The sequence below is a fragment of the Blennius ocellaris genome (assembly GCF_963422515.1).
Source record: "Blennius ocellaris genome assembly, chromosome: 9".
In the NCBI taxonomy this organism is placed as follows: domain Eukaryota; kingdom Metazoa; phylum Chordata; class Actinopteri; order Blenniiformes; family Blenniidae; genus Blennius; species Blennius ocellaris.
In genome coordinates, this window is record NC_137658.1 from 655245 (window position 1) to 782744 (window position 127500).

The window sequence follows — 127500 nt, forward strand, 5'->3', positions numbered from 1 at the left end:
CATCCATCCATCCATCCATCCATCCATCCATCCATCCATCCATCTATCCATCTATCCATCTATCCATCTATCCATCTATCCATCTATCCATCTATCCATCTATCCATCTATCTATCTCTATCTCTATCTCTATCTCTATCTCTATCTCTATCTCTATGTCTATGTCTATGTCTATGTCTATGTCTATGTCTCTCTCTCTCTCTCTCTCTCTCTCTCTCTCTCTCTCTCTCTCTCTCTCTCTCTCTCTCTCTCTCTCTCTCTCTCTCTCTCTCTCTCTCTCTCTCTCTCTCTCTCTCTCTCTCTCATACTTTAAGAATTCAGTAAATTGCAAGGATCTTTTCATGTGTTTTCCATATTTGTTGTTCTGGATTTGCATAAAGTGCACGATAACAGAGTTGTGGTTTATTGACTTGGTCGATATTATTGTTTTTAATAAATGCATCCGCTGCTTTCTGAAGCAATAAGGTAGAAATTAGGAATGCATCAATTCACTTTTTTAAAGTGTGTGTGCAAGTTGGAGTACTAATCTTTAGCCACTTGCCGATGCTGAGTACTGATACGAGTACTTATTAAATACCACAAAGCCTCAATGATCCTCCACGTGCCAACGACACGCCGCTAAGGAGTGTTTCAGTCAGACTTTAATCGTGTTTAGTATGTAGCATCGCTAGCGTGTGAGCCTGAAGCTCTGTAGCATGTAGCATCGCTAGCGTGTGAGCCTGAAGCTCTGTAGCATGTAGCATCGCTAGCGTGTGAGCCTGAAGCTCTGTAGCATGTAGCATCGCTAGCGTGTGAGCCTGAAACTCTGTAGCATGTAGCATCGCTAGCGTGTGAGCCTGAAGCTCGGTAGCATGTAGCATCGCTAGCGTGTGAGCCTGAAGCTCTGTAGCATGTAGCATCGCTAGTGTGTGAGCCTGAAGCTCTTTAGCATGTAGCATCGCTAGCGTGTGAGCCTGAATCGCTGTAGTATGTAGCATCACTAGCGTGTGAGCCTGAATCGCTGTAGTATGTAGCATCACTAGTGTGTGAGCCTGAAGCTCTTTAGCATGTAGCATCGCTAGCGTGTGAGCCTGAAGCTCTGTAGCATGTAGCATCACTAGCGTGTGAGCCTGAATCGCTGTAGTATGTAGCATCGCTAGTGTGTGAGCTTGAAGGAAGCTCTTTAGCATGTAGCATTGCTTGTGTGTGAGCCTGAAGCTCTTTAGCATGTAGCATGTAGCATGTAGCACAGCTAACTGCTGGTCCAAATGTCTGGTGAGGAAGTTGCCGGTGAGGAAGTTGCCGGTGAGGAAGTTGCCGGTGAGGAAGTTGCCGGTGAGGAAGTTGCCGGTGAGGAAGTTGCCGGTGAGGAAGTTGCCGGTTCTTTCTCCTCTTGATATTTTGCCAAAAGATAATTTGGCCGGTCTTACGTTTGTCCTTCTCGTTAATATTAAAGAATCTCCAAACCTCAGTATTGAACCCCGATGCCGACATCGGCACTGGAGCGGATCGTCTCTCAGCCGACAGGTTGCAGGTTCGATTCCCTATCCGTCCACATCTTGAAGTGTTGTTGAGCAAGGCACTGAACGGACCAGGTGGTGGAAACGTTCTACAAAAAGCTCATTTACAATATTTTCCCCCCCTTTTTTTTTTTCCCCCCCTAGCTTCACACGAATCCTCACCAAACATAGCGACTCACTTTAAAACATTACAGATCATATATGTTGTAATACGATGGAAACAATGGAGATTTATTTTCCACTGACTTAATTGGACTTAAATTGTCGAATGATCCCTAAATTGGGACGCCAGCAGCAGCTCCTGCAATTCAAATGAGGCAAACGTGCCGAGGTGAGGCGTGATTGGGAGGATTTCAGCGATTGTTCGGAGACGCCGAGGCCAATCAGGTCCGGCGCCGGCGCTCTGATTGGACGCAGGAACACCATGTGGATTTCTGGACGTGCGTCTTTAAATTGAAGGGAATAAACAAGCCAACTGAATGTGTCCTTACTGAATGTGGGACTAAATATAGAGGCGGTGTCGGCTACCGGGTGCCGTCTGGCGCTTTGTAAATGGGCTCCTTACATGATTTTCTGAGGATGCAACTCATTCTTTGCGAGGAAATTGTGAAGCGAGGTCTTTCATCTTCAAGTTATTTGTGGTTTTCAGTGCGCGTTTGTTGAATAAAGTGAGAATCCTGACCTGCACGAGGCTGCCGGCGAGAAAATCTCTCATCGGGGTTGGGAATATGTATAATTGTCTGCTTCTGCCAAAACCTGAAGCAGCTTTGATTTTGGATTTCTCCTTCTCTTTCAGCGCCTCGGCTCCTCTGAGCTGTTGTTTATGGTATGATCAGTGCAAGAAGAGTCATTTTAACACTGTGGGAAATCTGATAATGTTCCTCAACACGATTCGTGTTCCTCATTCAGTCACCTGGGAAACATTCTGACTGGGTGGCGGCGTGGAATTCCTCGAATCACGTCGTCGGGGGGGGGGAGGGAGGAAACTCCTCCTCGTCCGCCATTTTGAATTTTTCACTTCCGTCAACATTCAGATCGTCACCGGAACGAATCACTTCAACTAAAATGACGTATTTTGGATTATTTCGAGGAGGAGGAACAGGATTTTATTCAAATGCATATGAATAAAAAGTGACTGATACAGTAAATGAGGTGTGGCAGTAGGGAGCAGTAGGGAGCAGTAGGGTAGTCGGGTGTGACGGCTCCAGTCTTAATATTATATTATATTGATCACTTTGGGCTTTTTGCTGTGAAGAACAAAGTTAAAATCTAGATTATTATTCCTTCAGATTGAAGAGTGTTAAGAGATACGCCGTCCCTGAAAGTTTCATTGAGATATCTTCATTATTAAAGAAACGACACTAAAGTGTTTTTGTGTAAAAACAATAAATAAATAAAAATAAATAAATAAAAAAGAAAACTTTTTTTTATGTAAAGGTTTATGTTGGTGGAATTCATACATTACCATGCATTTAAAAATGTATTGAAACCGTAAGCCAGGAAACAGGAAGTTCTCCGCCACTCTTCCAGCTGGGCGGCGAGGTTCCTGAGGAGGTTCTTGAGGAGGTTCCTGAGGAGGTTACTGAGGAGGTTCTTGAGGAGGTTCCTGAGGAGGTTCCGAGGGAATTCCTGAAGAGGTTCCTGAGGAGGTTCTTGAGGAGGTTCCTGAGAAGGTTCTTGAAGAGGTTCCTGAAGAGGTTCCTGAGAAGGTTCTTGAAGAGGTTCCTGAAGAGGTTCCTGAGGAGGTTCTTGAGGAGGTTCCTGAGGAGGTTCTTGAGAAGGTTCTTGAGGAGGTTCCTGAGGAGGTTCCTGAGGAGGTTCTTGAGGAGGTTCCTGAAGAGGCTCAAGTGGGAGGTTCCTGTGGGAGGTTCTTGAGGAGGTTCCTGAGGAGGTTCTTGAGGAGGTTCCTGAGGAGGTTCTTGAGGAGGTTCTTGAGGAGGTTCCTGAGGAGGTTCCTGAGGAGGTTCTTGAGGAGGTTCTTGAGGAGGTTCCTGAGGAGGTTCCTGAGGAGGTTCCTGAGGAGGTTCTTGAGGAGGTTACTGAGAAGGTTCTTGAGGAGGTTCCCGAGGGAGTTCCTGAAGAGGTTCCTGAGGAGGTTCTTGAGGAGGTTCCTGAGGAGGTTCTTGAGGAGGTTCTTGAGGAGGTTCCTGAGGAGGTTCTTGAGGAGGTTCCTGAGGAGGTTCTTGAGAAGGTTCTTGAGGAGGTTCCTGAGGAGGTTCCTGAGGAGGTTCCCGAGGGAGTTCCTGAGGAGGTGCCTGAGGAGGTTCTTGAGGAGGTTCCTGAGGAGGTTTCTGAGGAGGTTCTTGAGGAGGTTCCTGAGGAGGTTCTTGAGGAGGTTCTTGAGGAGGTTCCTGAGGAGGTTCCTGAGGAGGTTCTTGAGGAGGTTCCTGAGGAGGTTCTTGAGGAGGTTCCTGAGGAGGCTCCACCTCCATCATTTTCCTCTGCTGTTGGCGCCCGGTGACTCCAGATGTGCCGCCTTGCTCTCCTCTAAATGGGCCAGTTGTTCTTTGGTGGCATCACAGTGATGTCACCGCATCAGCCCCTCCCTGAAGCCTGTTTTGATGCCACGAGTCCCGCCGGAGGATTTCCTTGCGGTTTGCGACGGAGGTCGTGTTTGCGCTCCCGCTGGATGAAACACCCGGTCGACGTCGGAGCTCAAACAAACGCGTTGTGAACTCTCAGCCTCATCGTGGCGCCGACCTCTGACGGAGACCCTCCAGGAGTCTGACACCGGCCGTTAGACGCCCGGGAGGAGGAGCTCCTCCTGGCACGTGAATATTGATGGCACCGGCCTCGGGAATAGCTTATGCAAATTCCTAAATTGAGGGCTATTCACCTCCAGAGCAATTTGTTGATGAGGTAAGTGGGAGTGGGTCGGCGGTGGAGAGGATCGGGCTCTCCGGGTCCGCCGGTGCTCCTCGGTACAGGAGAGCTCGTCGCCACTGAAGTGACGGGAAGGCGGGAATCAAGAGTCTGTTCAGGAGGCCACAATCAGGAATCATCACGCCCGAGGCGTGTGACTCCAATCAGCCCCTGTTTATTTAGCTGAAGCTTTTTTTTTGTGGTGTATGTTTTCACATCGTATTAATTTTGACTCGGCGGCGGCGGCGGACCCGGGGGAGTCGGAGTCCGAGAGCTCACCACTTTTCTCTCATGAGGTCAAACCCATCGCTCTTAAATTGATTAGCTTTGAAATGTAATAGACCTGCTTATGAACCCAGGCGGAGGGAATCTGGCCGCCGTCGCTCAACGCAGGTCGTCGCTTTGAGTCGGCTCGACTCTCTGATCCGCCGGCTTCATTCCGCCGCACGCCGACGTCAGAGCCGCTTCAACCGACGGATCCGATTTTAGTTCAGAGGCCAAATTCAGCCCGATTTCACCCGACTGGTGAAAACAGGACCAGTTTGTTTGTGTTGGTGGAGAGTGCACTTAGAAAATCTCTGTATTTTCACCAAAAACAAACAGTTGCAATATGAAACTAGTTAGATTTTCCGTTTGGGCCTTTTTTGGGCGAAAATCTTACTTTGAAAGGCAAATAGCGGACTTCCTGTTGGATTTTGGTCAAAAGTTAGAGCGCGTGAGTCGTAGGTCTCGACGGGACGAACAAATGGACGTTTGTTTGATCTCTCTACGATCTGTCATTCCTACGGACCGTGGCGAGCGGTTAAAATTTTCTAGGTGGCGCTAGAGAGCCATTTTTGGACTTTTGGGGGATTTTTTAACATAAAAATAATTTTCTGAATACGAAAAACAATAAGGAATTTTCCTGAGGAGGTAGGAGGTAGTGGCCACGCCCCCCAAAAATGGGCGTGGCCACTCTGAGAGGTCAGTGTCGGCGACTTACGAATTACAAAAGGGACCTGCCGTTGGCGAGGTCCTAAAAAATACCTGCAATTCTGGGTCAAAATACAGTGAAATGTCCCAAATATCTTCTCCTGGTGTTTTTACAGCGGCTTGATGCGAGTTTGCTGGCGTCACGATATATATGCTTTATCGTTTGTCGGTGGTTTGCAGCCCACAGGCCTTATGTTTGACCCCCCCCCCCCTTCCCCGGCTCTCAATCGTCCACGGCGAGGTGTCGTGAACAGCAGTGGTTATTTCTGTGCCTGCGACTCCAACGTAGCTTTCCATTTTCCCGGCGGTTTATAACTCTGAACCCTTTTTCAACTGGCAAAGTAGAAGTAATAAAAACTCAATTTACAGCAGCGCTCAACATTAAACTGTGGCTTCCGAGGCCCCGAGTTTTCATTTTTACATTTTAATGTTGTTTTGACAGCACGTACCTATTTTGTTTCCATTTCAAAGGCCCCGAACGTTCAGCGGCGACTTGAACTCGCTCTGATTCTCCTGAAGGAAACGAAGCCAAATATTTGGATTTATACTCAAAGAGCACAGGAAGTCTTCAACGGTCCTGAATGTCTCACTGGGAGGATGGAGGGATGATGGAGGGGGGATGGAGGGATAGGTGGATGATTGATGGCTGATGGGTGGATGGATGATGGATGGAGTGATGATGGAGGGATGGGTGGGTGGATGGATGGATGATGGATAGGTGGATGGATGGATGATTGATGGCTGATGGGTGGATGGATGATGGGTGAATGATGGATGGATGGATGGATGATGGGTGAAGGATGGATGATGGAGCGAAGGATAGATGGATGGATGGATGATGGATGATTGATGGCTGATGGGTGGATGGATGATGGGTGAATGCTGGATGATGGAGCGAAGGATGGATGGATGGATGATAGCTGGATGGATGGATGGATGATGGAGCGAAGGATGGATGGATGGATGATGGATGATAGCTGGATGGATAGATGGATGATGGAGCAAAGGATGGATGGATGGATGGATGGATGGTGGATGGATGATGGATAATTGATGGATGATGGGTGGATGCTAGATGATGAATGGATGGTGGATGATGGAGGGATGATGGAGGGATGGTGGATAGATGATGGAGGGATGATGGATGGATGATGGATAATTGCAGTATGAAACTAGTTAGATTTTCCGTTTGGGCCTTTTGGGGTCTTTTTTGGGCGAAAATCTTACTTTGAAAGGCAAACAGCGCACTTCCTGTTGGATTTAGGTCAAACGAGACGAGACGAACAAATGGACGTTCGATTGATCTCTCTACGGTCTCTTCCGGAGACGGCGTGGCAACTTCAGGGGACGCCGCACCGTCCCCCGAAGACGCCGCACCGTCCCCCGAAGACAACACGCCGGCACCGTCCCCCGAAGACGCCGCGCCGTCCCCTGAAGACGCCCCGCCGTGACGACGCCCCGCCATCCCCCGAAGACGCCACGCCGTCTCCTGAAGACGCCTTCCCCCGTAGACGCCACGCTTTTCCCCCGATGACTCCACGCCGTCGGCTTAAAGGGGACATTTTACACCCCCGAAAAACTAGAAAGAGAAATGAATGCACATTTTCATAAATAGCAGATTGTGCTGTTCTAATAATCTCACCTGCTTTAATTTCCTGCCGTCAGTCGGCCCGCCGGCGACACTTTTGCTCAGCAGTTAGTTTTTTTTCCTTCACTGTGAGTGGAGGAAATATGAAATAAGACTCAGGTCAGCTTCACGCAGAAACGATGAGCTGTCGACGGTTTCACTCCGGGAGCCTGGGAGAAGTCGGACTCCACGTCCGAACTATTGACGGAGCTGTCAGAAACTCTGCCCGCCGCCGCCGCCGCCGCCGCCGCTTGTTGCTAGTTGGCTTCGCCGGCAACAAAAGATTGATCCGGGCCGGGCGGCGTGATATCGAGCAAATGTGCTGCGAACCCAGAAATGATCACTAAATGTTCAAGCCGCATTATTGGGCTGAAATCCGAGGCGGCGGTGGGTTCTGACGTCTGAAGGTCGAGCGGTGGGGCCGTTCCCGTGCAGCCCGGCGCCGCTCGTTTCCCCGGCTCCCTCTTTTTAGGCCCTCCTTCACATCCGATAGTCTCTCCGGCCCCACTTCCGCCTCTCCAGGTTGATTTGCCGCAGTCGATACCCGTCGTCCCGGCGAGGCGGCGGGTGTCGGGGAAAAGTTCCTCCCGCAGATCAAATGGTCGGAAATCAAGATGCTTCCTCAGCAGGTTTCCCCCCCGGCCGGTGACTTTGAAGGAGATTGGCCCTCTCGCTGTGCACACAGACGCAACTCACCCCCCCCCCCTCCCCTCCCTCCACCACCCCCCCCCCCCCCAAAAAAAAACAAAACAAACAAACAACAAGAACACAGTTTGATTGCCTCCAATACTGCGACATTAAAGCAGGTTGTCTGAATGAAAGCCAGACGCAGTTTAGTTGCGTAAGAGAGCCAGAGGAGGGGGGCAGCCCCCCCGCCCCCCCCCCCCCGCTGAGACCATCTTCCTCAATACACTGCCTGACTCTCACTTAAGTCTCACACACACACACACACACACACACACACACACACACAGGTAGCCAGGTGTGAGGTAAAGCGTCCTAAAGTAGCTGCCGGTGTTTCAGACGCTCTGGAACGTTAATGACCCCCCCCCATCCCCCCACCACCCACATCCCCCCCCCCATAAGGAAACCTGCCTTCCCGGATATCGCCGTGTTTCTCCGAACGCCGCAGAAACGCTGCTCAGTTCAACGGTTTCCGCCTGGATTCGTCCGACACTGCTGCTTTGTGCTTAGGAGTGTTTTTGTACCATCATTTGTTTATTTGTTTAACCATTCCTACAAGCCCACGCAGTTTTTTTTTTCTTTGTGTGTGTGTGTGTGTGTGTGTGTGCGTGTGTGTGTGTGTGTGTGTTTCACAGCCATGCACCTTTTCGGCCTCAACTGGCAGCTCCAAGAGTTGGACAACCAGCCGGCTTTTGAGAACGGAGGAGTTGGGAAGACGGGTCCCACTCAGTCCAGCGTAGTGACAGCTCTGGCAGCTGATGGTGAGGAGAAAAAATAAATAAATAAAAAAAACTAAACATATCCAATAATGTGTTCATGCACAATATTAACAAAAAAAAAAAAAAAAAGCAACAAAAATGTTCCTTTCACTGTGTTTTTGCATTTTTATTTTACTTTCCATTTTTTTTCTTCTTTTCAAATAAGAAATAATGTAAAATATCATGAATTATTCATTTGGTGGAGATAAATGATGTGGTGGAAGTGAGACTCTGATGCAGCGTCACCTTTACTAATTCCAGCGTTTCAATAACGTGCAACTCGGAGACACAGAAACCAACATTGTGCATCTCAATAGTTCAAATTGCACTTTTTTTTTTGGGAAATTTGAAATATCCATAACGGAGTTCGAAAAACATGTTTGCAGTGTTAACATTTTTAAGAAAATGTTTTTCTCTCGTCTTTTTCTCTTAGTAATTCTACATTATTTTCTCTCATTTTACTGGCGTGGCTCAAATGAGAGGAGACGTGACTGTTTGTAGTTACCGAAATACTGAAATACTCGAATCCTCGCACCTGATTTCCTGTAATTAACATGCTTTTGGATTAAAGCACGAGTTCGTGGTGGAAAAAGGGGTGAAGAAAATAGGCTACAGGAGACTTATAACACCCAAATGTCAATGTGCAAATGGAATAAATCAAGGAAAAAGTTCAAATGATGATTAAAAAGTACAAATTGCAACAGCGGGAAGATTTGCCCTCTGCATTGCGCTCAATGTCCGGCGCTTAGAATTTATTGAGCTCCTCCACCTGCGGAATATTAATTCGCCGATTCCAGACTTCTTTGTATTCGCCAATCATAATCCCGCGCCGCTGTTATGCATCCGTCAACAAGCAGCGGGCCGCCTCGGCTCACCTTTACAGCGAACGCCACCAAATGAACCTGGACGCACGCCGCCGTGCTTAGAATGCGCGGCCACGGAACGCGTTAATTGAGTCGAGCCGGGCCCGGGCAGGGAAAAGCTCGATTGTTTAAACTCGGCTAGATTCAAATCCTCATAAGTACTGCTAATTAAGATAGCACAAGGCAGGTTTTGGACTGTTTAAAGGCAATCGATAGCCGGCGATTATTCTCCCCGGAGGTAAACTGGGCTCCCGGGCTCCGGCCCGACGGAAGCTGATGTGACAGCCGATGGCCTCGTTACGCCGGCGAGGCCGCGGCGCGCAAATAACGCAGGTTTGTTATGAACAAATACATCCAGCTGTGATGTAGATAGTATGTCCACGTTATGCCGTGCTTCTGCGGAGATGGGGTTGTTTATTGTCGGAGGAGGTAGGGGGGGGGGGGATTTCCCTTTTCCTCCTCTGGTTCTTTCCCGGCGGCGCGTTGGACTCGGAAATACTCCTCAGATTTTCCTTCCTAACAGTGAAATTCGTCCTTGTAATAGCACCTTGCAGGCTTAATTAATTGATTTTTAATGGGGCCACAAGTCGCATTAAAACCTGCCAATTTTCTCCGTCTTTTGCACAGTTTAAAGACGTCGTTCGCCAAATTGTTTTGATTTGCCGTCATTGGTCCGGCAAGGTAGCGCTCACTACATCTGACAGCTTCCATTTAGACCTTATCTGATAAGAAGCCGCCCTCTCTGAGTCGCCGGAACCAAAGAAGAGGTGGGAGATGTGGCCTGTTAAGACTCTTAGAAAAAGGCAATTATGTCTGGTCATTTTTTTTTTTTGGAGGGGGGGGGGGGGGGATCGCGGACCGCGAGGGGAGCCGTTACTTCTAATCCCATCTCGCTCGGTCACTGCACATTTGGAAAAGATATGACTATCTTATTGTTATGACTCTGCTTGAATAAAGGAAGGAGATTACAGAGGGAGGCTGGAGATAAAAAATGCCGCCGTAATGGATGTACGGAGATCAAAGAGCGACACCGGAGCCGAGATTGTGTTTCCGATGCGATCGTGAGCGACTGACTGATGACGGGTCGGTTTGTTCTGCGACGGGAGACGATGATGTGTCCGTGTCTGGCAGGAAGGACGAGTGTACTCCACCAGGAGAACAACTCCATCGACACGGGGCAGGTGGAGGTGGGGAGGCGGGCGGGCCAGAGCGTCCCCCCGGGCGTCTTCTGGCGATCCCAGCTCAACGTGGACCAGCCGCGGTTCCTCAAGTTCAACATCTCCGTTCAGAAGAACGCCCTGATCGGGGTCTACGGGCGGAAAGGCCTCGCCCCGTCTCACACTCAGGTACCTGCTGTTGTTTTTGTTGTTGTTGTTGATGTTGTTTTTAGTTACACACAGATCTCCACCCATCAGGCTGTGTCACAAACATTCCACATACAAACATTCATTATATGCAGACGATACCGTCGTTTCTAATACTAGGGAGTAGATTCCCATCATTAAAACTCTGCTGACACAATAAAAGTATTTAGATATTTTATTTGATGAACGTTTAACTTTCAGGCTGAAACCCTTGTAAAGAAGCTTAATCTCAAGTTAGGTTTAGAAAAAGTTTTGTTATTTTTAATTACACACAGATCTCCACACATCAGGCTGTGTACTGGTTCTATGTTCTATTCATGATCACAGACATTCCACATGCGCGGCTTCATTATATGCAGACGATACCGTCATTAAAACTCTGCTGACACAATAAAAGTATTTAGATATTTTATTTGATGAACGTTTAACTTTCAGGCTGAAACCCTTGTAAAGAAGCTTAATCTCAAGTTAGGTTTAGAAAAAGTTGTGTTTTTTTTAGTTACACACAGATCTCCACACATCAGGTTGTGTCCCGGTTCTATGTTCTATGTTATATTCATGATCACAGACATTCCACATGCACGGCTTCATTACATGCAGACGATACCGTCATTAAAATTCTGCTGACACAATAAAAGTAGTTCGATATTTTATTTGATGAACGTTTAACTTTGAGGCTGAAACCCATGTAAAGAAGCTTAATTTCAAGATAGGTTGAGAAAATGTTTTTTCTTTTTTTTTTTATTACACACAGATCTCCACACATCAGGTTGTGTCCCGGTTCTATGTTCTATTCATGATCACAAACATCCCACATGCGCGGCTTCATTATATGCAGACGACACCATCGTTTCTAATACTAGGGAGTAGATTCCCATCATTAAAACTCTGCTGACACAATAGAAGTATTTAGATATTTTATTTGATGAACGTTGAAGTTTGAGGCTGAAACCCTTGTAAAGAAGCTTAATCTCAAGTTAGGTTTAGAAAAAGTTTTGTTATTTTTAATTACACACAGATCTCCACACATCAGGCTGTGTACTGGTTCTATGTTCTATTCATGATCACAGACATTCCACATGCGCGGCTTCATTATATGCAGACGATACCGTCATTAAAACTCTGCTGACACAATAAAAGTAGTTCGATATTTTATTTGATGAATGTTTAACTTTCAGGCTGAAACCCTTGTAAAGAAGCTTAATTTCAAGTTAGGTTTAGAAAAAGTTTTTTTTTTTTTTTATTACACACGGATCTCCACACATCAGGTTGTGTCCCGGTTCTATGTTCTATTCATGATCACAAACATCCCACATGCGCGGCTTCATTATATGCAGACGACACCATCGTTTCTAATAATAGGGAGTAGATTCCCATCATTAAAACTCTGCTGACACAATAGAAGTATTTAGATATTTTATTTGATGAACGTTGAAGTTTGAGGCTGAAACCCTTGTAAAGAAGCTTAATCTCAAGTTCGGTTCAGAAAAAGTTATTTTTTTCCCTCTGCAGCCGGGGAAAAAGAAGTGTTAGACTCTGGTGATGTGCTATAAATGCGTCTCGGGCCCGGACGCCGGGCACCAGGGCTCTCTGAGGTTTGTCACAGGCCGCGGAGCTCTAACTCACCGCTGCGTCTCGTACGTTATGGAGTCCAGCTCGACTCACACCGCTACGATTTCAGCCATAAATCCATCCTTGGCCCGGCTCCCCTCTTGCCTCGGTGGTTATATTTTACTCAAAACCAGCCATTATTGTCTGCACTCAACATCCTTTTATTGACCGTCCCTAAGGTTTGCACTGAACCTGGCAAACAGGCTTTTATGTTCTGTGCCGCTGCAGCCTGGAATAACCTGCAGGCTGAACTGCAGCTCCACCGATTGATCCCCATTAGGAATTTTTAAAAAAAATGTACTGAAAGGCCGGAACCCGCTTTCTTTCCTGGACAGTTCAGGATGTTTAGGCCTTTCTTTGCAGAACTGCTGCTACTAATTTCATAATATGTGTTTTTAATGTGCTAAAATGTTTGTTGCTGCTGCTCCGTTGGAAAAAAGTAAGTAAATTGAAGTAAATTAAACTGAAAATAGGCGTGTAAACACGATGTTGTTGGACGTCCATCATGTATTTGCAATGCCGACACGCTGGGCTTGTAAAGTCGCTCGTCACCAACTGCTGGGCAGAATCTCAGGTGCTTCAGCTGCTAAATACTCCATTAACTCCGCTGCTTTATTGTCCCGGTGCCGCGGCCGTGCAGCCAGTTTGTGGAGCTTTTACACTGCATCTGGATTCATAAAAAAAAAAAAAAAAAAAAAAAAAAACACTGGAAAGAGCAGTGAGATTGAGCCAGAACAGTAAAGTTTACAACCTGTGAAAGCTCTCAGCAAATGCTTATCTTTAATTATGATAACAGTGATCATCACTTCCAGCCGATCCGTTTCACATCAAGTTCAGTCGTGTGGTCGGTTGTAAACACTGGGAGAGGAAGAGAGACGCTGGTGGAGCGAGGGATGGGAGAGAAAACGAGAAGGAAAGTGCAAGCGTGGATGAATTCGCCTGTGGTGGACTTCCTCCTCCTCCTCTTCCTCTTCCTCCTCCTCTTCCTCTGCTTCCTCTGCTTCCTCCTCTTCCTCTGCCTCCTCTGCTTCCTCTTCCTCCTCTTCCTCTTCTTCCTCCTCTTCCTCCTCTTCTTCCTCTCCTTCCTCCTCTTCCTCTCCTTCCTCTATTTCCTCTGCTTCCTCCTCTTCCTCTGCTTCCTCCTCTTCCTCTGCCTCCTCTATTTCTGCTGCTTCCTCCTCTTCCTCTGCTTCCTCCTCTTCCTCTGCCTCCTCTGCTTCCTCTTCCTCCTCTTCCTCTTCTTCCTCTTCTTCCTCTGCTTCCTCTCCTTCCTCTTCCTCCTCTTCCTCTTCTTCCTCCTCTTCCTCTTCTTCCTCTACTTCCTCCTCTTCCTCTCCTTCCTCTATTTCCTCTGCTTCCTCCTCTTCCTCTTCCTCCTCTGCTTCCTCTTCCTCCTCTTCCTCTCCTTCCTCTGCTCCCTCTCCTTCCTCTCCCTCCTCTCCCTCCTCTTCCTCTTCTTCCTCCTCTTCCTCTTCTTCCTCCTCTTCCTCTTCTTCCTCTGCTTCCTCCTCTTCCTCTGCCTCCTCTGCTTCTTCTGCTTCCTCGTCTTCCTCTTCCTCCCCTTCCTCTGCTTCCTCTCCGTCCTCTTCCTCCTCTTCCTCTTCTTCCTCTCCTTCCTCTGTTTCCTCTTCTTCCTCTGCTTCCTCTTCTTCTTCCTCTTCTTGCTCCTCCTCCTCCTCCTCCTCCTCCTCTTCTTCCTCTGCTTCCTCGTCTTCCTCTTCCTCCTCTTCCTCTCCTTCCTCTGCTTCCTCTTCTTCATCTCCTTCCTCTTCTTCTTCCTCTTCCTCCTCTTCTTCCTCTTCTTCTTCTTCTTCCTCTGCTTCCTCCTCTTCATCTCCTTCCTCTTCTTCTTCCTCTTCCTCCTCTTCTTCCTCCTCTTCCTCCTCCTCCTACTCCTCCTCTTCTTCCTCTTCTTCCTCCTCTTCCTCCTCTTCCTCTCCTTCCTCCTCTTCCTCCTCTTCTTCCTCCTCTTCCTCCTTCCTCCTCCTCCTCCTCCTCTTCCTCCTCCTCCTCTTCCTCCTCCTCCTCTGCTTCCACTCCTTCCTCTACTCTTCTTCCTCTGCTTCCTCTTCTTCTTCCTCTTCCTCTTCTTCCTCCTCTTCCTGTCCTTTCTCCTCCTCCTCCTCCTCCTCCTCTTCCTCCTCCTCCTCCTCCTCTGCTTCCTCTTCTTCTTCCTCTTCCTCTCCTTCTTCCTCCTCTTCCTCCCCCTCCTCTCCTTCCCCCTCCTCCTCCTCCTCCTCCTCTGCTTCCACTCCCAGTAAGCGATGTGAAACCTGAAGTGTGGGTGGTGTCACGTCCGGCCGACGGTGATGGAGGCTCTCAGACAAACGTCTCCTTTCCACCACACTTGACTTGCCAGAGCTCTCAGCTTCACCTTCTCCACATTGTCCCCGGGTAAAGATGGGCTCCACTCAAGTGTGGACGGCCACCGAGGAAAGTCCGATGCAGGCGACAGACAATAGGTGAGCCGGATCGCTTCTTTCAAGGTGAAGGAAGGAGGGGGGGGGGAAAGAAAAGAAAAGAAAATAGGAGCCGAACTAAATCCAAGGTACTAATTAACAAGACACTACTTTTATGTCTCAAGCGATTGTTGTGGAGACACTCCGGCTTGTCAATGGCGGACGGCGGCTCCATTGTGGCCGCCGATAAATTACATTCTGCTCAGGTTCCCGGGGGCACAAATCAATGCATTTACTTAACTGAGCATGAAAGACCCCCAATGAGAGATATTGACTGTTCGTCGCATTCACACCTCGGAAGACAAGACGCGTTTAAGTGCAACAGCCACTCCACCCTTTCTCAAATATAGACTTCCTCCATCTGCTATCGAGTGTCTCTCGCTCTCTGTGTGCCGCGACGAGCCGCACAAGTTAGAAGAAACAAACTTTTGTCTCTTTTCTTTCTTTTCTTTCTTTCCTTTCTTTTTCCCGGGGAGTTTGTCCCGCACTAAGTGCACTCAATCTAAAGGCCGGAGGATTTACAGGCTGTGAGCTTTCGCCCTCCGTCCACGGGGCATCCGGCAGCCTCCCCGGCGCCCCCGACTGTTATTCACCTCTATTGTTGGATTGAGATGAGTTGGGGGGGGGGGGGGGGGGGGGGGGGGGGGGGGGGGGGGCTCTCACACCGGCTTAATCGAGACGTATGCGCTCGGCCGGGGGGGGGGGGTTTTAGGGCTTGTGGGATGAACTGTTTTATTGCTTCCCCCCTCCTCGAGTCAACAACACAAAGAAGTCAACTTCCGCCAGGTTAATATCCCCAGCCTGCCCCCCCCCCCCCCCCCCCGCTCCGATCTGGGGGCGTTAAATCACTCCACCCTCTGCAGCTTCACCCGCTCATCTGCAAGTCAACAGGAAAGCTGCTCGGCTCCACGTTTGTCCCGTTTCTGGGCCCTAAATCCTGTTTCAATGTACTTTTCCGCACCGTTTTTAAAAAAAAAACTCCATTGTGTTTTGGGTATTTAATGGTTTATTCATGATATTTTCCAACCGCAGAACCGGAGACCACAGACTCTCATTCACAAAGTTTACTTTTTGTCTGGAGAGTTTATTAAATTCAAACTGGAAGGAGGTTTTTAAGTCACGATGAGACTTTCTGTGCAGCGTGAGACAAGAAAAACCTGGTTTACATTAAAGAGGCTTTTTAAATAAAAAACAGTTTTGGAGGATATTTTAAAACAGGGATGATTTAAAAGGTTCAATAAAATTCAGTCTTTAAAGAAAAAGCATTTTTTAAATTATTAATAATTCACATCATACTATATATGTATTAGTGCTGTCAATCGATAAAAACATTTTACTAATTAATTGCACAATTTTCTGTAATTAATTGCGATGAATCGCATTGTTTTTCTACTGAAGCTTGTAATGATATTTATTCAGAGAAATACACAGAGTGTATATTTAAATTAAAAGACTATTTTTATAACGTCCTTTTAGCTGTTGGGTAAAACTGTTTCTCTCCTAGATTAATAAAGGGTTAGGGTTTTTTTCTTCTAGGTTTTTTTTTTTTTTTTTTCAAAAAGAAAAAAGAAAAACCGGAAGTAAAAATAAAACTACGTTAATTACCTTACATTTTTTTTTAACAAATGAAACGTTTTCAATCAATTAATTTAATTAACGTGTTATTTTTTGACAGCACTAATATATACATATGTCAATAAATCTATATAAATTAATAGGCTTTAATTTTTTTAATACACTTAAACACAACTACATAACTACATCTATAGCCAATGTACACACACTATACATACATACATACATATACACATGCTATATAGACATATCACGCGTATTGTATGTCTAGTTCAACATGTCAGAAACGAGGAAGGATTTATTCATTAGTTATTAGATAATACATAAATAAAACAAGCTTCGAATTCACTCATTTTTGTCAAAATATAAGGGGAGACAATAAATGTATAGGTGGATTCTTATGCCTCTTGCTTTTCCCTGATGCCAGTTTGAGCCGCTCGCAAGAAGAACAAATCACCAGCTTGTTTTTCAAAAGGAAAAAAGAGACGCGCTTCGGCTCACAGAGCGACGCTTTCAAGCCTCCATCAGATCCTCCTGCAAACAGCAGCAGCGGCAGCGACAGTCCAAATGCATGAAACTCGCTGCTGGTGGGCACACACACACTCCTGTGTGTGTGTGTGTGTGTGTGTGTGTGTGCTCGCCCTGCAGCTCCAGTCAGATGGAGGTTCAGGTGTTGAGCAGGTGCAGCAGCTTTACTCATTGGCTTCGTCTTGTTTGTCCCGTAGATCGGTGTTTATTTGAAAAAGAAATATATAGCGAGAGAAGCGATGACGCTGAGCTGCCAGCATATGGGAAATAAACGATAATGAAATAAATAAGAGTTGAGGTTTCGCTCTTCGTCTCCTGTGTTTTCGGTGTGTCGCCTGAAATGCGCCGTAATCGTCCGCTTGACTATGCGCTTCGCTTTGAGTTTGAGTGAAACCAAGAACGAGGTTTTTTATAACGTTTATTCTTTTAAACTAACGTCACTGAGTGCGTTTAAGTCAGGGGTGTCCAACATGCGGCCCGGGGCCCAGAACCGGCCCGCCAGAGGATCTAATCCGGCCGCCATGGGATGCAGTTACAAAAGGATCAAAGGGATGAAAGACAAAGTGATTTTTTTAAAAGTATAAATATGAAAACCGACAGAGGCGGATCTAAAAACACTAGATTGGTATAAATGACATTGGTCAGAATTTGACCATCGACATTAATGCATCTGTGGGGGTCACCTTTCACAATAAAGGTGTCCAATTTATGTAAAGTGATACTTTAGACACGTAAACTCAAAACAAATTTTCCAGATGATGACAACTTGTTTTAATCCTGAATAAAAATATGATATCCAGATACAGATATTGTTTTTTTTTTGTGCAAATATAATATCTGATTAACTTTTAATGTGTAAAAATCCGAAAAGACTGGCAAATTCTTGCAGTTACAAAAAGATCAAAGGAAGGAAAGACAACGTGATTTTTTTCAAAAGTATAAATATGAAAACCAATAGAGGCTGATCTAAAAACACTAGATTGGTAAAAATGACATTCAAAACCACCGTTGGTCAGAATTTGACCCCCGACATTAATGCATCTGTGGAGGTCACATGACGCAACGCCTTTCACAATAAAACAACGAGTCCAACTTATGTGAAGTGATACTTTAGACATGGAAACTGCAAAAAATGTCCAGATGGTGACACATTTTTTTGCAAATATAATAATATCTGATTTCCTTTAATATGTATATTTCAGAATAGACTGGCAAATTCTTGCAGTTACAAAGGGATCAAAGGAAGGAAAGACTTTGACATTTGTCCATATCTGCAGTTTAATGTCATGTTGGACTTGTTGGGCCTCCAGAGGTCAGATTAAGTTGATGTGGCCCCTCAACTGAAATCAGTTTGACGCCCCTGGTTTAAGTAATATGGAGATAAATAAAACGCCATCTTTAACCTCCGGTTTGCACCGCGGAACCATTTAATGTCAGAAGTTGCGCAATCGACAATGAAGTGTTGAGAAAATGTCGCGGTAATTGTTGGACTTTCCCCTCTCAGTCGTTTACATCCATGCAGCTTTTAATCAGGACGCAGCAGCGACGCCTCGAATGAGAATAAATTCCACTGAAGGGGCCGGACGAGGAGTGTGTTCCTCCTCACGCTGCTCGGGAATGATTAACAATGTTCTCGTGTTCACGGCAGCCGTTTACAGCTGGTAATGAAACTCCCCGTCGTGTCTCTTCTCTAAACATTCAACACGTGAACGCAGACTTTTTCTTTCTTTAAACATCTAAATCGCTGCTCTTTATTGGTGTTTTGCGTCTGAGCATATCTGCACTTCAAACCACCTCCATCTCCAAGCTACATCAGCTTTAATTTGACAGGCTAATATTCTTATTGACAAACTCCACTCCCATCAGATATGACCACTTATTTTTTGGAGAATTTGTTTGTTTTTTTTTTCTTTCTTCTTTCCGGCAATCACCCGAGAGCCGTATCGGCTCCATCAGCACACAGACGCCTCTCCAAACAACCTCCATCAGCTGCACAATAACGGCGGCTGGAAGAAAATCAACACTTGTTATACTTGAATATTTACCGTGCACACAAACCTGCAGACTCACCGTCACTCCGTGGAAGCAGAACGAACGGGGAACTTTCTCAACTTCGTTCATTCTCGCGTTTTTATCCGGAATTACTGATGGAGTTCAGCTGGTTGGTGGCGACCGGGGGACCGGCTAGACAGGAAGTGGACCAGACAGCAGAACCACGAGGAAGGATTAATAGATTTGAGTGTTTGAGGGGAATAATACAGGCTTTCTTTCTTTCTTTCTTTCAAAACCAACACGGACTTTCCCAAAAAAAAAATCTACTAAATCAAGTTGGATTAAATCATAAGTCCTGACTGGGAAGACGTTATAAAATATCTGTTGCTCTAATTTACACCAGCTGTGACTGGGTTGTTGTTGTTGTTTCTCACTCTCTCTCTCTCTCTCTCTCTCTCTCTCCGTCCCTCCATCCCTCCATCCCTCCGTCAGTATGACTTCGTGGAGCTGCTGGACGGCAGCCGGCTCATCTCCAAAGAGCACCGCTCCCTGAGCGACCCGGAGGGCCGGGGCCGGCTGGAGCACCCGGTCAGCGTCCACCAGGCCGGCTTCATCCAGTACCTGGACTCGGGGGTGTGGCACCTGGCCTTCTACAACGACGGGCGCAGCGTGGAGACGGTGTTCTACAACGCCATCGTCCAGGGTGAGCGAGAGAGCGAGCGAGAGAGAGAGAGAGGGGGGGGGGGGGGGTGATGGCGGACTTACTCTTCTCAGCATTATTGATTTGAAGGATTGGATATTTAACACAATTGTGAGGATTATTAACTGAATCTGACGCAAAAAAAACCACAAGATATATCAATAAATTTGACACAACAATAAAGTTAAAACGCCGCGCTGAGCGATGCGTTCAGGAGCTCGTTAACGAGTCGGGAGCTTCTTTCGTTAACGAGTTAGCGAGTATCACGTACTTTTTCAGCATTATTGCATATCTTTGACAGCTTATTAAAGGTTTTTGCCGCCATCTTGGATGCTGTGCGCTCTCCTATTGGACCAGCAAGCTGACATGTGACTCATAACAACAATATCAGTACGCCAGTAAAAATAGTGCCGACTTTAAACACTAGTTAGGGACCTTGCGAACGGCAGGTCCCTTTTGTAATTCGTATGCCACCGACAATGGGTTAGGGTTAGGGTTAGCTCGGATAACTCGTGGCCTAGCTTGCCCGTTAGCATGCTAGCAAACATTGTCAGATTGAGCTGAAATTCGATAGGTAGTCTGATGGGGGAGCTGCGGTCACGAATCACTAGCTAATTAGCTACTTTTGACGCTGTTTTTTCAAAATAAAAGTCATTAAAAAAAACTAAAACTTCCAAAATACTTTCTGATCTGGTCTAGAGCATCGTGGTCGCCCCAGCGGGCTTGAGCGAGGTCCCGGCCAACGCTGCGTTGGGTTTTTTTTGTAACTGCGGGATTACACATGAAGACCTTTTGACATCTTAACGGTGCAACGACGTTTTAGTCTGTCGATGTCGGACGCCGCTTCGTAGCTGAGCGCTTCGGATGATGCGTTCAGGCGCATCACGTAAGTGCGGCTTCTTCATGTGTGCAAAGAAGAAGCCACATGACACCACACTAAATATATATGCGCATATACTCGATATTTGAAACATATATTAACATATCAATTAGAAATAATATGTAAAACTACATTGTGCAGGATTTATTTTCTGCCCCCCAAAAATTCTGAAATCTCCTCTGTGGATGAGTTGCCGTCTGTGGACGAGTTGTCCTCGAATCCACACAAACACAAGCTGAGCTCCCGAAACTTCGAGGAGACAAATGTGGGATTTCACTGGAGGACAGTGGATTATTGTGCCGGGCGCTATAATACCAGCTCATACCGAGAATTGATCCTCCCGTCCTAAACAACCTCTTCTGTGTTCTCAAGCCTGGGAAATTTCCTTGTGGGTTTTGAGGTGGGGAGAAAAAAAAAACCCCCCACTAAAGTTGAGTTAACGTTTTTCTATTTCCTTTGGGGGGGGAGTCCCATTGATCCGCCCCACGAATATGAAGGTATTGACGCGCGGGGTCAAAATTGCCTGGGCGGCCCCGACACCCGGCTCAATGAACACTCAATACAAGTCGGAGCAATAACAAAAAAGAAAAAGAAAAAGTTGGTCCCCCCCCCACCAACCCCCCCCCCCCCCCCGCTTAACGCCGATCAAAACGAAGGCCCCAGCCTTCCCGGGAGTGCCCTTCCTGAGCGATGGTCTGTTGAATGAACACGAGATGTGTGTGTAGGATGTGTCAGATTAACTTCAACTCAGGGAGGATTTGTGCTGTAAACACTCAGGAGATTGCCGGGCTTGTCTGGGCACGATCAGTCATTCAGGAGGCTGGAGCAGCGCGGCAAAAAAGGGAAATGCGAAGGAGAGGAAATTGAATTACTTGCTCTAATTTAAAAATGCTTCTGCTGAGCGTGGCTTGGACGGGCCCGGCGGTGCCGCGGCGGCGGCGCCCGGCCCTGTTCTGGAGGCTTAGACCTTGGCGGGACGAGGACAAATAGCTGTAGAGGCACACCGTGGCTGACACCAGCTCCGGGAGATAAGAGATGCTTAGAAAATCCCCCAATTTATGCAGAAGAACACAAAAAAAAAAAAAAAAAAAGAAGGGAGAAGTTGGTCGCTTGACTCTCCGGCAGTATATCATAAACTGCACAGCTGTCACAAGTGTCGTATGAAAAAAAAAAAAAAATGGGTTTGAGATTGTCTGGGTTGTGACGGCGGGATGAGTTATTAATAGCCGGACCTGAACGCCGCCGCTCCCGCAGACTCGGTGACGGAGTGCACGCACAACTGCTACGGCAACGGCGAGTGCGTGGCGGGATCGTGCCACTGCTTCCCGGGGTTCATCGGACCGTACTGCTCCCGAGGTAATTACTGCGCTTTTTATATCTGTCTTGAGAGGTTTTCCTCTGCCAGCGCCGAACACGCTCACTTCCTCCAAAATACCACCGAGCCCACCCACACGTCCTGTACTTTATATATATATATACGTTCTATATAATTTGAAATCAAATTACTTCTTTGGTACCGGAGCGACTGAGGAAGTTTTTTCCTGGAACGTGACGTCAGGCTCCATTTTAGCCAACTGGTTTTATTATGTTATATGTCGTCTCCTTCAAAAACAGCAAATTCAATATTTTCCACTGAAACATGTATATATGTATGTACAGTACCGTATTTTCCGTACTATAAGCGCACCTAAATACCTCAAATTTTCTCAAAAGCTGCCGGTGCGCCTTATAACCCGGTGCGCCTTATATATGGAAGAATTGCTCTACTGGAGACTGCTATTTGACAGCTGAACAACCAGAAGCTTTTATTTTGACAACTCTAACTTCTCAACCGGATCTTCAGAGCGGACGACACTCCGCACAACACATTCATCACTCATGGTTGCACACCAACATTCTAACAAACCAAAATAAACTAGATGAAATAATGACTCCCTAAACTGGGGAACAAAAACACAATAAACACAATCAACACAACACCAAGCCCAACAACAACCCACAATAACCTCCAACAACACAAAACATGAATTTGTCGCTGCAAGGCATGATGGGACATCCTGAGCTCCTCGGTGCAGCCGATAGAAACTCCCATAATTCATTGCAGCTGTTTGTGGTGTTTTAAATGCAATTATTGGGGGTTCTATTTGGTTTGTGGTGTCGGTAATAATTGTGTTGTGTTTTTGTTGCTTAGTTCATGTAGTTTAGTTTATTAGCGGTAGTTGTAAGTTGTCAACCAGCAGTGAAGAAGGTTTTGTGTGTAGTGTCCTCCTGGCATAGGCTGCAGGTAGGACTATCAAAATAAAGTGTGTGCAGCTCTCTGGGTATTAGAATTAGTGGAAAATGTAACCTAATGGCTTTGAGCTATAAAGGTTATGACCACTGGTCTATTCCATGCGTCTTATAATGCGATGTGCCTTATATATGAACAAAGTTGTAAATTATGTCAATCAATGTAGGTGCGCCTTATAATCCGGTGCCTTATAGTGCGGAAAATACGGTATGTATGGAAAGTACATGTATTTCTTTGCCACCATTCAGACACAAGGTGAGATAATATGCATCTAAATAAACTGACTAAGAAAAGCATAAAAAGGAGAGTAAATCAATTAAAAACGTTAATAAGATAAATGTATAATGGATTTTTTTTTTAAATGAGTCAATAATGATCTACCCGTTTACCATTGATTCTTTCAGCGCATAATGAACTCTGGTAATAAAATTTAAATGCATACATAAAGAATAGAGGAGTATTTAAAAAAAACAAAGCAGTTTTATTTCAATTTATGATTGTATTTGAAACATTTAGTAACGTGCAGATGTTTTTCTATCAAGCATGTCAATTCCCACAACATGTAAAGTCATATAATGTAATTTTAATCTAATGTAATGTCATTTTAATGTGATGTAATGTCTGTGCCACAGTTGATATTCTGGCTTCTGGGTGTTAAATTCACCGTGTTCGGCTCTCGTCAGACTCGTTTCTCTGCTCGTACACTTACAGATGTTGGTGTGACAGTTTCTTTTCAAAATGTACCTTCAATATGTCAATATGTCGTCTTTTTTCTGAGTTTGGACGTAACAGCAGTGTCAAACTGTCACTTTTCATCACGTACAAATCGACGTGTTTTGAGTTCCATGATGCAACCCGGAGCCTCTGGAAGAAGAACAACTTGAAAAAAATACCAAAAAAAATCTGCACACAACTTGAGTTTTTTTTGTTTTTTTTTCAACATCTCCACTGAAACTTTATCCAGACGTCAGCAGCTTTTATTTCCTGCAAACCGATTGGCTCTTTCTTCCTTTTCATGCTAAGCTAAGCTAACAGGTTCCACTTTTAAAGATAAAAAGAAAAAAGTCATGAATGTTTCATGATTTCTGTAATATTTTCACCATCTACAAAATTCTAATTTTAGATATATTGTCTTATGTCCCAGTAGCAGGTGAGCAATGCTTTCTTCTGCTAGCCTCAGCAGAGGAAAGGAGTTGTGATGCGTTTAGAGGACGTAGGAGATTTGAGCTCCACACACAAGAACCAGTCGTCTTCTGGATTAAGTTGCTAAAGTCACTAGTATTCAAACTGATTTCAGTTGAGGAGCCACATCAACTTAATCTGACCTCTGACCTCTGGAGGCCCAACAAGTCCAACATCACATATTAAACTGCAGACATGGACAAATGTCAAAGTCTTTCCTTCCTTTGATCCCTTTGTAACAGCAAGAATTGGCCAGTCTAGTCTGAAATGTACATATTAAAGGAAATCAGATATTATTATATTTGCAAAAAAATGTGTCATCTGGAAATTGTTTTGAATTTCTATGTCTAAAGTATCACTTCCCATAAATTGGACTCATTGTTTTATTGTGAAAGGCTTTGCGTCACGTGACCTCCACAGATGCATTAATGTCGGGGGTCAAATTCTGACCAAGGCCGGTTCTGAATGTCATTTTTGCCAATCTAGTGTTTTTAGATCAGCCTCTGTCAGTTTTCATATTTATACTTTTTTTTAAAAATCACATGGCGGCCGGATTAGATCCTGGCGGGCCGGTTCTGGCCCCCGGGCCTCATGTTGGACACCCCTGCACTAATCGACTCCAGACCCAGATTTCAGAATCACTTTTTGATGATTAAAAACGCCGCTGATCGTCCTCTTCGGTCTCGCTCCTCAGCCGCCTGCCCGGTGCTGTGCAGCGGCAACGGCCAGTACACCAGGGGGCGCTGTCAGTGCTACAGCGGCTGGAAGGGCACCGAGTGCGACGTTCCCGCCTCCCAGTGCGTCGATCCCCTGTGCGGCGGACACGGGATGTGCGTGGCGGGAAACTGCGTCTGTAACGCCGGACACAAAGGAGCCAACTGTGAACAAGGTAACCTGGAAGGGGAGGAAAGAGGGAGGAAGAGAAGGGAAGAAAGAAAGTCTTTGCAGCATATTTCTGCGTGAAGCTCGGGGGAAATCGACACAGTCCGTTGGCGAAACAATGGCTGTTTTCGACTCCGCCGAGCGGCTAATGCCACGGATGTTGTTATTGATACGGTGCGTGTAAATGAACTCTTAGTGTTTGGCCTCGTCAGGCGACAAGCTGGAGCTCATTGTGCGGCGGCCATTGATGCAGTCATCTATAGGGAGGCTCCAGATGAAGACACCTGTTAAAAATCAATCAGTCAATGGCATCTGTTCCTCCTCCTCCTCCTCCTCCTCCTCCTCTTCCTCCTCCTCCCGCATTTAACTCTATCGATCCCCACGCGGACACAAAGGGCCATTATCAGCTCAGATTTACATGTCGTTGACCTCGCGTGTAAAAAGCCCTCGAGTTCACTTGATGAATCTATTGTGCTTTTATGTGACGATGAGTCACAAAGCAGGAGTGAGAACTCTGCTTTGATGCGCTGATTGAGGTAAAATAATGGCGATCAGGTTTCAATGTAATCAGCTGGAGAGAAAGCCCAAGAAAAACTGCAGCGCAAATGATCCCTTGTCAGTAATGGTTTGATCATGTTGGTCATAATTGGCAATTATGAACTCAGATCAGCGCGTTGATCCGCAGATTGCTAATAGTAATTGATTCTATCTGTCTGGACACTAATTGTGCTGCTTTTCCTCCTCGTGTCTTTCACAGAGCAGAATTCTGCCGTCGCCATGTCGGGACAATCCAATCATTTACTGCCGTCGCCATGTAGGGACAATCCCGTCGTTTACTGCCGTCACCATGTCGGGACAATCCCGTCGTTTACTGCCGTCACCATGTCGGGACAATCCCGTCGTTTACTGCCGTCACCATGTCGGGACAATCCCATCGTTTACTGCCGTCACCATGTCGGGAAAATCCCGTCATTTACCGCCGTCGCCATGTCAGGACAATCCCGTCATTTACTGCCGTCGCCATGTCAGGACAATCCCGTCATTTACTGCCGTCGCCATGTTGGATAATCCCGTCGTTTACCGCCGTCACCATGTCAGGACAATCCCGTCATTTACTGCCGTCGCCATGTCAGGACAATGCCGTCATTTACTGCCGTCGCCATGTTGGGATAATCCCGTCGTTTACTGCCGTCACCATGTCGGGACAATCCCATCTTTTACTGCCGTCACCATGTCGGGACAATCCCGTCGTTTACTGCCGTCGCTATGTCAGGACAATCCCGTTGTTTACTGCCGTCGCTATGTCGGGACAATCCCGTCGTTTACTGCCATCGCTATGTCAGGACAATCCCGTTGTTTACTGATGTCACCATGTTGGACAATCCCATTGTTTACTGCCGTCGCCATGTCAGGACAATCCAATCCGCTCTCCTTACTGTAAAGGAGAAAGTCAGAGCCCTACCCGGTCGCCGGCGGTGACTCCCGGCCGGTGGCCGCCCGACGTCGACCGCCGGGTCTGATGTTCTTGCTGACACGCGCTGTGTTTCCGCAGTGGACTGCGTGGACCCGGCGTGCTCCGGTCACGGCGCCTGTCATCACGGCGAGTGCCACTGCAACCCGGGCTGGGGCGGCTTCAGCTGCGACACCCTGAAGAGCACCTGTCCAGAGCAGTGCTCCGGCCACGGCACCTTCAGCACCGACTCCGGGACCTGCATCTGCGACGCCAACTGGACCGGCGCCGACTGCTCCATAGGTCAGAACGCCGCTCGCTCTCTCTCCCTGATGCACAAACAAACAAACAAACAAAGGCTTGGTTTGAGCTTAATAATAGGAACATAACTGCAAAATGTCCCATTTGTAGTGAAAATTCTCTCATTAATGTGCTTTTATTTTGTAAATATAGTGCAATCTACCTTTATCATGCATGTTCGCATCAGAAGAACCAAGATTTATATTTGATTTAAAATAATAAACTCAAACTTATCTTCTTTTCGGGCTGCATGAATCCCCGATTTAACCTTTCATGAAAGGTGAGCAGGTTGTGTGACTTTCTCATTTCCTCACAACTACAAACCAACTATAAAACCGTCCCTGAATACAGGATTAAAGACGTGTAGGAGTTTTAGAATTTATTACTGTCATTACAACTTTTTGCTTTAAAACTTCCCGCAGTCACTCTCACAAGCGTTTTAAAATATGAAAAAAGATATTTTATCACCGAGGGTCATTTAGCACTTCATAAAAGTCCTAATATAGTATATTTTGTCAAATAACACGTTTAATTATTCCGCTTTAATATGCAACGAGAAACACACATCATGCCAGTGCAGTTTTCCGGTGTACATTTTCTACGTCTGGTCAGTTTTATGGTAGGTTGGTTGCCAGAAATAGCAAATATACAAACTTTCTAAAGCCAAGAAAATAAAACCTAATATTGCTTCTGTAAAGCCCAAAGATATTGATTCTGGAAAACATATCAATAACCGTCCTGTTGCAGCAGTAAACAAACAACATAACCCTGAAAAGTCTTAGAATCTTTTAAAAGCTCTTTAATAGCAATGAAGAAAAACAAATACATATATTAATATAAGAAACTGGTAATGTTTGACCACCAGGTTTAAATTTAGTCCCGGAATGTAGTTTCTCCATATTTATCAGTTAAATCAATGAAAGAGTTTTGTATCAGCTTGTATTTGGTGTTTAATTTGATATAAACCCAATAAAATGTGTTTTTTTTTGTGATTAATTAGAGGAGGGTTGACAAAACGATTCACATTTTTAGTTTTGTAAAAATCCAAATAATGACTAATTTATTCCAGTACAAAAGTTTAAAATAATTGAAGTATTGACCCTTTTGAAGGTATATTTTTTTCCAGCGTTTGTGTTGCCGGAGGGTCAAAAATCATGTATTTTAACTACGACATATAAAAACTCTTCTTTTTTTCAATCGAATTAAATAAAATGACACATTGACAGATGAAAGAGCATCAAAGTGATGGTTAATTATCTATTTCTATTAAAAAACATTTCAAAAATGTATGTGGTCTGTTTGCCCACAATAACATGAGCCATAACATTGTGACCCGGCGAGATTCAGCGGCACGCCGTCGCACATCTTCTGTTTACGAGTCATCGGTTCTGCGGCTGAAAGCAGATCTACGTTCTATTGAACTCGTGGTTCTACTGTAGTGGCAGATCTTCGTATCGATTGAGGCGAACAGCAAGAGACAATAGAAAGTAAAGAGTGAAACTACTACAGTACTATTTGTTTATTTTTTTTATTTTTTTTTGGGAGGCAAAATAAGCAATTAGATGGAGAGGAATCTATATTTTTGATATCATGGGGCCTTTAAATGAGTATTTTCCCTCATTCATCCAGCAGTCATTAGTGCAGTGTTGTTTCTACAAAACCAATCCTTCCTCACCAACTCTCTCTCTCTCTCTCTCTCTCTCTCTCTCTCTCTCTCTCTCTCTCTCTCTCTCTCTCTCTCTCTCTCTCTCTCTCTCTCTCTCTCTCTCTCTCTCTCTCTCTCTCTTTTTGAGGATAAAGTTTGACTTTCTCCAACAACTAATTGGCACTGCATTTCTCTGTGTTTCCTCCAAACAAACTGGGCTCTGGCTGTGCCAGACATCAGGTGTCCAAAGCTGGCAGATGTGTGAGGCTTTAAAAAAAAAAAAACCAGGCTGTAAGTTGAAATAAAAAGATCTCCCGCAGGGCGGCGGGCTGACATGTGGGTGTCTGGTTGAACACAAATAAGAGGAAAATTATTTAACAGTGACGCTCCAGCCTTGGAATGTAAATTAAATTTTGATTACGAGGAGAAAACACATGATCTACGATTTTATCTCAAACTCAGTTTAAGCACATTTGTCAACTTTTTTTTTTTTTAATTAAATGCAATTTGCTGATAGTGAGAGAAAAAAAAGGAAAAAAAAACCAACAATTTATTTTCTGGCATTAATGTGCCACAAATTGAAATGAGCTTTTTGAATCAATCATAAATCAGGATTTTTTTTTTTATATTTTTTTTTTCTTCAGCAGGTAAGCTAAGAGGGAAACAAAATTATTCACTTGTGAAGTCCGACTGATTCATCGTCATGTTTCGCGGCGGAGATGATGAATCTCATCTCGACGTCCTCGTCCTGGGAGTTCTGCACACGTGCACAGTGACTGCTGTCACACTGCTGCTTTATAACCTGCAGGTTACGCCTCCTTTCATCTCTTTGAGTAACATTTTACTTGTTTATTTCCAACACAAGACACCCACGGTGGCATAAAAACATTTTTTATGATCCTGAGCGTATCTCTTCAGTTGCGTTCGGCGCTGATAACAGCATCTTTTTTTTTTTTAAAGCCATTTCATTCATTTTTTTTTTTTCTGCACAGTAAACAGCAGCATAAAATACGTGTGGGCGCCACAGAACCGGAGTGGAACGCCTTTCAAGTCTCACTGCTGCTGGCAGGAGAAGGAAAGGAAAGTAATCTGGAGTGACGGTGGGAAAGACGAGGGCGACAGACAGACAGACAGACAGACAGACAGGCGAGGGCGACAGACAGACAGACAGACAGACAGACAGACAGACAGACAGACAGACAGGCGAGGGCTACACCGATCAGCCAGAACACTACGACTCCTGTCAAAGAGAGAAACTTTGCTGCAGCGGTTGCTGAGTGACCAGAGAACATTTTGTCCTGGATTGACCTGCTAGTTCTGCAGCGGTCAGTTTCTATCAGAAGGGATCTACATTAACTGTTAGGGGTAGGGTTAGGTAGGGTTCGAGTTAGGTAGGGCTAGGGTTAGATAGGGTTAGGGTTAGGTAGGGCTAGGGTTATGGTTAGATAGGGTTAGGGGTAGGGTCAGGGTTTGGGTAAGATAGGGTTAGGGTTAGGCAGGGTTAGGGTTAGATAGGGTTAAGTTTAGGTAGGGTTAGGGTTAGATAGGGTCGGGGTTAGATAGGGTTAGAGTTAGATAGGGTCAGGGTTAAGGTTAGGGTCAGGGTTAGGTAGGGTTAGGGTTAGATAGGGTTAGGGTTAGGTAGGGTTAGGATTAGATAGGGTCAGGGTTAGGGTTAAGGTTTGGTATGGTTAGGGTCAGGGTTAGGGTTAGATCGGGTCAGGGTTAGGTAGGGTTAGGGTTAGATAGGGTCAGGGTTAGGGTAAGATAGGGTTAGGGTCAGGGTTAGGGTTAAGGTTAGGTAGGGTTTGGGTCAGGGTTAGGTAGGGTTATGTAGGGTTAGGGTTAGGGTTACCAGTCAGCTGGTTCCCCTCTCTATGTAATTTGGGGTGGAAATGTATATTTTTGTCTCCTTCAATATATCTATTAGTTTGTTTGTATCTTACCAACCTTTACCAAACACTGTTAATCCGAATTGCCTGAAATCTCCGGGGATGATTGTCGTCACCCGAACATTAATCCATTTGACTTCGGGACGTTAACGACGAACTGTCTCCGATTAAAAACGGCGCGAAAAGGTTCCTTACAAAGCGGAAGAGAGCGGCACAATCTAGCTCGGTGGTCCGTCCACGAGAAGGTCCGTGTGGAAACGGACAGAATTTCCAGAACGTTGTGTAATGGGTTAGGGTTTAGGGTTAGGGTTAGGGTTTAGGGTCAGGGTTAGGGTTAGGGTTTAGGGTTAGGGTTAGGGTTAGGGTTTAGGGCTAGGGTTAGGGTTAGGGTTAGAGTTTAGGGCTAGGGTTAGGTTTAGGGTTTAGGGTTTAGGGTTAGGGTTAGGGTTAGAGTTTAGGGCTAGGGTTAGGTTTAGGGTTAGGGTTAGGGTTAGGGTTTAGGGTTAGGGTTGTGTGACTTTCTCATTTCCTCACAACTACAAACCAACTATAAAACCGTCCCTGAATACAGGATTAAAGACGTGTAGGAGTTTTAGAATTTATTACTGTCATTACAACTTTTGCTTTAAAACTTCCCGCAGTCACTCTCACAAGCGTTTTCAATATGAAAAAAGATATTTTATCACCTCGGGTCATTTAGCACTTAATAAAAGTCCAAATATAGTATATTTTGTCAAACAACACGTTTAATTATTCCGCTTTAATATGCAACGAGAAACACACATCATGCCAGTGCAGTTTTCCGGTGTACATTTTCTACGTCTGGTCAGTTTTATGGTAGGTTGGTTGCCAGAAATAGCAAATATACAAACTTTCTAAAGCCAAGAAAATAAAACCTAATACTGCTTCTGTAAAGCCCAAAGATATTGATTCTGGAAAACATATCAATAACCGTCCTGTTGCAGCAGTAAACAAACAACATAACCCTGAAAAGTCTTATAATCTTTTAAAAGCTCTTTAATAGCAACGAAGAAAAACAAATACATATATTAACATAAGAAACTGGTAATGTTTGACCACCAGGTTTAACCAGGTTAACGCTAACCCACCAGGTTTAACCAGGTTAACCCCGAAAAGGTTCCTTACAAAGCGGAAGAGAGCGGCACAATCTAGCTCGGTGTTCCGTCCAACGAGAAGGTCCGTGTGGAAACGGACATTAATTTCCAGAACGTTGTGTCACGGCCAATGTTTCCTGAAAGGGAAACTCTGAAACGGTGTGTGTCGCAGGTCTCAGTGTCGAGGTGCAAATCGGAGTTTGGGTTTCTTCACACGCTTGGGACAGGAAGTCAACCACGAAGGTGGTGTCCATGTTCTGGCCCATATTGTTTGCGTTGCAGGTTTCCCAAGTGTCGTTCGCGCTTTGATCTTCTGACGCGTCAAAGAGCGACGGCCTGGTTCCGCCTGAGGCTGTTTTTTTTTTGAGTGGCACAAATAATTTGACTTCACCGGACATTATATGTGTGACCTTTTGTAAATAGTTTTACAAAAACGCCTGAGGCAGTGCTTCTATTTCACTGTAAATATCTGTATACAACTGTTTTTTCCAGTCCTGTTTTGATACATTTTAGTTAATTATAGTTTAGATTTACTTTACAAGTAAACAAAATGATTCGTTAACCACGTCCGTGAATTTTATAGTCAATAAATCTATGTTTTTACCACCCGAATCTGTAATTTTATGGTGTTTTTAGATCCATTTGTTTTAACACAGTATGCCAAACTGAAGAAAATACTTCAGAAATGCATTTATGAGGTTGTCCTGAACAAAATGACAGCAAAAAAAGGCAAGGTTAAAGGATTTTATATCTGAGCTATAAAGGAAGGGACGGGAGCGGCGGCGCCACACCTTCGCCGTCGGGTCCGTCAACACTTGGAGCACGTGTTGCTCCGAAACGCGGCGTTCGTCGACAACGCCGCATATGTTCACCCACGGCGAGCCAGAAAATACGTCCAGGCCGGTGGAAGACTTTCAGGAAAAAAAAAGATCAAACTCCCGGTGACTTTTTTGGCGTCGCCTTCAGATCCATTCTTTATTTTACAGGCGGATGAAAGAATTGAGTTTCCCCCATCTGCTGCTGGCAGCGCCTCCTCATTTGTTCCCAGCTTTCCATTCAAAGGGTTTTTGTCTTTTCGACACAGGTAAGGGGACGTGTTGGTTCAGGGGGGCCGGGGCCCCGCCCATCTGGTGTATCGGCGCCGCGGATCGCGGTGATTTATGTGGCCGCCTCCCGTCCCAGGATTGACTTATTTTCCCAGCGAGGAAACACTCCCGGCGTCAAAGACGATTAGAAAGGACAAGGAGTGGCGGCTCGTTTCTGTCGGTGTAAAAAAAGGTTGTCGAATCGGTTTTTCTTGGCCCGAGCCTCAGTTGAGACGGCGAGCGTCAAGACGCCGAGACGCCGGCGCCAACCTTTTGAAGCCCATTTGGTCGCCGCCCAAGTAGAAAAGACTGATTGTGTCGGTGAGCGGGGAGTTTTCCTCTCCTCCTTTGTGTCTCACTTTATTCTCGTTTTTTTAAACAGCAGTAATTTGTTATTCTGTTAAAGTTTTTTTTCTTCCAGACTCGAGGAGATGTGTGGGGCTTGTCAGGGTCGGGGGGGGGGAGGGGGGGTGGGACGCCGACCCTAACCCCACCTGGATGGTTTGGTGGATTCCCTCGTAATTATTGCAGCGGTTCTTCTTCAATTAAATAAACTTTAATTAACAAGCGCGTGAGCCTGGATCGAACACCTCCAACCCCAATGCAGCTGCAGTCGGGGGGGGAGGGGGGGGGGGGGGGCATGTTAAAGGCAGATAAACACTTTTGCTCTAATGAAAAATTGATTGCATAGATTCTATGGGAAGGAGGTATTCCTTTGCAATCGAATGACTCCCCTCCAGAGGCGTACTTAATATTCTACAGTGTCGGCTCGGCTTAATCAGAACCATCCAAGGTCCCTCAATCGAAGAGAAACTCCATTCAGAGGGCTGGAACAGACGGACAGTTAAAAGAGCCCCGGCGAACGGCGCCGAGCAGCGAGGGGTAGATTGGCTGAAAACTGCTCAAAAAAAAAAAAAAAAAAAAAACGCGAACTGAGTGGATATTTTATCCATGAATTCAGCGGCAGTCATGTCGGCTAATTTGCGTTTTTTTTTTTTTTTTTTTTTCCCCTCCGAAGGCTGTGGTAAGTTTGCAGAAAGTCACAAACTTATCCGTGATGGAGCCGGATAAGTTTCCCCGAAGCGTCTCGTCACTTCAGACTGGAGGACGCACTCGAGGTGCTTTTTTTTTTTTTTTTTTTTTTTTTTTTTTTTGCAAGCGACTGTCACAGCAGAAAGCGCGCTTGGCTCTCCTGCTTAACTTTCCAATGGGAGCGTTTCTCATTCTCGCGCCGCGTTCGCCCCGGGTTCCACTGTTGAAATCTTCCAAAAAAAATAAAAAAATAAATAAAGACGACACGGATCCATCACGGCGCCTCGGCCGTCTCCGGAGCGCCGGAATCTCAGAAAACCTCCCAGTCTAAACACACGAATCTGCTTAAATCGGAATACAAACTACAGACTCCAGATTACAGACTACAAACTATAAACTATCCGATACAAACTACAGACTGCAAACTACACACTTCAGAATACAAGCTACAGACTCCAGATTACAGACTATAAACTATACAATACAAACTCCAGACTACAAACTATAAACTACAGACTTCAGAATACAAGCTACAAACTACAGTCTCCAGATTACAGACTACAAACTATAAACTATCCGATACAAACTACAGACTGCAAACTACACACTTCAGAATACAAGCTACAAACTACAGACTCCAGATTACAGACTACAAACTATAAACTATCCGATACAAACTACAGACTGCAAACTACACACTTCAGAATACAAGCTACAAACTCCAGACTCCAGATTACAGACTACAAACTATAAACTATACAATACAAACTACACACTTCAGAATACAAGCTACAAACTACAGACTCCAGATTACAGACTACAAACTATAAACTATACAATACAAACTACAGACTACAAACTACACACTTCAGAATACAAGCTACAAACTACAGTCTCCAGATTACAGACTACAAACTATAAACTATACAAAACAAACTACACACTTCAGAATACAAGCTACAAACTACAGACTCCAGATTACAGACTACAAACTATAAACTATACAATACAAACTACATACAACAAACTACACACTTCAGAATACAAGCTACAAACTACAGTCTCCAGATTACAGACTACAAACTATAAACTATACAAAACAAACTACACACTTCAGAATACAAGCTACAAACTCCAGACTCCAGATTACAGACTACAAACTATAAACTATACAATACAAACTACATACAACAAACTACACACTTCAGAATACAAGCTACAAACTACAGTCTCCAGATTACAGACTACAAACTATAAACTATACAAAACAAACTATACACTTCAGAATACAAGCTACAAACATCCCAGAAAACATCCCAGTCTAAACACACGAATCTGCTTAAATCGGAATACAAACTACAGACTCCAGATTACAGACTACAAACTATAACATACATTACAAACTACAGACTACAAACTACACACTTCAGAATACAAGCTACAAACTCCAGACTCCAGATTACAGACTACAAACTATAAACTATACAATACAAACTACATACAACAAACTACACACTTCAGAATACAAGCTACAAAAAAAAAAAAAAATAGACGACACGGATCCATCACGCCGCCTCGGCCGTCTCCGGAGCGCCGGAATCTCAGAAAACCTCCCAGTCTAAACACACGAATCTGCTTAAATCGGAATACAAACTACAGACTGCAAACTACACACTTCAGAATACAAGCTACAGACTCCAGATTACAGACTATAAACTATACAATACAAACTCCAGACTACAAACTATAAACTACAGACTTCAGAATACAAGCTACAAACTACAGTCTCCAGATTACAGACTACAAACTATAAACTATCCGATACAAACTACAGACTGCAAACTACACACTTCAGAATACAAGCTACAAACTACAGACTCCAGATTACAGACTACAAACTATAAACTATCCGATACAAACTACAGACTGCAAACTACACACTTCAGAATACAAGCTACAAACTCCAGACTCCAGATTACAGACTACAAACTATAAACTATACAATACAAACTACACACTTCAGAATACAAGCTACAAACTACAGACTCCAGATTACAGACTACAAACTATAAACTATACAATACAAACTACAGACTACAAACTACACACTTCAGAATACAAGCTACAAACTACAGTCTCCAGATTACAGACTACAAACTATAAACTATACAAAACAAACTACACACTTCAGAATACAAGCTACAAACTACAGACTCCAGATTACAGACTACAAACTATAAACTATACAATACAAACTACATACAACAAACTACACACTTCAGAATACAAGCTACAAACTACAGTCTCCAGATTACAGACTACAAACTATAAACTATACAAAACAAACTACACACTTCAGAATACAAGCTACAAACTCCAGACTCCAGATTACAGACTACAAACTATAAACTATACAATACAAACTACATACAACAAACTACACACTTCAGAATACAAGCTACAAACTACAGTCTCCAGATTACAGACTACAAACTATAAACTATACAAAACAAACTACACACTTCAGAATACAAGCTACAAACATCCCAGAAAACATCCCAGTCTAAACACACGAATCTGCTTAAATCGGAATACAAACTACAGACTCCAGATTACAGACTACAAACTATAACATACATTACAAACTACAGACTACAAACTACACACTTCAGAATACAAGCTACAAACTCCAGACTCCAGATTACAGACTACAAACTATAAACTATACAATACAAACTACATACAACAAACTACACACTTCAGAATACAAGCTACAAAAAAAAAAAAAAATAGACGACACGGATCCATCACGCCGCCTCGGCCGTCTCCGGAGCGCCGGAATCTCAGAAAACCTCCCAGTCTAAACACACGAATCTGCTTAAATCGGCAACCCGTCGCCTCGGTCCGCCAACATGCAAATGCGTTTTCACATTATGTAAAAAAAAAAGTGCTTGTTTGTGGACGCTTGTAGATGCTCAGTAATTGCAGTGTTTTATTCTTCAGAGCTTTTTGAGCGGTGCCAGCTTTTCTTTCATGTCGGGGCGACTGAAACGAAAGGAAAGAGGTTCATGAAATCGCTCTGATAAAAATGAGTTAATGTCGCTGCGGGACGGGAAACAAAATGACATGAATAAAATGCCCCGCTTTGTGTCTGTATGCCGGATTTTCCGCACTACGGAGCGCACCTGAATTTAAGTCGCACCTGCAAAATCTAACAACAAAAAAAACAAACAAAAACATATATAAGTCACACTTGATAAGTCTCAGGCGTCCACGTTGCAACAGGACAAGAATTCCACTGCAGGAACACGGGGTTTGCTCATATTTTCATTAATTCCCGCAAATCTGTCTTTCACAGTGCTGGAGCTGCACAACACAGCGTTGGGCTGTGTGCCGAGTGCTCCTGCTGCGAAGCTGCAGACACACAGAGACACAGAGACATAATCAGCAAGTGTTTTATCTCTGTTGATAAAGTATTTTATCGGTTATTTGCTGACTGTGACTCTGAGAAGGAAGATTCCTCAGCCACGGAGTCCAGTGCTCTAGTTTACGTGATGCTCCTGAATGCCTCATTTACGGCACTCAGCTCCTGGAGCTCCTGCGGGGAAGCAGCAAGACGAGCTCACCAGGAGCACAAATGTCACTTTTAAGAACACTTTAGAAGAAACAGAGGCTAAAAACATCATGTATCTACATGACGAAGTAGAATCTGGCGGCATGAAACCCGTTAACCTGGAAAAATACATAAATTAGCCGCGTCGTGTTATTAGCTGCAGGGTTCAAAGCGTTTGGGAAAAAAGTTAGTGTTTAATTATAAAATCTAAAACTGTTTAACATGACATATTTATTTCATTTATTTATTTATATCAAAACAACATCAAGTGTTTGTATTTTAACGTCGCAGTTGTTTCACAAGTTTCTTCAACATGAAATCCCTGAACTACACCTACGCAGTGTTTTGTCTTAATGTACACATTCTAACCCACCTCCAGTAACTGCTGTTCTGATGGTAGATCTGTGATGGTAGATCTGTGATGGTAGACCTGTGATGGTAGACCTGTGATGGTAGATCTGTGATTGGTGATCTGTCATGGTAGATCTGTGATGGTAGATCTGTGATGGTAGATCTGTGATGGTAGATCTGTGATGGTAGATCTGTGATGGTAGAACTGTGATGGTAGATCTGTGATGGTAGATCCGTGATGGTAGATCTGTGATGGTAGATCTGTGATGGTCAAGCTGTGATGGTAGATCTGTGATGGTCAAGCTGTGATGGTAGATCTGTGATGGTAGATCTGTGATGGTAGAACTGTGATGGTAGATCTGTGATGGTAGATCCGTGATGGTCGATCCGTGATGGTAGATCCGTGATGGTAGATCCGTGATGGTCGATCCGTGATGGTAGATCTGTGATGGTCGATCCGTGATGGTAGATCCGTGATGGTAGATCTGTGATGGTAGGTCTGTGATGGTAGATCTGTGATGGTCGATCCGTGATGGTCGATCCGTGATGGTAGATCTGTGATGGTAGATCTGTGATGGTCGATCTGTGATGGTAGATCCGTGATAGTAGATCCGTGATGGTCGATCCGTGATGGTAGATCTGTGATGGTAGATCCGTGACGGTAGATCTGTGATGGTAGATCTGTGATGGTCGATCTGTGATGGTCGATCCGTGATGGTAGATCTGTGACGTAGACCGTGACGGTAGATCTGTGATGGTAGATCTGTGATTGTAGATGTATGATGGTAGATCTGAGGTTGTCACATGGTGCATTCTTCAGCATTGGGAAGAATCTATTGCTAAACCAGGAGTTTCCCTAAATTCCTCAGCGTTTCGGTCGCGAAACATGGTGCCGTTTCGCTACGCGCATTTTTCGCGCATCGGTACTCGGCAGCGCTGACGGAATCCGGTCGGTGCGTATAAAAGTCGAGAATTGGGGACACGTCCCTGGTTATGTGTGAAGCTCTTGGCTGTTGAGTTACTCCCCAACAAAGCCTCGGTACGTCTCCCAGCGGTCCGGGGCCACGGCGTTACTGCGCCGCAGTAAACAGTTTACCAATAAAACGTCCAGTGCCCGAGAATTTATTGGACTTTATTAAATCCAGAAGTCATAACAACAATAACATTACATATCAATATTCATACGAGGCTCTTTAAAAGAAGAGTTTTGTTTCCGGCAGTATAAAAGCTGATGAGGCTCTCCATTCCTGGCCACTTTCACTTTTGTTGACATTATTGCGCGTCGAGCCTCATTTGAGAGTCGCGGAGTCGCGGCGGTCCGGAGAGCGGGAGGCGGCGTCCCACTGACGCCGTGCAACTTAAACCTCCCGTTAACAGATGGCCGCAATCGCCGGTCTCTTCGCATGAAATAGTGTCAGACGTGTGCAGCAGCGCCGGAGAATTTCTTTAGAGAACATTTTGGTTTTGTGTACAGTTAGTTATTCGCCCTACGTCTTCCTGTGGCGGCGGACGCAGAATACCGAAACACAGACGCGGCGTCCCCACGGCTCTTTGATCTTCCCCCACGGCTCTTTGATCTTCCCCCCCCCCCTCTCCTCCTCCGACAGAAGTGTGTGTGGTGGACTGCGGCCCCCGCGGCTCCTGCATCGGCGGAGTGTGTCACTGCGAGGAGGGCTGGGCGGGGCCCCAGTGTGAGCAGAGGGACTGTCACCCCCGCTGCATCGACCACGGCGTCTGCCGGGAGGGCAAGTGTGACTGCCACCAGGGCTGGACGGGGGAGCACTGCACCATCGGTGAGACACACGCACGCACGCACGCACGCACGCACACACACACACACACACGCACACACACACACACGCATGCATGCACACACACACACACGCTTCTGTGGAGGAGTGACAGGATTTTCAGAAGTGGCTTTGATCTGAGGCTGCAAAGACACAGATTGTGACGCTTAAACTACAGACCACAAACTACAGACTACAAACTACAAACTAAGGACTACAAACTTCAGACTCGACTACAAACTAAGTACTGCAAACTACAAACTAAGGACTACAAACTCCAGACTATAAACTACAGACTACAAACTCCAGACTATAAACTACAGACTATAAACTACAGACTACAAACTCCAGACTATAAATTACAGACTACAAACTCCAGACTATAAACTACAGACTTACAGACGCCAGACTACAAACTACAGCCTGCAAACTACAAACTAAAGACTGTAAACTACAAACTCCAGACTCCAGATTACAGACTATAAACTATAAACTATACAATACAAACCACAGACTACAAACTACGGACTACAAACTATAAACTATACAATACAAACCACAGACTACAAACTACGGACTACAAACTATAAACTATACAATACAAACCACAGACTACAAACTACAGACTACAAACTATAAACTATACAAGACAAACTACAGACTACAAACTACACACTTCAGAATACAAGCTACAAACTACAGACTACACATTTTAGAAAGCCATCAGTGTTTACATGCAGTTCTGGATTAGTTTTACTTCAATTTTATTTATTTGGTCTCGTCAGTCTTTTATTTTAATCATGTAGTTTTAAAGTTTTAAAACATTGGAATTCCTGGATTACTGAATCAAAAGACGGATGGATGAATGATTGATGGAAGGATGGCAGATAGAGGGATGGACAGGTGCTGATTTTCCATTTGGAAATATTTCTGTTCCTCCAACAATCAAAATGATGGCCAGTGTGGGAGAAGATGAAATATTAACATCAGAGAGGAAATGCAAACAAAAGGGATTTCTTTTTTCTTTTTTCAGACCACAGGTATATTTTAATCATGCACAAATATCAAACACTACTGGGACAAAATCTAAATGTAATTCTCGGATGTCAGACACTCAGATCTTGTGAGGTTTTCTACCTGGGGCTCGGAACAGATGAGATCATTCAATTCATGTAGTGGAGAGACTGAGGCTCCAAGAGACACCATTTCAAAAACAAATGGGGGGACAATGGACAAATTACAGAAGACAGGAAGAGGACGTCACCACCGTCCCCTCGTGGGGACAACAAGGACCGGATTCATTGTTAACCCTTCGGATGCTCAACCTACCAGAAACTACACTTTTCCACACGTGGGGTCAAAAATGACCCCAATACAAATCAATGTGTTTTTGCCAATATACTGGGTTGTTATTCTTCAAAATCTTTAAAACAAAGAGTCGTAATATTTTCATATTCCAGGTATTCCTCATAAAACATGTTGTGACATGAGGCATTTGCATTTTTATTGATTTTTTCATTGATTTTAAGAAATTGCCGTTTTTGTATCACGACCTCACTCTTCCACAAGCAGTTCCTCTGGAATCTTCTGTGAAACTTTAATTCTTAGCAACTCTGACAGTCCCACTTACACATCTGATATCATCTTATATTGTCTAATGCAACTTTGACTGTCAATACTGTCCCACGTACACGTGTGATCCAATCCAATCCAATCCACTTTATTTATATAGCACATTTTAACAACAAAGCGTTTCCAAGTGCTTCACATGAGACTGCACATAAAAACTAAACTAAACAGTCCAACACTAACTAAGTATAAAACCATACAAACAGATTAATAACTACAAACACATTAAAAAAAAAACTACAAATGAGAATAAAACATTCAAAAGAATAAATTGTGATGTCATCGGTCTCACCACCCTAGCAGTCTCTCCATTTTCATTTTAAAGATGTTGAAGAATAACAACCCGTGGGGTCATTTCTGACCCCACGTGTGCATCTTAGGCGAAACTGAAAGTTTAATGATGTGCTGCAGCCAACAAACCGAAAGTGTTTCATGAAAACACAAAAAAGAACATTTTAACCAAACATCTTCTGGTGCAGGAGCGAAAGCGAGTTGGAATGGTCGACTTTTCTTTCCTCAGGACGACGAGCTCGTCACTCCATCCTGGGCTCAGGTGCTCCACCTCTCTCTCTCCCTCCCTCCCTCCCTCCCTCCACAGCTGAAGTGGTCCTCAGGTATCCGGGGCCCCCGGGGGCAGGTACTCGGGGATCATGGAGCCGCGGCTCGGCCTCCTTGGAATGTCATTTTCCCCCAAACGGTCGGCGCTTCAGCCGCCATTAACGAGGATAATGAGTCGCGAGGTGGCTGCTTCCCGTTGGCCTTTGACTGCGGCTGCCTCGACACCCTGACCCCCCCCCAATCCACCCCCATCCACCCCCCCCGCAGCCCCTTCAGGACGACACGTCTCCCCCCCCCCCACCCCGCCAGACAACCATCCACCACTCCAAAACTCCTCAACCCTAATTATGTATTTACACCTTCTCTCATCAGCGGCAATCTCCCGTCTGCCCGGATCCATCTCTCTGGAGGGGGGGGGGGTGGGGGGGTGGAGGTCACATTCCTGATCTCATCGTATTAATCTCTCCCGCCTCGCCGCAGACCTTTTTCCTTTCTCTTTCCTCGCAGAAGTAACTCCTCGCAAAGCGGGGAGCTTATTTTGTCTCTCACACCCTGAATAAACTGCCCATTTGCACAAAGCGCCTTCTTTAATCACATTACATGGCCAGAGCCTGAATGGGTGGGGGGGGGGGGGGGGGGGGGGGGGGGGGGACTTCCTCGGCCGTCCTTTATTCACAAACACTCGAGATCCTGTTTTATATGCAAGGCTAAAGCCCATTGTCGCCGCCGTTCCAGCGCTAAGGTGTTTCTGATTTGTCTTAGTGTGCTGCCGGGGCGTGTGGTTCAAATCACCGGAGTGGAGATGACGGAGGAAGTGTGGAGGGGGGGGGGGGGGGGAAAGAAAAAGAAAGTATATAAATATATAAAAATCTGTGCAGTATTGTGCTTCATGATGAGGCTGAGTTGTGCACACCCCGACAAGCCCGCAGTGAAATGTTTTGAAGCAGACCCAGATGAAACCGGCTCACAGGGTTTGGAGAAACAAAGCGTGTTACAACACTCAGATATCAAGAGGAGCCGCCGTGTGTGTTCGTCTTTGTGCTTCGCCCGCTCTGGCACAGCAAAGCAGATGGAGCGAGTTAACAGTGCATATTTTACCCCAGCACAAGTCGCTCGATTTCTTCATTTGCCTTCCTATAGAAGAGACTTTCATCGCAATTTACGGCGCTTTTTGCAGGAAAGAAAAGGCGATTTTTACATTTTTCTTTTTTTTCTTTCCCTTCTTAGAATATTCATGCAATGTGTAATTGTGACGAGCCAGCGAGTGTTTTAATTAACAAATGCAACCACAAGTTTGTTACAGATTCCTTCCTCTCGCTGGAGCTCAGCCTCCAATCCGATGCACCTTCTGTTTCTTTTGTCGCTTTTCTCAAACAAATATATCTCCATGTTTTTGTCTATTTGCATTTCTCTGCCTGACTCCTACTTACATCCATTCTCCTCTCTGCCTTATGTCTGTACTCCTGTCTGCCTGCTCTGTCTGTCTCTTCCCAACTCCCTCTTGGCTCACATGTGTAGCCCTGGATTCTAGAGTATCAGGTAAAAAAAACTACTTTTTCTTTTTTACTTTTCTTTTTTTTCTTTTTGTTTTTGCTTGAGATTTATTCTCCTCATGCTAGATGTTTTTTTGTTTTTTTTTACCTATTTATTTTCTAATCCAGTTTTGTTTTTTTTTTATTTTGCTGCAAAAATGAAAAAAGAAAAGTGACCTTTATTTAAACTAAATAAAAGTGTGTGAGCCTGCAGCTTGCCACTCTGTGTGTTAACATCCCGTCACTGCTGCCATTCACACGCACAGTGGAGACAAAAAAAAAGACAAAATTAAATCAAATCAGAGGCTAAAACGTGGAGAAGACGACGGTGATCTACGGGGAAAACAAATTAAAATCTTAAATATATATCTAAGCAGGTACGCGAGCCGGCGTCTCCACTTTTTTTTGTACGTCCTTAAACAAGTCAACAATGTGTTTGTCAGTCCGCGCTCTCTGCCACCACGGAGATAAGTAATTTTCTTTTCCAAATGTTTCCCTTTCCTCGGTTGTGTAATAGGAGCGGTCAAGATAGGATATAAAGGTAAATTGAACCACTACCCCCCCCCACCCACCGCCACCCCCTCCTCGAGGGAGATTGTCACCAACAATCCCCCCCCCCGCTCTCTGTCTTTCCTAGCACGGCGTTTATACACCTGTTTTATGTCCGAGTCGATCATAATGTTTCTGCTGTGATCCTGACCCCCCCACCCCCCCACCCCCCCACCCCCCCCCCCCTTTCCACCACCACCTTGTCTTAATTCCCTGTGTCTGCCAGATTAAACGCCCTGAACTGGTGTGGTTTAGTCGTGTTTGGACTCCCTGTCTTCACCCTCCACTAGAAGGAATGCGATTTGGCAGCGACTGCACTGTTTTCTGTAGATGTTGGAACTAAAGCCCCCCCCCCCCCACCCTCTCTCTCTCCCCAACCCCCCCCTTCTCCCCCCCCCTCTACCTAATTTTACATATATATATATATCTACTTCCTCTTCCCCTTGACGTTGCCGTTACTTCACATGAGTGTTTCTCACATCTGCAATGGGCTATTTCTATTTATTTTTGTATTTTTCTCTTCAGGCAAAAGCAATAAACCTTTTTTTTTTTTTTGCCTCTTAAGTGGGATTTGGGCAACTTTGAAAAAAAAAAAAAAAATAAATAAAAAATCCTTGAAATTTTAATACAAGGGGAAAAAAACCCAGTTGACTGGGTTTGACATGAGGCAGCCATTCATTTAAGACGCACATTGTGAGGATTTGTTCAATCATAAATCCTCACAATGTGTCACTTGAACTTCAAACAGTGTCATTCAAACTTTGATTTAGAGTTTGTGGATTTAACTCAACATGCATTCAGACTCCGGCTCTGGTCTATTATTATTAATAACTAAACTGCTTTGCTTTTTTTTTTTTTTTTTTCCTTCGTTCTCCCTCTTTATTTCCCCTCTCTTGCTTTCATTTTTCACTGCAGCTGCACACGCCTTTAAAATAAAAAAAACCCAAACTCATGTGAAACGACTGTAACTCCTCACAGCCCCCCCCCTCCTCCCCCCCCCCCCCCCCCCCCAGTCCTGTCAGAGCTGTATCGTATTGTATGTTCACTCAATACTGTCTCCTCTCATCCTTTTTTGTCCCTCCTCTTGCCCCCACTGTCCACTCTAAATACCCCCCCCCCCCTCCCCCTTTGGTTCTGACGCCCACATGCTCTGTTGACAGACGGCTGCCCCGGCCTGTGCAACAACAACGGGAGGTGCGTCCTGGATCAGAACGTCTGGCACTGCATCTGCCAGGCCGGGTGGCGAGGGCTGGGCTGCGACGTCGCCACGGAGACGCTGTGCTCTGACGGCAAGGACAACGAGGGAGGTGGGAGACAAATTGTCTTTTGGCTCCCATGAAGGAGAGAGAGAGAGAGAGAGAGAGAGGAGAGAGGACACTTGTGCCTCCCTCATTGTGGCAGATAGAAGATGGTCTTTGATGCAAAACTAACACAACAAATCAATCATACATAAAACATCACGGGGAAAAGAAACAAAAATGCAAATGCGGCGGCGGAGCAGGTTGTTAAACAGCCCCGGTTTGAAATAAATGTACAGTAGATCAATTAAATTAAAGGGAAATGTAGCGGTGACTTTCTCGGTATGTTAATCCCCCCCCCCCCCCCCACCACCACCACCGAGACGCGTTTTTAACGACGTGACCAGAAGTTCTGAGGTTTATTTGAGGTCGACTCGTTTCCTTTCCGCTGCTGCTTTCGTTAAAATCAAGGGGGAGAATTCAGGTGAATGTGCAATTATGCAATAATCTTCATCTACAATCGATTCAAACACTCAGGTTTTAATTTCTTTGTGCGTATATTATATCTTGAAGCAGCTGTGACTGACGCGCTTTAGTTTTTGGTCAATTCGCATAGATTTCCTTTCAAATTTCTGCTCCGTGGCTCGAGAAACCGCAAGAATTAAACTTGTGCTCAATGTTTTTACAAATTAATCCAGATTAATCGCACTTTTCATGGTCTACATTTTAGCCATTTTGAATTTGCAGTCACTGCATTATAACATCAAAACAGCATTTTTTTTTTTACAGGTCAGTCTTTTGTTATGTACAGATTGTTGGCCATCTTGGATTTACTTGCAGTTACACCGACTGGCCACTGAATTGACCTGAATGGGCGATGGCAGCAGAGAGCACTCTAGAGCAAACCTTTTTGAGTCGAGGCACACTTTTTTGTTTGGAACAATCTGGAGCCGAAAATGTTAAAGTGTTAAACTCTGTAGCCTCTATTAACAATATAAAGTCTTTCTCATCAAAGTTTTATCAACAGGAATCCAGTAAATCCAGAAAGCAAGGACTTTTTTTAATAGTGTGAAACCTGGACCTGATGGATGAAGAGCTGAGATCCTGGTTCACATTCTTCCTTTTCAAAAACTTCTCCATCACTGTCACTGACACAGTACTTTGATACAAGATGGTAGCAGGAGGTGGAGATGAACCACACTGACGTCTGTCACTTTACATTTCACCCGCAAAGTTCTGCGCTGCCCTCTAGTGGTGAAGAGTATTTATACATGATTACTCTGCAACACACTGTCGCTGTGAGAGCAAATGATTCTAGAAAAATATGTGAAATTGGATAATTTCCCGTGGTTGAAAAACTCTGTCCTAGGCTGATGTGCAGTTCCACCATAGAAACCAATGTATTAAAGAGAAAGTTACTGTCCACCGTAGTGACCGCGATGCACCGGACGGTCAAACTGTCACCAACTAGGACGTCTCCAGGCTGTTCCGTCCTGACTGCCCCCCCCCTCCCCCTCACCCCCCCTGTGTTCCAGACGGCCTGGTGGACTGCATGGACCCGGACTGCTGCGCCCAGACGTCCTGTCAGGGTCAGCCCTACTGCCGCGGCTCGGCCGACCCCGCCGCCGCCGCCGCCGGCCAGGGTCAGGGCTCCGCCGCTCAGCTCATGGCCAAGAGCTTCTACGAGCGCGTCAGCTTCCTGATTGGCCCCCGGCGGCAGTCACGTGATCCCCTGGGACAACCCCTTCAACGGCAGGTAGGGCGGCTAACCCTAACCCAACTGTGGGGAGACGTCTGGCGTCTGTGCGGCGACTCTGAAGCGTCCCGGAGAATCTCGTCTTCGTCTCCGCGGTGACGACTTTACTGTGGTTCGGCTGTTTGTCTGCCAGGAAGTTAAAAATAACCCCCGTGACTAAAATCTGTGAGATTAGGTGGCTTCCTCGAATAGAACGGAAGGAAAAGCAGAGAATATTGCATATAAACACACATATATCATTTTATAGAGTCATTAACAGGCTGCACTTACTATATATATATATATATATATAGGTATGTATTAGGCCAAATCTTAAACATCTTTTTCAGACTCGCTGTATGTGTGCCTCCCCTGTGTGGAACTATTTTTATCAATAAACCATCAAACAAAGGCTAAATGTATTATTCCACTTTGATGAAAAGTTTTGGTCCAACACTCATAAAAAATGCGTTTGGTTGAGCTCCGTTAAGTGTTTAATGCATCGTTATTGTTATCCATGCACAGGCACGGCTCCGTGTGGACCTTGGCTTAAACTTGGGTTTAAATTAAAAACTCACTTCAGACGGAAAAGCAGGGAAAGTTTTACATCAGGCCAGGAAATGTGATTTAGGAGTTTTTTAAACACCCAGATCCTTCAAGTGGAATCTACTGATTTAGCGGTACTAAATCAGTAGATTGTAGATCAGTAGATTGTAGATCAGTAGATTGTAGATCAGTCGATCGTGGATCAGTAGATTGTAGATTGTAGATCAGTCGATCGTGGATCAGTATATCAGTAGATCAGTAGATTGGAACCACAACATCAAGCTCACGAAGCTCCTAACAATTACATAATGATGAGTTTACTCTCCAGTTTGAATGATGGATGAACGCAACGTCGTACTAAATCAGTAGATTGTAGATCAGTAGATTGTGGATCAGTAGATTGTGGATCAGTAGATCATAGATCATGGATCAGTAGATCATAGATCAGTACATCGTAGATCAGTAGATTGTAGATTGTGGATCAGTAGATTGTAGATCGTGGATCAGTAGATCGTGGATCAGTAGATTGTAGATTGTGGATCAGTAGATTGTAGATCGTGGATCAGTAGATCGTGGATCAGTAGATTGTAGATTGTGGATCAGTAAATCGTGGATCAGTAGATTGTAGATTGTGGATCAGTAGATTGTAGATTGTGGATCAGTAGATCGTGGATCAGTAGATTGTAGATTGTGGATCAGTAGATCGTGGATCAGTAGATTGTAGATTGTGGATCAGTAGATTGTAGATTGTGGATCAGTAGATTGTACATCGTGGATCAGTAGATCATGGATCAGTAGATCGTGGATCAGTAGATTGTAGATTGTGGATCAGTAGATTGTAGATCGTGGATCAGTAGATCGTGGATCAGTAGATTGTAGATTGTGGATCAGTAGATTGTAGATCGTGGATCAGTAGATCGTAGATCAGTCGATCATGGATCAGTAGATTGTAGATCAATGGATCAGTAGATCAGTCGATTGTAGCTCAATAGATCGTAGATCAAGAGATCGTAGATCAGTATATCGTGGATGAGGAACCGAGTCGTCGTCGCCACTGGAACAGATCCCAGATCTGCTGCCAGTGAGGAGCGGCGGTTTGTGACTGACGGAGAGGGGAATGGTTGCTAAGTGTGTGCAGAAGGGCTCTGGGAATATTTCCTCCAATAGTTTAAAGTAATCCGTATGTAAATAGCGCGCTTTACTGGAAATATAGAATGAGGCAATTCCCCCCAGCCGAGTTCTCGGTAATCCTCGTCCTCATTGTCTTCAGCTTACTGTCGATTTCATGTCTGGCAGTGGCATTAGCTCTCTTGCTCACAATATTCATCTGCTTTTTATTTTTTTGTTTTTTTAATCTCCCGAACAAGTTAGTTTTATAGTCAAAGACAACATTTCAGTCGCTCTGCAAACAAGCACTGCGACTAGATTTGGCAACATTAATTATGTCCTTTAAAAAAAAACAACAACCATCAGCATGAACTGACGTAATGAAGGAGGTTTTCACTCTTACTTAGTTTTTTAACGTTTGCGTGAGGTGACAGCGTGACTCATTCATCCACAGCCTCAGCAGGGGAGATCTTATCAAAATAAAAGTCAGCCGGAGGAGGGATTTCTGAATGGGTCTGTGAGATCTGATGTCTCAACGGGACGACGGTATGGAGGTGCAGAGTAGGGCTGGGCGGTACGGCCTCAGATCAATACCGGGATGTATTGATCACTTCACCTCCATAAACATAAATGGGCGGTAGCGACTCCACGGCGCCCCCTGCATGTGGCAGGATGACTTCCTGGACCTATTTATTGACACTTTAAAGGACAGTAAAACGACACTGTCTGAAAATAATTGAAGAAAATACAAAGAAAGTATTTTTAGTTGAGATGTTGAAGATCTGATGAGATCAGATGACTTGAAATGAGAAGAACCGAGGATCAGACCGGGACTTCGTCTGGTCTGCAGCTGAAAACGGGGGATTTAACGACGGACGGCACGTCGCCAATTTTCGTAAATTTCAGTATCGGTACACTTTGGGTTTATCGGCCAGGCCGGGTGCAGAGGGTTCCAGGGTTCCAGGGTTCCTAGGGCTCCAGGGTTCCAGTGTTCCAGGGTTCCTAGGGCTCAGGGTGCCAGGGTTCCTAGGGTTCCAGGGTTCCTAGGGTTCCTAGGGCTCCAGGGTGCCAGGGTTCCAGGGTTTCTAGGGCTACAGGGTTCCTAGGGCTACATGGTTCCAGGGCTCCGGGGTTCCAGGGTTCCCAGGGCTCCAGGGTTCAAGGGTTCCTAGGGCTCCAGGGTTCTAGTGTTCCAGGGTTTTCTCAGGCTTCAGGACGCGGCAGTAAACAAGTGTTGTGATTAATTTGTGGCGTTTTGCTTCGGTTCTCCCGGCGTCCTCTCAGAAGATGGACAGAGACTCGCCGGGGGGAGGAGGAGGAGGAGGAGGAGGAGGAGGAGGAGTGAACCTCGGATGTCAAGTGTCCTTGTTGTCGTTTGAGCCAGTAAATAAACGAGGGGAGATCCAGACCTGCGATGGAGGGAAAGAAGAAGAGAGGGACTGCAGCTGTTGATCAACCTCTGCCTTGTAGACATCGTAGACCTCGTAGACATCGTAGACCTCGTAGACATCGTAGACCTTGTAGACATCGTAGACCTTGTAGACCTCGTAGACCTTGTAGACGTCGTATACCACCTGCTGACAAAGTGGCAGAATGAGACTTTCTTTTTTCTTCTTCTTCTTCTTCTTTCCACCGGTGACAAATGCAGAGGGAACACTTTTTAAAAAATGCTGCTTTGTGGCCTGAGCAGTGGGGGCGTGATTAAATGTTGATGGAGGAATATCTGGCCGTCTTTACCGTCAGACGAAGGACCGACTTAACAAATCGCTTCACACTTTAGAACAAGAACGGCTGTTCAGACGAGTTCTACCTGGAGGCCCTGCAGCCCTGCTGAATAATGGCTGAGGGTCTGGGAGGCTTTAATCATGCATGAATCTTCTGTCGGTGATTTATTCTGCAGGAGTGCCAAAGAAAATACAGTTTTTTAGAGGGGGTGGGGGGGGAGTGGGCGCGGGGGGGGGGGGGGGGGGGGGGGGGGGGGGGGGGGGGGGTGACCAGGAGCAAATCCATTTCCCAGCACGGAAAATGTGAGTGAGTAATACTCCACCGGTCTGGACTAACTAGACTAGACGTGCCCTGAAGTGAAGTATTCAACACCTCCCCCCCCCCCCCCCCCCCCCCCCGGGTAGAGGAGGAGGAGGAGGAGGAGGAGGAGGCTGATGGTGGGGGGGGGGGGGGACAAGAAGTAGAACCTGGGGTCTTGTTGATGCTTTTTCCAGCCATGATTAATTTTATTTTTCTAGAATAAATCAACCATTCATACAGCTTTTTTATTTATTTTTTTTTTTACCACTTTACGAAACTCAGTTTGGGAAAAAAAAAAACCCAAAACAACAAAAAAAAAACATTTCTACTGCAACATTTTTCAATCCATATCAATCCAATTTTGTAGTTTTATTTTGACAGTCACCGTGATAACAATCCAACTTTGTAGTTTTATTTTGACAGTCACCGTGATAACAATCCAACATGGTAGTTTTATTTTGACAGTCATGTGAAACAATCCAGCTTAGTGGTTTTATTTTGACAGTCACCGTGATAACAATCCAACATGGTAGTTGTATTTTGACAGTCATGTGAAAACAATCCAGCTTAGTGGTTTTATTTTGACAGTCACCGTGATAACAATCCACCTGGGTAGTTTTATTTTGACAGTCACCGTGATAACAATCCAACTTGGTAGTTGTATTTTGACAGTCACGTGATAACAATCCATCTGGGTAGTTTTATTTTGACAGTCACCATGATAACAATCCAACTTGGTAGTTTTATTTTGACAGTCACGTGATAACAATCCAGCTTAGTGGTTTTATTTTGACAGTCACCGTGATAACAAACCTACTTGGTAGCTTCCTTTTGACAGTCACCATTATAACAATCCAGCTTGGTAGTTTTATTTTGACAGTCACGCGATAACAATGCCGTTGGCGTCACACACTGACCTGCACAGACACTCAACCGGACTCAAACCAGGGATTTACTCACCGTGAGGCCAGAGTCCAAACCGCTGCAAGAAATCTTGCTGAATAAAAGAAAGAAAGTATTATTGTCAATAATAAGACATTTATTTTAAATGAGTGTGACTTTCGGAGGTCGCGGCGGTTCATGTCCTCCCTGTGGTGTTTGAATCCCGAGCTTCCAGCCGGGCCCGTCCTGCCCTGACCTCCGGTCTTCCTAAATGTTTTATTTAAAATTGCACGATGAGCTTCAGTGCATAAACCCCTTTCAGTGTAACCTTTCAGAATAAAACCACAGCAGCTTCTCCAGTGTAACGAGAAGAACATTTCCTGGGAGATTCCAATAGTCATATTTTTGGAAGTGGAAAAAAAAAAGAGTCCTTGTCATGTGTTTGGTGTGGGTTGGGGGGGGTGCGGGGGGGGGGGGGGGGTACCACAGATACCAGCCCACCAGGTGTGAACACACCCAGAAATACTGAGAGCAAATAAAAGCTCCGCGCTGACAAAAGTCTCTTTTTTTCCTCTGCCTGTCGACTTCAAACCAAAAAAAAAAAAAAACTTCACATTTCCACTTTTCACAGCAGAACATTTTGTAACATTTTGTATTTTCCTATTCAAATTGCGTTTCCCCCCCCCCCCCCCCCCCTCACATCTACAATACTTTCGTTTTCACCTCTCTAAACTGCTGTGGCGATTGCTTTTACTATTTTTTTTTTTTTACTTTATTTTTTTATTTCCCCTCCATTGTGTTTCACGGTGTGACAGTTTGCCTCCAGCGTTGTATTTTGTTGTTCCGGATCCTGTAAAGTGCCTCTTGACACGTCAGCCGCCAAACTCCTCACATCAAGAGCGTATCTATAACGGCGCTGAAGAGCTCGTTCCAACACGACGCCCGTTGATATATTATCTTTCATCACCGGCGCCACCACAGACATTCATCATTCTGGTGGTGGTGGGGGGTGGGGGGGGGGGAGCGGGGAGGGGTACTAGCTGCAACAGTACTTGCTAGCGTAATCACACGTGGATCGCACCCTCTTCAAGTGCAAATTTTTTTAGGGAAACTCTTAATTTGGCGAGGTCGGAGGGACGACAATGCTGAATATTTCTCTCATGAATCTCATTTGAAGGCGCCGGCGCCGGGATGTCGTCGCTCCGTCGTCCCATTGATCATTTCACTCAGGATCTTGTTTGTCGACGGTAATGCGCGGTTTGACTTTCTTACCGTTGACGTGCCGTCGCAAATTGAATCGCCCCGGGGGGGGGGGGGGGGGGGGGGGGGATGTGGTTGTGAGCGCAGCGGGTCGTCGAGAAAAATAATACTTAAAAAAAGGGTTTTTTCAAAAATATCAATTTGTTGCAGAATATCAAAGCTGCAATAGGAATGCAAGGCGCCGCGAAATATTAAGGTGGAGTTTCCCACTGGATGAGCACTTCTTTAACTGTGTGTGTGTGTGTGTGTGTGTGTGTGTGTGTGTGTGTGTGTGTGTGTGTGTGTGTGTGTGTGTGTGTGTGTGTGTGTGTGTGTGTGTGTGTGTGTGTGTGTGGGGGGTCAGCAAATTGTACCTCTGCTCGCCGCTGGCTCGGAGTGTCGCTGACAGTTGGTTGCCGTATGCCGACATGTGGTGATACCGTAGTGATACCGTGGTACCGTGGTGATACTGTGGTGATACCGTGATGAGGCCGTGGTAATACCGTGGTAGTACCGTGGTGAGACCGTGGTAATACCGTGGTAATACCGTGGTGATGCCGTGGTGATGCCGTGGTGATGCCGTGGTGATGCCGTGGTGAGGCCGTGGTGATGCCGTGGTAGTACCGTGGTAATACCGTGGTGATGCCGTGGTGAGGCCGTGGTGATGCCGTGGTGAGGCCGTGGTGATGCCGTGGTGAGGCCGTGGTAGTACCGTGGTAATACCGGGGTGATACCGTGGTGATGCCGTGGTGAGGCCGTGGTAATACCGTGGTGATGCCGTGGTGATGCCGTGGTGAGGCCGTGGTAATACCGTGGTGATGCCGTGGTGATGCCGTGGTGAGGCCGTGGTGATGCCGTGGTGATGCCGTGGTGATGCCGTGGTAGCTTGACACCATTGTCTGTTTGTTTATGCATCTGTTTGTTTGTTTGTTTGTTTACCCAACGCAGCCTGGCGTCGGTCATCCGGGGTCAGGTCCTGACGGGAGACGGCACGCCGCTGATCGGAGTCAACGTGTCCTTCCTGCACTACCCGGAGTACGGCTACACCGTCACACGGCAGGACGGCATGTAAGACACACACACACACACACACACACACACACACACACACACACACACACACACACACACACACACTCTCCCACCGCCAGCGGTTTAGCGGTGACGGTCAGTGGCTGTCCGGCCGCGGTGTAGGAACCCGCAGGAAGAAGCCGCGTGGCGCCAGAAGCGCCGTCCCGCCGTTAATCTCCAGACAAAATGGAAACAGCGGCGTCGAGTTCTCGCCCCGACGACAATTCCTCACGCAGACGTCACGAGAGGCGGAGGCCATTTTGGAACCCGGCTGTTTAAGATGCATGGAATCGGCTCGGGTGGAATCAATCTGCCCGCGGTGTGGTAAAACATGGGATTACCGTCTGACCTTCAGCGACGGCGGCGTAACAACGGCATACAAGACTAACGTATTTGGCATATTTCACGGGGGGCTGGGGGGGGGGGTCGATTGTATGTTTTGTGATCGGTCACCAGACGAAGCGATGAAGCGGGGGTTCAGGACACACGGCGTTTCCCCGGGATTAACTGATTCCTTCGGATATTCCGCCCGGCAACTCTTCTGACAGGGAGCGTGATAAATGGTCGGGGATAATCACACTTGGTTAGCCAACAGATCCGCTCAGTGTTCTGGAGGGGGTGGTTGGGGGGAGGGGGGAGGGGAGGGGGGGGGGGGGGGGGGTTTAGAGAGCCTGGCTTCACAGCTGTGAGCTTCCCACTGCCCAGAGTGGAGAGAGCTCAAGAAGGAAGCTGTTTCAGGTCAGCTGCACTGCTTGGCTGCTGACGTGTGTGTGTGTGTGTGTGTGTGTGTGTGTGTGTGTGCGTGTGTGTGCGTGTGTGTGCGTGTGTGTGTGTGTGTGTGTGTGTGTGTGCGCGATCAATATGGATTTGACTCCATGCACCTCTGTGGTCATGTGATCGCCCATGTCCCCCCCCCCCCCCCCCCCCGCCCCCGCCCCTCCCCCACAGATCTCAGCAGTAGAGCCAAAATATAAAATATCTAGAGCAGCACTTCAACGACTCGCCCTTTCATTTCCAAACCAGTAACTTTTTCTTTTTTTTTTTTTTCCCTTCCCGGAGTAGCGTGGTACTAATTAAAGCCGTTCAGCAAGAAGGAAAACTCCTGGGACTCGACACTCAAAGACCAAATCCAGCAGAAAGTGTCTCGCAGCGTCGCGCCTGGTCGGGCAGGAGTCATAAATTAGACTCAGTGAATGATAATATTCTATGGGAGTTGCAAACGATTCCACTCAGTCCATAAGAAGGACTCCTCCGCCTCTGAGCGAGGAAGCCGCTCCGCTTCCAACCTCAGCAACAACACGCCCGTCTTTCTGGGTATGGTCATTTAAAGAAAAGACGTTTTTATTTATGTTTTATTTTTGCTTCTATCTACAAAAGATTTAAATTACGCTCGACTTCCGTTTTCTCATTTCGGTCTGTCGTCACAACCGCGGAAAGTCTCGCCTCAACTGTGAAAATGAGACCGAGACAATGTTTTGCAGTTTTTAACGTGTAATACTGAGAAATAATGTAATGGAGGCCAGGTGTTTGTTTGTTTGAGTTCGAGGGAACAAACAGTGTCTGGATTCTTTTTAAACAAACCAACAAAAAAATGTCCCTTTGGAGTCTTTTATGAACTCAACTTCTATAAAATGTTCCTCTGATACTTAATGCACTTTGCTGTGGGAACATCTTCCTTTGATTTATATATATATATATATATATATATATATATATATATATATATATATATATATATATATATATATATATATATATATATATATATATATATATATATATATAACCTTTAATAATATTAATAATGATGATAATAATAATAACACCATAATAACAATCAAGCTTGCTGGTTTTATTTTGACAGTCACCATAATAACAGTACAACTTGGTGGTTTTATTTTGACAGTCACCGTAATAACAATCCAACTTGGTGGTTTTATTTTGACAGTCACCATAGTAACAATCCAGCTTGGTGGTTTTATTTTGTCACAGTCACCATAATGACAATCCAGCTTGGTGGTTTTATTTTGACACAGTCACCATAATAACAGTCCAACTTGGTGGTTTTATTTTGACAGTCACCATAATGACAATCAAGCTTGGTGGTTTTATTTTGACAGTCACCATAATAACAATACAACTTGGTGGTTTTATTTTGACAGTCACCATAATAACAATCCAGCTTGGTGGTTTTATTTTGTCACAGTCACCATAATGACAATCCAGCTTGGTGGTTTTATTTTGACACAGTCACCATAATAACAGTACAACTTGGTGGTTTTATTTTGACAGTCACCGTAATAACAATCCAACTTGGTGGTTTTATTTTGACAGTCACCATAATAACAATCCAGCTTGGTGGTTTTATTTTGTCACAGTCACCATAATGACAATCCAGCTTGGTGGTTTTATTTTGACACAGTCACCATAATAACAGTCCAACTTGGTGGTTTTATTTTGACAGTCACCATAATAACAATCCAGCTTGGTAGTTTTATTTTGACAGTCACCATAATAACAGTACAACTTGGTGGTTTTATTTTGACAGTCACCACAACAACAATCCAGCTCCCTGGCGTGGTTCTAAGTGTTCTTGTCACGTTGGTGTGTTTCGAGGTTCGACCTGCTGGCGAACGGCGGCGCGTCCCTGACGCTGAGCTACGAGCGCGCCCCCTTCCCTACGCTGTACCGCACGGTGTGGCTGCCCTGGAACGTCTTCCACGTCATGGACACGGCGGTGATGAAGCGGGAGGGCAACGACATCCCCAGCTGCTACCTGACCGGCCTGGTCCGGCCCAACCCCCTCATGCTGGCCACGCCCCTCTCCACGCTGTACAAGACGTCCCCGGAGGACAGCCCCATCGTCCCCGAGACCCAGGTGAGGTCACGTCTCGACCCGTGTCCGGTGGCGTGGAAGGCGCAGCCGAAAAAACAAAAAACAAAACATCCCCAAATTTAAAATTTTAAATACGACTCTGCAGCTTTTTTTGCTCGAACTTCAGTTTTATGTGAAGAGAAGGAAACTTGACTGAGACTCATAAAAGCGAGGGAATCCAGTAGTAGTACTTATAAAAACACGGTAAAACCAATAGTAGTGTTGCAAAAAAAAAAAGAGCTATTGGATTAATTCATGAAGTTGGTTTCTGGATCACACAAACTCATTATTTTTTAAAATCAAAGATCATGAAGCTTTGTGACATCATTGAGTTCAAAGCAGTACAGATGTTCTATAAAGCAAGTTACAGATTGTTACCAAGACAAATACAAAGAAGGTTCCCAGATCGTACTGGTCGTTATGAAATACGTGATAAATTAAACTTTAGGACTCAGAAACACAGTAGAACCCCCAAAAGATTTAGATCGACAGTTAAAGGTGAATAATTGAGACGGAGTTGAAACGACGTCCAAACATCAACCTGTTCAAAATATAAATACAAACAAAAGACTTTTGAAATATACAGAGAGGAAGAAATGTAGTGAAGAAGTAGGATCAACTTATATGTGCATGTGTGTGTGTGTGTGTGTGTGTGTGTGTGTGTTGTAAGTTTAGTCCATATTAATATAGTCGTTTGAAATGTAACAACTTCTCTTTTGTTGATGTTTTGTTGACGTTTTGATCTTTTTATACCAGTAAAATGTACTTTTTATTGCACTGGATTTGGGGGTCGGCCCACTGCTTTTGAGCAGAATGTTTACTGCTCAAATAAGCAGATAAATAAATAAGTAGACTGTCCCTGTTGCTGCGGTCTGGTCTGGTCAAACAGACCATTAATGCTTGGAGAGTCACATAATGAAGAATTCCTCCACTGCCTGTGGACTTGCCTCATTTTTCATTTGGTGTTTGGCATATTTAAGACCTTGTTTTGACTCCGGGAAAAAAAATCCATAATTTTAGGTAAATTTCAGAGTCGACTGTTTATCCGGCAGCGGTGAGAAGCATTAGTTGTTTACTGCGGCACGTCACTAGTAAGTTATTGGTTAGAGAGTTTACTTTTCTCTTAAATCTTCACTTTTATGCTGCAGCTTGTAGCACAACTACCGTCCATGTAGGATCCTGGTTAATATCCTGGTTAATATCCTGGTTAATATCCTGGTTAACATCCTGGTTAATATCCTGGTTAGTATCCTGGTTAATATCCTGGTTAATATCCTGGTTAGTATCCTGGTTAATATCCTGGTTAATATCCTGGTTAACATCCTGGTTAATATCCTGGTTGATATCCTGGTTAACATCCTGGTTAATATCCTGGTTAATATCCTGGTTAACATCCTGGTTAATATCCTGGTTAACATCCTGGTTGATATCCTGGTGAAATGTAACACACTACTTTGCAAAAAACGATAGTTGGGTTCTACTTGTAAGGTTCCTCCGACTCTGCCCCACCATGTTGTCGCATAACAAAGTTATTTGAATTTTGAATCTCCAGCCGATGAAATCGGGGGAATCCTTCTCCTTCATGGCCATTGTGGGCGGAGCCTATGTGTGATGTCACGAGTTGTGCAGATCTCGATCTGTTGTGTTTATATCGGCTTGTTTCCCTCTTAAATATCAAGTTTTTACAGTGTTTTGAAGTTATAGTCGGCGTTTTATGAGCCTTGATGAAAGATTGAGCCTGGAAGAGACCAGAGAGGAGGAAAGGAGAGGAGCCGCTAGCCGCGGGAGCTGCTAGCTCATGCGGCTAGTAGACATCATCTTAACATCGGAACTGCGGAATCATCTTCGGTGATTCCGCAGTCAGAAAAGCTCTTGGACGTGTTGGAACCAGGAAGCCGGTCGTTCTGCCAAAAGTCAGGAGCCTCAAAGCCTCAAAGGTGAAAAGTGGCGGCTGCTGAGGCGAGGAGACGAGGACGAATGGAGGACGAAGCGTCTTCTGCTTCCTCAAACATGTTCCAGACGGGGTCACCGATGGCAGAACCACCTTCTGTATCTTCTTCATCAATCACTGGGTTTGAAATGACCATGATGATGAAATCTGGTTAAATTCAGCCTCTTCGTGGTCAAAACTCTGATCCTCCATAATGTAAACACAACTTGGGCGTGTGCACAACTCGTGATGTCACTCTATTATTGTCAGAAGCTCCGCCCAGCAGAGGAAATAGCGCCGTTTATCGGCTATTTTCTCTCAGATTGTCGTGTTTTAACATTTTACCTTCAGCCAGTTAGCAGGAAAACGTTCTAGAAGAGACACCAGAGTGTTCTGGAGGTGGAACCTTCATTACACTGGGACTTTAAGCTTCTCTTTGAAATACCATCAGAACCTTCAAGTGAACCAAATTGAAATACTTCCTATCGAAGGACACAAGAGCCACTTCTTCTATTCACTCACTCACTCATTCACTCGTTCATTCTGTTGAGTCAGAGCTGGTCTGTGACTCCACTGCAGTAATTAGTCCTCAGGCACAAAGCTGCACTCCGCCTTTCCTACAGAACTCTGAACACGTTCACTGCCTCTGCCTCTATTCTCACTGCAGTAAAGAGGTGGAGTGAACATTCTTACTTTTTTTATTAGAGCATCTTTCTTTATCTGCGATTCAAACCCTGTGACACTGAAGGATCTGGGAGGCTGGACTTCCCCGAGTACAAAGCGCAGGGAGACGTCTTCTACAAAGAAATATCACCTCGGATTCCAAACTGTCTTGGCGCTTTTATCCAGTTAAATTCTGAGCGCTCGTTCCAGACAGTTTGGAAAGATTCATGGGGAGAGAAAAACAACCTTTTCATGCTCTGCCCCCGGATGTGGAGCAACTTTAAAAGAGAAAACGCTCGTCGACTGTATATCAATATACTCAACTTATGTACTGTTCTGTCTTTTGATCGCAGCGTCTTTTAAAGATAATTTGGGTTCTTGGAAATAAAATCTGTGTCTCGATAGACGGATACGTAGATGGATAGATAATAATAATAACGATAATAACGATAATAATAGTAATAATAATAATAATAATAATAATAATAATAATGCTGATAATAATAATAATAATAATAATAATAATAATAATAATAATATAATGATAACAATAATAACAACAACAATCATAATATAACAATAATAATGATAAGAATGATGATAATGATAATAATAATAATAATAATAATGATAATAATAATAATAATATAATGATAACAATAATAACAACAACAATCATAATATAACAATAATAATGATAATAATGATGATAATGATAATAATAATAATAATAATAATGATAATAATGATAATAGTGATAATAATAATAATAATGCTATTACAGTATTGTCCAGCTTCAATACACATTAACCCTTTGCAGACACAGATAAACTAAACAACCGTTATTTGCTATAGTGTGAAATACAAAGTGTTATTTATCAGGAAAATACTCTCAGTATGACTGACGAGGAGTGATGAGTGTGTGTATGAATGCAGTTTTACATAATTCTTTCCAATCAGGTGTTAAAGCAAATAGCCAAACCTTCATTGTCATTAAAAGAAATGTGTTTTAACCTTAACCCTTGGATGCTCAACCTACCAGTTCCTACACTTTTCCACACGTGGGGTCAAAAATGACCCCAATTCAAATCAATGCGTTTTTGCCAATATACTGGGTTGTTATTCTTCTATTCTTATTAAAACAAAGAGTTGTAATATTTTCATATTCCAGGTATTCCTCATAAAACATGCTTGTGACATGAGACTATTTGCATTTTTATTTATTTTTTCATTAATTTTAAGAAATTGCAGTTACCTACCGAAATACAATACTGTTAGCTAACAACAAAGTAGACTAATCTGATCACACATTTGATCACTAATTTGATCACACATCATAATTTGTCAATGAAAAATAAGTTCATAAATGGAGATAATACTTACCTGTACGTTGCTGGATAAAAATAACCTCCAGGGCGGTGAGACTGATGACATCAGGTGTGTAAGTTGGACCGTCAGAGTTGCTAAGAATTAAGTTTCACAGAAGATTCCAGAGGAACTGCTTGTGGAAGAGTGGGGTCGTGATACAAAAACTGCAATTTCTGAAAATGTATGAAAAAATTAATAAAAATGCAAATGGCCTCATGTCACAAACATGTTTTATGAGGAATACCTGGAATATGAAGATATTACAACTTTTCATTTTAAAGATGTTGAAGAATAACAACCTGTGGGGTCTGAGCATCTAAGGGTTAAGTTCAGCATTCTTCCTGATACTCCATCCCTTGCCGGACTTTCCCCTGATGAGTCGTGAGGGAAACACGCGTTGGACGTCGTGTTTCCTGCCTCTCCCCGCTGCGCTTGGCTTCAGTCCGACTGCTAAATGAATTAACATTCCAGGTTCTTCACGAGCAAGTGGCCATCCCGGGCAGCGACCTCAACCTGGTGTACCTGAGCTCCAGGGCGGCCGGCTACAAGCCCATCCTGAAGGTGCTGCTGACCCAGGACCGGCTGCCCTTCGGCCTGATGAAGGTGCACCTGATGGTGGCCGTCACCGGCCGCCAGTTCCAGAAGTCCTTCCCGGCCTTCCCCGACCTCTCCTACACCTTCATCTGGGACAAGACCGACGCCTACGGCCAGATGGTGTTCGGCCTGGCCGAGGCCGTGGGTGAGTCCCCCCCCCCCAACCCCCTCCAACCCCCCCAACCCCCCCCCCCCACCGCCTCCCGCCTGCAGGCGCTGAACCTCGGTTGAACTTCCCGAAGATTGATTTTTCTAAACAGAGGATTATTCACCCGGGGACAGCTTTTCCTCACAATGCCCAATAAAGATTTAGCAGGTGGCGTGAAACGCTGAAACCCCCTCTAGTGTTGCATTGTTGAAGGCCGTTGCTCCGTTTGCTGACTTCTTTGTTTTTGCCGTGTATGATATTTCAGCAGCTGTGCTCCGACTTAAAGTATCGCCTATAAGGCGGCATCCGGGCAAAAAAACAACCCCCCAAAAAAATAAATAAAAAAGTCAATCATGACAACATAAACGACGGAATGTTTTGACACCACGTTATTATTTTAATGATAATTAAATTGTCGTCTTAGGCGTCACAGTGTATTTATGATAATCTGATGGGTGTAAACCTCGGAGGGATTCCGTACGGGAGCAGAATATCACACTCATCTCGCTTATGTCGACCCCCCCCAACCCCCCTCCCATCCCCCGACAATCAGCAGGACTCCTTCATGGCTCACGGTTGTACCCGTGTCGCAGCGTTTATGAAATTTGGAATAATGTTTAAATAATTCACGCCTGATGTCGCACTGTAGTTTATTTGCACATAATAAAGCAAGACAAACGGCGGCGCCACAGGTCTTCTTAGAAAAAAAAGAAAAAAAAATCACCCCAGCTGGAGTAAATTACAGAGTTGGAGGCGGGAGAGTGCGGCGGACGCGGGAAGTGTGGGGGTTCAGCGGCTGATCGCCTTTATGGGGTTATATTTGTGCCAAAATTCTGAGCGAGCGATGGGAAAATTTGAGCGCAAAAATGTTTTATTGTGCAAACAACACTAATAGCATTTTGAGGAAATATTTAAATTGCGCAAAGAAAAACTTGAGATTGCGCTCAAAAATCATTTCTGCGCTCAGATTCTTCCTCTGCGCTCTCAACCTCTCTCTCTCTCTCTCTCTCTCTCGCTCGCTCGCTCGCTCGCTCAAATCTCTCCACCTCCGCTCAAGTCCTGCTGTGCGCTCGCTCAAAATGTGCAAAGTCCAAATGTGACAGATACAGTTGTCCACCAATCACAGAGATTCGGGGCGGGCGGTGAATTCTGATTGGTTACTTCGGATTCTGGAAGTGCCTCATAACCAATGAAGAAGAAGAAGAAGAAGAAGAAGAAGAAGAAGAAGAAGAGGGAGAAACAAACTGCGAGGGAAAACATGTTGTAATCCAGGATCATTATCTTTAGTTTTCCTTATTTCTGTTTTAACTCGCAGTTTGTTTTTCCTTCTTCTTCTTCTTCTTCTTCTTCTTCTTCTTCTTCTTCTTCTTCTTCTTCTTCTTCTTCTTCTTCTTCTTCTTCTTCTTCTTCTTCTTCTTCTTCCTCTTCCTCTTCCTCTTCCTCTTCCTCTTCCTCTTCCTCTTCCTCTTCCTCTTCCTCTTCTTCTTCTTCTTCTTCTTCGTTGGTTATGAGGCACTTCCAGAATCCGAAGTAACCAATCAGGATTCAACGCCCGCCCGGAATCTCTGTGATTGGTGGACAACCGTGTCTGTCACATTTGGGCTTTGCACATTTTGAGCGAGCGCACAGCAGGACTTGAGCGGAGGTGGAGAGATTTGAGCGAGAGAGAGAGAGAGAGAGAGAGAGAGAGAGAGAGGTTGAGCGCAGAGGAAGAATCTGAGCGCAGAAATGATTTTTGAACAATGTCAAGTTTTTCTTTGCGCAATTTAAATATTTCCTCAAAATGCCATTAGTGTTGTTTGCACAATTAATATTTTTTGCGCTCAAATTTTCCCATCGCTCGCTCAGAATTTTGGCACAAATATATAACCCCGTTTCTGCCTTCCAGTGTCGGTGGGCTACGAGTACGAGTCCTGCCTGGACGTGGTGCTGTGGGAGAAGAGGACGGCGGTGCTGCAGGGCTACGAGGTGGACGCCACCAACATGGGCGGCTGGATGCTGGACAAGCATCACGTGCTGGACATCCAGAACGGTGAGGGGACCGCCGTTGACCGCGTTAAAAAGCTCGTCTGGACATTTTTACCGAACAAATTGCAAAACAGATTCGCCCGAGAGAAAAAGTAGATATGAACTGAAAAAATCCATAAACCAGGCGAGTCGTCGTTTAAGTGTGAAAAAAAGTGGCGGCTTATAGTCCAGAAATTACGGTAGTTTTGGACGTAGTTCACTAATTTTCGTTTACACGACAAACATTTCAGCCACGTTTCACGTTCACGCAGCAACTTTTGTGAAAAGTGACGTTCGTTTACACGTCAAAGGCAGAAAGACTGAAAACGATGTAGTGGGCGTGTCGGGCCACTAGAGGGCGCAGAAGGACTTTGTACCATGGCCGTGGTTCGTTCGTGTTTCCCAGTGTTTCTCAGTCGTTTTTCCAAAGTGTTCCTGAAGCTCCTTCTGGCCGCACATTTACTGAACAGCAACTCAAAGTGAGTAAAGTAAAGTAACTTCCACTAGCGACTCTAATCTAATCGATTAGAGTCGCTAGTGGAAGTGGTTCCAGAGACCATACTGATCCTTTATCTAGACTAAAATCACTGAAATGTAAAGATCTAGTGGAGTAGAACCTTCTAAAAACCATGTTTAAAGCTCATCTGGACATTTTTACCGAACAAATTACAAAACAGATTGGCCGAGAGAGAAAAAGTAGATGTGAACTGAAAGGAACTGAGGTTTTTTTACAAAACCCAGGTTTCAATCGGCCGTAAAGGAAAAAAGCATCTGAATGGAAGGAGTCGGTCTGTGGAACCGTCTTGAGTGTAAAACTAAAACTTCTAAATCCACTGATGTGTTTAAGAAACTTGTTAAATGATCAATGTTACAGAAATACGACCTTATTGATTTATTTTGTCTTTGATGTTTTGGAAAAAAACGGCTGCATGTGAATGAACTTGGACTTGGACTTTCTTTATTGTCATTGCAGAACATCACACAGTGAGGAACTGGCAACGAAATGTCGTTGCTTAGCAACCGGTAAAAAAAGGCATTAAAAAAACGTATTTAGATATATTTTTTAAAAAGTAGTGCGAACGGTCAAACGGTTAAAATAAGGTGCATGTGAACTGGAACTGTAAATGATTTAGTGTTGATTATAGGTTTGACTTCTTTCTGCTCCTTTTCATTCATACGAAATTCTGTTGCATTGTTTTGAATGAATGAAATAAATAATAAAATGAAAATTGAAAATGAAATCTCTCCGGGCCGGCCGGGTGGTCTCCGCCCCCCCGACGCCGCCGCCGCCGCCACAAACGCTCGAATCAAAAAATGAAATATGGTTCGTCATCCCATCTGCAAGATAATAGAGGAGAGTCGTGAAGGGCCGATCGTTCACGGTAATGACTGAATAAATCAGCGTGGGGGGGGGGCGCAGGGCGCCGGCGCCGCCGTTCCCCGCCATTCGGCTATTATTAGGCAAGACGGCTAGCGGAGCCCCGCGCCGCTGACGAACAGGCGTCATGTTTAATTCTCGCGCTCGTTTGATAAGGCCTAATTAATTTGGCGCTGCCGTCGTCCATCGGATCCCGCTTTAATCGGCGGGGCGAGGGCGAGTCGGCGGGGAAAGTCAAACGTACGTTACGAAACTATCAAATATACATAAGAGCCAAAGTCACGGCTGGGTTGCGGCGGCGCGAGGTCACGCTGTAATCTGGAGAGTTCCGTGGGCTCACTGTTAAAGGGTTCGGCTCTCTCTCTCTCTCTCTCTCTCTCTCTCTCGCGCTCTCTCTCTTGCTCTCTCTCTCTCTCTCTCTCGCCGCCGTGGAGGCAGTAATGTGACTGCAATTATCGGAAGGCCGCCGCCGCCGGGCCCGGGGGAAGGGCGCACTCTCACTCTGACATTAAAACTCTCTCCGGCTCGCGGCCCTTGTTTCCACTTGTCCGACACGTTTTGTGTCCCTTTCATCATGAGAGCGACGGAGGTCGGACCTCCGCCTCACTGGAGGAGACGCTTTGTTTGGGCTTGTTTTCATTCCTCGCCGCTTTTCACGTTTTGATTCCGTCGACGGGTCGCTCATTTTCTACTGAAGCCTCTTTGTTTTTACAACTCGCTCGCTCTCTCTCTCTCTCTCGCTCTCTCTCACTCTCTCTCGTGCTCTCTCTCTGTTTCGCTCTCTCTCTCGCTCTCTTGCTCTCTCTCTCTCTCTCACTCTCTCTCGCTCTCTCTCTCTCTCTCACTCTCGCTCTCTCTCTCTCTCTTTCTCTCTCTCTCTCGCGCTCTCTCTCTCACTCTCTCTCTCTTGCTTGCTCTCTCTCTCTCAGTCTCTCTCTCTCTCTCGCACGCGCTCTCTCTCCCTCTCTCTGTCTCTCTCTCTCTCGCGCTCTGTCTCACTCTCTCTCGCTCTCTCTCTTGCTCTCTCTCTCTCTTGCTCTCTCTCTCTCTCTCACTCTCTCATTTGATCTCTCTCTCACTCTCTCTCTCACTCTCTCTCTCTCGCTTGCTCTCTCTCTCTCAGTCTCTCTCTCTCTCTCGCACGCGCTCTCTCTCGCTCTCTCTGTCTCTCTCTCTCTCGCGCTCTGTCTCACTCTCTCTCGCTCTCTTGCTCTCTCTCTCTCTCTCTCTTGCTCTCTCTCTCTCTTGCTCTCTCTCTCTCTCTCACTCTCTCATTTGATCTCTCTCTCACTCTCTCTCTCACTCTCTCTCTCTCTTGCTCTCTCTCTCTTGCTCTCTCTCTCTTGCTCTCTCTCACTCTCTCTCTCTCTCACTCTCTCTCTCTTACTCTCTCTCACTCTCTCTCTCTTGCACTCTCTCTCTCTCTCTCTGTCTCTCTCACTCTCTCACGCTCTCTCTCTCTTGCTCTCTCTCTCACTCTCTCTCTCTCTTGCTCTCTCTCTCACTCTCTTGCTCTCTCTCTCTTGCGCTCTCTCTCTCTCTTGCTCTCTCTCTCTCTCGCTCTCTCTCTCTCTCTTGCTCTCTCTCTCAGTCTCTCTCTCATGCTCTCTCTCTCTCTTGCTCTCTCTCTCACTCTCTCTCTCATGCTCTCTCTCTCTCTTGCGCTCTCTGTCTCTTGGTCTCTGTCTCTCGCTCTCTCTCTCTCTCTCTCTCTCTCTCTCTCTCTCTCTCTCTCTCAAAGCATGTTCGGATGAACTCTTTTTGGTGAAGATCACGTTTTAGTTGCCGGCCCACGTTTTATCTTGAGTTGCTGGAATAGAAAAAAAGCAGAATAGTAACCTTTAAATTTCAATTTTCATTTTCTTTTTTTGTTGTGGCTCAAATTATACATGAAAATATCTATATTTTCACAAAACCCAACAATTTCTACCGAAAATGACTACAATCTCAACATGAAGCCAATTTGTCATGATTCCTTCTGGTGCAAGATTCAGTAAAATGTCTAAAAAGAAAACCTCCTCTGGCTGTAGATTTCTGGGTTTTTTACATTTTGCCCCCTGGCAGCGAGGCTCTGGGACTTCATGGCAGCATCACTGATATCTCTTGTGTCCACTACCCTAAAAAATCATGTTAAAAAAAAGATCAATGTTTGTTGGTTTGGAGCCTCTTGCTGCCTCTGACGTTTTCTCTCACACCTTGTGCTCAAATCTGTTTGACCGTCATGATTTTCATGTATTTTTAACTCCAGCAGGGATTGACGTTCTATAAAGTTTTAGATTTTTTAAAACATTTTTAATTCCCAGTAAATCTTTATAAATAGTCTGGCGCTGTCAGAGCTGCCACACATTTTCATTAATTAATTATTGTCCCTAATACATTCACGATGAATTCAGTTCTCTTACCTATTTCTTATAAAAGCCTTCCGGGGAAAAAGGCTCCGCCCCCGAACCGCCACCGCTCTGAACGCATGTACGTAACCTGCAGAGTTCTAATAAAATGAAGGAGACATGAATTACTAAAATCGAAAATAAGCCACAATACGACGCTAGCAGATGGAAACAAATGCGGGAAATGTTAGTGAAACGGCGTTAGCATGGAAGCTCCATTTATAAAAACATAAAATAATGTTTTCTCGCAGGTGAGATGTCAGAATGCACTTTTTTCATTAAACTAAGATGGAACAAGAGCTGTTGGTGGATATTAGTTATTGTGCCGCAATTTTACTCAAATGCAATAAATGTGTTTGACGTCTCGTCTTCTGTTGTTGAGATCAGAAGAGCTTCTGTTCAGAGTTCAACGTTTTCATCGCTGCTGTTGTTCTTGTGATTCAGCCACACTTGTCCAGAACACCGTGTTCGTATTAAAACTTCATTCTCCGTCACAATTCATCTTATGGACGTTTCCCTTGTTCAAGAACGTTTTAAACTTCTAGATCAGGGGCGTCAAACTGGTTTCAGTTGAGGAGCCACATCAACCTGATCTGACCTCTGACCTCTGGAGGCCCGACAAGTCCAACATCACATATTAAACTACAGCTATGGACAAATGTCAAAGTCTTTCCTTCCTTTGATCCTTTTGTAACTGCAAGAATTTTCCAGTCTATTCTGAAATACACATATTAAAGGAAATCAGATATTATATTTGCAAAAAAGAAACTATCTGGATATCGTATTTTTATTCAGGATTAAAACAATTTGTCATCATCTGGAAATAATTTTTGAGTTTACGTGTCTAAAGTGTCACTTCACATAAATTGGACTCGTTGTTTTATTGTGAAAGGCGTTGCGTCATGTGACCTCCACAGACGCATTAATTAATTCCGACCAAGGCCGGTTTTGAATGTCATTTTTGCCGATCTAAGTGTGTTTAGATCAGCCTCTGTCAGTTTTCATATTTATACTTTAACAAAAAAACTCAAAAAATCCCACGGCGGCCGGATTAGATCCTCTGGCGGGCCGTTCTGGCCCCCCCGGGCCTCATGTTGGACCCCCCTGGTCTAGAGGTTCTACTCATGCACGTGCGGTAGAACTCCAGCGTTCGGAACACCGTGTCGCGCCGTCGTCACGTAAACGAGCCGGCGAAACACAAGCGAAGGTTTTTTTTTTCCCGTCAGACTGATGTGGGCGTCGCCAGCCCGGGCGACGGCGGTCGGCCAGGCGGTCGCCTCCGTGACGGACGGCCGTTATGCCTCCGTCGGGGGTTTATATACTGGAAGTGTTCACATCTTGGCAGGTGTGTTTGTAACGTCCGGGTCACTCGGAGTGCACCGGCGCATTTTCAAATGCAAAGGGAACTTTTCCTTGAAATATGATCTTGTTAACTCTGCTCCTGTTTTAAGCTGCTAGCGAAAAACATTTCTTTGAAGAAGAAGAAGAAGGAAAAGAAGAGGTGGGGAAAAAAAAAGGGGGGGGGGGAGAAATGGGCTTGAAAGAAAGAAGATATAGCACACGAACAGAAATCACCTTTTTATTTAAATGTAGAGACTGCGGGGAAGTGCGAGTTCAGCCCGGGTGATTAACTTCCTCGCTGGTTGGCGCAGAGTTTCCTCCATCAGGCAGATGGAGAACTCTGTCGTCGTCGGAGGTCACGCCTTTCAGCGGGCGGGTGGAGGTTTCCTGCTTCTTCTTCTTCTTTTTTTGTTTTCGATAATTGTTTCATTGGTATTTTCATGGTTCACTAAATTCTCCACAAAACATTTTGTCTTTGGCATTAATCTGTACGTTGCAGTCAAACCTTCACAAAACATTCAAATCGATATAAATAGTATAGAGATGGACGATCTGTAAAAAAATCTCCAGCAAAACTCTCTCCATAGTGTTTTTAATGAAAAAAAAAGACATTTTTAAATACATTACAGTCATTCCAATGTGCTTTTATAGAGAAAATAGAAAAGCCCAACATATCCACATGGTTTCCTGCTTCTTGAAGTAACTTTAAAATAATGACGAGTGGATTAAGTCTTCAGTCTCGATTTACTGTAGAAAAGATTACAAATACACTTAATCTTCCCACTGGCCTTTCCTCCACTCTGGTTCCTCGGCCATTAAAACAAACACAACATTTTAAAAGTGCATTTTGAACATTAAATCTGAACAATGAACTAAAATGAAATACAAAATTCTCAATACTGCCTTCTGTTAAATACGTAAATACAATACATGGGGTGGAACGAACGAACGGAAATAAAATAAAAACTTAAAACATACCTGTAGAAAAGATTAGAAATACACTTAATCGTCCCACTGGCCTTTCCTCCACTCTGGTTCTGAACATAAAACAAACACAGTGTTCACCGGTGTGATGACGTCACTGGGAAATCGCACCAAAATTAATGAGCTTATATCTGCTTGTAAAAGTTAAAATAGAGGTTAAAACTAAACAAAGCAGCACAGTAACATGACACCACACTGTGACAACCGATCTACAGTAAAAACTTCGACATAAACTACTACATTTACAGACAAACCGGCGCGAAGTTGCGGCAGTGAATTCCCAGACGACTGCAACCAACACTGAGGAACGACGGAGGCCCGGGAGGGACAAACAAGACAAGAGCGCAAAAAAAGGCGATTCAAAAATAAAGCAAAATAAACTATTGAGATAAAATTCACAAATACTCAACATAGCGATAATAAGCATGAATTGAAAATAATAATAATGATAAATAAAGTGCATTTTTAGCTCCGTTCCACCGACTCACTGCACCGAGCTGAGACGACCTCCATCCTCAAGCTGCGTCAGTCGTTCGCCGGCGTGATTAGTAAAGCAGTGTTTTTCAACCTTTTTGAGCCGAGACACACTTTTTTGTTTGGAAACATCTGGAGGCACACCAGTACCCGAAAATGTTAAAATGTGAACCTCTGTAGCCTCTATTAACAATATAAAGTCTTTCTCATCAAAGTTTTATCAACAGGAATCCAGTAAATCCAGAAAGCAAGGACTTTTTTTTAATAGTGACTCCCTCAGTGTGAAACCTGGACCTGATGGATGAAGAGCTGAGATCCTGGTTTTCAAAAACTTCTCCATCACTGTCACTGACACAGTACTTTGATACAAGATGGTAGCAGGAGGTGGAGATGAACCACACTGACGTCTGTCACTTTACATTTCACCGGCAAAGTTCTGTGCTGCCCTCTAGTGGTGAAGAGTATTCATACATGATTACTCTGCAACACACTGTCGCCGTGAGAGCAGATGATTTTTAGGAAATTTCCCACGGCTCACCTGACGAGATCTCACGAAACACCAGTGTGCCGCGGCACCGTGGTTGAAAAACACTCTAGTAAAGTACAGCAGCATTGAAAACGACCACTGCTCTGCTTTGTACTCCTTTGGATCCGCTGGCTTCAGAAGAAGCGGCGGCGGTGGCGTGGGATCGTGGTATGCAGCTAAATTTACAAGGAAGTCTCGTCCACAACCACACGGAGCAAACCTGTGAATCAGCTTCACTTTATGTGCCGGAGCATCAAACCTTAAGTAAACCATTGAGGTTATTGTTTGTGCTCCCGGATATTTGGGCTCCCCGAGCTCCGGCCTGCCTTCCTTCCTCAGCCGAGTGTCTCAGAAGCGTCTTACTTGCAACGCCCACCATCGGCAGCGGCGTTGCTATTCATCCCACGACGCCGCTGCACGGCAGCCTGAGCCATGCCTTCCACATGCATCGCGGCCCGCTCACATCTTAGGAGATTACACAAACTGTCTTTTGTCAGATACGTTTGTGGGGAAAAACATGTCACAGGAACAGTTTTTTTTTTTTTGTGTGTTTTGTTTTTTTTACTTTGTTCAAGCCTTGATGCCACTTTGTCCTGCTCCTTTGTACGACATCAAAGGAGGAGATGCAGGAGCCCGTTGCCGAACCCAAATCTGTCAAGACGTCCAGAACCTGGAGCTTTTTGCTCAGGAGGACGGTGCCTGTAGCCTGGCTGCTGCTGCTGCTGCTGCTGCTGCTGCAGTCTGACTGCTGCTGCTGCTGCTGCTGCTGCTCCTGTAGCCTGACTGCTGCTGCTGCTGCTGCTGCTGTAGTCTGACTGCTGCTGCTGCTGCTGCTGCTGCTGTAGTCTGACTGCTGCTGCTGCTGCTGCTGCTGCTGCTGCTGCTGCTGCTGCAGTCTGACTGCTGCTGCTGCTGCTGCTGCTGTAGTCTGACTGCTGCTGCTGCTGCTGCTGCTGCTGCTGCTGCTGCTGCTGCAGTCTGACTGCTGCTGCTGCTGCTGCTGCTGCTCCTGTAGCCTGACTGCTGCTGCTGCTGCTGCTGCTGCTGCTGCTGCTGCTGCTGCAGTCTGACTGCTGCTGCTGCTGCTGCTGCTGCTCCTGTAGCCTGACTGCTGCTGCTGCTGCTGCTGCTGTAGTCTGACTTCTGCTGCTGCTGCTGCTGCTGTAGCCTGACTGCTGCTGCTGCTGCTGCTGCTGTAGTCTGACTGCTGCTGCTGCTGCTGTTAATGCTGCTGCTGCTGCTGCTGTTAATGCTGCTGCTGCTGCTGCTTCTGCTGCTGTAGTCTGACTGCTGCTGCTGCTGCTGCTGCTGCTGCAGTCTGACTGCTGCTGCTGCTGCTCCTGTAGCCTGACTGCTGCTGCTGCTGCTGCTGCTGCTGCTGTAGTCTGACTGCTGCTGCTGCTGCTGCTGTTAATGCTGCTGCTGCTGCTGCTTCTGCTGCTGTAGTCTGACTGCTGCTGCTGCTGCTGTTAATGCTGCTGCTGCTGCTGCTGTTAATGCTGCTGCTGCTGCTGCTGCTGCTGCTGCAGTCTGACTGCTGCTGCTGCTGCTGCTGCTGTAGTCTGACTGCTGCTGCTGCTGCTGCTGCTGTAGCCTGACTGCTGCTGCTGCTGCTGCTGCTGCTGTTAATGCTGCTGCTGCTGCTGCTTCTGCTGCTGTAGCCTGACTGCTGTTGCTGCTGCTGTTAATGCTGCTGCTGTAGCCTGACTGCTGTTGCTGCTGCTGTTAATGCTGCTGCTGTAGCCTGACTGCTGCTGCTGCTGCTGCTGTTAATGCTGCTGCTGTTAATGCTGCTGCTCCTGCTGCTGCTGCAGTGTTTCATCCCGGCGTCACACGGCGAGTCGTGATCACCAGATAGGTGCAGCTTGTGTGATATGCTAATGTTTTGCTTTGCTCCCTTATTAAATTGAGCTCTAGTTTGTGTGTGTGTGAATTTATGACAGTCAGATGAAACTGCGTGAAAAGCCGTCACGTGTTCTCGTTGCATGCTCGCAGTGACGACAAGGAAATAAAAAAAAAAAAAAAAAAAAAAATAGAAGGAAATCCACTGCTGCGAATGTCTTCAAGGCTTCTTTCACACTCTTCAACCCGTCCTGTTACGACACCGTCCCCAAAATTGCACCGCGAAGTCTGGCTGAATTTTAAAGGGGCTCAGAAGTATTTGAGCGAAAAAAAAAAAAAAAAACTTGTGTTGCTCCGTCTCATTTGCCGCCGTCTGACAAGAGCTTAATCAGTTGGCCAGAAGGGTTTCACGCTTCAATCCTATTAGCCCGACCCGGAGACACAGGCAGCGCTTCGACTGTGAAATGTTTTTGTTAGCGACTTCATACAGTTCACATCAAAGTATCAGAATCGCTGCTCCCATCTTTCATTTTTTTTTTTTTTTTTTTTGCCTTCGCACATTAATTTCTATTGCTGAGATCGTGAGCAGGCACCTGCTTTTATTCTCCTTGGTTTTCTCAGTCCAAACTGAATTATTCAGTCGTGCGTTCAGCCACTTTTTGACATCTGAGATTTATGGCCCACGTGGGGTTTTTTGTTTTTTTTTTTGGGGGGGGGAGGGGCATGCAGTTCAATATCCCCACGAAGATGGATCCAAATATCCCTGTTTGCCTCCGTTGCTGCTCCGGTATTGATTGTTTAATGCTGTAAACCTTGACTAATGCCCTCCTGCAGCAGCGCATCAGTTTAGCTCCAAACATTTACCATCGCTCTCTGTTGTGACTCCTGCTTCATTTCCGTCGCACTCGTAGCATCTGAGGGCTTTTTTTCTCCCCCCCCCCTCTCCTCTCATGGCATGTGGCTAAAAGCTCTTTCCCTCTCTGTGCCGCCGCCGCCGCCGCCGCAGAGCCTGTCGGCCCCGATAAGGCAAACTGCTGCCGCCCCTGCTTTCGTCACGTCCTCCCGGCCCCGTCTTTCGTCCTCACAAGTGGATACGACGACTTCCCATCAGTCTGCGGCTCGTCTCACGCCGCCGCCGTCAGTGGCCTTACTGTACGGCCGAGGACACGTGTTGCGTTTGGAGCGGCGGGCGAGGCGGCGAGGCTTTTTTTCCCCCCCCCCGCCGGGGAGTCTGGGTGGTTTTTTTTTTCCTCAGTGGATGACACGGTGCAAAGGAGAACAAAGAAGGACAGGGTGCAATTAAGACACACTCCCGGTCCTCCTCTAGCCAATCTCTGCACCCCGTGTGTCACCAAGGTGACATTGCTCAGGGCGCTCCAGTTTTATCAGGTGCAGACGCCCGGCTGTGCCCTGCAACCATTAATCATTGTGTGGAGCTGTGATGTCGACATTAAAGCTTTTTTTGCTTTTTTTTGGCTTTTTTTTTAAACGCCACGACATGACTCAAATTAGCCTTTGATCAAACAAATGATCACATCCAGTCGTGTTTCTAAAGGAATATTTCTGTTCTATTTGACACGATGGCGAGAAGTGATCAGTTCTGTACAAAACGAGCGGGAGACGCTCCAACCGGCCGTTTTCTGCAACGCTCACACACACACACACACACACGCACACGCACACACACGCAGTTGTTAAAACTAGAGCTACACTCGGTAGAGTGCAGAGCAGTTTGCTTGCCGAACCGAGTTAGCATCACTAGCGTGATAGCCGTTAGCTCACGTCGATGCTAACTCGCCTGTCGGGTAGCGACATCATTGTGTGAGTCACTGAACAGGGAGCGTCTCCACGGCAACTAACGCTGATCTCCTTCGATCTCCTGCCTCTCATCCGCTTTGTATGGGACATTTTTCCCCCCACAGTTTTTGGGATTTATTTGGAAAAGGTTAGCGATTAACGTCCCCAAAATCGAATCGCTTGGTCCTCGGGTGATGACAAATCATCCCTGAAGATTTCATACAATTTGCAAAATGCTAACTTCATCATTTTCAGCCTCTCCGCCGTTTCCCATGGAAACAGAGGTTGTTTTCAAAACGTTGCCATGTAAACACAAACTTTTTATGAAACACCGAGGCAGCTCACGTCGATGCTAACTCGCCTGTCGGGTAGCTACATCATTGTGTGAGACACTGAACAGGGAGCGTCTCCACAGCAACAGACGCTGATCTCCTTCGATGTCCTGCCTCTCATCCGCTTTGTATGGGACATTTTTTTTCCCACCGTTTTTGGGATTTATTTGGAAAAGGTTAGCGATTAACGTCCCCAAAATCTAATCACTTGGTCCTCGGGTGATGACAAATCATCCCTGAAGATTTCATACAATTTGCAAAATGCTAACTTCATCATTTTCAGCCTTTCTGCCGTTTCCCATGGAAACAGAGGTTGTTTTCAAAACGTTGCCATGTAAACACAAACTTTTTATGAAACACCGAGGCAGCTCACGTCGATGCTAACTCGCCTGTCGGGTAGCGACATCATAGTGTGAGACACTGAACAGGGAGTGTCTCCACGGCAACAGACGCTGATCTCCTTCGATGTCCTGCCTCTCATCCGCTTTGTATGGGACATTTTTTTCCCCACCGTTTTTGGGATTTATTTGGAAAAGGTTAGCGATTAACGTCCCCAAAATCGAATCGCTTGGTCCTCGGGTGATGACAAATCATCCCTGAAGATTTCATACAATTTGCAAAATGCTAACTTCATCATTTTCAGCCTTTCCGCCGTTTCCCATGGAAACAGATTGTTTTCAAAACGTTGCCATGTAAACACAAACTTTTTATGAAACACAGAGGCAGCTCACGTCGATGCTAACTCGCCTGTCGGGTAGCTACATCATTGCGTGAGACACTGAACAGGGAGCGTCTCCACGGCAACAGACGCTGATCTCCTTCGATGTCCTGCCTCTCATCCGCTTTGTATGGGACATTTTTTTTCACCGTTTTTGGGATTTATTTGGAAATGGTTAGCGATTAACGTCCCCAAAATCTAATCACTTGGTCCTCGGGTGATGACAAATCATCCCTGAAGATTTCATACAATTTGCAAAATGCTAACTTCATCATTTTCAGCCTTTCTGCCGTTTCCCATGGAAACAGAGGTTGTTTTCAAAACGTTGCCATGCAAACACAAACTTTTTATGAGACACCGAGGCAGAAAACGACACGTATTCACTTGAAGTGTTGAAACGGGGGCCTTGATATCAACTATTTTTGGTCCTATGTTTTTTCTGGCTTCGCTAACCAGAGACTACAGTGTGGAAAAGAAAACTTCATGATTTCTCTCCTCACATCAGTCTCTATAATGCGCGGCCTTCACGCTGGCTGCTTGTCTCATTCTACGTTAATTTATCTGCATATATAATGTAGAATTGAAACCGTGCTCTGTGGGTTTTTTTTTTTTTTTCAGTCTTTCAGAAATCCAATGTCACAATCAGAGTCAGACGGTTTGCGGGTGTGTGGAAAAACGCCTGTTGACTTGCAGTTCCATTACATTATGTTCCTCCGGCTTGTTGGAGGGAACGGCATTGGAGCAAGCGAGACAACAGATTTTCAGACTTTTCTCAAAAGCCCTTTTTTTTTCTCTCTCTCTCTCTCTCTCTCTCTTTTCCCTCCCAGCCAAGTGAAAACAGTGATTTCGCTCCTCCGCTAACTTCTATCCAAGTTCCAAACACGCCCCCACACATTCATTTGCTAATCAATGAGCAGACACATCCCTGACGGCTGATCCTTTCAGCTGCCACGCAAAGACTTCGACTTGAAGTCTCCTCTGCAAAATCTGTCGAGGGGCCACGAGTTTGTCTCGTACTGTGCAGGAAACCCGACTTCGCCAAGTCCCACAAGTTGCATTTCAACTTGTGTCACGAAAACAACTGTAGCTGGATCTTCTTCACACACACACACACACACACACAAAAGTTTTGTTTACGGTTTTCAGTAGTTTTCCTCCAAACTCTGAGCGGAGGGGGAAGTAAAAGTGGAAAATACTTATGAATACGTGTTGATAGACTTCAAAGCCTGGACACTGCAGGAGTCCCAGTCATCAGCCCGGGGCGGCGGACAGTCAGAAGCCAACGCCGCCATCAGTGCAGCTCTCCAGCTGAGACGTCACAAGCTTGATCCTCTGCAACAATCATCATGCAGTAATGTGTCATGACCAAAGCGTCCTTCAGGGAAGAAAGCCGGAGCTTAATCTGCTCGCTCACTCCGAGCCGGTGACAGAATCAAAGGGGAAAGGAGTGAAGAGTCCAAACCCAAGTATGGGGTCGTTTCATGATTGATACGTGTATTTAATCCATTTCATTACACTGTCTAATAGCTGCAAGGTAGAAAGAGAAATAAATCACGTGTTGCAGTGGTGAGAACTCGAGAGACTGGCTCCAGGAGAATGACCCGCTTTGTGAACCGAGCGGCGGCGAAATTCAGCCGCAGCCGCCGCTCGTCCTGCACACCGCATTACATCCTGGATGTTCAAAAACAACCACAACAACAACAAAACCGTCTTTGTCTTCACAGAGAATGTTAACGAGACGTTGCACAAACAGACATTGAGATTCCGCTCAGATTATTTATTTGCATCCTGGTTCTCTGGGTGCAGCTCCAGCCTCTCGGCTCGCTGAGCGTCCTCATCGCCACCGCCGCCGCCGCGCTAGCAGACGCGTGGATCGCGGTTCAATTAGAGTCCCAAGGTCGCGCCTTTGACGGCGTCACACGCATAAAGCCGTCCCGCGGACCTATTTGTCTTTGTTAGCGGCGTCGTGCGTAAACGCTCCGCCGTACGAGACGTACGGATTCGGCTCAGATCGTCCCCGTCAGGAGTCCCGCCGGACTGCGGCTGCATTCCAATTCGCCCTTCAATCAATTAAATCAATGAAAGGAACTAATCAGGGGAGGGACGGGGGCGGCACAGCGGCGCGCCTGGACGCCGCATGCACCGAGGTTTTCGCGGCGGCTCTCGGCGCCACGCTGCGAGAGGACGACGTTATGTGGACATTCTGTGGTGTCATAGATCCGCTAATTAGGGCCGAGGCGGTGTGAATTCACACAAGTTGTTGGATGTGAATAATTAAGTGCTTCCAGCATGTACTCCTTCCCTTTGATGTGATGATTTTTTTTTTTTTTTGCCCCTTTGAAGAGAGTCTCACTAAATCAGCAACCCCCCCCCCCCCCCCCCCGCTCTAAAAAGTCACTTATATCTCCGGCTTGTTAAAATATTAATCGGCAGTGACTCACCAAATTCGGCGAGTCCTCGGCGGAACGTGGGGAGAAGGAGACGCGGCGCCGTATTTCTGTTTACCGCCTCTCGGCGACCCGCAGGAAGCGCCGGCAAGTTAAAAGAACATATTTTATGTATATATAGAATATACCTGTGCTTCACGGAGGGTTTCCAGGAATCCACTGACGCTGCTCTGGAATATTCCTCGGCACTCAGAGGTTGAGGCCGTTGCATGTGTGCCACCGCCACTACTTGCACTACAAAACTGAATCAAACGATCGGTCTTTGGTTAAAAAAAACAAAAAAACAGCCAACGATGCAGCTTCGTGGTTACGAGGCTTTCTTGGGGAAAACCACAACTTTTCTCCCCAATACGAGTTTTTACAAACTCCCGTCGATACGTTCCGGAGAGCCGGTTTCACACCAGCGCCTCACAATAAATGAAACATGCTGTATTCCATTTACAAGAACAACGTAATTTCATGTCCGCAGGCAACACCGTGCCAAATGTAGACACTTTGGGGGAGAAGAAAAAAAACAAACAAAAAAATCAATTCTCCGAGTTAAGACTCGCCATTACGAGCCCGAAAGCTTTCAAACGTCTCTTCCTGAAAACAGGTGGAAATTGGAACAGGACAGACAGTGGCGCCGCTGTCAGAAGGATCTTTACGTTGTCGGAAAGCAGAACGTGCCAGTAAACTCCCAGTCTGGTTTTATCATCAATATCGGTAGTTTTATATTTGAGACCCGCCCCTTATAGCATCTGACTCGTCGTCTGTCCATATGGCTGTCGGATTCTCTCCATTTAGTCCGCGTGGTTTCATTACAAAGACGAGCAACAGCGCCCCCCCCCCGTGGCCCGGCATAGTAACTGTATCGTCGGCTGCTGCATTGTAAACGTACTACTTTTTTTTTTTAGCGAAGTGTTTCCACGTGAAACGTCGTGAGCCCAAAGGAGGCGAATCTTCCATCGCCTGGATGTCTGAGGTCAAAGGTCAATGGAAAGTCACCTGGAGTCTCGCGTGTGGGATCAGTGTTCCGGATTTCCCTGCCGTCTGTCTGCATTCTGACATTTGACTATAAGAACACTGCTGCGCTTCTGTTTGAATTGTGTTTTCTGGTTTTATGTGGGTCTGCCGTATCTTCCGCGAGACGCTCTCTCCCCCTTCCCACGTGTCTCCAGAGAGCTCCCGGTTAAATAAAAGATAAATAATGAGCCGGGCCCCGTGCTGCCGGTGACAAACCCCCATCACAAGCTCACACCTGCAAATAACTGTCGGCTTGTTTGTCTTTCTCAGGCATCCTGTACAAAGGCAGCGGGGAGAACCAGTTCATCTCCCTGCAGCCGCCGGTGATTTCCACCGTCATGGGGAACGGGCGGCGCCGGAGCATCTCGTGTCCCAGCTGTAACGGCCAGGCGCAGGGCAACAAGCTGCTGGCTCCCGTGGCCCTGGCCTGGGGCATCGACGGCAGTCTGTACGTCGGGGACTTCAACTACATCCGCCGCATCTACCCGTCCGGGAACGTCACCAGCATCATGGAGCTCCGGTACGACCGCGCCGCCTTGGTTTGCAGGCTGTCGTAGCATGTCTGATGCTAGTAGCATGTCTAATGCTAGTAGCATGTCTGATGCTAGTAGCATGTCTAATGCTAGTAGCATGTTGGATGCTAGTAGCATGTCTGATGCTTGTGTCGGATGCTAGTATCGTGTCGGATGTTAGTAGCATGTTGGATGCTAGTAGCATGTCGGATGCTAGTAGCATGTTGGATGCTAGTAGCGTGTCGGATGGTAGTAGCATGTTTCTCTATCAAACTGTCTCAAGGTGTTGAAACTGCAGTTTGCTTGTGTTGGTTTTTTGTTAGAATTGGAATAAAATCCTGAATCCTAAACGAAGAAGTAGAGAGGAGGAAGTAGAGAGGAGGAAGTAGAGAGGAGGAAGTAGAGAAGAGGAAGTAGAGAAGAGGAGGTAGAGAGGAAGTAGAGAGGAGGAAGTAGAGAAGAGGAAGTAGAGAGGAAGAAGTAGAGAGGAAGTAGAAAGGAGGAAGTAGAGAGGAGGAAGTAGAGAAGAGGAAGTAGAGAAGAGAAAGTAGAGAGGAAGAAGTAGAGAGGAGGAAGTAGAGAAGGAAGTAGAGAGGAGGAAGTAGAGAAGAGGAAGTAGAGAGGAGGAAGTAGAGAAAAAGTAGAGATGAGGAAGTAGAGAGGAAGTAGAGAAGAGGAGGTAGAGAGGAAGTAGAGAAGAGGAAGTAGAGAGGAAGAAGTAGAGAGTAGGAAGTAAGGAGGAAGTAGAGAGGAGGAAGTAGAGAGGAAGTAGAGAGGAGGAAGTAGAGAGGAGGAAGTAGAGAGGAAGTAGAGAGAAGGAAGTAGAGAGGAGGAAGTAGAGAGGAAGTAGAGAGGAAGTAGAGAGAAGGAAGTAGAGAGAAGGAAGTAGAGAGGAGGAAGTAGAGAGGAGGAAGTAGAGAGGAGGAAGTAGAGAGGAGGAAGTAGAGAGGAAGTAGAGAGGAGGAAGTAGAGAGAAGGAAGTAGAGAGGAAGTAGAGAGAAGGAAGTAGAGAGGAGGAAGTAGAGAAGAGGAAGTAGAGAGGAGGAAGTAGAGAGGAAGTAGAGAGGAGGAAGTAGAGAGGAGGAAGTAGAGAGAAGGAAGTAGAGAGGAAGTAGAGAAGAGGAAGTAGAGAGGAGGAAGTAGAGAGAAGGAAGTAGAGAGGAGGAAGTAGAGAGGATAATGTGTTTTTATTCAAACTGGTTACAACCCAAGCTACCGTCTTGTTTACAAGCGGAGAAGCGACCAAACAGTCCGACCAGGACGCGTCTCACCTCCGAGAGAATAAAAGCTGCTGGAACAGCGAAGCGGCAGGTTTTCCAGCACGACGAGCCTCAACGTCTCCGCCGCTCGCTTCCTGTCGGAGGGTCGTTTGCCTCAGACGCTCTAAATCTCCTGCCGTTTCAGGGGTTTTTGTTTGTGTTGCTCTGGAACTGCGGTTTGGCTGCGTTCCTGCTCACTGTGGAGGAATTCTCCTGTTTGTCTAACAAAGGTTGTAGAGTGTGTAGTGATCCACAGCACTTTAAATCCACAAAGACACATTCAATATTTAACATAAAGGACGGAAAATACAGATGCACAGTGCATAAAAATTACAAGTGGATAGAAGAGCAATTGCATAAAATGAAAAAAAGATGCGGTGGATTGAAATCCTTCAAGTCTTTGTGAGAACAGCTGAGCCAGAAGCAGTGGGATTACTTTTTTTTTTTTTTTTTTTTAATGCAAAGGCACAAATTGTGAACGAGCTCCTCTACAAGGAAAACATATGAGAAATGTGGTAATTAATTAATTTAAGAAAAGAGCTAATCATTTCAATCTACATAGAAAACAACAACAATAATAATAATAATGATAATAATGGTAATGATATGATAATAATAATGATAATAATAATAATAATGATAATGGTAATGATAATAATAATGATAATGATAATGGTAATGATAATAACAATATTGATGATAATAATAATAATAATGATAGTGGTAATGATAGTAATAATAATAATAATAATAATAATAATAATAATGATAATGGTAATGATAATAATAATAATGATAATGATGATAATGATAATAATAAGAATGATAACAATAATAATAATAATGGTAATAATAATGATAATAATAACAATAATAATGATAATAATAGTAATAATGATAATAATAATAATAATAATAGTAATAATAATAATAACAATAATAATGATAATAATAGCAATAATGATAATAATGATGATAATAATAATAATAGTAATAATAATGATAATAATAATACTGATGATGATGATAATACTACTACTAATAATGATAATGATAATGATGATTATGATAATACTACTACTAATAATAATAATAATAATAATGGTAATGATGATAATAATTATGATAATAATGATGATAATAATGATAATGATAATAATAATAGTGGTAATAATAATAATAATAGTTGTTGTAGTTATTTCAGGACAAATCAACATGACACTCGCCACCTGAGACCAGGTAACACTGAAGTTGCGTTCACACGACAACGTTTTGAACGTTAGGTGGAACTTTGTGAAAGAAACTCTGAAACCAGGGGGTGGGGGGGGACCTGGGGGGGACCTGGGGGGGACCCGGGGAGGGTGGGGACCCATCCTTTCTGAAATGCCGCCCCTGCACCTGCTCTGACACGCGGGTGTGCAGCCTGGTGAGCAGATCAGAACCGCCGTGTCGTGACTCAGTCCATCTCCTCCTGGGACAGTTTTCACACGTTACGGCTCGACGTGGCAAAAGTGTCGACGAGGCGCTTTCGCTGGAGGCGTCGCCGTGTGATCGGAGCCCGAGGTGGAAAATCCATTCATTAATACAGTAATCAGAGTATTTCCTCTGCCAGAGGATTAAATGTGATTAAAGTCACGTTTGCGACGTTCAAGTCAGCCGAGCCGGTGTTTAGTTCTGGTTTCAGTGAGGAAGAATCAATATTTCACTGTGAGTGGTCAGACTGGGGGGTGTGTGTGTGTGTGTGTGTGTGTGTGTGTGTGTGTGTGTGTGTGTGTGTGTGTGGTTTCCTTCTTCAAGGGGACCTACTTTGACTTTCAGCCGCTTGTTTTTCTTCCACCAGGCTCAGTTGCTGAAAGTGAAACGAGACTCTTTTTCCCTTTTCTTTTCTTTTTTTTTTTCTTTTCTTTACTAAATATTGTCGAACTCCTCGTCGCGTCGATGAGGAGCGACACGACGAGGAGATAATAATAAAAAAAAAAAAGGCATTTAGCGAGCAAACAAGCCGAGCCCATAATTCACTGCTGTGACACACAAACAACCTTGAAAAGAGGAAGTGTCCCTTTAAGACGTGTCAGTCTCACTCTCTCTCTCTCCTCTCTGCTCTTTTTTCCTGCTCTCTGTGCCGCAGGAATAAAGACTTTCGACACAGGTAGGTGTTGCACCTTTCTCTGCGCCGCTGCCTCTTCCAATTAAGTTATAAATTCGCGCTCAACAAGAGGAAGATTCACCCGTCAAACATTTCAAACCTTCCGTTTGTGAGTCCGATGCAATAGTGCAACAATTATGTCGATTCAATGGCAGATGTTAAGGGCCAATCCCAATTCTATTTTTACCCCTCCAAAACGAGGGCAAAGGCAAAGGGATACAAGTTGCAGCCGTTAGATTTGGGACACCCCTCTCCCTCTGCTCGGCCCCACCCCCTCTGCTCAGCCCCACCCCTTTCCCTCTGCTCATCCCCACCTCTCTCCCTCTGTTCAGCCCCGCCCCTCTCCCTCTCCTCAGCCCCGCCCCCCTCGCCCTCTGCTCGGCCCCGCCCCTCTCCCTCTCCTCAGCCCCGCCCTCTCTCCCTCTGCTCAGCCCCGCCCCGCTCCCTCTGCTCGGCCCCGCCCCTCTCCCTCTGCTTGGCCCCGCCCCCCCTCTCCCTCTGCTCGGCCCCGCCCCTCTCCCTCTGCTTGGCCCCACCCCTCTCCCTCTGCTCAGCCCCGCCCCCTCCCTCTGATCAGCTCCGCCCCCCTTGCCCTCTGCTCGGCCCCGCCCCCTCTCACTCTGCTCAGCCCCGCCCTTCTCCCTCTGCTCAGCCCCGCCCCCTCATTCTCCTCAGCCCTGCTCCCCTCTCCCTCTGCTCAGCCCCGCCCCCTCTGCTCAGCCCCGCCCCTCTCCCTCTGCTCAGCCCCGCCCCCTCTCCTCAGCCCCGCCCCTCTCCCTCTGCTCAGCCCCGCCCCTCTCCTCTATAAAATGTTATAAACACGGTCTCTACCAAACAAAGACACATGGAAACTACATACGGCGGCGCTACTGCCGCTCTTACTAGTATAAAACACAGGTTTCTATAACTTTAGAAGCGTAAATATGTGAAATGTGAGTCCTCCTACCCCTCTGTTTAAAGTGTGCATCTGGAAACGCTTCGTTTCGAGGGGTGAATAGCCCTCCGCCTCACCCCTCAGACCCTCGTGAACGCGCCTTTCAAAGGGGAAGGGCTAAGATGAAGGGCTAAGGGGGAGAATTGAGACGCAGCCTCAGTCTCGGCTCCTCCGCCACCTGAGACGCTCAGCGGCACGGAAGTAAAGCTTGTTTACAGTGAAAGCAGAGGACGCAGGTGGTGGAAATCTCATTTACTGTCATAAATAAGTGCAAACAAAGGGAAGTAATCCGGGGAAGCGACCGGCGAGTGAGAGGAGTGTCACATTATCCCACCCGTCAAGTGGTGAAATCTAATAAAAGTGGATATTAATTTACATTATGAATGCATTTTAGGCAAGGCTGTTTGAAAAGATTGTTTTAAAACTCTCTCAAAGTGTTTTTTTTTGGGGAGAGATTCAGCTGCAGAGGAAAACATTTTCCTACAAGGCAAAATTAATGAATTAAAAAAAAGAAGAAAATAAGACATTACCATCAAGTAAATATCAAACTACAACAGTTTATTTCTCTGAATATTTTCTCTTTAATTATTGACTTTAACTCAAATAAAAAGTAATTAAAGTTCATTCTAATGGAAAATGTTTCTTTTTTTACGACAAATATTTAAATTGGGCAACATGTGGTTTCATATATATATATATATATATATATATATATATATATATATATATATATATATATATATATATATATATATATATATATATATATATATATATATATATATATTTACTAATGTGTGACTCCTTCATCGGGACCTGATAGCCCCCCCCCAGTCCCCCCTCCCCCCACAGTCCCCCCTCCCTATTCTGGGCATTTAGTTTGACTCATAATAGCCGTCAGGCTTTATGACTCCATCTTTTATCATTTTACAAAGACGTTTCATTGCCACATTTATTTTGCCGCCACATTAGCGCCTCCCAAAGCGGGCGGGTGTTGAGTGAGGTGCCATTAAGCCGGAGTGCGACCGCGGCGGCGGCGGCGGCGGCGGCCATGTTTACGACCGTAGAGCCGGCTGCTTTTCTTCTTCACTGCCTGTTTTCAGCTTTTTAATGATTCTCAGGCACCTGAAAGGCTTCAACTCTGGCTTCATGCACCAGTTTTTAAAAATTCTCAAGTTTGTCGAAATGCAAAATTATAGTCTAATTGGATTGTTGTTGTTTTTTGTTGTTGTTGTTTTTTGTAATAGTATCTTAGTTTCTCAATAGTATCTCACCCGGAATAAAACAGCCAGAATAAAACACCCGGAATCCGGAATAAAACACCCAGAATAAAACACTCGGAATAAAACACACAGATAAAAACACCCGGAATAAAACACCTGGAATCTAGAATAAAACACTCGGAATAAAACACCCGGAATGAAACACCCAGAGTAAAACACCCGGAATCCGGAATAAAACACCCAGAATAAAACACTCGGAATAAAACACACAGATAAAAACACCCGGAATAAAACACCTAGAATCTGGAATAAAACACTCGGAATAAAACACCCGGAATGAAAAACCCGGAATAAAACAACCAGAATGAAACACCCGGAATTAAACACCTGGAATTAAACACCCGGAATAAAACAGCTGGAATAAAACACCTGGAATGAAACACCCGGAATAAAACACCCAAAATAAAACACCCGGAATGAAACACCTGGAATCCGGAATAAAACACCCAGAATAAAACGCTCAGAATTAAACACCCGGAATTAAACAGCCAAAATAAAAACACCCGGAATAAAACACCCGGGATAAAACACCCGGGATAAAACACCCGGACTAAAACAGTTTTTTGGACTTTTCACTGGATTTTGCACCAGAAGGTTTCAAATCAAACAAATGTTAAATATAGACACAGTTAAATGGCTCAACAGCGCCACCTGCATCATGTTTCACCTTCAGTGGTGAAATTCAGAACACCGGTGTAACGGGCAACAACGTCTCAACGGGAAGTCGGCCATTTTGGAAAATAGGGCAGGTTTTGGCCCAAAGTTACACCCTTCCTGGTCAGAATTGACTCTGGAGAGATTTTCTACCATAATTAGTGAGTTTGTTTTGTTTCATATATGCATATCAATTTAACAATTCATAACCTTTAATTAGTTTACATCTTGAACTCTTGCGAACAGAGAATTCCACCTTCTCAGTTCATCGTTCCAAAACCTGACCCGCATCTATATTTAACATTTGTTCTTTCTTTACAGGCTTCACACATTAACACAACCCTTAAATTATACATTGCCTTTCTTTGAAACCATAATTTTTGAATACCCTCTGGAGTGCTATGATTCTTCACTCGGAGCATGATTTCTAATGTTTTTAAGTATTTAATGTCCACATGTTTTAATGATTGTATGAACGGTGGAATCCGGTTTTCCAGCTCTACGCATGATCCTCATCGTTCTTTTCTGCAATTTGATTATTGGACCCAAGTTAGTTTTGTGTTTATTTCCCCATATTTCTACACAACGAGTCGTTATTGTTTGGTTTTTGTGAAAATAAAGACATTTTAATCGCGTGTCCGCTGCACAACAACACAGCCAATATTTAAAGTCCCAGTGAAATGTAAAACACTACTTTGCAAAAAACGATAGTTGGGGTTCTACTTCTAAGGTTCCTCCGACTCTGCCCCACCACTGTTGTCACATAACAAACATTATTTGAATTTTGAATCTCCAGCCGAGGAAATCGGGGGAATCCTTCTTCTTCGTGGGCCATTGTGGGCGGAGCCTATGTGTGACATCACGAGTTGTGCAGATCTCGATCTGTTGTGTTTATATCGGTTTGTTTCCCTCTTAAATATCAAGTTTTTACAGTGTTTTGAAGTTATAGTCGGCGTTTTATGAGCTTTGACGAAAGATTGAGCCTGGAAGAGACCGAGAGAGGAGGAAAGGAGCACGGGCGGCGGGAGCGGCTAGCTCGTGAGGCTAGCGGCTAGCGGGAGCCGCTAACTCGGGCGGCTAGTGGACGATCAAGTAACACCTGGACTCATCTCCGGTGATTCCACAGTCAGAAAAGCTCTTGGACGTGTTGGATCCAGGAAGCCGGTCGTTCTGCCAAAAGTCAGGAGCCTCAAAGCCTCAAAGGTGAAAAGTGGCGGCTGCTGAGGCGAGGAGACGAGGACGAATGGAGGACGAAGCGTCTTCTGCTTCCTCAAACATGTTCCAGACGGGGTCACCGATGGCAGAACCACCTTCTGTGTCTTCTTCATCAATCACTGGGTTTGAAATGACCATGATGATGAAATCTGGTTCAATTCAGCCTCTTGGTGGTCAAAACTCTGATCCTCCATAATGTAAACACAACTTGGGCGTGTGCACAACTCGTGATGTCACTCTGTTATTGTCAGAAGCTCCGCCCAGCAGAGGAAATAGCGCCGTTTATCGGCTATTTTCTCGCAGATTTCCGCGTTTTAACATTTTACCTTCAGCCAGTTAGCAGGAAAACGTTCCTAGAAGAGACACCAGAGAGTTTTGGAGGTGGAACCTTCATTTCACTGGGACTTTAATGTTTATTGGTTCTTATTTTTAAAAAATCCCCTCGTGCAGTGGCGTGTTGTAACCGAGCTCTGGTCCCGAACGCAGCAACAACCCGGCGCACCGGTACTACCTGGCGACCGACCCGGTGACGGGACAGCTGTACGTGTCGGACACCAACTCCAGGCGGATCTACCGGCCCAGAGCCATGAGCGGCGCCAAGGACCCGCAGTCCAACGCCGAGGTGGTGGCGGGGACGGGCGAGCACTGCCTGCCCTTCGACGAGAACCAGTGCGGCGACGGCGGCAAGGCTCCGGAGGCGTCGCTCACCGGACCCAAAGGTACCGTTTGACTCTGATGGAGACGCTGATCCCACCGGGAGGGGTGGGTGGGGGGGTGGGGGGGGGGGGTGGGTATGACATCAGCATCGGTCCTCTACCGATGTGCCGCTTTGTGAACGGTTGTGTGGAAAATGGCTGCAACAGTCTGATTAATGTGAGTTCTGAAGCCGAGAAATGCACAATAGGAAACTAAAGAAACTGCTGGGAGTCACTGAAAACGCATCTTTTTGGAAACGGTACTGGTCCTGGACCAGTACTGACTGGTGATGGACCAGTACTGACTGGACCTGGACCAGTACTGACTGGACCTGGACCAGTAGTGGACCATGGCTGTAGTGTCCAGTTCTGCACAGGCTCAGAAGTTGGACAAAAAAAGATGCATTTTCATTGAAACATTGTGTAAACGGCCTAGAAGCCTTTCTTATGTCCCTATTATGTAGGAAACTTGAGCAGCCGATCCGCTCCACCTCCACCTCAACCTCCACCTCCACCTCAACCTCCACCTCCACCTCCCTCCACCTGCTGCTCGTCCCCTAAATGCTTTTCAAAGGGAACCAAAAAAAAAAACAAAAAACACTATTACAGTTAAGCTGCATTGTTAAAACAAGCAAGTTATCAAATGAGCAAAGATGCACATTTCAAAATGTGGCACATTTAAACCTCACCTCAACCTCCACCTCCACCTCCACCTCAACCTCCACCTCCACCTCCACCTCCACCTCAACCTCCACACAACCTCCACCTCCACCTCCACACAACCTCCACCTCCTCCTCCACCTCCACCTCCACCTACTGATGATCTGCTGCTCGTCCCTTATATACAAAAAACAAAAAAAAACCACTTTCCACCAGTTAAGCTGCATTGTTAAAACAAGCAAGTTTTCAAATGAGCAAAGATGCAGATTTAAAAAAATGCCTCACATTTAAACCTCCTTTTTAAAAAAAATGTCTAAAGGTTTCTTTTGTTTTTCGTGAAGCAAAACTGCGTTTCCTCAGCAGCGGCCCCCCGCCGTGCCTGTTGTCCACATTCAGATTGAACATCCGTGGCCACGATTGCTCACTTTTCCATAACTTCCATATCTGGTGGAGGAAAAGGCAGCGGTGAATTGTCTTAACGCCGGTTGTTGCCCGCTCTGAATGCCAACTGTAATAGCTCGGCTTCAGATGGGTGATTAAGGCCTGAGTGAAGGCAATCTGAGGGAGCGCCTCTAATGATGGAGTGGGTGGAAGCCGAGACCGCAGAAGAAACAGCAGATGGCTGCTTTTTCTTTTTTCTTTTTTTCTCTCTCTCTCTCTCTCTCTCTGTCTCTCTCTCCCTCTCAGACATTTGCTGAACTCTGCTCATATGTGACACTTTTCATCTGCCGGCGCTCCTCAGACTGTCAGGTAGCCGCCGCCGAGGATCCCCGGCCTCGTCAATGTTTCAGCACAAAAGCAATCTTGTGCAGTCCTCGCCACGGGTCAAACCCAGACACTCACCTTCCATCCAGGCTTTTAAAGACTCCATTGAAGACGAAATCTCACATCTTGTGGGGGGGGGGGGGTGGGGGCGGGGGGGCAGAAGTGACGACATGGCATTTCTGAGGACATCTTGATACGTTCACAATGTTGAAGAGCAAATCGTTGACTTGCAGTCCTGCAGGGTGAGAAGCTCCTCGAGTCTGCAGGGAAACGAGCAGAAGTTAAAACCAAAGTGAGGTCTGATAAACACCCCCCCTCCTCCCCTCCCCCCCCCCAGGTCTCTATTAGTGACACGGGGACTGATGTGAAGTGCTGCCGTGCCCCCCCCCCCCCCCCCTTTCATGTACATTTCCTTCCCCGTGTGGGACGAATGGCTGCCGCAGCGCCGCAACTTGGAAATCTGTGGCGACTCTCAATCACCGAGACGGTTTATGTCCACGGCCATCGCCACGGCAACCGCCCGGCTTTCACCTTCCTCGTGCAAACGTGTGCAAAGCTGTCATTTTCATTTTCTTGCTTATTTATTCCTCAAACGGTGGCAGATTGGTGATGATTGCAGGAGCCCCCCCCCCCCCCCCCCCCAAAAAAAAAAGCGTCACTCATTGACTCCAGAGGTCTTTTTTAAGATGGGGGTGAGGGGGTGGGGGTGGTGGGAGAGGGGGGGGGTCACAAGATAAGCCAAGTGCAAATATACCGTATGAATACAGCCTTTCCCACTTCTGCCTGAGAAATTATTTAATAGCAGAAAAGCAGCTTGTGAATTATTGATGCTTGTGCTTTTTGCAGTGACCTGAATAATGGGGAGGCAAGCTTGACACATGTATCCATCGTGTTCTGTCCACCGAGTCATGCAAGCAAAGATGCAGCAGATCCTGCAGGTTTTTCCTGTTATCACAAGCCTTTTATCCCCCCCCCCCCCTCCCCCCCCCCTCCATCACCTCCACCCCCCCTCCTTCTCCCACCTGCTGTCAACAGGCATCGCCGTGGACAAGAACGGCCTGATTTACTTCGTCGACGGCACCACCATCAGGAAAGTGGACCAGAACGGCGTCCTCTCCACCTTCCTGGGCTCCAACGACCTGACCTCGGCGCGACCCCTGACCTGCGACAACAGCATGGACGTCAATCAGGTGCGTCCAACTTGGGGCCTCCACCCCTCCCCCAACGCCTCCAGTCTCCACCCGGTGCTCAAAGCAATGGAGCGGTTCTGGTACGGGTGGAGGAGGATTGGAGGGGTTGTTTTTTTTTTTAGACCAGGCCTTCAGACCAAAAGCAGCTCCTCGAGACGCTCCGTGGTAAAAACATGAAGAAAGCAACACGTTTTGTTGTTGTTTTTTTTAACATTTCACTGTATTTTACAGCAGATGGTTTCCAGTGATTCCTGCTGGTAATTGTTCGGTTTCGTGTAAATATCTACACGTCATCAGCGTATACTCACACAATAAAGAAAAAAAAAAGCTTTAAAGTGTTGATTTAAGGGTTTTTTCTGGTACTATTCCAGCTGGATTGCTCCCTGTGGCTGAGCTGTATATTCAGCAGTTTTGCACAAACTACATCCACACAGAAGTAAATGCACTTCAGAGTCACAAGCTGTAAGATACTTAGTTTTTTTTTTTAAAAGAGTAAAATAAGTGCATCATTTTTTTTTTTTTTTTTTTAGATTTCACTTCACCATTTATGTGATTATTACAAGTCCCCAAACTCTGAAGGAAAAGGAGCCTTTTGCATGCTGCTCGCTCGGCCTGAAACCTTCTGCAATTAAATTTTAAAATTGCAAAAACTGATCTCTTTCCGGGACTTTAAATAATTGCTGTAGAAACGCTGCTGTCTTCTGGCTGCTAATATGTGATGGTACTTTGAAATCGGGGTGTTTTTTTTTTTTTTTTTTTTTTTTTTGAAGGATTGGAAAGTTGTGTTACTTTCAGGTTCTGTCTTCGCGTTATCTTTAAAATTTACTACCATCGTTAATTTGCTTTTCATGTTTTTAGCTTTTTTTTTCCTGATTCTGCTGTGAGATTGATGCTCATATTAGTTTATATGCAATTCTCAACAAAAAAAAAAGATTGTGATTGTGCGTATTTTCTGTTTAATTAAATATGAAATGGAAAATAGCAATTTAGTAGATCTGGACCGTGGAAGAAGTGTCTCTGCATGAGTGACTCGGTGAGGAAACAACGGTGTTTTTGTTGCTCACAGCGTCTTCTCTGGAAGTACAGCAGGAAAATGTGAGCTGCGAGGAGGATGTGATTTTGAAGGAAGTGCAGACATGAAGTGTTTATTGAGGAGATGAGTTTTCAGGTCACGGCAGATGATGTGGAGGGGAAGGGTAATTACTCAGTTTGGGGGGCTTGTTTTGATGTAGCTGCAGCTGAATTAGTGCTCAGTGTTCCACTAGAATCCCGAGGATTGAGGACACTTGCAGCCGACATGATAATGAAGCTTCTGCTGCAGCGCCTGAAGACGGCCGGCTTCATCCGGCGAGATTTTTACTCTGGCAGACGAGGCGACATGAAAGCGGCGGCTCGTCGTCGCGCAGTAGAATTCCAACGCAGGGACGGATGTTCCCGCATTTAAACGTGGACGTTTAAAGGGACGAGAGTATCGGGTCTGATACTGCGTCGTGAGAAATCCCCGATAAAGGGGACATCCACGCCATCTTTTTTTTCTCCCCAGCCTCCAAAAACATTCCGTCACTACGAACACGGCTCAACACGAGGGCCTGTAGTACACATGTAGTACACATGTAGTACACATGTAGTACACATGTAGTACACATGCCAGGCCTTTAGGGGCGCTGTGACTCACCAAACACATCAAAAACGCAGAAGAAGAAGTAGATTCTTGCTCTTCAACCTCGATATAACTCTAGTTCTATAGGTCTATGGCCCTGCTCCTCCTGCTGCTAGCATCAGTAGCTTCTAGTTCTATAGGTCTATGGCCCTGCTTCTCCTGCTGCTAGCGTCAGTAGCTTCTAGTTCTATAGGTCTATGGCCCTGCTCCTCCTGCTGCTAGCGTCAGTAGCTTCTAGTTCTATAGGTCTATGGTCCTGCGCCTCCTGCTGCTAGCGTCAGTAGCTTCTAGTTCTATAGGTCTATGGCCCTGCTCCTCCTGCTGCTAGCGTCAGTAGCTTCTAGTTCTATAGGTCTATGGCCCTGCTCCTCCTGCTGCTAGCGTCAGTAGCTTCTAGTTCTATAGGTCTATGGTCCTGCGCCTCCTGCTGCTAGCGTCAGTAGCTTCTAGTTCTATAGGTCTATGGCCCTGCTCCTCCTGCTGCTAGCGTCAGTAGCTTCTAGTTCTATAGGTCTATGGCCCTGCTCCTCCTGCTGCTAGCGTCAGTAGCTTCTAGTTCTATAGGTCTATGGTCCTGCGCCTCCTGCTGCTAGCGTCAGTAGCTTCTGCAGCTCCACCGGAACTTGTAGTCCCTGATTGTTGTGGTTATTTGATGACATCACGGACCGCGGGGGCGGGGGGGGGGATTCCCTCATCTTTTTTCGACAGATGATCGTCTTTGCCGACTTTACCGTCCACACCCCGGGGGGTTGGACGGCACGAGCCGGGGTTTTAGAATTTCCCTACTTTGGGACCAGTGTTAAAAAAACAACCTGTTTTCACGTTTCTAAAACCGTCTCATGTGGACGACACCTGAACCAGGTTCCTGGTGTGGACGACCTGCCAGAAACATCTGGTTCAGGTGAAGCAGGTTCCTGGTGTGGACGACCTGCCAGAAACATCTGGTTCACCTGAACCAGGTTCCTGGTGTGGACGGACCCCAAACAGAGCTGGAACTGTTTGGACATCCTCTAGTGTCAACAATGACAACAAGGACAAAAGTACGACAGACTATAAATACGTTGTGAGAAACTATCAAGGGGAGAAAGAGAGTCGGCATCATCGCGTTTCCTGACGTCGTCCATGCCGTTCAGGACAAGTGGATAGGAAAGGAGAGAGGAGAGACTGTTAGGAAACACCCGTAGCCTTCGCATATCGTTTGCATGCGGAGAATAAATTAAGTTCGATAGCAGTTGAGAAGTATTCGGTACTCGGTATGAGCTAAAGTTTAACACTTGTCCTTTAAAGCCGCGGCGTCGCTGGTTATTATGCTCCTCCACCACAGGAAGGTCGCTTTTATCTTGGATCTCGTGGAAGTGGACGCCTTCGCATCACATTGGCGCCCGTATTCTGCTCCAGACTCGTTCAGAGCAGCGCTGCTGGAGGATCAGCTTTTCAGTTTTCGTTTTGTTTTTTCCTCACCTCTTGTGTTTGTGCGGCAGACAAAAAGTGTTTTTGTCGTTTTTAACTAACCAATTTACATTTTAATTAGATTTCTAGTGTTTTAATGCAGATCGGCTTGCAGAAAAGGGAAAGCGTAGCAGGCTGCAAACAAAGACACGCCGCCAGAGTGGAGGCGAAAGACGGCGGGAGTCAAAACAAGAGTGACCCCCAAAAACAGCCCAAACTTTTTTTTTTTTTTTTTTTTTTCCCCCTGCGGACGAGGGCGGGTCGTTTTTAGAAACACTGCGGCAGAAACACCGACGGGGAGCAGGAACTGGCGGCTGCTTTTGACGACGTTTCTAATGTAGACATCAGAGTGTGTGTGTGTGTGTGTGTGTGTGTGTGTGTGTGTGTGTGTGTGTGTGTGTGTGCGTGCGCGTGCGTGCGTGCGTGCGTGCGTGCGTGCGTGCGTGCGTGCGTGCGTGCGTGTGTGGTGAGCATTAGAGAACACTGAGAGGCAGCGTGTTTTATTAGAACTCGCCCTGTGGAAAAGCACAATTGTGAGAATTCGGATGGGGTGAAAGGATGGAGGAGAGGAAAGGAAGGACAGAGAAAGACTTGGTGGAGAGAAACATACAACACCCATAAATTTTTTTTTTTATATACATTTTATAATACATTAACCACAGTGATCTAAATATTTTCCAACTGCCATGAGATGAAACCAGCCTGAGCAACAACAGAGCAAAAAACCCAAATAGTCACAACAATGATAACAAAAGCAAAAACAAAAGGACATAAAACAAAAAATAAATACATAAATAAAATAAAAACAAACAAACACAACAACAACAAAAGCAAACAACAACTTGATTCTGATAATTAACAGAACAGTCTCGTCAATGAGGAGTGGAAGTGTGTGTGTGTGTGTGTGTGTGTGTGTGTGTGCGCGCGTGCGTGCGTGCGTGTGCGTGTGTGAGTGTACGTGTGTGTGTGTGTGTGTGCGTGTGTGTGTGTACGTGTGTGTACGTGTGTGTACGTGTGTGTGCGTGTGTGTGTGTGTACGTGTGTGTGCGTGTGTACGTGTGTACGTGTGCGTGTGTGTGTGTGTGTGTGTGTGCGCGTGTGTACGTGTACGTGTACGTGTGTGTGCGTGTGCGTGCGTGCGTGCGTGCGTGCGTGTGTGTGTACGTGTGTGTGCGTGTGTGTGCGTGTGTACGTGTACGTGTACGTGTACGTGTGTGTGTGTGTGTACGTGTGTGTGCTTGTGTGTGCGTGTGTACGTGTACGTGTGTGTGTGTGTGTGTGTGTGTGTGTGTGCGCGTGTGTGTGTGTGCGTGTGTGTGTGCGCGTGTGCGTGTGTGTGTGTGTGTGTGTGTGGTGAGCATTGGAGAACACTGAGAGTTTTATTAGAACTCGCCCGGTGGAAAAGCACAGTTGTGGAGTGTTTTGACAGTCGTAACGACGCGGTTGTGTTGTGTGAGGTCCGACCGCGCCAACGACACTTTTACTCTCTGTCACATTTCCCAGCCGCAGATTGTAACGACCGGCCGGGGTTAGAGTTTTGGATCATAACATATACTTACTGTTTTCTTTTCTTTTTTTTTTCTACCGAGACGTGGTTAATGTGGCTGTCACTTTCACTTTGTGAATATTTTCTGTGCTTTATAGCCGCTTGGTCTTTCACGGCTGAGGTTCTCCCTGAGCTGGAATTACCGGGTCGCTCGGTGCAAATGGAGCAAGACGACAACAAAACAGAACTGCAGAGATCAGCACATTAACCAAGGAGCTGATTTTCGTTTCTACACATCAGCAGCAACACGGGACGAACCTGATGTGTGGGCCTGTTGGACGCTGCTGGGGTGACGGGATGATTAATGTGGATTAACATCTGGGTTTCTGATTCACACTCTTGTTTGTCTCCAGAAACGAGATAGATCTATAGATAGATGGATAGATAGATCTATAGATACAGTAGATACTGTAGATAGATAGATCTATAGATACAGTAGATAGATCTATAGATACAGTAGCTACAGGAGATAAATAGATCTATAGATACAGTAGATAGATCTATAGATACAGTAGCTACAGGAGATAGATAGATCTATAGATACAGTAGATAGATAGATCTATTGATACAGTAGATATATCTATAGATACAGTAGATACAGTAGATATATAGATCTATAGATAGATGGATAGATAGATCTATAGATACAGTAGATAGATCTATAGATACAGTAGCTACAGGAGATAGATAGATCTATAGATAGATGGATAGATAGTTATTGATACAGTAGATAGATGGATCTATAGATAGATGGATAGATAGAGTTATAGATACAGTTGATAGATAGATCTATAGATACAGGAGATAGATGGATCTATAGATAGATGGATAGATAGAGTTATAGATACAGTTGATAGATAGATCTATAGATACAGTAGATAGATAGATCTATAGATAGATGGATAGATAGATCTGTAGATACAGTAGATACAGGAGATAGATAGATCTATAGATACAGTAGCTACAGGAGATAGATAGATCTATAGATAGATGGATAGATAGATCTATAGATACAGTTGATAGATAGATCTATAGATACAGTAGCTACAGGAGATAGATATATCTATAGATAGATGGATAGATAGATCTATAGATACAGTTGATAGATAGATCTATAGATACAGTAGATACAGGAGATAGATAGATCTATAGATAGATGATAGATAGATCTATAGATACAGTAGATAGATCTATAGATGCAGTAGATACAGTAGATAGATAGATCTATAGATACAGGAGACAGATAGATCTATAGATAGATGGATAGATAGAGTTATTGATACAGTTGATAGATAGATCTATAGATACAGTAGATAGATAGATCTATAGATAGATGGATAGATAGATCTATAGATACAGTAGATACAGTTGATAGATAGATCTATAGATAGATGGATAGATAGATCTATAGATACAGTAGATAGATAGATCTATAGATAGATGGATAGATAGATCTATAGATACAGTAGATACAGTTGATAGATAGATCTATAGATAGATGGATAGATAGAGTTATAGATACAGTTGATAGATAGATCTATAGATACAGTAGATAGATAGATCTATAGATAGATGGATAGATAGATCTATAGATACAGTAGATACAGTTGATAGATAGATCTATAGATACAGTAGATAGATAGATCTATAGATGCAGTAGATACAGGAGATAGATAGATCTATAGATAGATGGATAGATAGATCTATAGATACAGTTGATGGATAGATCTATAGATACAGTAGCTACAGGAGATAGATAGATCTATAGATACAGTAGATACAGGAGATAGATAGATCTATAGATACAGTAGCTACAGGAGATAGATAGATCTATAGATACAGGAGATACAGGAGATAGATAGATCTATAGATACAGTAGATAGATCTATAGACACAGTAGATACAGTAGCTACAGTTGATAGATAGATCTATAGATACAGTAGATACAGGAGTAGACAGATCTATAGATCTATAGATACAGTAGATAGATCTATAGACACAGTAGATACAGTAGCTACAGTTGATAGATAGATCTATAGATACAGTAGATACAGGAGATAGACAGATCTATAGATCTATAGATACAGTAGATAGATCTATAGATACAGTAGATACAGTTGATAGATAGATCTATAGATACAGTAGATACAGTAGATAGATCTATAGATACAGTAGATACAGGAGATAGATAGATCTATAGCGAGGTAGACTTTATGTTAACAGAGGTAACATTTTGTCTTCAAGGATTTCAAATGTCCTCGTTTATTGACTTGTACACTTTTTTTAAAAAAAGGGCTATTGAGTGACGGCGAGACGAGAGGGTCAAACACGTCTGAAAGCTCGCGGTTCGTTCTGCGCGGAGCAAAAGTTAGCCCGAGGAAAGAAAAGCCGAGGCGACGTGGAGGTCAGAGACGGCTGAAGTTCACCGAGACTGACTCCGAGGTTCCGTTTCTACAGAAGAGTCTGCAGAAGTCAAAGGCTCCTTCACCGCGCTACCTTTAGCAAGTCGCGATTCTATGTTTGCAAAGCTTCGTACAGAACAAAAGGGCAAAACGATCCCGCAACTGCTGTGTCGTTCAATTGTGAATTAAAACGTCTTCATTACTTTCCTCTGCTGGTTGGATTGCATCCATGTTTTGTGATTTAACGAAGGTGAAGTCGGTTCTAAATGTAAAGATTTCGCTCTTCAACGGTCGCCCCAAACATCCAGGAGGATGGTTTTGTTTCCGCCGTTCGTTCTGCCGCCGTAGCTCTGTGCCCGGGCCTCACCCCCCCGGGCTGTCCTGTGTTCCAGGTGATCCTGGAGTGGCCCACGGACCTCGCCGTCAGCCCCATGGACAACTCGCTGTACGTCCTGGACAACAACATCGTGCTGCGCATCACGGAGAACGGCCAGGTGAGCATCGCGGCCGGCCGGCCCGTCCACTGCCCCCTGGCCGGCCTGGAGCGCGGCGTCGCCGGCGGCCAGCGGGCGCAGCTGACGCCCCTGGAGTCGGCCGTCTCCATCTCCGTGTCCTACCACGGCGCCATCTACGTCGCCGAGACGGACGAGAGGAAGATGAGCAGGATCCGCAAGGTGTCGGTGGACGGCGAGATCACGCACCTGGCCGGCGCGCCGTCCGACTGCGACTGCAAGAACGACGCCAACTGCGACTGCTACCAGACGGGCGACGGCTACGCCAAGGACGCCCGGCTCAACGCGCCGTCGTCGCTGGTGGCGGCGCCGGACGGGACCCTGTACGTGGCCGACCTGGGCAACATCCGCATCCGGGCCATCTCCCGGAACGGGCCGGCCCTGATCTCCGGCGCCTACGAGGTGGCGTCGCCCGACGCCCAGGAGCTCTACGTGTTCGACGGCAACGGCACGCACCAGCACACCGCCAGCCTGCTGACCGGCGACCTGAAGTCCAGCTTCAGCTACAGCACGGAGAACGACATCACGGCCGTCACCGACAGCAGCGGGAACACGCTGCGCATCCGCCGCGATCCCAACCGCACGCCGGTGCGGATCGTCGCCCCCGACAACCAGGTGATCTGGCTGACCATGGGCACCAACGGCGGGCTGAAGACCCTGACGGCCCAGGGCCGGGAGCTGGTGCTGCTCACCTACCACGGCAACAACGGCCTGCTGGCCACCAAGACCTCGGAGATCGGCTGGACCACCTTCTACGAGTAGGTTCTTTTTTTAAATTTTATTTATTAAAAGAAAGACGTTTTTAAATACATTACAGTCGTTCCAATGTGCTTTTATAGAGAAAATAGAAAAAGCCCAACATCCACATGAGCAGCAGGTGAGTTTGTGACTGTGGAAAAGAAAAACTTCCTCTAACAGGAGAAACTTTGTAGAAACCAGAGGTGGAGGAGGGGAGGGGAGGAGAGAGAAGAGGAGAGGAGAGGGGAAAGGAAAGAGGAGAGGAGAGGAGAGGAGAGGGGAAAGAAAAGAGGAGAGGAAAGGAATGGAAAGGAAAGAGGAGAGGAGAGGAGAGGAGAGAGGAAAGAAAAGAGGGGAGGAGAGGAGAGGGGAAAGAAAAGAGGGGAGGAGAGGAGAGGAGAGGAGAGGGGAAAGAAAAGAGGAGAGGAAAGAGGAGAGGAAAGGAATGGAAAGGAAAGAGGAGAGGAGAGGAGAGGAGAGGGGAAAGAAAAGAGGGGAGGAGAGGAGAGGAGAGGGGAAAGAAAAGAGGAGAGGAAAGAGGAGAGGAAAGGAATGGAAAGGAAAGAGGAGAGGAGAGAGGAAAGAAAAGAGGGGAGGAGAGGAGAGGAGAGGAGAGGGGAAAGAAATGAGGAGAGGAAAGAGGAGAGGAAAGGAATGGAAAGGAAAGAGGAGAGGAGAGGAGAGGAGAGGAGAGGAGAGGAGAGGAGAGGGGAAAGAAAAGAGGGGAGGAGAGGAGAGGAAAGGAAAGGAAAGAGGAGAGGAGAAACAGAGAAAGACTTGGTGGGGAGAAACATACAACACCCATACATTTTTTTTTTATATACATTTTATAATACAGTAATCACAGTGATCTAAATATTTTTATCTAATATTGTGTGTGTGTGTGTGTGTGTGTGTGTGTGTGTGTGTGTGTGTGTGTGTGTGTGTGTGTGTGTGTGTGTGTGTGTGTGTGTGTGTGTGTGTGTGTGTGTGTGTGTGTGGTTTGTCCTTTGGATGTGAATGGAGCTGTTGGGGGGGGGGGGGGGGGCCTGCAGCACTACCCCGGGTACGAGTAGGTTCCACGCCGGGGGTTCTGCGTTCTGCTTGACGCTCTGTGGTGATTTACCAGTTCTCCCACAATGGCAATTAAAACACACCACCTACTTTGTGCGTTCTAATAAAAAAACCTTGTAAACAAAAGTGCTTTGCGCTCTGGCAGAAAATGCTATTTATTTAGGAATTTATAAAAAAAGAAGACAATTCCCTGGTTCTCGGGACGAGAATAAGATATTAGAATCCCCGAAGCCGGACGGATTTAATAAACACTTTATTTTAGCACATTTCCCTCCATCTTAACTAATATTTTCATAAAGTAAAACCTGGAATTGTTTGCAGATGGAAATGTTTGCTGTGAGTGTGTGATCCTCTTTCAAGTCCTCGTTTACTCTATAATTGGTACGTACCTGCAAACTGCTGCAGGGTGCACCTTTAATTGAAACCTAATTATAAAATGTGCCTCAGATCTCTAAAGTAGCCTAGTTTGACTTTATTAACTTGATGTTCATAAAGTATGTTACATTTCTCTATATTTTTTGTTTCAAGGAATATGTCGTGTGTTTGCTTATTTGGGAGATAAATATTAAAACGGTTCACATAAGAATGCAGCCCAGCAGGACATCTTTAGCATGACGTACCTCTGAAGGCAGATTAACGAATGTTTACGTGACGTTTTCAAGTGAAGTCGCGAAAAAATCCATTGCATTTTGTGGCGTCTGCTAGCAGAGCCGCTAAAAACGCAACTTTTTAAAAAGAAGCCAAGGTGGAACTTTTGAAAAACTCCCGGCCGTAGTGACTGGTGTTCTGCACATGCTCAGTAGAGACTGTCTCAACATATTTTGACAGTCGCCATAGCAACAATCCAACTTGGTGCTTTTATTTTGACAGTCACTTCCCCCAGCGTTCATGTTTATGAGCATTTTCTTCTCTCCTGTGTGTGTGTGTGTGTGTGTGTGTGTGTGTGTGTGTGTGTGTGTGTGTGTGTGTGTGTGTGCGTGCGTGCGTGCGTGCGTGCGTGCGTGCGTGCGTGCGTGCGTGCGTGCGTGCGTGTGTGTGTGGTTTCATTACAAAAACAGCCCACAGCTCCAACTTGTGGCCTGGCATGGTAACTGCAATGCTAATGCTAATTCCAGTGTTTCTGCTGACGCTGCGCCATAAATGTGAAACTTAAGTGAACTGAAATCTCAAAATCGCCGAGTTTCACGGGGCCTTAATGATCTACAACAACACATTGATCGATCGATTGATTGATTGATACTTTATCAGCTTACGCACAACAACAGAAAAGACAAAGCAGGGAGGTTAGTAATAATATTAATATTAAAATAATATTAAAATGTAGTATCTAGTCAAAAAAACCTTGCCGTATATTACTATAAACAAGCAGTCATATTATCCAGATTTTCAACACTTTCGCAGCAATTTCTTATTGGTCCAAAAACATCAACAATCGTATACAAAGTTTCTTGGCCCAAATCCAGCTTTTCCTTTATTTCCCCTCCGTTTCAGTATAACACTCCTCTGCTAGAGAGAGCGAGAGAGGGAGAGAGAGAGGGAGAGAGAGCGATTGTGTTCAAATGCTCGTTAAAAAACTAAATAAATCAAAAGTTTGAAAAAAAAACTGACCGACCACATTTTGGTATTAAAGCCGCCTTGACTTTCTGTTCCAGCACTTTGTTTTGCGAGCAGAGCCTCTGATTGAATTCTTCTCCCATGTGTAATTCGCTGTCATGTCACATTATGCCATGAATGATCTGCTCACTATAACTAAAAAAAAAAAAAAAAAAGAGCAAAGCATTCAGTTGAGATTATAATGACACATCAATCATCCAAATAATTGAATTCATTACAAGACTGTGGTGTTTTGTTTTTTCTACTTGAATATGAAACTGATAGCTGATGAGATGTGTCACTCTCCCATATTAAATATTTGGATTGTGCCTTCAGCTCTTCACTTGCACTGCAACGAAATTTAACATATCCAGAAGAAAAAACCCAGAAAATCTTGACATTTTAATTACCAGAGAGTCGACGGCCCGACTCAGGCGGTGTAATTGAAACGGGAGCGTTCATACACACCGACGCTTTGTCATTTCCCCAAACCAGCTACGACAGCGAGGGCCGCCTGATGAACGTGACGTTCCCCACCGGCATGGTGAACAACTTGTACACGGACCTGCACAGCGCCCTGACGGTGGACATCGAGAGCTCCATGAGCGAGGAGGAAGTCAGCATCACCACCAACACCTCCACCCTCCGCTCCTTCTACACGCTGTCCCAGGGTACCGCGATCTGTCGTTGTTTTCAGGGGTCAGCCGGGCAACGTGGAGTAAGCTCGAGTCGTGCATCACTGCGACTCGGACGGCCCGACAGGCGACGGTGTTAAATGATTACTCTCTCGCCGTGTGGGCTCGGCTGGCTGGCGGGCGGGGGGGGGGGGGGGGGGGGGGGCGACGCCTCCACCTTTTGGAACGCTGTGTTTTCTCGTCCCATGCCAGAGCCAGATGGTGCAGTCGGCCCAGCACATCATTCATCTTCTTTTTTTTTTTTACATGTGAAAAGTCGCTCAATTCAAACGCTTGAGTCCTTTGAGCACAATAATGCACGGCCAGTAATCACCCCTCGGAGACTATAAATACCATCAATCCTGATGTGATACTGGTATTTCCTTTTTAAGATTAGATAAGATATGATAAGCCTTTATTGATCTCACAATGGAGAAATGTACTTGTTACATTCTGCTCTTCAGGACTCAGTCGTAGGAAAGACAAGAAATTTGCAAACACCCACATGGAAAGAACCTATATAAACATATATGTTTTAATATAGGGTTTGATATATGTGACATATATAATATTGGCCGTTTTCCTATACTATATGTACATAAATGCACATATATGTACACATATACGTGCATACAGGTACCTATATAGGTACATATATGTGTGCATATACACATGTACCTATATGTTCTTCTTGCGTAATTGTTTTTAAGTTAGTTCTTAGTTATTGCCTTGATAATGTATGACAGTTGCCAAAGTGAGATATATAGGCTATATATATATATATATGTGTGTGTGTGTGTGTGTGTAATTAAAGAAGCAGTACAGGAGACCTATATGGCCTGTATATTCACATATATTCACCTCAATTTTGCCTATATGTGGCATATATACGCATATATGCAGCATATATGTGCACATAAACTGCTTATAGGCATATGTCCTCATATAGGTTCTTTCCATGTGAGCAGTTAGGTAAGAATAGAGGAATCTTATATACAATGACTATCAAGAACCCTAAGGACCAACAATATTTACAGTAATAATAAGTAGATAAAAAAATCAGGACTAAAAAACAAGATAAAAATCACAAACTATAATAAAGTATAATAAGTTCTAAGGGGAGCAAAATATACAGTAAGATGAAATACAAGGAAAATAAACTATGATGGGGGGCAAAGTGTAGAATAAAGTACAATAAAGTTACTATAGTAAAAATAATACCAGTGTTGGAAAGGTTCGGTCCTAACAAGTGGTCAATTAGTGACGTAGATAAAGTGACGTAGATAAAGTGACGTAGATGCAGGGGTTATTGCACATAGTATTGCATGTTACTTTACAGTGTTGTTGTCCAGTCTAACAGCAGTAGGGATGAAGGACTTGCCGTAGGGATGAAGGACTTGCTCCGTCCTGCACTGAGAGAGCTCCTCACTGACTATTCCCCCCCCCCCCCCCCCCCCCCCTCCCCCCCTCCCCCCGACCAACAGACCAGTGCAGGAGCAGCTATCAGGTGGGCTTCGACAACTCGCTGAGGATCACCTACGCCAACGGGATGGACACCCACTACCAGACGGAGCCGCACATCCTGGCCGGCGCCGCCAACCCCACCGTGGCCAGGCGCAACATGAGCCTGCCGGGGGAGAGCGGGCAGAACCTGGTGGAGTGGCGCTTCCGCAAGGAACAAGCCAGAGGGAAAGTTATCGTGTTTGGACGGAAGCTGCGGGTATGTTCTCTCTCTCTCTCTCTCTCTCTCTCTCTCTCTCTCTCTCTCTCTCTCTCTCTCTCTCCTGGTACTCGCTGCACAATCCAGTGATGAATGTCACATTCCTGATGTCGGTCGCGGCTCCAGCTCTGCTCAGCCATGCGAGTCCGTGTGAAATCCAGACTCCACGTCAGGCGTCCTTATTCTAACCTTCCAAAAAAAATGTTTCTTTCTCATTGAAATTTATGAGTCCCCAACATTCGTCCCGATTGCAGGGAGTTATCGGTATTCCGGTGTAGAAGTGCGACTGTAGAGTCCTCCTACCCGTAACGCCGTCTGATTGCTGATTTATGATTCACGGGACTCCGTCGGCTACGGCGTTGCTTTGTTTCGCGGTAATTTTTTTTGTCCCCATTAAAGGTGGGAGGACGGAATTTAAGTGTGCCTGAACAACGGCCAGAGTGTCTCTCTCTGGTTAATGAGCCACGTGAAGGGGGCGTGAATCTCTGCCAACACAGTTTAAAGAGCCATTCAGGCAAAGAACGGCGACGTGGAGACCGAGAAAGTTTTCCCCCCCCGAGGGGGAAACCGCGCCGTCCGGCAATCAGCCGACTTCACGCCTCCGCCATTGATTAGGCGCGTCAAATCAACGTCTCGCACCGGCTCTTGACGCCTTCATCTCGCCCGCAGGTGAACGGACGGAACATCCTCTCCGTCGATTACGACCGCACCCTGAGGACGGAGAAGATCTACGACGACCACAGGAAGTTCCTCCTGAAGATCATCTACGACACGGCGGGCCACCCGGTCCTCTGGGTGCCCAGCAGCAAGCTGCTGCCCGTCAACGTGAGCCGCACCGGCAGCGGGCAGATCAGCGCCCTGCAGCGGGGGCCCACCACCGAGAGGCTGGAGTACGACGGCCAGGGCCGCCTCGTCTCCAGGGTCTTCGCCGACGGGAAGATCTGGAGCTACACCTATCTGGAGCAGGTGAGGAAGCCCGCGACGCGCCGTACCTGCCGGCACGGCGATAAATCAGGACTCTGGCATGTATGGAGCCAGAGGTCACCCTGAAGAGGCGCCTCTCTTCTTTTTTTTTATTTTATTTTGTCACCCTCAAAGACTCTCCATCTTCGGCTTTCCAAGCACCTCCACACATAGTAATTCCGCGGCTTCCCCCGCTAACGGCAAATTTATGAGCGTCATTTACAAGCCTCAGACGTAAAAGTGTCCGGTCGGCTTCCCTCCACGGGAGGATCTGGATGTAACATCTCCGGGCCATAACTCAAGCCAGTCGTCAAAATTCGCCGGGCGAGCCGAGGAGGGTGCGGCGGCGGCGAGATAAAACGCAGCGCGGTGTGTCTTAACGGCTCTCCGGCGGTATGTCAGGGCTAACCGAGGGAACGCCGCCCCGCGGAAGAGATGACCGTCGCCGCCGTCGTAAGTCTCAGTGTGGGGAAAAAAAAAAAAAATGTCTAATGCTCGGAGTACGGTCTTGCCCCGAGCTTCACTTTATTTGTCATACTTATGGCACCTTTCTCAATAAACAGGCTCTTTAAAGCTATAAAGACGCCGACTGCTCGTTCAGAATTGCCCACAACAAAAGCCACGTCTTCCGCCGCGTCGTTTCCCCCTCCGTCTCCTCCACAATAAATATTCTCCTCGCCGTTCCGGAGAGTTCTGAGATTGCACAGAGATGCTGAGGCCAAATAAAGCATGCAGAGATTTCCCTCATCCACTCCTGACTGCCTCTTTCCCGTTGCGTGACCCGGAGAGGCCGTGTCAACACTCTGACATCGGTAACAGAGGGGCTCAGGGAACCTCGGCGCCGCCACGCATGACTGGGTATGACATTTTAACGGCGAGGGTGGTAAACCCTGGGCTGACAGGTCCCTCTCCAAACTGCAAAGTGTAAATTAATTAAAACGAGGCTCCCTCCGTGTGACGGCGGGTTAAAAATAAACACGTTTGACTGTAGCAGAGCGTGTTTGAACGTACCAGTTCTCCCCCTGCAATGTCGCGAAATGTTTTTGGCCGGGGCTTTACAAAGTGGGCAGCGTCAATAAACAGTTTTCTGTGTTTTTCCACACGGTGATCAAAACAGAATTGACGGTGGGAAGCTGGCAGCTGCTGCCTCTGATAGTTAGCAATATCAAGTACATTTTTAATGCACCCTGTCTCCTTTCCTTAAGGCGGAACAGTCGTGCACTTGGGCAACACGAAACCGTTGCAGTACTCGCATAGCGCGAAGACGTTTGAACAAATTGTTTCCCCGTGTTTCCTCCGCAGTCGATGGTTCTGCTGCTCCACAGTCAGAGGCAGTACATCTTTGACTTCGACCCTCTGGACCGGCTCTCCGCCGTCACCATGCCGAGCGTGGCCCGCTACACCATGCAGACCATCCGCTCGGTGGGCTACTACAGGAACCTCTACCACCCTCCCGAGAGCAACGCCTCGGTCGCCGTGGACTACAGCGAGGACGGCCTCCTGCTGAGGGTCGCTCACCTCGGCACGGGCCGCCGGGTGCTGTACCGGTACCGGCGGCAGAACAAGCTGTCGGAGATCCTGTACGACAGCACCAGGGTCAGCTTCACCTACGACGAGACGGCCGGCGTGCTGAAGACCGTCAACCTGCAGAACGAGGGCTTCATCTGCTCGATCCGCTACCGCCAGGTCGGCCCCCTGGTGGACCGGCAGATCTTCCGCTTCAGCGAGGACGGCATGGTCAACGCCCGCTTCGACTACACCTACGACAGCAGCCTGCGCGTCACCAGCGTGCAGGGCGTCATCAACGAAACGCCGCTGCCCATCGACCTGTACCAGTTCGACGACATCTCCGGCAAGATAGAGCAGTTCGGGAAGTTCGGCGTGATCTACTACGACATCAATCAGATCATCTCCACGGCGGTCATGACGTACACCAAGCACTTTGACGCGCACGGCCGCATCAAGGAGATCCAGTACGAGATCTTCCGCTCCCTCATGTACTGGATCACCTTCCAGTACGACGACGTCGGCAGGGTCACGAAGCGCGAGATCAAGATCGGCCCGTTCGCCAACACCACCAAGTACGGCTACGAGTACGACGTGGACGGCCAGCTGATGACCGTGTACCTCAACGACAAAGTGATGTGGCGCTACACGTACGACCTCAACGGGAATCTGCACCTGCTGAACGCGGGGAACAGCGCCAGGCTGCTCCCCCTGCGCTACGACCTGAGGGACCGCATCACCCGCCTCGGGGACATCCAGTACCGGATGGACGAGGACGGCTTCCTCCGCCAGAGGGGCGCGGAGATCTTCGAGTACAACTCCAAGGGGCTGCTGGTGCGGGTCTACAGCAAGAGCAGCGGCTGGACGATTCAGTACCGCTACGACGGGCTCGGACGCAGGGTTTCCACCAAGACCAGCTTGGGCCAGCACCTGCAGTACTTCTACGCAGACCTGAGCTACCCCGCCCGGATAACGCACGTGTACAACCACTCCAGTTCGGAGATCACCTCGTTCTACTACGACCTGCAGGGCCACCTGTTCGCCATGGAGATCAGCAGCGGGGAGGAGTTCTACATCGCCTGCGACAACACCGGCACGCCCCTGGCCGTCTTCACCAGCAACGGCCTGCTGGTCAAGCAGCTGCAGTACACGGCGTACGGCGAGATCTACTTTGACTCCAACCCAGACTTCCAGCTGGTGCTCGGCTTCCACGGCGGGCTGTACGACCCCCTGACCAGGCTGCTGCACTTCGGGGAGCAGGACTACGACATCATGTCCGGGAGGTGGACCGTCCCGGACGTGTCCTCGTGGCAGAAAGTGGGCAAGGAGCCAGCGCCGTTTAATCTCTACATGTTCAGAAACAACAACCCCATCAGCAAAGTTCACGAAGTCAGAGAATATGTCGCAGGTGAGACTTTTCATCGTAATCCTTTCGTTATAACTTCCCAACGAAAAAGCTGAAATGTTTGGATGTTTGTTTGGTCCATTTAATTATGTGTCTAATTAATTCTTTTACTAATTGGCTTCTAAGGTCAAGCATCAAATTCATAGTCGTCAATGTGTTGTTTTTTTTATTTTTATGTAAATACTTTCATGTTTTGAAGTACCAAAGAAGCAGCTTTTAAAAACCAAAGTGTTCAAAGACATCCACAAAGCAGACGAGGCTCCGTTTGTTCCTGAGGTTAAAAAACGTCAAAAACCCCACGCCTTTTCCAGATGTGAACAGCTGGCTGGTGACGTTTGGGTTTCATCTTCACAACACCATTCCCGGGTTCCCCGTCCCAAAGTTCGACTTGAGCATGCCGTCCTACGAACTGACGAAGAGCCAGCTCTGGGACGACCTGCCGGTGAGTGACGCTGCCAAGAAAATAAATAAATAAATAAATAAATAAATAAACGAGACGAACGGCAAAGTAAAGATGACGAAAAAATCCAAACTTATTTTTGGTTGTTTCCCTGTTACCTCAGTGTTTGGAAGCTGCCATGTCGTAATTGGATTGCTCTGTATTTCACAGAATATCAACTTTAATTGGACCCTATTTGCATAATAATAACACAAATAATAAGCAAACGTCTTCCTTCCTCTGCCGAGCCTTAGTCACTGGCACAACATATTTTAATGCTGTCTAAATTTATATGTAGTGTTTTGGTGTTGCTTGTGTTAAAACAGCCTTTTGATGCTATTTGTGTTCGTCTCCTTTGGTCTGCGGCCCGAACGCAAAGTGTGCCGCCGTAAAATCCGTCGCTGGGGATTTATCTCCTTTTGGCTCGAAAACCCCCATTATCTCGAACGTGAATGAGGAGCTCTGTGCAGCGGAGCGGCGGCTGCTCTCCAAATGTCCCGGAGAGCGCCGGTCTCTGCCATGTTCGGGCGTTAACGTCTCACTGCACTCTCCCTACAGTCGATCTCCGGGGTCCAGCAGGAAGTAACCCGACAAGCGCACTCCCTGCTGTCGTTCGAGCGGCTGCCCGAGGTCCACCTCCGCCGAGGTCGCCGGGGCGAGAAGTCCTGGCTGTGGTTCTCGGCCGCCATGTCCCCCATCGGCCGGGCGGTCATGTTCGCCATCTACAAGGGCAGCGTCCACACCCACACGCTCAACGTGGCCGGCGAGGACTGCATCAAGGTGGCCACCGTCCTCAACAACGCCTTCTACCTGGAGGACCTGCACTTCACCATCGAGGGGCGCGACACGCACTACTTCGTCAAGCCGGGCCTGCCGGACGCCGACCTCGCCGCCATGCACCTCACCAGCGGGCACAAGACCCTGGAGAACGGCGTGAACGTGACGGTGTCCCAGTCCACCACCGTCATGGACAGTCGGACCCGGCGCTTCGCCGACGTGGAGGTCCGCGCCGGCGCGCTGGCCTTCCACGTGCGCTACGGCTCCACGGTGGACGAGGAGAAGGCGCGGGTGCTGGAGCTGGCGCGGCAGCGCGCCCTGGCCGGCGCCTGGGCGAGGGAGCAGCAGCGGGTGCGGGAGGGCGAGGAGGGCGTCCGGCCCTGGACCGAGGGGGAGAAGCGGCAGCTGCTCAGCAGCGGCAAGGTGCTGGGCTACGACGGCTACTTCGTGCTGTCCATCGAACAGTACCCCGAGTTGGCGGATAGCACTAACAACGTCCACTTTCTCCGGCAAAGTGAAATCGGGAAGAGGTAACGAGGCGCATGTTCTGCCAAAGACGCTTTGTTTTGGTAGAGACACGCCCGGCGGACAAACTGGAATCCAACGTTGCTTATATGTACGTGTCGATGTGGTTTTTTTTTTTTTGTAGGAAAACAATAAGTAAATAAAAAAGAATGGGGGGGGGGAGTAAAAGAAAATATAAATAGGGTAAAAAAAGAAAAACTAAATAGAAGTGGTCAAAAGCAATGCTGTGCATTGTGACCAGCGGACTACAGAGTAAACGTTCAACTCCAGCGAGCCTTAACACGGCGATTACAGGTCACATCCTCTGTAGCACAAACCTTCTGGACGCTGGACTCTCAAGCGGAGGAATCCTGATTTATCCGAGGAAACGGTGGGCTAGTTTCGGTGTTTTAATTTTCGTTGATTTTAATTTTACATTTTTTTTTTTTTTTTTTTTTTTTAATGTTTCATCAAGACAAGTTTGGCTCAACAGAGTCTCGTCAGAGCAAAAGGAAATGTTTACATTATGCATATCTGCACTTCTGTAGAAGTACCAGGCCTGTGGGTTCAACTGTCCTCGAGCAAATACTTTAGTTTTTTTTTTGTTGTTGTTGTTGTTTTTTTTTTTTTTTCAAATCAGAGACTTCTGATGTCAGACATATTCTCACAGAACAACCACTATGTATTCCAGATTTAGCACTGTAAACATCAAAAATGTCTTATTCTCCTTGAGATGCTTTTAAGTGGAAAAAAAAACAAAAAAACAAAACATGTTTAAGTACCTAATATTCATTGTGGAAAAAAAACTAAACAAAACAAACAAAAAAAAAAAAAGGACTGCAAAGGTATGAGGAGCTGTTTGGGGGGGCGGGGGGGCCGCCGTGTCCCGGATAGCACAGGGACACCATGTTTTGTAAATTATGCAAGAGTTTTATGGCGTTTTTTTAAGAAACTGAATAAATGTCTGTACTAGTCATATTACCAGTAATTTATGTTGTGTTTATACATGAATAAAGTCCCGCTGCTTTTGGTTTTAATTCTTTATTTACTTTTAAATGTTCTTTTATGTGATCTTCCTCAGACATGGATTCTGTTTTCGCTCTGTCAGATTTCTTGAGGCTTCGTTCCTGATAAATAAGCCGATGTGGGCTTTCTTCACAATGCTCTGTTTAAGTGATTACCAGAAACTTGTGCATGTGGTGACGAGTATTTACAAGTGGTGATGTATCTATAACATGCGGTCAACTATTACTTCCACTAAATTTAATGTTTATTGGGCATAATGCCTTTTGACTTGGCTTCCTGTCCAATGAATATTTCATTAACACAAATATTTCATGAACCCATCTCACATAAACAAGGTTACAGTGGAGAATATAGATCACGACCATGTGCTCAGTAGATTTTATTTATTTATTTATTTTTATTTTGAATGTTCAATGCACTCATGGATTAAAATGATATTGGGGTTCTTTTTTGGGTGTCTTGTTTTTTCAACGATCAAACTTGCAGCCGAGTTTTGAAATCGGCTTCAGAAACCGAAGTTGTGTGTGTGTGTGTGTGTGTGTGTGTGTGTGGAGGGGGGGGGGGGGGGTGGATTCACACACAGACGTGGAAATCACTTTCCAAAAAAACCCACCAAAATCACATCTTGTGTCAATTATTTTACATCTTTTGTGCTCCAAAGCGAAGCCCGACCAGACGAACATCGCCTTGAACTGAAACGTCGTAATTGTAGCTGAAGAACTTCTGATTGGAATTAACGTCTCAGTCGGCATCGTGTTCACACGAGGCTCGTAAGAACATTTGATATTGTTTAAATTACGTTTGTGGGTTGTGATCAGTCTTCCTTGTCGAGCGCCGCTCATCAAAGCCCGCCGGAGTTTTGATGATGGAAGACTGAACAGTGAAAACAAGGCCGTCGTATGAAAGACGCCTCTTTTTCATGGTAAGCTTCAAACAGCATTTGAAACCAAATGGGAGAATGAGAATGAGAATATTCTTCGCTCAAAAGTTATTTTATGCTGTTGTTTCTGACCTCTGAAGTGCTGCAGTAGCCCCCCCCCCCCCCCCCCCCGGATTCTTTACATGTTGTTTTTTTTAACTCAAAATGTTTTATGACATGTACAGCTCCATGAAGGTGCGTCTCTTTGAACGTTGCTCATCTCCAAATCTAACATCCATGCCTTCTCATCGGCCTCCCTGAGGGTATACCACCTCTGTTCACCGCCAACCTATAATGAAATGTTTTATTAAAGTCCCCCCAGTGAGCAGCCGCCTATTGTTCTTCCACAGTGAAATTACAGTGAACTTCTTCAAGCCTCTCCCGTTTGTTTTTGAAGCATCCATACAAAGAGACTGTGCAGAAAAAAAAAAGTCAAATGTGCTGCGTTTAAATCTCCCATTCCCTTAAAAGTCCTCTGATGCTCCCTGGTGGTGCAAAGTGCATAGTTCACAAAGTCGTCCAATCGCAGAGCGGCGTGTTTAATCTGCATATCTCAACGCCGTGCAATATTTCACAACCCGCCGTGCTTCTATAAAACTCGACGTTCTGTTGCTTTGAGCTCCGACTTCAAACGGCTTCCGTCACATTCCGGTGATTTGTGAGCCAAATGTTTGGAGGAGGAAAAAAAAAAACAAAACAAACAAACAAACCGAAACACTTCTGGACTCTTGCAGGTTAATTCAAAGAGGCGTCAAATGGAATGGTTAAAGTGGTGATGTGAGAACGAGGCGCTGCAGTGTCACGCTGTGGCCACTGAAGGCAGTGCCAAGGCAAGAGTGTGCCACATCGCCGCGCTGTGCCGCGCCGCACGGCTAGGCCTACTTCAAAGGCTCACATAAAAGAGATGGCACACTTTGCAAGAACATCAAAGACCCACAATCATTGTGCAATAACCACATCAGAGCAATAGAAAAAAAAAAAATCAAGCATGTTGCATAATTCAGATGAGCCTCTCTTCGATCTTTTTTTTCTTTTTTTTTTGGGTGGGGGGGGGGGGGTGGGGGGGGGCAGCCATATGGAATCTCACTACCAAAAATAAAATGATTTTACAATCTGCAAACGCAGGCTTGGACACAGAACATTACTGGCCAGAAGAAAGGCGGCGGCCCCCGCGATGCTTCACTTTGACTCCACGTGGCTTGAAGTGGTCCGGCGGGTCAGGGGGGGTCGGGGGGGGGGGGGGGGGGGGGGGGGGGGGCTGTCTGCATGTCGACTCAGATCAAGGAGCGATAGAAGCTAACCTCTGTCAGGATGCGCCAATGAAATGGAAAATACGTTGGGATCAGAGCTGCAGTAATTCGAAGTGAGACGATCAGTCGATCGTTGATGTGATGTTAGAAATGTGCAATGAGGAGCGTCAACCCGAGGTTATTACATAATCATGAACACATGAAATAGCCAACAGGCTCACCTCTCTAATGAGGTGGTGGTGAATTAAAATCCTACCTCATCACTCCTCCAAGGACAACAAACATTCCAAAGCCCATATTTCCAATCGCTCACCTCTGGTGGTGTGTGTCGAGAAAATCCTTTTGCTCGACTGCAGAACCACCGACGTCCAACGTGAGGCTCGGGGGACAAAATGTGTCCACAAAGACGTATAACGAGGTCTGATACGACCTGGGGAAATGGAAAAATATAAAGATGAACCCATAAAGCAGACTTCTGTCTAGTAAAACGGTGCAGAAGACGGATGCAGTGGAGTCGTAAGAAAACAAAACGCCTGAAGAGGAAACAAGTGGAAAATATCTGGCAGCCGCTCGCCGCACTTCCAACTCAATACGTTTCCCTGGAGCCACAAAATGTACTTATATTTCCATTTAAAGGTAATAAAGCCAACATTACACCGAAAATAAAACAGGTTTGTCTATATTCGATGTTTACTTTGCATGAATGAAGTGAGCACGCCACAATCAAGCATTAGTCGTGTTTTATTGATTTTTGTGGCATTTTTTATTAAAATTTAAAAAAAAAATTTAGGTCTTCTCGCTGTTTTTCCTTGTTCCGAGGCGCGATCTACATTTATGGAGTGACGAGTCACACCTCACCTCTGGACTCATCCGCGCTCTGCCTGCAGCTAAATGACATTAGCGTCACATCCAAAGTGGCAGTTTGTGGAAACATGCTGCAAATATTACACATTCTGAGAGGCGATGGGGCTTCTGGCAACTTTAATGTAAAGAGATACGCCACGACAGGCCGGGCGCAGGAATAAATAACAACATTAAATGCTAGCAGTTTCACCTGAAACTAAGTTTGACTGGAATCAACAGGGAAAGCAGCTGTTTTTACTGAAAGTAAAGGAGAAAACGTTTAAATACTGGAAAAATCTGCTTTTAGTGAAACAGATTAAAAGCCAGGGTTGTGTTGTTGTGTTTTGGCTTTCTGCTGTTGTGTTGTAGGTATTTGTTGTTGTGTTGTAGGTATTTGTCATTGTGTTGTAGGTATCTGTTGTTGTGTTGTAGATATTTGTCGTTGTGTTGTAGGTATTTGTCGTTGTGTTGTAGGTATCTGTCGTTGTGTTGTAGGTATTTGTCGTTGTGTTGTAGGTATCTGTTGTTGTGTTGTAGGTATCTGTCGTTGTGTTGTAGGTATTTGTCATTGTGTTGTAGGTATCTGTTGTTGTGTTGTAGGTATCTGTCATTGTGTTGTAGGTATTTGTCGTTGTGTTGTAGGTATCTGTTGTTGTGTTGTAGATATTTGTCGTTGTGTTGTAGGTATTTGTCGTTGTGTTGTAGGTATCTGTCATTGTGTTGTAGGTATTTGTCGTTGTGTTGTAGGTATCTGTTGTTGTGTTGTAGGTATCTGTCGTTGTGTTGTAGATATTTGTCGTTGTGTTGTAGGTATTTGTTGTGTTGTAGATATTTGTCGTTGTGTTCTAGGTATTTGTCGTTGTGTTCTAGGTATTTGTCGTTGTGTTGTAGGTATCTGTTGTTGTGTTGTAGGTATTTGTTGTTGTGTTCTGCTGTCGGCCACTGTACAATTCCGCTTCAGCGAAAGTTCAGGTTTTGAATGTGTTTGCTTCGTTTGGAGTGGGGAGGATCGTGTGCGCAGAGTTGATAAATAAGACACGTGATTCTATCGGAGACCTTAAAATGACTTTTATATTTAAAACTAAAAGAGGAAGAGTTGGCTGCAGCAAACATCACTTCATCACTTTAAAATTCCAAACATCTGCAGGCTCGTCAGTCACTGACCGCTCCTCTCATCCAGATGTTTCAAACTAACCACAGCACGTGGCGTGAACTGCAGACGTTTCCAGATCACTGTGTGTGTGTGTGTGTGTGTGTGTGTGTGTGTGTGTGTGTGTGTGTACGCGCGTGCAAACAATGACTGATGGAAGAAAATCCAAAAGTCACTAACACACGTGTCGTATTTGTTGTCGGACCTTCATGACCTTCAGTCAGAATCGCACATCCAAACACAAATATCAGGTTTGAACTGTATTTGATTGAACTGTTTATTTGGACTCAATTCGTTCAGACGTAAATAATATTTTTTTTCATTTTTATAAAATCACTTTAAAAGTAAAACTAAATTCTTTTTCACAAAATAAAGATTCGTTTCTGTTGTTCTTTTTCCCTTAAATCTTGCAAATTATGCTAATAAGTGTAGGAGATTCACAACTAGTCCCCAAATGTTTGTGTTTACGAGGAAACATTTCAATCAACTGTAAAGGAGTGTCTGTAGATGATGATACATTGATTTTTATAGCATTTATTTTTCCTATGACCAAATAAAAATGTGCCAGCAACCCACTTTCAGGTCGAAACCCATCAGCTTATAATCACTGATTTATAAGAAATAAAAAATGATATAGTTGTAATAATAAAAAAATAAAGAGAAAATACTGACTCGAAGCTGATAAAAGTGTAAAGAAAGAAGGAAGAAAGAAAACAAAACTGTAAAATTTGCATCACATTTACCATTTGTGTAAAATAATATTACCATAATTGAATTAAAAAAAAATGTTGAGAACAAAAAATTAGGATATGCTCATTTCTATTTGTGTGAATGTGATTTGGTCGTGTTAACCATGTAATTTCTGGACTAAATGTTGTTTTTTTTGGTGGTTTGGCTGATCATGTGTAAGGTGACAGTTGGAGTTAATAGGCTGGGAGGAGCCTCAGGTCTTTACTCCGAACACATTCCGGAATGTTCACCTTGCGTGACGTGACCGACAGCGAGATTCAGGTGGATACGGGGACGGTCGCTTAATGGCAGATAGAAACTTATGTACGGCGGGGAAAGAGTGACTGCGGGGGTTCAAGGACCGGCAGAGTGGAGAAAGAAAAAAAATCATTGCACTTTAATGAGAGGCTTTAAACGTCGGCGGTCAAAACAAAGACGGGGCCTTCTTTTAATCAGTGACTCGCTCAGACCTTGGAGATAACAGGAAAACCACGCGTGCGTTAAAGGTTTGACAATTTACAGTGTGGAGCTTCTGGTCGCCGTTCAGCCGGGCTGAAGAGGGGGGGGGGGGGGGGGGAACAAAGCATTTTGGGGGCTCTGCCCCCCCCCCCCCCATCGCCCAGACGGAGCGAGGAGCTCGTCCCAATTCAGAAATAGCTGCTTGTTATCGTCCCTCTGATCTTCCCAGGGCCGCTGCTCACGCTGGAGACAAGACGGGGAGCCGATCGTCTAGGGGGGGGGGACTGGACGGGCTGGGCTTTTTATCCTGTTTCCACTGAGTGATGAAACTGGGCTAAATGTCTATTCCGAAAACTATTCATCCCGCCAAGGATGACCAGGCCAGTGTGTGTGTGTGTGTGTGTGTGTGTGTGTGTGTGCTCTGCAGGTGTGTATAAACACAAACACATTAGAAATACATCGAGTTCAGACTTCCAACAGTCCAAACGTCTCCAATAGTGTTGTTGTTTTTTTCACCGGGGGGAATAAAATATTAACCACACGGCAAATATTTACAGACGAGGCCAACGACCCCCGGAGAGTCTCAGAAAGCGAAATCATGTGACGCAGAAAAACAAATCTGAAATGATAGAAATGATACGGTTTGTTTTTAAAACGACCTTTGGCTTGAATGTTGTTGTTTTGTGGAAAGTTTTGGGGTGACGAGAACAGAACAGAACAGAACAGAACAAAACAAAACAGAACAGAACAGAACAGTGCAGTACAAAACAAAACAAAACAGGACAGAATAGAATAGAATAGAATAGAACACAACACAACACAACACAACACAGCAGAACAGAACAGAGCAGGATCGAATAGAATAGAATAGAATAGAATAGAATAGAATAGAATAGAATAGAATAGGACAGGACAGGACAGGACAGGACAGGACAGGACAGGACAGGACAGGACAGAACAGAACAGAACAGAACAGAACAGAATAGAATAGAATAGAATAGAATAGAATAGAATAGAATAGAATAGAATAGAATAGAACAGAACAGGACATAATAGAATAGAATAGAATAGAATAGAATAGAATAGAATAGAATAGAATAGAATAGAGTAGAATAGAATAGAATAGAACGGGACATAATAGAATAGAATAGAATAGAATAGAATAGAATAGAATAGAATTGAACGGGACAGAATAGAATAGAATAGAATAGGACAGGACAGGACAGGACAGGACAGGACAGGACAGGACAGAACAGAACAGAACAGAACAGAATAGAATAGAATAGAATAGAATAGAATAGAATAGAATAGAATAGAATAGAATAGAATAGAATAGAGTAGAATAGAATAGAACGGGACATAATAGAATAGAATAGAATAGAATAGAATAGAATAGAATAGAATAGAATAGAATAGAATAGAATAGAATAGAACGGGACATAATAGAATAGAATAGAATAGAATAGAATAGAATAGAATAGAATAGAATAGAATAGAAATACCTCATCAATCCCAATGGGAATTCCGTTAAGAGTATGCAATATGCAATAAAAAAAAATCAAACAAGTCATTTTGTGTCTTAACGTGTCGAAGGATTAATGCACAGAAAGGATGAAATCAACCAAAACACAGCAAACATGCTAGCAGGAGGAGTTCTGGTCTTCTAACCGCAGGAAACACGTTTAAATCACAGTTTTACTGATTAGATGATCGTGAGTCACGAGTTGTTATGAGGAAATGGCGTTTGGGGAAAAAAAAGGACACTATGGAACTGCTTGAGCAGCGACGTAAGAGATCCAGTCCTCTCAGACGCTTATATAACGTGTTGGATATATATGCATAGGAGCAGCGTAAACACTGCAGATACCCTGCGACCGAGACTCTGACATCCAAACAAACATCAGCTGATAACAATCTGCTGTTTGAACGGCGGCCGGGGGCCACACGCTCCACCTTCCAAATCCTGAAGTATATACATATATATATATTTCTATATTAAAAAAAAGAAGAAGAAGATGTGACATCCCCGCTAATGTGACGGATTCCGTCGAGAGTAACGTGCCGTGGCTCTTCTGGTCACGTTACCGCGGCGACCTCTCCTGCTCGGGTGTCAAACAAAGTCCAGAAGTGAAGGTAAACAAGGGGTCGGTGGGACAAACAGAGGCGGGCCGGACGCTTCCCCCGGAGCGCCGGACTGATTGGACGGGGCAAATCTTTAAAAGCCCGCATTGCGTCGGGGACAATTTTAGTAAATATTATTCGAGGAACCAGAAAACGTCTCTGCAGCGTCGAGTCGGGGACAAGTCATGAGTGGCTGTCCGTATTTTGAGAAGAAGCACCTGTACGTCTAAATTTCAGACAAATTTAAGGATTTGGCTTCGTGGCGTATTTTTATTTTCACTATTCGCTAGTTCAGACTCTTTCCATGTAACAGAGGATTTTTTTTGTTCTTTTTTCTCTCTCCATCTGCAGGTTATTCAAAAATAAACCTGCTCAGGCAGAAGAGGATGACGATCCCTCTCAGGTGGGGGTCAACAAGGCCAGCAAAGGAGGAATCAATTACGGAGTCTACCTGCAGGTACACAGCGGCACATTGTTCTCGCTCCCGCCGTCGTTTGAAAGCCTTTGATGTTAAACTTGTGCTTTCCGCCTCCGCCCCGTCCTCAGCTGGACAAACTCATCTCGGCCCAAGTCCTGCAAAGTGAGCTGAAGGGCAACAAGATCCACGATGAACACCTCTTCATTGTCACTCATCAAGGTGAAAAAAAATCTGCCTGCTGCCGTTTGAATCACTTGTCCTTGTCTCGAGGAAACGTAACTGCAGCTTTGATCTTGTATCACTAATAGATGGGCAGATTAGAAGAGGGTTGCATTGACGTGTCCGCCTGCCTGGAATCCAAATATTCATTTAATTTCAGCCGAGAACGACTTTTTAACAATAAAAAAACCCCCAAAAAAACCTCTGCTTACAGCCTCGTGTGCGTTCACCTCGTAACCAGACGTCAAAACGCCACTGAGGCTTCAACCTCTTGTGTTTCATTGCAGCTTATGAACTGTGGTTCAAGCAGATCCTGTTTGAGCTGGACTCGGTGCGACAGATCTTCATCAGCGGACACGTAAGTCACGCCTCTGTGGTGAGAGAGAGAGAAATTCACTGGAGTCACGTACGAAAAGGTTCCTCTCAGGTGGTCGAGGCAGGAAAGAACATTGTGTACCGCAAAACTCAGAAGGAGTCATAACGACTCCTCATTCCTGAACAGCGATTGAAACACAGGCTGTAGAAACCGTCTCGCTTTAATAATCCTCACAACACTCGATTTCTAATTCGACTGTCGAGTTTACCTGCGCGTTGAGCGTCATTGTTCCATCACGCAAAGTGTGATTTGCTGGAATGGAAGGCGCTCAGGCCCAATATCGCCATCTGTCGTACTGTTCAGTCGCTCGTTTTCCAAACTCGTTTCGTCGTCATTTGAAACGGGAGGAGAAGAGAAGTGACAAATAACCAATTCCACCGCTGACGTCTTGTTCTTCCGTCGTCCTGCAGGTCCGAGACGAACGCAACATGCTGAAGGTGAACACCCGAATCCACAGGATCGTCATGATCTTCAGACTCTTGGTCGACCAGTTTGCGGTCCTGGAGACGATGACGGCGCTGGACTTCTTTGACTTCAGGTAAACGACTTAGAACTCCAGCGGACTTTGAACGAGGCGCCGCCGCCGCCGCCGCCGCCGCCCTCCCGGCTCACGTTGCGCTTTGCTCGTGTCACTCGTCCAGGGAATACCTGGCGCCGGCCTCCGGCTTCCAGAGCCTTCAGTTCCGCCTCTTGGAGAACAAAATCGGGGTCCCGGACAACCTGCGGGTTCCCTACAACCGCCGCCACTACAGGGACAACTTCAAAGGTCACGACAGCGAGATGCTGCTGGCCACGGAGCAGGAGCCCACGCTGCTGAAGCTGGTGGAGGTGAGTCCCGGCGCCACGCCGCCGCCACGCCGCAGGGTTCCACCGTGGCTCTGATGACGACCCTCTGCTTTGTCTCTCAGGAGTGGCTGGAGAGGACGCCTGGCTTGGAGGAGGACGGGTTCAATTTCTGGAAAATGCTGGAAATCAATATATTCGACGGTCTGAATCAGGAGAAGGTGAAAATCGAGGTGAGGGACGACGGCGGCGGAAAGCCCAGGCGACCGACGGAGGATACATTTATATTTATGAGTGTGTGCTTTCTCGCCGATTTCCCAAAAAGGAAATGTCAGAGTGCGAGGAAAAGGAGGAGCTGATGGCCGAGCTGGCCAAACAGACGGAGGTCTTCACGTCGCTGTTCGACGAGAAGCGTCACGACCACCTCGTGAGCAAAGGTAAGCCCCATGTGATATAATCTGGATTTTAACATTTTTACCTGCCGGCCGTACAACATCTATGAATAGAAAATGTCTCCTCTGACATTAAGATGAATGTGTCTTTACAAGGTGAGAGGCGACTGTCCTACAAGGCTCTGCAAGGCGCTCTGATGATCTACTTCTACAGGTACGTGCTCCTCTTCTCCGCCTAGACGTCTGGTTGAAAACTGCGCTGGTGCTTGTATTTGCCTTCCATTAATATACGCATACATATTTACCGCCGAGGGCGACTTGACTATATCTGGGTTTGCACACATCATTTCCATATCAGAGACCCTGACAGCCGTCTGCATCATGTGAAACAGTCAAACAAGAAGGGGGGAAGAGGGTTTTAAAGGCTGTATGATCAGGACGAGACATCACGGGGGACTCATTAAGGCTCATACGAAAGTCAAGAAGTTCACGTGGAAGTTACTGGAGGGCGATGGAAGCTGCTCTCGTCTTACAAACTGCTTACAAGCAGCCCGACTCATCCAACCCTCTCCTACCCCTTTTTCTTAGGGAAGAGCCCCGATTCCAGGTTCCCTTCCAGTTGCTCACGTCCCTCATGGACATCGACACCCTGATGACCAAGTGGAGATGTGAGTAGTTTTCCGTACAGTTTCATTGGGGGAAAAGAAAGTTGCTCGACGCTCAACTTTAGTTCCGAAAACTAGACGTGTCTTCTTTGCTAACGCGGCGTCTCCCGTCACCAGACAACCATGTGTGCATGGTCCACCGGATGATCGGCAGCAAGGCCGGGACGGGCGGCTCGTCCGGATACCACTACCTGAGATCCACCGTCAGGTACCTCTCTCACCGTCAACCCGCCCGTCACACGCCGACCCACCGCAAACACATCCCGCATAATTCAGTTCAATTTTCTCAGACTCTTATCTAAATTAACCTGCCACACGGTCACTTCCTCCAAAACGTCTGAAGCTTAATGTAAACTCTATTCAGTGGGGGGATATACTGTATATGTGAGCTGCACTTTAAGCTCCTCTGAAAGTACAACGATAAATCAATGTCCTTGTGTTATTCTACTTTTTTTTTTTTCATTTTTTTTCCATTTAGTGACCGCTACAAAGTGTTTGTGGACTTGTTCAACCTGGCGAATTTCCTGGTGCCTCGCCACTGGGTGCCCAAGATGAATCCCAACGTTCACACCTTCCTGTACATGGCTGAGTGCTGCGACAGCTCCTACTGCAGCAGCGAGGACTCCGACTAGAGCGGCACAAATAACCCCCCTTTCAACACCCCCCCCCTCCCCTCCCTCAACCCCCCCCCCAACGCTCACTTCACAGCAGGTGGAACACATTTCCTTCATGTTTCAGTCCCACGGAGCATCAGGTAGATCTACCTGGGAGAGCGCACAGCGGGAAAAACTCCACTTGCGTCTTGTGAAGCGCTTCATCCAGGCCGGGTGCCACACACACACACACACACACACACACACATACACCTACACACACACATATGCAGCACACACACACACACACACACACACAAATCGCCAGTCTGATGCAGTATCTAAAAAAAAGAAAATCTCATTTTAATGAGAGAAACTATAAAAAGATTTTAGAGCAACAGTGTAATATACTATAATTTGATGTTTTGATAATCGGTTAAAAGGCTCAGGCGGGAATTCAAACGTGTGATGGCATGCGTCGTGCACTGGCAGTGTAAATACATTCAGATATCATGTAAACTTTGTACATTTTGAGCGTCGGCTTGACGGCGGATTAATCTGATGTCGAGTCCCGACGTGCTGCAGACGACTCGTCCCGCTTTTTTTTTTTTTTTTCCTCAATCAAATGAGTTTTCCCCAAAAAAACAAAGGGGGGGGGGGGCCTTTACGAGAGCAAGTGGCCGGAACCCGGCGGGCACGGCACAGCTCCGGGGTGCTTTTACTTTGACTTTAAACTTGAGAGGTCGTTCCAGACTTCTGCCACGCTGCTTCATTGGGAGGAATTGCACTGAAGATGTCAATAAATCTCAACCACTTTAAAGTCGGGATCGAAGAGAGAGAGGGAGAGAGAAAAAGCCCACGAGCATCTGACATGATAAAATATATGTCTGTACATAGTGTTAGTAATATAGCTGTTGTGGTTTGTATAGTATTCTGCGTGTGCAATGTGTCCATGTATAATGTATGTGTGCAGTGATGGATGAAGTCCCCGTACGCACATAAATACTGGGCCACATTACCAGCAACATGTATCTACCTTATGTATTTAAAAAGCATTTTGTACAGTGAGGCTGTTCATGTTCCTGCTGTTTCGCGGCGACGAGTATTTAATGCGAAACACGGGAAGTGATTTATTTGTGAATGTGAGCTGGTTACATTGCAATAAAAACAAAGTGACGAAAAAGCAAAACTGGTGATGGATTCATGCTTCAGCCGCAGAAAACACACGCTGCACATTAACACCAGTGTTCCTCACGGTCCTGTCGGAGGCTGCAACGGAATCTGCAGTACCGGAGAGGAGGAGGAGGAGGAGGAGGAGGAGGAGGAGGAGAAGGAGGGGGAGGAGGAGGCTGAGTTATTCCACCGGGGGCAGTAGTGGACACGACGGTCTACAGACACATGAAATAATAAGCAGTGCAGAAGGTCCCGCCCATTTTGATATAAACAGCCTCGGTTCCCCCTGGTTGTTCCTCCGGAGTTCTGCACTATCTAGTAGGGTCAGTAAGGCTCAGTAGGGTCCAGTAGGGTCCAGTATGGTCCAGTAGGTGGGCTCAGGAGGGTCCAGTAGGGCTCAGTAGGGTCCAGTAGGTAGATCCAGTAGGTTCCAGTAGAGTCCAGTAGGGTCCAGTAGGGCTCAGTAGGGTGCAGTATGGTCCAGTAGGTGGGTTCAGTAGGGTCCAGTCAGGCTCAGTAGGGTCCAGTAGGGCTCAGTAGGGTCCAGTAGGTAGATCCAGTAGGTTCCAGTAGAGTCCAGTAGGGTCCAGTGGGGCTCAGTAGGGCTCAATAGGGTGCAGTATGGTCCAGTAGGTGGGTTCAGTAGGGTGCAGTAGGGTCCAGTAGGGCTCAGTAGGGTGCAGTATGGTCCAGTAGGTGGGTTCAGTAGGGTCCAGTCAGGCTCAGTAGGGTCCAGTAGGGCTCAGTAGGGTCCAGTAGGTAGATCCAATAGGTTCCAGTAGAGTCCAGTAGGGTTCCAGTAGGGCTCAGTAGGGGTGCAGTATGGTCCAGTAGGTGGGTTCAGTAGGGTCCAGTCAGGCTCAGTAGGGTCCAGTAGGGCTCAGTAGGGTCCAGTAGGTAGATCCAGTAGGTTCCAGTAGAGTCCAGTAGGGGTCCAGTAGGGCTCAGTAGGGCTCAATAGGGTGCAGTATGGTCCAGTAGGTGGGTTCAGTAGGGTCCAGTAGGGTCTAGTAGGGCTCAGTTGGGTGCAGTATGGTCCAGTAGGGTCCAGTAGGGTCCAGTAGGGTCTGCTCCCTACGACAGACAACATGCACTTCAGGACTGAATTATTTACAGGGTGAAGGACCACCACTGATACTGTGTGTGTGTGTGTGTGTGTGTGTGTGTGTGTGTGTGTGTGTGTGTGTGTGTGTGTGTGTGTGATGTGTGTGTGTGTGTGTGTGTGTGTGTGTGTGTGTGTGTGTGTCCTGCAGCACTTTTTAGATTCTTATATAATCGTACATATATTCTTGAGTAACCCCCAGAAAGAAGGGAAAAAAGCCCAAATAGGAATAATTCATGTGCGGGAGAGGAAAAAACGCTGGATGTCAGCAGAAACAGACGGCGGATCAGGAGATCTCTGGTTCAGAAGAACCGGCGCTGCAAGTTTCACCTCAAATCCTGGTTGTTTTTCACCCTCTGGTTGGCTGTTATGAAACTGGGTACGTGTCTAAATAAACGGCAGGGCGAGTACATCCTGTACACACGATGACATCACAGATACTCTTTATTTACACACAGGACGAACCGCAAACAACAACAGAAAAATCTCCCACACACACAAATAAGCTGCTGTGCTTTTAATTCTCAGTTTCTTCACACAAAGGAAACAAGTTGGCTGAATGAGGCCCGGCGCTACATTATTTACTAGATTACAAGTTTCTTTTCGGCAGAAAACTTCCGGAGTTTTCCGGCACAGTGAACAAGAAATAAGAGGATTTAGAGATTCAACACGAGCTAAACAGCTGGAGAAGATCACACTTCTCCGTTTACACTCCGGGGGGCGACGCCCCCCTCCGCCGTCCATTACTACTGGGACTCCTTCTTTTTTTTTTACCTCCGTCAGGTTCAAACTGGTCGCCGTACGTTTCTCAGCACAAACACTGGAGGAGATGGGAGGGATGAGTCATGAACGGTGCAGGTGGAGGAGATGGAGGGATGGAGGGATGAGTCTGTGAACGATGAAGGTGGAGGAGATGGAGGGATGAGTCGTGAACGATGAAGGTGTGAGGAGATGGAGGGATAAGTCGTGAATGATGCAGGTGGAGGAGATGGAGGGATGAGTCATGAACAATGCAGATGGAGGAGATGGAGGGATGAGTTGTGAACGGTGAAGATGGAGGGATGAGTTGTGAACGATGGGTGGAGAAGTGGGTGGAGAAGTGGGTGTAGCAGCCCAAATGTTTCTCCTGAAAACATTCCATATAAATTGAGTTCAATAAAAAAATGATCTGAAAGCTGAAAAAATCTTAAATGTGTTGAAAGAAATTGGTGCAAAATAGTAGAAACAAGTCGGAGTTGTTTTGTTTTGCTCAGAGGACGTCCCCTCCGTCCCCTCCGTCCCCTCCGTCCCCTCCGTCCCCTCCGTCCCCTCCTCCACCAGCTGACTCCAGTGGGTGGGAACATGTGGCGCCGTCCTCTGCCTCTAGATGTATAGCCATAGATCCTGACCGGCCAAGCCCGTCTTCCAGAGTCCAGCCCTGCCCACCCGGTGTTTGTCCCGCCGTGCGGCAGCTCGTCCAGCTCGGGGGCGGGAGACGCCCGGCACCGGGCCGTGACCCCTGACCCCGTCCGTCTCCTCGCAGCGGAAACATCTGGGCCAGCAGCTGGATCTGCTCAGTGACCCGGTTCTGCCGCCCTCCGGCTCACTGGAGCTAAATATTAAAACTGGATGAGTGCTTTGTGGACGGAGGCAGAAGAGACATCGGGGGACAAGTGTGACGCTGGACCGCATCGGAAAACACACATTCTCTTTACTTTTTTTTATTCGTCCTCGACAAGAAAAGGCCGTCTGATTTTTCTGATAAGAAAACAAACAAACTATTTCAAGGAAACTGAAGGAGATTTAAAAATAGCCAATCTATCGCCAGTTTCAAGGGTACAAGCAGAATTTCCTGAACAAAATCTGATCCCCAGAAGGAAAAACTCTGTTGTTTGACGCAATCGGAGGCGAATGGTGACCAAGTCGTTGAGCTGCTTTGTCGGGTTCTTCAGGTGAAGGAGTGAATCCGGAACACGAGGAGGGTTAACGTCGACACGGACTCTCGTCCAGAAGCAGCCGGCGCTCTTTGACTCTCGATCCAGAGGGTGTGTCGGCCAAGTCCTCAGACAGTCGGTGAAACGGAGGTTCAGGAATGTTTGGTTCGGGTATTCCTCCTCACAATGATTAACCCTTTCACACCTTTTCAGGTTCTGATCACGTTCTGATCACGTTCACACGGCGGCTCGCGTTTGAAAAAGATCAGAATTGAGCATCGAGACCTGCGGTGTGGGCGGAGCCTAATGCATGTCTTCGGGTGCGTCCACACCAGGAACCTGGTTCACCTGAACCAGATGTTTCTGGCCTGTCGTCCACACGAGGCGGTTTTAGAAACGTGAAAACAGGTTGTTTTTTTAAAACACGGGGTCCCAGAGTGGAGAAATTCTAAAACCCCGGCTAAAACCATACGATCATCTGTGGAAAAACGATTATGCAATCCGCCCCCCTCTGTGATGTCATCAAATAACCACAACAATCAGGGACTACAAGCTCCGGTGGAGCTGCAGAAGCTACTGACGCTAGCAGCAGGAGGAGCGGGGCCATAGACCTATAGAACTAGAAGCTCCTGACGCTAGCAGCAGGAGGAGCGGGGCCATAGACCTATAGAACTAAGAAGCTACTGACGCTAGCAGCAGGAGGAGCGGGGCCATAGACCTATAGATCTAGAAGCTACTGACGCTAGCAGCAGGAGGAGCAGGGCCATAGAGCAATAGAACTAGAAGCTACTGACGCTAGCAGCGGGAGGAGCAGGGCCATAGACCTATAGAACTAGAAGCTACTGACGCTAGCAGCGGGAGGAGCAAAGCCATAGAGCAATAGAACTAGAAGCTACTGACGCTAGCAGCGGGAGGAGCAGGGCCATAGACCTATAGAACTAGAAGCTACTGACGCTAGCAGCAGGAGGAGCAGGGCCATAGACCTATAGAACTAGAAGCTACTGACGCTAGCAGCAGGAGGAGCAGGGCCATAGACCTATAGAACTAGAAGCTACTGACGCTAGCAGCAGGAGGAGCAGGACCATAGACCTATAGAACCAGAAGCTACTGACGCTAGCAGTAGGAGGAGCAGGGCCATAGACCTATAGAACTAGAAGCTACTGACGCTAGCACGCGGGAGGAGCAGGGCCATAGACCTATAGAACCAGAAGCTACTGACGCTAGCAGTAGGAGGAGCAGGGCCATAGAGCTATAGAACTAGAAGCTACCGACGCTAGCAGCAGGAGGAGCCGGGCCATAGACCTATAGAACTAGAAGCTCCTGACGCTAGCAGTAGGAGGAGCAGGGCCGTAGAGCTATAGAACTAGAAGCTACTGACGCTAGCAGCAGGAGGAGCAGGGCCATAGACCTATAGAACTTAGAGTTATATGCAGGTTTATGAGCAGGAATCTACTTCTAAATTTCTGTTTGTGTTTGTCTTCTTCTGCATTTTTGGTGTGTTTGGGTGAGTCACAGCGCCCCTAAAGGCCTGGCAGGTGTACTACATGTGTACTACATGTGTACTACATGTGTACTACATGTGTACTACAGGCCCTGGAGCCTCGAGTTCATAGTGACGTGTGGACAGAATGATTTTTTCTCGTGGTGTGGACGGTTGGGGTTGTGGGAGGAAACGAGACGAAACCCACACAAGAGGAAAGATTCCGACTGAATGAGGATGATGAGGCACTTTCCTGAAGATGAAGCCTGTTTGTGAGATCAATTCCTCCAATTCCTCCAACATTATTTTTCTTGTTTCAAAAAAAAAGAAGCCCGAGTCCCAGAAGGTACCGGCAGCCAGCGCCGCTGCTCGTTGGTGTTAATTTGCATCGTTTTCCAGCTTATGCAGGTTTTTTTTTTTTTTTTTCCAGTATCACCGTCTCAGAAGTACCAGAGGTTTTAAGTAAATACGGCCACAGACTCCCTTCACACACGAGCTGCAGTGACTGATAAGCATCCTGGAAATGATTTACATAACATTTAGCAGGAAAAAAAAAAAAAAAGATCTCAGCGGAATTATGTAAGCAAATCACACGACAAGTTGCAAATCCCAGCGTCACTGAAAACAATCACACTGCTATTTTAGTACGTGGAACATATGCAGATTAGTTACAGGTTAAGGCTGTATTTCAGGGAACTAGGTTAAAAACTAGAGAACATGCAGGAATGTTCCAAAACTCTGACTGCGACAACTTCAAACATTAACACTGGGAGAACCACCAGGTTATTATGGTGACTGTCAAATAAAACCACCAAGTTGGATATAATGGTGACTGTCAAAATAAAACCACCAAGTTGGATTATAATGGTGACTGTCAAAATAAAACTACCAAGTTACATTGTTGTTAGGATGACTGTCAAAATAAAACCACCAAGTTGGATTATTATGGTGACTGTCAAAATAAAACTACCAAGTTGTATTGTTGTTAGGATGACTGTCAAAATAAAACTACCAAGTTGTATTGTTGTTAGGATGACTGTCAAAATCAAACCACCAAGTTGGGTTATTATGGTGACTTTCAAAATAAAACCACCAAGTTGGGTTATTATGGTGACTGTCAAAATAAAACCACCAAGTTGGATTATTATGGTGACTGTCAAAATAAAACCACCAAGTTGGATTATTATGGTGACTGTCAAAATTAAACCACCAAGTTGGATTATTATGGTGACTGTCAAAATAAAACCACCAAGTTGGGTTATTATGGTGACTGTCAAAATAAAACCACCAAGTTGGATTGTTATAACAGTAACTGGCAAAATAAAACCACCAAGTTGGATTGTTATGGTGACTGTCAAAATAAAACCAACAAGTTGGATTGTTATAACAGTGACTGTCAAAATAAAACCACCAAGTTGGATTGTTGTTAGCATGACTGTCAAAATAAAATCACCAAGTTGGATTGTTATGACAGTGACTGTCAAAATAAAAGTACCAAGTCCGAGGAGAACATGGACTGGGAGTCATGATCGTCTCTACTGAGCATGTGCAGAACGTGCTCCCATTGTCAAAGAGGAACCCTGAGCGTTTCCCTTGTTTCCATGGAGACGGAGCATTTTCAAAAAGTTGCGTTTTCAGTAGCTATTGGTGTCAAACGGCCCTGATGACGTCACTGAAATACAACCTGCTGTTTTTAAGTGACGAGCA

General features: G+C 45.8%; 2 protein-coding genes across 2 annotated transcripts; both read left to right on the forward strand.

Moving 5' to 3' along the window:
• Window positions 1–8281: 8281 nt before the first annotated feature.
• On the forward strand, window positions 8282–109651 carry LOC308134735 (teneurin-3; the record flags this gene model as incomplete). The annotated part of the gene is given in 25 exon segments (XM_080502516.1): window positions 8282–8405; window positions 10397–10611; window positions 19287–19497; window positions 21629–21730; window positions 24541–24735; window positions 26281–26481; window positions 38819–39004; window positions 44430–44576; window positions 46043–46215; window positions 46217–46263; window positions 52990–53109; window positions 55729–55990; window positions 60420–60687; window positions 62579–62722; window positions 78199–78448; window positions 81828–81848; window positions 86418–86650; window positions 89087–89241; window positions 96691–97568; window positions 100690–100865; window positions 102353–102588; window positions 103258–103554; window positions 104854–106465; window positions 106774–106904; window positions 107460–109651. Coding segments are annotated over 25 exon segments (7137 nt in total). The 3' UTR covers window positions 108213–109651.
• Window positions 109652–116864: 7213 nt separating this feature from the next.
• tdo2a (tryptophan 2,3-dioxygenase a) lies at window positions 116865–120164 on the forward strand (the record flags this gene model as incomplete). The annotated part of the gene is made up of 12 exons (XM_080501806.1): window positions 116865–116899; window positions 117031–117136; window positions 117226–117316; window positions 117604–117674; window positions 118103–118230; window positions 118334–118520; window positions 118601–118708; window positions 118801–118912; window positions 119024–119081; window positions 119456–119535; window positions 119650–119740; window positions 120011–120164. 12 exons carry the CDS (start codon window positions 116865–116867, stop codon window positions 120162–120164), a joined length of 1221 nt encoding a protein of 406 aa, XP_080357932.1.
• Between the last annotated feature and the right edge of the window lie 7336 nt (window positions 120165–127500).